The following is a 144,179-nucleotide window of genomic DNA, read 5'->3' as shown; positions in this document are numbered from 1 at the left end:
TTGTAAATCAGAATGTATTGAATAAGAAAACATGTCGGAGTTGGAGTGGATTTGACTAATTTAGATGGAACTGAAGTTCATTTTAATTTCTGGACTTCAAATTTATTTAGAATGTCATGTGTTGGGAAACATAAGTGAGACAAAAGAGCCATTAGAGCAGCTTAGGGTGAACTCAAATACCTAAAACCTGGAACCGAAACAACGTCTCTGACTCAGTAGCCCAACTGCATGGGTTAGCACCCACCAGCAAACACGAATGCTCCGGATCTGGATACAAAGTTAAATATTGGAATTCATTCTGTTGCGTTTTGTCCAAAGCAGGAAAATATTATTGTAATGCGATGTACACTGGAGGGAGTCCAGCAGCGCTGTTGACGGGGACTCTGTATTGGCCTCACTGCACGGGCTTCCTGTGGCCTTTCGGACGAGGTTTAAGATTTTGCTGCATGTTTTCCGGGCTCTACAGGGCAATGCTCTTTTGTGTTGAACTGCGTTATCAAATTGACATTCTCCCTCACGATCTCTGCGCTCAGGTGAGCAGGAGTTGGATGTTCCACACTCTAGGCACAGGACCAGGGCTGATCGTGCCTTCTCGGTCCAGGTGCCTGCTCTCTGGAATGAGCGGCCGCTCAGTATTCAACAGTCATCCTCACTGCAGGTTTTTAGGAGTCGCTTGAAGACACATTTTTATCGTATGGCTTTTATGTGATGGGTCTTAATTTCTTGTAATATGACCTTTTTATCCATTTGTTTTTAATGTTTTTATTAGTCTTATTGCTCTTTTGTGATTTTATGTTATGTTGTGTTCAGTGCCCTGGGCTTCTGCGAGGTGTGTGGAAGGCGCTATATAAAAACAATGTGATCGATTGAAAATATATATAGGGACAAAATACTGCATGGACCCATTTTCCTTCATTTATGGAGTCGGGCCATTTATGAAAACACCCAGATAAAATGCTGCATGTCTTGTCTAAAGAGTTCCTTCTCATTAGTAAGGAGGAGATATAAAGACAAGTTACGCAGAAAAAGTTTAATTAAATAAACTGTTTTGTCAATAAACTGACAAAATTAGAGATTAGACACTAGAAATGAGGCGGTTGTCCAAGTCATTAACTTATCATATCATCACATTTAACCACACCACAGCTATGCTAGTGTTACCATGACAACTGTAACCAGGGAGAAAAAGGCTTGATGTGGCATTAATTAAGTCAGCATCTCAAAGTTCCTCTGCTTAAAGTGGGCACTTATTTCTGATGTAGAAAGTACCCAAATGCAGCGTTTTAGTTCATCAACCCAACTCTGCAAACGTCCTCACAAATGCTCACCCTGCATCTGTGGCCAGGGGTTTTAACTAATGTACTAGTTATGGCCCTCATGCATAATAGAACACACACGAAGATCAGGTGAAACCATGGAGCAAGAAAAGAATCAGTAGGCCAAGTTAGGGTGTCTGGCCAACATGACAACCTCCCACTCTTCATCCACCTTCCTGCTTCATCCTCAACCTGACATATGCTGCAGCATGCAAAGCCAGATCAAAGTAGGTATGGGCCTTATAAATAAAAGAGTGCAACCCATCTGTGCAGCGGCGGAAAGCCAGCGCCTCCGTGTCAGAGAGAGGTTGAGTCTGACCACAGTGCTGCTCCAGTCCTCCACCCTCCTGGGAGAAAACCTGTCATTTCCTGTGGCAACCAGTGGCACAATCAATTGCTCGTGAATAAATAAGATGTTCAGATTTATTGAAGAGATAATGATGATGACATTAAATGGAAAAAAGAGAAACATCTTGAGTGATGGTGTTTTCCGGTTCACATAAAGGCAACATCACCGATGAACTCACCCTGCACTCATCTAGCAGACACCTCTGCAGATTCAGTAGAGTGACTTTCCAGGGCTAAATGGCTTTATTTTATACATGTATTAACTATTTAGCATATCTTCTATATTAGAATATATTTAGTAGAAGTCTCATAGATCTTTAACGTTTTAAAGCCATGGCCGCTGGAATCAGCCATGCAGAAAGATGAGCAGGCTCTACACAAAGATGGCAGACGTGTTCCAATCATGATTTAATCAGTGCAACGTGAACGACGAGAGAGGAGAAAAGTTTTTGACGTCGAGTTCAAAACCAGGTGAAAGGGTGAATTTTCTAAAAAGCATGACTATGCAGTTTGACCAGATTCTCTGTTTCAGTGTTGGCAGGGAATTCCTGCCGTTGGCCCGCACCCGACTCGGCAGCATCAAAGATGAATTGTTGATGGAAGAGAAACTGCTGAGGACACAGCGAGTTCTGGATCTGAGAAGGTTGTGGGAAGGGATAACAAGAAGGAATGATAAAAGTAATAACAGCATCTGTTAGACACAAAAGTAAAAGTGGTCAAATGTTATACACTTCTTGCAGGGTTCAAACCCCACGAGACAGTAAAAAAACCATCGAATAGATCCAAATCAATACTTAACACTTGTTTCTGTTCACCACCACGAACACATATTTTGCCATTTAAAATGTGTGCTTCATTCTGTTGAGTCTCATGAACATCATTGTTAGTCTGAAAAGTCAAACTGGTTACTATTCAGTACTTATCCTGGTTTTTACTGAAACTCAGGTGTAAAAACCTTGAGTAGAAAACAATTTGAAGGTTTTACAGTCAAGTTAATTAAAATTTAACACAATAATTTCTAAACTAAAATTCATCTTGTATTCATGACAGATTTTAAATCTATGTCATCAACTCTGGACATACCATCATAAGGTTGAAATTTTGATTTAATCAAAAGTATTGAGATTAAACTTAAAACTGGAAGCAGGAGAGCAAAAATATACAGTGTGTGTGTGTGTGTGGGGGGGGGGGGTAGCCTTTTTGGACTGTGTGGAAGAATGAAAATGTACACCATGTTAAGAATGTGATAGGTGATACTTCTCTGTTGAATAAACCATAATGTGGTTATTTTTTATTGCAACTAGAATAATCTTCAAAAAAATAAAAATAAACCTTACATCTTAGTTTTGTGATACTTTCAGGGGAATTCTTTTTTTGCCATCATCCACAGCATACTGAAAGATTGTGACACCGATTAGGGGAGAAGTACAATTTTTTAAGTCTTTTTGTTGAGAAGTTTGTCGAGTTGATCAGAGAAAGATAAATTATTGCTTACTATTGAATCTGATTTAGAAGATGCTAAAAATTATCCTCCATGGAAAATAAATTACTTGCTAGTGTTTTAAAGAGACAATGTGTAGTTTTTACAGTTAATCTCTGAAAAATGTCAAAAAGTTTTTGAAAATGAATTAAATGATGTCCAACTGTTGAAAACGATTTGCGGCTTCGTACTATGTGTAAAAATCAGGTCTAAAGAACATAGTGCACGGATCTATTGTCTAAAGCAGACGCCATATTAGACGCCATGTTTCCTTCTGGCCGGTTCGGGGTCCTGCCCCTGTTGATGATGTCCCACTATGATTGGCTGGGTGTACAACTTACGGCAGTTGTTACCACGTTCAGAAACATTGAGGCTGTAAGAAACATGAATTTAATAACAAAGATGCTAAACTCTTTCCAAAACCTGTGTGGAAGAACTGAATAAAAAGAGAGATGCAATATGTTTTGGCTGAGCGGTATTGCCGTATTATGACGATGTCATCAATGGGCACAGGACCCTGAGCAGATCCAGCAAGTACAGCGCCAGAAAACTAGCATCAGCATTTCATTGTGCCAGGAAACCACACACTGCCACTTTAAATCAAGTCAGCCAAAAGAATACGTTTTACTATCCAAATTAATTGTTGTTCAAATCACATCATATTTCATAATGTATAGCAATGACAAAATAATACTTTAGTGTAATGGTATTATAAGATTTTATTCTGGGGAGGCTGTCTAGGAAGCGGCAATCTGGACTCACAGAAAAGAAAAGGTCTCCAAGCTAAACACAATAAAAAAACATTAAAATAAGTGCCTCTTAACTAAGGCTAAAAGATAACTATAATAACCCAGAAGAGAGTAAACCAGGAGGCTCAGAAAAACTGACAGTTTACTCTTGTAATCCTTAATAATAAAGGAGGAACTCTAACTAATCAGGTTTGACAACATTAAAGATCTGACACCAAGTAAAAGTTTAAAGCTCTGAGAAGATAACACTTAATAAATTTACCACATTTATTCAAATTGATTAAGTCTGTAAACTAACACACCAAAAAAATGAGATAGTTTACCTGTATTAGATAATAAGAAAGAAAAAAAAATTATATAGCATCTCTCAAGATAAAAATCACAAGGTTCTTCACAAGAACAATTATTTAAAATAATAATAATAATAATAATAATAATAATTATTATTATTATTATTATTATTATTATGGTTCAAAATATAAAGATGGGAAAAGTAAAAATTGTGAATATAAAGTGCGAGGAAAGGGAAAAAGACAATAAATATGAAAGAGGTCATCAGTGAATCCTGGGAAAGGCAGAGTTAGTAAAAAGAGAAGAATAAGAAGAGGACAGTGATGAAGGTCACACCAAAGCTTGAATAGGTGAGTTTCCAGCTGCGCTTTAAAGGAGTCCACTGATCTCAGGCTCAGGGGGAGAGAGTTCCAGAGTCTGGGGGCCACAGCAGCAAATGAACTGTCCCCTTTGGTCTTTAGCCTGGTTAAGCGGAGCACGTTGACAGTCTTACCGTTAAAAATGGTCACTTATTATCCATTGTCAAGGAACTCCAGCGCAGCCGTGCTGATCTCAGCCAGTGTGGCGCTGTCCCAGGTGCTGAATCATAGTTCTGGGCTGCAAGAAGGAGAGTGTAGTGTCACCTGGAGCACAAAGGTGGCGGCCGTAACAGAGGGAATTTTTAAAAAGTTTAAAACTGTGACATTTTAAAACTGAGCTATTCCAGAAAACCATCTTCTTCATGAAACTACAGATACAAATAAAATATGTAAAAAGAATGTCTAAATACTTGATTTGCTGCAACGTATTTGTTGTGAAGTCAGTTTTACTTTCAAATATCCAACACAAGCTCAAACCCTTACATCATGTCTATTATATTTGTTCATTTGCTTTTTAAATCTTTTGTGAAGCCACACATGATTATTTTAAAGGTCTCATAGACTCATCTAGTATGAATTAACTCCTTAAATGTCCAGGTTTAATGAACGCAATGGGGTTTTGTCCCACGGGCGGGATGCTGAAATGCTAAGGGGTAAAAACTTTTTTGGTTAATTTTCTCTGGAAGAAAAGCTCATGTGTTCCTGTTTCAGTGAGTAGATGTTTGTCAGATGAGCAGATATCTTGTCTCTGACTGGCTAACAGCAGTGCAAGTCTTTTGCTGCCTTTCGCTGTTCTTTGAGGACGATCAAAAGAGCATAAGGAGGACTAAATATGTGTGTGTGTGTGTGTGTGTGTGGTGGGGGGGTGTTCCAAACTCGTCATTTTAAAAAGTGTGTGTGTGTGTGTGTGGGGGGGGGGGGGGTCACATCCCCTTCTGACGTCATGGTTCCAACGCTTTGCATACTTTCCTATATGACTTACTGCTTTAACAGATTGATACGTGACAAGCATTGTCTGAAATGACAGTTACCTGTAAATGTCATCACTATGTAGTAGTTAAAGCTGCACAAACAAAACCATTTGTTCTTGTTTCAAATGGCTACCGCAAGTTTATGTCCTTAGTGTTACCCTGAGGAAACAAGTCCAGGCAAAGAAACACTCTCTGATGTGATCTGCCCGGCACAGGTGCATTTACAGTGTGTTATTAATCACAGGAAGATCATTTTCTCGTACAAGCCACCCAAGAGCTTAATTTCATTTGTTCCCATTGATTTAACGGCCGTTTCAGAAATGGGGGTAGGTGTGGGGAGTGTTGGCTCGATACAAGCTATTGATCAGAAGGTAAATGACCTTGTCTACACAGTGGCTGTGGAAACCAACCAAGAGATGTGGGAGAAATTACATCATTTAAAAGGTCTCGGTGGGTTTCCGATAGCAGGACTGAAGTGAGGAGCATTGCATGTGGTCGCGAGGGCTGCTGTGTTGCACAGCTTGTGAGCACGGGTGAACAGGTGCAGCGTGTTCACAAATGAGCGACTTGATACATGCACACATGCCTATGCAAGAGCCAGACCTCTTCTCCTGAGCACAATTAATCTGTTCTGTTCATATTCACTCTCGGACCCACTTCACCCCTTGAGAAGCATTGTCATGGCAACCATTTCCTCAACTGTGTGCTATTTTTCATGCTTCCACTCCTCATTGGCACAGGGAGTATATTATGAACACCTTGTGACCTTTGGCTCTTTTGCACATGAACTCCCTGATACAGTGCCACATTGGAGCTAACTAGAGCCTTGAGTGGTGTGTGTGTTTGGGGGTGGGAGGGGTTACTTATCGTGTAATCCATGTAAACACTGTTTACACGAATTACACGATAAAGATGATGATTAAGTACCCAGCCGAACTTGGGCAGGAGGTCCACAACCCAGTTTGTTAGATTTAGTGCATTTGAGAGAGAGAGAGAGAGAGAGAGAGAGAGAGAGAGAGAGAGAGAGAGAGAGAGAGAGAGAGAGAGAGAGGCAATGTGTGTGTGTGTGTGTGTGTGTGTGTGTGTGTGTGTGTGTGTGTGTGTGTGTGTGTGTGTGTGTGTGTGTGTGTGTGTGTGTGTGTGTGTGTGTGTGTGTGCTTAATATAATAATGAGACTGCTTTTCTGCAAAAACACAAAGGACAAGTAGCACTATTGTTTGGGAATATTTGATCTATCACGTGGCACCAAAGGGTGTTTCTGGACCTAATCGTGTTATAATATTGATAATATTAACACACACACACACACACACACACACACACACACACACACACACACACACACACACACAAACACACCTCAGCACCCCCTCCTTCAAAATCCAGCCTACATTCACACACTTTCAAAGGTAAGGGTGTGTTCTTAAGCCTCTGCTAAGCATGTGAATGATGGATATATCTCATTGCCTGGCTTACCTTATCAGCCGAAGGGCCAGTATAGGTGGCATTGGGAGCTCGATGAGGCTGGAGATACAGGTAAGCTAAGCAGCTTTTGAAAGAGGGAACGAACACACGCACGCACACACACACACACACACACACACACACACACACACACAAGATTGGCTTGTCTTCACAGCAAAACAAGTGGTGGTGTTGAGGCTGCTATAGTCAAAGAGGAGACTACTTTAAGGTGAAGCTTTCCTGATAAGGGCTCAATGTGATTAAAAAGGGGGAAAAAGGGACGCAGAGCTTAATGCAGTTCTCACTGATGGAAAACTGTCAGGAACTTTAAGAAGTCTGTTGGTGAAAATGGACGCAGGAGTTAACACCTGTGTAGAAAGGGAACTGTACATTTCTTAGATGTTTTGCAAACTTTTGTTGAGTCTCAGTTTGTCAGATTTGAATATATTTTAGGCTCTTGCATAAAGATGCTCTGCATAATAGGTGCCTGCTAGAAGCCATCATAACCCAGGGTTTGCCACACCCCCCATAATGTAGACAGTGAAAAGGAAAAGTAACAGACATGCCCCATGGCGCATTTTACTAAAATATGCCCCTAAAGAATGTCTCTGAAGACAGTAAATGGTGGTTTTTCACAGAGATGGTCTGTAATGTTGAAAAGCTGGCAGGTGTCTGCTGCTGCTCTGCTTTTGGGCCAACCACTGACGCAACCCTAACGCATAACCCTAACCCATCATTACAAGGACTGACAAAAAATCCCTAGACGAGGAACAAATGAACTGAGTAGGACATTTTAGAAAATATTGAAACCAGGTTAAAGTGCAAATTTGTAAAAATAAAAAGAAACATGGGAAGACAATGGAATGTAAGGCCTGGGAAATTAACCAAAAAAAATCACAACAAAAACCTTCACTAATAAGGTCAGACCTAGTGTAACTGTTGTTGCTGTTTACTTCTCAGTTTATTTTTCATTTGTAAGACACTGGGTTGAAAAGGAAGGTTGTTTTGTGTTTTTGGACTTTTATTTTGAAAGGCTACATTTGAGCTGCTCTGCCAGCCACACCTTTAATGATGGATGCAAGGTTGATGAAAAGATTGCTGATTTAAATTGATGTTACCAGTCATTTGATGAGTACATATTGAACTGAAGTTTGCCTTTAATGTTGCATGTCATCCAAAGGTTTAAAAGAAAATGTAATTTCTGTCACATATTCAATACTTGAAACGTCAAGGTGTTTCAATAGAGTGTAACAATTGAGTTCCACATTAGATGTTTGAAATTCTAAGCAAGTTTATTTAATTTCTAAAATCAACATTTCCTGGTTAGATAATTGTTCAGCCATGTCAGAAAGAAATGAGCCTGCAGAAGAGGAGGAAGGTAGTGAAGAGCCACTGCGAGAGGAAGAGCAGCTGCTTAGACGTGGAGCACGCCAGCGTACTCTAACAGAGAAGGGCAAGGCACTACAAGAAGAGAAAATTAAAGCTCTTACACAAAGATTCAACTACATTTACAAAAAATGGAAAGCACATGTTAAACTCTCTAAGCGTTCGTTAACACAGTCCTCAGAGCCTTTATCACAGGGTCTACCTAATGATATCTTGGGGGATGTTAAAGGGCTTTCTGCAGATATCCGGCGTGTTTATGAAGATCTGCATAAACTCTCTACTCCAGATCAAGAAACACGGAGAAGAGTAGATTTGTGTGTGGAGATTTCAAACTTGATCCTTTCTAAAGCTTGGAAGGACCTGGAAGGACAAGCGCAGGAAGAGGATCAGGTTTGGCCAGAAGCTGGCTCTCTTTGGAGCACAAGTAAAAGTGAAACAGAATCCATCACCTACATCTTGAAGAGCGCCACCTCTGAGCATTCAAAAACTTCTTCAGTGAAGCAGCAAGAAGCGGCTGCGAATGCTGCAGCAAGCCAAGCTGTTCTAAAAGTGTTAAAAGAACAAGAAAGAGAACAATTGGAGTTACAGCGCCTGGAAGCAGAAGCCAAGAAAAGGATAGCAGCTCAAGAGGCAGCAGCTCTTGGAGCAAGAGGAAGAAGAGGTGAGGAGGAGAAAAAAGAAAGAGGAGGAAGAAGCCAAAATGAAAGCTAAACTTGAAGAACACACGGTTCTACAGATGGCTCTAGAACAGAAACGAAGAAGAATAACCCATCTAGAAACCATGAAAGAGCTCAGTGCTGCACAGGCAAGAATGCAGGTTTATGATCAAGGGTCTGACATTAAGAAAAAGGTTAAGCGACCTATAAGCCATAAGATGGCAGTACATGTTAAGTCATCAAGCCAAACAAGCTGTCAACCATCACCTATACCTCCTGTTTCACAACAACCTATGAGTTCTTCCTCAAATCAAGACACAGCAGAGTTAATAAAGCTATTGTAGATGCTTTCAATGCAAACAGAATTCCACTACCCGAACCTTCAATATTCAGCGGGGATCCATTGAATTACAGTGATTGGAAGCTGTCATTCCAAACTTTGATTGATCAGAATAAAGAAAAGATATACTACCTTCGTAAATATGTTGGTGGACAAGTTAAAAATGCACTAGATGGTTATTTCCTGCTTGGAACTGAGTCCGTCCATGTTTCAGCGTGGGAGATCTTGGAGAGATACGGAAACCCATTTACAATTGCAAAAGCGTATAGTGACAAACTTCAAGCGTGGGCCAAGATTGGACCTACAGACAGCGATGACTAAGAGAGTTTGCTGATTTTTCTACGGAGCTGCAAAGTCGCCATGGTTCATATCAAGGCACTGGAGATCCTAAATGACTGCAGTGAAAACAAAGATTCTGGCAAAGTTGCCTCATTGGTTACTGCAAGATGGAACCGAAAAGTGATGGAAATGGAAGAGGAGAATGGCCAGTTCCCTTCTTTTGGCCAGTTTGTAAAATTTCTGACCAGAGAATCAAAAATTGCCTGTAATCCAATAACATCATTGCAATCATTTAAGCTAAGTGACAAATCCGAACAACAAAACGTCAAAGTCAAGACATTAGTCACACGTTCTAATTAAGAAACTGTTAAATGTGTTTTTTTGTAAGAAGCATGGACATACTTTGCACACATGCAGAAAGTTTATGCAAGATGAAGCTGAAAAATTGTGTTTTGGATGCCTCAACTCAGGTCATCTCTCAAAGAGCTGCAATTGTTGGAGTGTTTGTAATAAATGCAATAAGCAACACCCTACCTGTTTGCATGAAGAGAGAGACAAAGGAGAACAAAACGCAACACAAGTTAAGCAAAGTCAAGGTCAAGAAAATTTTATTCAATGATTGAATAAAGTAAACTCACAAACAATGCTAACAAGAGACATTGTCACAGCTTCTACCTTTAAGGTCAATCAAACTGAAGCTACTTTCCAAACCGCTGCAATAGTTCCGGTTTGGCTTTATTCTGCTTCGCAGCCAGTTCCAGAAGTGCTTGTCTATGCACCACTGGATTCTCAAAGTGACACATTTGTGCTAAACGACGCAGCTGACTCTTTGGAGGCACCCCAGGAACAAGTGAAGTTGAAGCTTTCTACAATGACTACACAAACTACTACAGTCATTTCTTAACGAGTAAAGAATTTACGAGTTCGTGGTTTCAACTCAAATAAAATAATCGATTTACCACCAGCTTACACATGCGATTTTATTCCTGCCAACAGAACACACAAACCAACTGACAAAACTGCAGAGGCTTGGTCCCACCTAGAGCACTTGAAATATGACATAGCACCCCTACAGGACTATGAGGTAGGCCTGCTTATCAGTTACAATTGCTCACAAGCTCTTCTACCAAGAAAGTTGTGTCTGGTCAAGACAATGACCCTTTTACACAATGCACAGATCTTGGTTGGAGCATTGTTGGTCATGGCAATCCCTGTGTAGAGTATGGAGATGCAATTGGAATCAGTCATCGTATAGTTGTCCTTCAAGTGAAACCAAAAGTTGACTCTGCTCTCAGCCTTAAAGCTGAAGTTCACTATGTGAACAGATTAAAGGTTAAAGAAATTACACCTTTTAGACATCATAAAGGTTCTTGAGATAGATTTATCTGAAACAACTAATGACGAGGACTGTGTATCTCAAGATGACTTGAAATTCTTGTCCAACCTTAAAGAAAATATAACTCAAAAGGAGGATGGACATCTTGAAATGACATTGCCATTCAAAGAAGAAAGAACAAGGTTGCCAAACAATAAGATGTGTACTATGCATCGCTTCTAGTGTCTGGAAAGGAAGTTAAGAAAGGATGAAACCTATTATAAAGACTGTGAACTTCATGACTGACATGATTGTTCGGGGAGATGCCGAAAAGATTCCAGAGGAAGAAATCAATAACAGTCCAGCTTGGTATACTCCACATCATGGAGTTTACCACCCACAAAAACCAGGCAAGATACGGGTAGTATTTGACTGCTCAGCTAAGTTTCATGAAACATCTCTCAATGATCATCTTCTCACTGGACCTGACCTAACGAACAATCTTGTGGGTGTCCTGTGCAGATTCCGGAAAGACCTAATCGCTGCAATGTGTGATATCGAAAGAATGTTTCACCAATTTCTTGTGAAGGCCGAAGATCAAGATTATCTGCGTTTCTTATGGTGGGAAAATGGTGATTTGGAAACCAAGCCATCCACCTACAGGATGAAGGTCCACCTATTTGGAGCAGTTTCCTCCCCTGGCTGTGCCAACTTTGGCCTGAGACATCTGGCAACTCAAGGGAAAGGTCAGTACTCTGATAGTACCATACACGTCATAGAAAACAATTTCTATATAGAGGATGGTATTGTAAGTGTTCCTACAGAACTTGTTAGAGAATCATGGGAGCTTTGTAACACTGGCAAGTTAAGACTCCACAAGTTTGTTTCAAACAATGATAATGTAATGGCATCCATCCCAGAAGGGGAATGCACCACTGTCAAAAATCGAGACAGAATTTAATTATTCGCACATCGAAAAAGCACTTGGAGTGGAGAGGTGCATCACACATGACACTCAAGTTCAGAGTTGAAGTAAATCCCAGACCATTGACAAGGAGAGGTGTACTTTCTGCTGTAGCCTCTGTGTATGATCCACTTGGATTCATAGCATCTTTTGTTCTCACTGGAAAGCAGATTCTTCAGCAAATGTGCAAGGATAAGATCAGCTGGGATGATGAACTTCCAGAAAGTTTAAGACCACGGTGGGAATCATCGGTCAGAGAATTACCCACTCTAGCTGATATGGAAGTTAAAAGATACTACTTATCCTCAAACTTTGGAAATATCAAAATATATGAACTTCACCACTTCTGTGATGCAAGTACTGTAGGTTATGGTACATGTACTTACCTCAGAGCTATCAACAAATCCAATGAAATCTATTGCGCTTTAGTAATGGGGAAGTCTAGAGTTTCACCAAGTAAAGTTACAACAATGCCGAGACTGGAACTCTCAGTGGCAGTTGTTGCAGTTCGAGTCAGTGACATGCTTCGGAAGGAACTGGAAATTGAAGACCTGAAGGAATACTTCTGGACAGACTCCACAATTGTTTTGGGTTACATAAGAAACAATGCCAGAAGATTTCAAGTGTTTGGCGCCAATCGCATACAAAGAATCAAGTCAAGTACAAAGGCTGAGCAATGGACCTACATTCCATTTGAGGATAATCCAGCAGATCATGCCTCTCGAGGATTGATGGAAAAAGAACTTAAGAAATCCAGCTGGTTCTCAGGACCAACATTTCTCTGGCAAAAGGAACTACCTGTTTCCAAATACAAGATAGAAGAAGTACAAGAGGATGATCCTGAACTCCGCAAGGCTTCAGTGTTTAACACAAAGGCAAAGGAGAGCAGATCACTTTTAGAGCGCTTTGAGAAGTTCTCTGACTGGTCAGGAGTAGTGAAAGCTGTTGCCAGATTGACGCAACGAGTCATGGAACACAAAACGGTGAAACAAAGAACCAATGAGGGAACAAGCTTGGAGGAAAGAAAAGACGCAGAAATTGCTATTGTCAAACTGGTTCAAAGGGAAGCATTTCCAGATGAGATACAAAGCTTAAAAGCAAAGGAAGGTGTGGTTAAAACTAAGTACAGCAAGCTGGAAAGGTTAAGTCCCACTTTGGATTAAGATGGAGTCTTGAGAGTAGGAGGATGTTTAAGTCAGTCAGCGTTACATCCTCCCGTAAAACATCCAGTAATACTTCCTAAGAACAGCCATATATCCTCTCTGCTTGTCAAGCATGAAAAGGTTCATCATCAAGGACGTGGAATGACCTTAAATGAACTCAGAGCGAATGGATGGTGGATCCTAGGAAGCAGTGGAATTGTATCATCACACATCTTTAAATGTGTTAAGTGTCGAAAGTACAGAAGATGTACTGAAGAACAAAAGATGAGTGACTTACCTCAAGACAGAATGGAAACAACCCCTCCATTTACCTACACCGGCATGGATTGCTTTGGACCAATCTATGAAAAAGAGGGAAGAAAAGAGGTTAAAAGGTATGGACTTCTACTCACCTGTCTATGTTCAAGAGCCATACACATTTAAATGCTTGACGATATGAGCACTGACGCATTCATCAATGCTTTAAGAGCCTTTATTGCCATAAGAGGAAACGTCCGTCTACTTCGATGTGACCAAGGAACCATTTTCATTGGTGCAAAAAGGGAGCTTGCAGAACTCATAAAAGGAATGGAAGAAGAAAGGGTCAATGCTCTAAAATGTGAATTTCTAATGAATCCCCCAGCAGCAAGTCACATGGGTGGCATCTGGGAATGACAGATCAGGACTATTCAGTGTTCTCACAAGTATTTTTGACAATTCAGCTCAAAGACTGGACAGTTCATCTCTAAGAACTTTGTTTTATGAAATTGTGGCAATTGTTAAATGCCGACCACTTACAGTTGAGAATTTGAATGATCCAACTGCACCTGAACCTTTAACTCCAAATCACATTCTTACAATGAAGTCATCAATGATCCTTCCTTGACCTGGGCGGTTTCTCAAAGAAGACTCGTATCTTAAAAAAAGATGGTGCAGAGTCCAGTATTTGGCCAATAAATTTTGGATTCATTGGAAAAGGGAATACCTGCTGAGTTTACAACAAAGACAGAAATGGTATAAAACCAGAAGAAACTTCAAAGTGAATGGCACTGTACTTCTGCAGAACGAGCAGGCACCAGGAAATGAATAGAAACTGGCCAGAATAGCAGAGGTCTATCCAGGGTTAGATGATAAAGTAAGAAAAGTAAGATTGTTGGTTAGTGATACCACATTTAATGGAAAGGGTAAACCTACGACTAAAACAGTGTTCCTTGACAGACCTGTACATAAACTTGTTACATTGATTGAAATAAATGAAAGTACTTAGGGTTTACCAGTCCCTAAGTGGTAATATTTTTCCAGTGCTTAACATTTCTTTACTATTGTAAGTTTCCTTAAGAAATCCCGCTCTGATTTTCGTGGGATTTGGTGGGAGTGTAACTGTTGTTGCTGTTTATTTCTTAATTTATTTTTCATATGTAAGGCACTGGGTTGAAAAGGAAGGTTGTTTTGTGTTTCCTGTACATGGACTTTTATTTTGAAAGGCTACATTTGAGCTGCTCTGCCAGCCACACCATTAATGATGGATGCAAACCAGGTGTGTGAAGAACCAAGCCCCCACAATGTGGCTCAAAAATTGAAGCAATCCTGGAAGTACCAAAAATTGCAGTTCCACCCTCATCCGCTGGGGGCTGGTGTCAGAAGCGAGCAAATCCTCATTGACTCCCATGTTAAAAATACCAATTTCACTGCAGAAATAAACATGTTTACAGCCTGGTTCCAAAACATGTTTTTGGTTTAAATGATCTAGTTTACACTCATGACAACTCTGAGGAGGGTGAATTTTTTTCTCACTCTTCTGTTTAAGTGTATTAAAAGCCTAAAATTCTGTATAATTAAGGAGCATCCGACCCACGTGACCACAGAGCTAGCTCCGGGGAAAGGCCTCAGCCTGAGCCTTGGCCTCACCTGAAAACTGTTCCGTCATTTTCAGTCTCTCAACTTAGACCATTAGTTGTAGCATTTGTGCGTTCTTTTTTGGATATTTTTAGTGCAATTGTTGGATAAAATTACTTGCTGTGACATTAATTGCACTAATAGAGCGTCCAAGGAGTCTCCACTTTATTTTTTTCGGTAAGTAAAATTATATTTATGTATTTTAGGTCACTGCTGAGCTGAGCTTAGATTTTAACATGTACTGTTTAACCATGAAATTTAAATGTAATAGGGTAAAACCCAGTGCATTTAACATAATGCTGCACTTTAGAAAATAGGTTGATATATAACATGTTGGTGGAGCTGGGTTCCGACTATCGGCTTGTGGAGCTCTCGGGAGACCTCTGTTTTCCACCCGTTCTCCTTTCCCCGCAGCTCAGCGCATCTCTGTATGATCGCGGCTTCTGTCTGCTGCGCGGGCTGCCGGCTTGTGGAGCTCTGGGCTGGAAACCTTTCCACCCGGTTCTCCCCAGCGGCAGCTCTGCGCATCTCAGATCGCAGCGGCGCTTGTCTGCTGTGCGGCTGCCGGCTTATGGAGGTCTCGGAGACCTCTGTGTTCCACCCGGTTTTACCCAGCGGTCAGCCCAGCGTATCTCTGACTCAGAAGCTCTGGTGTTGTGCACAGTTAACTCCGGTTGTAGCTAGGTTGCTACCTCCGTTAGCTTAGCTCCTACTTCCACGTTAGCTTTGGGTTAGCTTCAGGTTAGCTTGTAGCTAGTTCGACCGGGTGTCATCAGTTGATCCCAGCCTTACAGCCCCACCCTCAGCTCCTCCTCTCTTCCCTTTTGTGGAATTGTCTGGGCTTGACGGAACCTGTGACACGGTCAGAATGGCGGTGGTGGCCACCTCCCATTTTTCTTCAAAAATGTGTTATTGGGTCTATGGAAACCCATTGTCCAATATTTATATGTCTATGTGAAGAACACACAACCTGGATGAAGTGCTGGCAAGCAGACAGCTGAGAATGGACTGAAAGCATTCAATCTATTGCTAAAGAACTAACTAATAAAAGGACTGAAAAAGTAAGATGGATTCCCTTTTTGTTTAAGCAAACAGCCAACGAGGTATTTATTTGTCTTTTTTTGTTTTTGTTTGCACATTATTGTATTTGTTCTAACTGTAAAATTCTGTATATTCAGTTTCACGGTTTAAAGGTGGTCTCACAAAAGGACAGAAGAGGTCAACAAAGGAAAGACATTCAATAAACCCGTAAAATAAATCACTTGCGTCTGTGTTGCTCGGAGGGAGTCATACCTAGTGACACTGAATAAATGAATGAATGAATGAATAAATGAATGAATGAATGAATGAATGAATGAATGAATGAATGAATGAATGAATGAATGAATGAATGAATGGTACACGTGAGCTGACAGAACATCTCTGCATCACAAGGATAGAGAGGCCTTAGTGAGAGGATTTGGGATGAATAGGAAATGCTGGATCCCAACCCCGTCGAGCTTATCGCTGTCATCCCTGTCTGGCAGCACAACCAATCCCAGTGACATGCAGAGCTCCCTCGAGTCCAAACAGGAACAGGAGAACCTCTCTTTTACACTGATGTCCACTCACCCTTCTATTTTCCTCTTGTTTCATTTTTGAAAGTTTGCCAGTGAATCGATAATAAACTCAGCGGTTCATTAGACAAAAAAAATCATCTGCTGTGAGAATAAAATCCCACAATTCTGTCTCCACAGATCTCAACTCTCACCAAATTGTTTAGTTTTGCTCGCCTTGTTCCAAACACATTTTTATTTCCCTTTGAGTTTTTGAAGTCTCATTAGTGCAGCCTGTGCAGCCTTAAAGAAAAATGTGAGATTTGAGAGAAAAAAAGACAAACAGCTAAAATACAAATTAGCCTTTTCAGCTTGTGAACACACCTACGTCTCAGTTTGTGTTGCCATCATCTCACAAGTAGGAAAACGCAAAAACATATGACAGGGATAAAGAGAAATGATGCACAGATGTGGATACAAATACTAAATAAGTGAGCTCAGATGCATCTCAATCAGGACGTCAGCTGGAGAACATAGCTTCAGACCCTAGACATGGCCATGTAGATGCCCCTTTGGGCACTGGAGAGCACAACAGCCTACCTAACCAATTGGGTGGGACTCTCAAAAGCCAACTGGAGTCAGCACAGAGTGAGCAACTATACCCTTTGGTTGTTCAGCCTACGGTTGCAACAATTAGCTCGCTATTGAAAACGGGTCACGGGGGGTTACTATTGGCTTTTCTAACCTACCTGTTGGGATTTCATATTTTAATTTATATAATTTCTGTTTATGTTAACTATCATGCCATGCCATATGTCTGATTTTGTGAAAAAGCTTAATAAAATGTTGTTTTTTAGTTGGGTAAACACCTTCCTCAGTAGAAATAAATGCAATGGGGTCAAATGGAGACTCAAGATGGAGGCATGCTGGTACGCCAGCTCTAATAGGAAGTGCCAGACCATGGGGTGTCTACATATATGATGTCTGTGTTTCAGACGGCAGGACTCTTATTTCCTGATATATGGACACCTCAGATTGGATAACAGCAACATCACGACCACTGACTCAAGTTTGCTCTGCAACGTTTATGTTTGATCTCCACAAATAACACAAGCCTGGAAGAGTTCTGTTGTGTGGTGGAGTTGCTAATGCTAACATGTAGCTTCCACTAGTCGAGAAATTCTCTGCCATTTCCTGGTAGCTAAACCAACAACAGCCTTCGCTGTTGCGAGTCAACATGGATGTCCATTAATGTTAAGTGACAGTGTGACATAGATCTGTCAGGTTTTTCTAATCCTAGAGTTTCACCGTCTGTTTTCTATCAGAAGCTAATGCAGGAGATAAGTGTAGGAAACTATTTTCATATTCAGCCTGTATGAAAATCTGACCAATTATTAACATGCAAGCTAAACATGAAAACAGTCTTCTACCCCCATTTCCTCCATTAGCCGCTTATAGAAATAAGACCGGGAAAACCTTGGATTAGCAAAGCCATCTGATCTACGTCACACTGTAAATTAGCATTCATGGACTCACCCATCTTGGCTCCAAGAGGGGTAGGCTATAGTTGGTTTAGCATTCAGGAGAAAGCAGAGCATGTGTCAGCTAGTAGAAGCTAACTTTTAGCATTAGCAACTCCACCACACAGCAGAACTCCTTTAGGCTTGAGCTATTTATGGAGATAAAACGTCTTTGCAGAGAAAACAGAGTCAGTGGTAAATTACAGAAAAAAAACGAGTGAACTGTGTAGAGGTGGTAAATGTAGTGCTTTAAGCTTAATATATCGCCTTTACTTATGACCAATAAGCTGTGATACTCTATATAAATATAGAATATCAACCTGCTTGGTCTTTGAGTGTTTAATCAGAAGATTCTAGGATTGTTTGCTTTTTTAGGGATCATCACACTTCGTGTTACTTCAAGGAGAGAGTCAAGTTTATAAAAAGTAAGGAATTTCTTTTCTAAACAATTAAAACATAAGTAGGAAACACTTAGGTAATGAATGAATCTGAGTGGATGGAATGTGAGGTGTGATGATGTATGAATGTGATGTTATCAGAACCTTCGCATCTAGTGAAGCAAGTTCTGAGTGGGAGTGGATTTGGTTTGCTCTAAACTAATTGATGGTTTTTAAAACCACATCAGACACAATCTTGTGAGCCCACGTACCCGATTGGATCAGAGATGTCAGGGAGTCTGGTGACCCCAGTGCCTCAAGGTTAGTAGGATAATTGCGAGGCGACCAAGTCAGTCCTGAGATGTCTCCGGGTCGCACAGTTGTTTGCGTCTTAGGAATAACTCTTAAGGAGTTGAAGTTGTCTCGCCTTGGCTCTGAAGGAATTGGTTGCCGTGTCAGCTGTAGATGCGATGGTGAGAGTTTCCCTCCGATGGCCAGTCGAAGTTATGCTCATAATGCTGAATCACTCAGCCAGTGATTCTGTTTTTAATATTCTCATATTATGATTTGTGTGGCCAATCAGAGCTTGACATGTTAAGAGGTGTTAACCACCAAACCTCAGACATCACACCTTCTCAGATATGGGATGCTCTGATTTGTGGGTAAGAAAATATCTATGTGTCTGCAATTACATTAACCTGGCGTCATGAGGAGATATGCAGGGTAGATAATGGTTCATTTGTTAAATCCAACATTCCTGATCATCATATATAAATATTTCAATATAATAATATTTTTCTTTCACAGATTAATCAAAACATTTCATTTAATATTCATGTAAGATTTGTTCATCAACCAAATTATTATTCAATGATCATTTAACTCGTGAGTTGTAAAAGTTCTTCTGTCTTGTGCTGTGAATAAAAGCCAGTCTTAGATAAGAGTGAGCCTGGAAGGACCTTGAAGCAACAGTCTCTTCTGTAGATTAAAGCTCCAGTTGATGAATTATGCCTCCAAATGACCGATACTGAAGAGGTGACCTGTAGATCGAAAAAACAGACCATTTCCAGAGACTACAACTGGAACCTAACATGAATGTTGATTGACAGAATCAGCAAACGTGAATGTTACCCCGGGTTTCCACCGGAGCCGTCAGCAGCACGTTACTGCAGCAGCACGTCTTGCTCGCGTAAACTGCTGCTTGGCCCTTCCCACGAGACGCGAAGCAGCAGGGGAGCAGCTGTCACCGACAGAGCACGAAGTCACACGAGTGACTTCGTCAGTAAACACAACAACAAGCAGGAGAAAACTACAACAAGGTTTGTGTTTTATGTTCTGCCCGTTTTATAATCGCCAATACGGACCTGAAAAACAAAGGAGACCGCTAGCTAGGTGATAACTTCTCACGGGGACGCACAGTTAGTAACGTTTTTTAAAAGTAAAGCAACCGGAAAACAGTACGTTCTTTATTCTGAAAATCTCGGTAGATTCTCTCCATTTCCGCGTCCGATTTCCTGTCTTTCCTTCCCCAAAAATGTCGAACTTGACCCGTTTCAGAGGCGTCGCGCGTAGAAAATAGAACCGGTGCGTAAAGGCCGCGACATGCTGCTCCTGAGACGCGGCCGACTCGCGCTGCTGACGGCTGCTGACAGCTCCAGTGGAAAAGGTTCTGTTGACCACAGCGGTTCCTATCAGCAGCTATGATGTGCTGCTGCAGTAACGTGCTGCTGACGGCTCCCGTGGAAAGCCGGGGTTAGTATCCGAGTCATTTTTATACCTAATATTGGAAGAACTTTTAATTAATTCCAATGTTTTTAACTTTTAACACCCCTATCCTACCCGACACACACCTGCACACACACTCCATCACCAAATGCCCTTCTTTCCTTTCTTTAGCTTGCACATTCTTAACTGCCATCCTTATCGTTTCCCTGCTGCAACCCTGAATGCCTGAATCGTCGGGTGCTGATGTGTTGAGCATTATCATGCCAGCTTGTCGCTCAGCAAACTGATGAGCTCCAGCATGCAGAGGCACTCCTAAGTATTTGTGCACCTCAGTTAGAGCAGCTGCGTTGTTCATTTGGGTTGACCAGTGGCTCCAGCCTTATTAAGCAGCACTAGATTGAAGAACCCAGACCTTGCCCCTGAGAAGCAGAAGATATGGAGAGAGCAGGAGGAGAGTGCAGGCAGAGAGACCAGAGCGAACAGTCCCATTAACACGTTTCCTGCCGCTATTTTCCAATTAGCTTGCTATCGATCAGCTAGCAAGCCTCTTGACACACTGTGCCTTTCAAAGACTGGGCTTGTGGCCACTTTCTCAAGTTGTGTTGAGATTTTACCACACAAAGGAGGTGGACAAGTAAAGTTGCCTTGGAAATCATCCAAGGTTTGGTAATTTGGCTCTGATATTCCATTCATTCATCGCTTGCTGTCCTTGAAAGCCAGCTGAACAAGTAATTGGTTTCATGTGTAGATAACAGAAGAATGTAACACATGGACATAAACTTTAGGTATTTGATTTAAGGAAAGATTGTATGCTTTCTAGAAATGTCATGACAGATGTGATCCCAGTGCTGGGATTGGGATTGGCTATGTGAGAAGGAACTTGGAAAACAGAGGAAAATGTCAAACAAAACATGGTACTATCATACGTTCTGTGTGCAAGGACTTTGTTCCTGGGATTAAAAGGAACTCCGTACATAGAGATGAGTGTCCCAGTAGTCAAACACAATCACTCTTCCAGCTCTTCGTATGTGGTGCGATTGCCAAAATGATGCCATGATTGGCGAGACAAGAGGGAGAAAAGGTTAAAGCCCAAGTGAATAAAAAGGAAAATGGGACAGTGTTAATGGTCCCATGTCACCACAAGGATGGCAATTAGGAGGACTATGGCTCTAAATGTCTTTCTGATTTAACATATTTCTTCATGTACACTGCTCAACAGGCCATTGAGTGCAGACTTTTCCATCGGTGGGAAATTTTAGCTTAAAGCCACATATAACTGAATGGCTGTTCCTGCAGGAGGCTGAAACAAGACCTCAAAATACTTTTTCTGTTGTGATACTCACAACATCAGGCTGGGCTACAGGATCCTGTGTTTCAAACTGGACTCCACAAGTGAGTGGCATGTGCCAGTCTGTAGGATTGGCAGGTACCAATTTGTTGTTGCCGTTGTTCAGGTGTCACCCAGTGGAACTCATTTCTCCGATGTTTGCCACTTAAAACCACTGAAATTAATTTATCAAATGTATTTATTTTAGAGGCCTCTGATTAAAATTGTCTTGCTTCTCTACTGACAATGCTGCCATTACTGCAGGGATTTTTTATTTATCTATTTTTTTCTAATTAAGAAAAAAATCCAAACATTTGTTTCTTATTTACTCAATTATATTTTACTTATTTATGACCTACTTTATTTATTCACTGGTTTGAATTAGAAATTTCTTTCCAACTTTAAAGTAAACAATTTGAAATTAATGTCAATGTTTTAAGGTGGGGGTTTTCTCTTTGTTTTTTTGTTTTTTTTCATTTTTAAAGGTGCATTATGTAGAAATGAAAGTAAAATGACACCCTGTGGTGCAATTTGGTTACTGCAACCACACTGGCTGTGTGTGTGTGTGTGTGTGTGTGTGTGTGTGTGTGTGTGTGTGTGTGTGTGTGTGTGTGTGTGTGTGTGTGTGCGTGCCTGCGCGTGTGTGTGTGTGTGTGTGTGTGTGTGTGTGTGAGAGAGAGAGAGAGAGAGAGAGAGAGACGCTTCATTGGCAGATCTCGGTCGTGGGGCGGGTTCTACAGTTGTCTTTCAAATGATCTCCACGGGACAATGAACATCACGTATATACTGCAACGGATGTCAGTAAACGAGGCAATCCACTGTTGAAGACAAAAATACATCCTTATTCTGAATAAAGGACTTAAATACATCTATCTGCTTCTGATAAAGCCCACGTCTAAATTATAAGCAGTTTCAAACAAGCTGTCGCAATCTAGTTCCACCCCGTTGTATCATACCACCCATCAGACAAATGGAGGGCCTTGATTGGTCCACATAGCCAACAGAGCACTGTGATTGGCCCACAAAGCAGATAGAGTGCTGTACTTTGTCCACAATGGCTGTCAGTTTGAAACTTCTATGGAGAGCTGTGATTGGCCAGCCAGAATGCTGAATGGCTGTGGAGGTTCCAATGAAGCATTCCTAGACCAAACTTTGCAAAGCAAGACTTTGTTCTAGTTCACTAGGCTTACATACTGCACCTTTAAATATCAACTATAATTTTTGAGAGGCTCAGATTAAGAAGACTGGTTTTAATATTAGAGGTTTAATATTAGATGTTTTGCTAATGAGGAATTTCTCCACCATTTGTTAAACTGGAGTCCCCAAACAGCATTGTGCATGGGGCCCCACAAAACTAGAAAGGGCCCTGCAAAAGACAACCATCTGAAACCAACATAAACCCCCTTTTAAGCAGCATGACTAGCAGACAAGGAAACAACAAGACAAAAAGCAAGACGGGGCCTCTGCTGACATTCAAAGTGAAGAGCTGTGGCAGAAGTGAAAATAACTGGTCACACGCTGGACTCTCAGGAGGAAATAAAACTACTGCTAAAGTAGGTTTAGCAAATTTCCTTTGATGTGCAGCAGTATCTCTCTGTGGCCAGCACAGGTGAAGTATATATATATGTAAATCATTGTGGATTTATTGGATTTTTCTTCTGTAAACAGCAGCTGGTAGAAACATGTCTGATGAGATTGGGCAGTGAGTAAAATAGAGGATGTAAACCAAAACAATGAGAGGCAAATTGGGTTCCAGCAGAGCTCAGAGTGATAAAACCTTCTCCTTTGGGACATTATTAGTGTCAAAATATTCATTAGGACAGCTTTGAAGTCCAATATTTTAACAAACAAATGTATGTTTTAACACTTATCTATAATGCTAATACCACATGAGTTGTATTTAAAGAGCGCGTTTTTGAAATAATCTCATAATGAATGGATGTGAATTGAAAGCAGTAAACTAAGACAACGGTTGTTGTACCTACATTGTTTTCCAATATTTCAAATCAACACTGTTTGCACTTTTACTGAAAAACCAATTTAAAACCAATCAATGGTCTCCCTCCATACTCTATTATGTGCGCTACTTAATTATGGAGGAGGACATTTTTCATGGTGCATTAGCATATTTTGTATAAATGTTTGAGTGAATGATTTCGCAGCTTCGGAACTAAAATTCATCAATCTGATGGTATCTTTTAGGTTCATGTACTTAACTTTTTGGTCTGGTTTTAAAGCTACAATGAAAGAAATTTGGCTTGAAATATTTTTTTCATACCTCTTAATATTCTAACAGTATAGCTATAAATATATTGTGGAGATTTAAAAGAAAAAATAATAAAGTGTTTCTCACACATTTGTCTAAAAACCTGCGCCAATAACACATTTCATACTGAAAGCAACCATTGGACCATTCGGTTGTCGGTCTCGCCAAACCTCAGCACTGCCCTGGGTCCTCCAGTCATTACACACTCACGTATTTAGCAACAGACCACCACTGGCGTGAGAAGTTATCCGCTCAACAACATCAGAGAGGGAGAAACAGCCAGCTGCTACCACTTCAACTTTAGGACAAACTACCAGAGTCCCAAAAAGACAAACACCATTTGAAGTCATGAACGACTAAAGACGTTTGGACCTAGAAAACAGTGTTTAGCACTTTGTTTCGTCTGGCATTGCAGGTTTCCAGTTCCAGCAGAAGCGTCTCAGGGAGGATATCCGAGGGGAGGGGTGAGTGTTCCGTGACCGTGTTTGCATTCAAAACCTAGCTTGTTCTGTAAATTTGCTAAAGCAGCTTCATTTCTTCTTGTAGCATTGTCATTTAAAGAACGAATCAGCTCATGAACATGGGAAACAAACGCTCCTTTCAGTATCGGGCTGTGCACCTTGCTCGAGCTGCGCCCTCTTATCTGAGCTCAGCAAAAGTTCCCCCATCGATTGGATCGCTGATTGTGCGTCTGTCAGCCTACCTGTCCAGCTCTCCCTCCCACACCTTCATTCCCCCACCTTCTGTCCATTCTCCCAAGGCCTCATTGATCAGCTGTGGCCGGGCTCCTGCCCACTGATCAGTCAGCTTGATGTCTTTTGTGCCGGGCTGAAGTGAATAAACCGTCAGTCTAATCAAACAAGAAGCATAAGGGCCAAGAGAGCTGACGCTTGGCCCTTGAGCGTGAGGCTGTGAAGGACAAAGTGATGCAACGGGATGGAGGTGATTCAATAGATGAGGGGAAAAAGGCTAAACAAGCAAAGGCAATTGGCAGAGAGTACCAATTGGTTCTGAACGGGATCAGAAACTATGCATAAAGGTAGAAAAAGTGGGCAAAGGATCAGAGTTCACAAAGCTCAGCAGGTCCCTTCCACTGGATAAGAACAAAGTGACGATAAGCTTCTCAGAAAACTTGCCAGCATTTTTGCAACTGTGGACATACACAATAATTGCATCCATGAGCGTGCATAAATTAGCTAGCAGTGGTGACAAATCCATAAGCAAGTGGATGAGGCCTAAGCGCAAGGATCAGTGCCTCTCAAATTCCTGAGCAGAGCCTCCGAGTCTCAAATGGGACAGATTGATGAGAGGCCAGGATAAACCATCATTTCCATTTTAGCACTGTCAATAAGCATTTAATAATGGGGGATAAATCGTGAGAGGAGGTGGGGGGGTGGGGGGTATTGTGATAAGTGAAGCTTTTAGGATGATATTTTGTTGCAAGGTGACAGAGGGAGGAAAAAAAGCACTGATGGATGCAGAAATTTATGACGCATTTGCAGAATAATGTGGACAATTGGTGGAGGGAAATATCAAATGAGATGGTAACCTGGAGGAGCAGAGCATAAATGCATTTATTAAGGGCAAGGCCATTTCAAGAAACAAATGCCATAGAAAAATTTGGTTAGGCGCAAATTGTTTATGGGTTTTTTGTTGCCCCATGAAGACTCATCAATATTCTATGTTCACATATAATTTGAGCAGAGAGTTTAAGTCCTGCTGACACTGACTTGTGGCAGTGGAAGCATCTCTAATCACTGGTATAAAAAAATTAAGTCAAACATTTAGCCGGTTTGGAAGCCCCCTGTTTGACTGCGGATTGGTAGACTTTATTTCTGTCCTCCATGTTTTTAGTCAATCGGTCCTTAGATAAAAAGAGCTTAGAAAGATTATCCCCCTGGCTTGCATGCCATTATCATTAATCAGTGTGTTATTGACTGCTCTGTCCTTTCCTGTTTCAAGTTCAGGCCTTCGTTAATCCACAGATTTTGCCCAGAAGACACACACTCGACTCTGGGAAGCTCAGTGCAGCTTGAACCACGTCCGCCCTCGCAGGCGTGAATCGATTCGCAGCGAGCCTTCTCCAATCAAAATGCCCAAACATTGTGACTGGTGATGTAAATTACAGTGTCTGGAGACTCATTCTGGAAATTTGCTGCAAAAGGCTAAAAGAATTTAGACTCATGATGTGTTCATTTTCAGCAAAAAAAGATTAGTCATCCAGAAAAAAGTTGCTATAGTGCCAGGTACAAAACTAAATTTAAAGGGACTGAGAATTAAACGCTCCAAGTTTATTCAGCCATGCAAATGGATGGATCTGACTCATAATCAGCATTTATGTGCATTAGGCGGAGTAAGAAAGAAAGAAAGAAAGAAAACAATCTTTTATATGGCGCCTCTCAAGACAAAAATCACGAGGCGCTTCACAAAAGAAAAAAATTAGGTATGAAAATATTTCAAAATTGATTAAAAATATGTTTAAAATGAGAAAAAAACTGAATACATTTTCACAGGTATTGATGGGGTTTTCGGTGAAAACTAGGTTGTTAGATCAAACTAAGGAAACGTAACTCAACATAACACCAGATGTCAACTGCAGGATAAAAAACTATGAATTACATTTAACATTATTCAATGACATCAATACTATATATTGTAATGAATATTTTACAGCCAATGGAATTTTAAAGGTTCAATTAGATTTCTGTTTTTTTATATAAATATATATTTTGTGGAAATTTGATTCAGTATTTATTTTCTTTTGAAATTTGTAGACCTTTGATTTGACAAACAGTAGAAATTAATGTTATTACCACCTAGAAGATGTCCGTGACGCAACAGTAGCTCAGGAGGTAGAGCGGGTTGTCCAGTAATCGGAAGGTTGCGTGTTTGATCCCAGCTCCGGCCAGCGAATGCTGCACATGTGTCCTTGGGCAAGACACTTAACTCCTCTGCCTGCTGGTGGTGGTCAGAGGGACTGATGGATTCTGTGCTCAGAAGCATCGCCTCTGTCAGTGTGCCCCAGGTCAGCTGTGGCTACGATGTAGCTTATCACCATCATTGTGTGTGTGTGTGTGTGTGTGTGTGTGTGTGTGTGTGTGTGTGTGTGTAAGAAGGATACACTTTAGTGTAAAGCACTTTGGAGTCCTCTGTCCCTGGAAAGCGCTGTACAAGTACAGGTCATTTATCATTTAAAATGACTTTTTCACCATTAACCGTTCGACTGGCACGTCAGCTACTTGTAACGTGCACTTCATCCTGATTACATTCAATTATAACCCCGATTTCCCCAAAACTCTGTACTTCTTTTGTTTAAAGAAGTACAGAGTTTGTCACTTTATCATCAATTTTAGAGGTATTGAACCTTGGAGTTCAACCTCAAAATTCCATCGATCAATTTCGATTAGTAATTTTAGTTACCATCACCAGTGTGTGAATCTGTGAGTGAATCATTGAAAGCGCTTTCAGTGCCTATAGAAATGCACTATATTTTTTTTCTAACTCCCAACAGAGTGGTCGGTAGGGGCTGGGTGGCCTTTCATTAATCCTGTAAAGGATCATTTTAGCACATACTGGCTCAGGAAAATGGTTTAAAAATCTGAAAACGTTGCAAAGTATCCCTTTATCTTTAATGACTGAACAGGCAGAGACACAAGGGATGGGTGGGTGAAACAAAAGAAACAAAATAATCTGAATTAATGACAAATTAAATAAGAGACTTGTGTGTAAAATATTAACCCTAAACAAGGGCAATTCTAGCATCAGAGGTTTAGAGGTGCTGAGCACCCTGAGAGCTGCACATCCAGGCAAGATTAGTTTTAGTTTTTCTACGTTTTGTAAACAAATTGTAAAATAAAAACAAAATACTCTTCCACAAATCAAAAAAGTTCTCACAAATCCCAAACAATGCTTTACGGATCCTGGTATTACGACAGGTTCAGGCTCCATGTCAGTGATCCCCAACTCCCTTCTCCATGGGATGTTTGACTGTTTTTCCTGCTTCAACACACCAGATTTTAATTAGCAGGTGGTTAACAGGCCTCTGCAGAACTTAATGAGCTGTTGAAAAGGTGAATCAAGTGTGTTAGATTGGAGAAACATCTAAAACATGCTGGATACCAGCCCCCAGGGAAGGGAGTTGGGCATACTGGTCTAGGTGTGGTAGTTTTTGAGCTGGACCAGTTCCTATGTGGACCAGATGCAAAACAAATAGGCCTAAATAAACAAATAAATGCTGAAATCAATGTTTTAAAGCTGCTTTTCGGAGTTTTCCCCTTTCAGAAAGGTATGATTTTTCAGAAAAACGTAAATGTGATTATCTCATCATGTACTGTGATAAAATCCAAGTGATACGTCTTTTTTATTTTTTGCTAAGCACACCTCCTGCCCCGCAGAGCTCCGCGCAATAGGAAACTGAGCACCGACCAGAACTAACCAATAGCGTTAAACTACCGCTTAGATGTTTCAAATTAAAGGAGTATCTCGGCTGATGCAGGGTTGAACTTTTCACAGACAAGTAAGTCTCTAAAATATAGATATATGAGAACACAACATGACATGAGAGTAATACTCATAAAACAACATGTTTTAGCTCTGTTTGTCAGCTACAGAAGCACATTTATAAACAGAAACGTGACATCGCCATCTTAAAAAAAACAGAGCAACATATTTTTTGTATATATGCTTGTCAGCCACTAGATGGCGCCATTGGATAGGAGAAATACTTCGTAAAGAAGCTTTAATTTTCACAAATCACAAACTATGTTTTAAGGACTCTGCCATTAGAGAGAAATTATACAAAACCCTCCCTTCATGTTGTAATACCTCACTGATTTGTCTTCTGCGTGGTACTACAAGTTACTAAACACAGTTCTGTTCTAGCCTCAGAGGTAAACATGCATACTGGCTGTGGGAATCAATATACAGTATTGGCTTGTTTATTAGGTCTACTGGTGTTCAAACAATCTGTTTAAACATGCCGACTTCTTGTGTGAGGAAATCTACTGAATGGAGTGATGACTGCCATCAACCACAGAAACCACTTGTATAATGAAGCAAAAATATGGGGTACATCCAGTAATATACCTGAAAATCTCCCAAAAGATATAAAGTTGCAGGTGTCTACAGCCAAACCTGATTCATTCCTTTTCCCTCCCACCTTTCTTTGTACTTTCCCATCAGGGAGAAGGGGTGTCCCAGTTATTTCTGTGTTGTAGGAAGATCACAAAGGAGTAGTGTAATCTGGCTCCTTCTAAATGTTGACTATTCAAGGGTATGCGCTGTATTTGTGATTTTACTCATAACTTGTCAAATTTTTGCAATTAGTGCAATGTACCTGATAGAACTGCTAAAGCACATTGCGCCATTTAAAGAATATTCAGAATAAGAAACACAATATTAGTAAAACATGCTTAAAGGAGCAATGTGTAAGAATTCCATGGTGAAATAATCAAAAATTGTTTAATTTCTCAAACATGCTGGAAAGGAAGGTTACATTGACACAGATTTTATTCTAGGCCGGCTGGGGGGATGTCAGTTTTTCTACTTTATAAAAAGAAAGAGGGATGTAGTCACTGTTTACAATCTGTGTTTGTGAGGTTATCGTGTCTCGGATGAGCCAACGCTGCGGTGCCGGCATTTGTAATTCGACAGCGGCAGGTAAAAAGCTCCGGAGTTGTTTAAAGAGCCAAAGCCAGTTTATTTCTTGAACCCCTAAGAAGTCACAGCATTCTTTAGTTTCACTCTAGTATTGGGTGTACAGGCCAGATGCTAACGTTGAGCTTTCAATGCTAACGGTAAATTAGAAGAAAATAGTCGGGTCAAAAATCAAGCTGCTTTTTCAATTACCAACAACTCAATTTTACAGTGAAATGCATGTGTGAAGTGAATAATGAGTCAATCATAGTGTTTTACTTCCTTTAATGAGTTGTTCAGAACTACATCAGGAAGCTAATTGCAAGACTAAACAACCCCACATCCTGTAATGCCAGAGAATTATTACCATATGTAGCGGAAATCCACATTTCATATCCTCAGATTAACTGTTGTTGGATTCACACGAAGAAGAACATAACCATTTTCACACAAAGCTTTTCTTTCTCTCACACTTAGCAGAAAAAAGGGGAAACTTGAAACTGGCCTGTGGCTTTTCAGCATTCGGGTTAACTCCTACGATTCTCTCCCAGGGTAGTAAATTGCACCTATTTGACTGGGTTTCCTTCTTAACCAATCGGAGAAGCAGGACGATATCAGAAACTGGTCTGTTTTACATCAACACGTCAAGACTGACCCTTACTCAAAATTGGGGTAGTTGTAAAACTTCTCTGAGGTCCTTCTGGAAGCGTCAGATTTGAGTCTTTATGAAACCTTGGATTTCTCTTTATCTACAATTAAAGAAGGTGTTTTAGGTTGATTACCATAAAAAAATTGAGGTGTTCAAAGTAAATGTTTAAACTCTTATCAGTTATAAACTTAAATGCTTGTTTGTGTTCCTCTTTCATGTTAAACATCTGCCATTTTTGTTTCTCCAGTTAAAATTCATGCTAACGGTAAAACTGTCCAGTTTAAGACATGAATTTAGTTATTTCCTGTTTAAAGGAATATTTTTGATGCCTCATTTGGATAAGTTTGGTAAATTGTGATATGAACTCTTCACTTTTGGAAAGACTGAGTTATTTGAAAGAGCCATAGTGCTTTCCAGTGGTTAATGAGTGAAATACATGTGGGCATGACCAAGGAAGGTTATAAAGGCCAGAGTTCAAACCTCGTGACCGGCAGAAAAAAGGAACAAAGGACGCCTTAAGTACAAATCCCTCCGGGGCTTTTCCATCTCACCTAGCAGCGCCGTGGCTCTCAAAGTTTTCAGGTCATTATAGCTCTCAAAAGTTACGGTACAACTTAGAAGCATACGAACGTCTACGTCAAACCTGAAGTCGGCTTGTTCCGTTAAAGTTTTCACTATAAGAGTTAAAACTAATTTGGAGGAGTTTTCGATCCGGCATCGTTTTTGAATCGGGACCTGTGCTCTGAATTCTACGTTTCGGTGCAGCTGAAGGAACCGAAAGTCAAGCCACGGTAGAGGAACGCATCACCCTCCACTCCACAGACGCCTGTTGACCAACCCAGGGGCCATGATCAAGGACCCCAAGGCTGCCTCAGCCCTTTGGATACCCCCTGGCGACAAGGAAAAAGGTCTGTGCTTCTTTTACGATATGTTTAATCCATTTGTCAAATGTATTAACTGATGTTTGTAATAAACTCACAAAAGTAAATAACGCCTGATCATTTCTAGCGATCTCAAGAATTGTCGGCGCATTCTGGGAAGAATTCATCCTTTAGATTAATTTGTAGTGTTAACATTGAGACTGATTACATTAAGAATATATAGATATTAAATACAATGGTCCAGTTCCATAAAACTGGTGGTGCCCCGATTAATTAATATAAGATTATAAACAACTAAACAAGCTAAATCTACACCACATTTGAAATATAGATATAAATCTATATTTATTTTGGGGCAGCAGTAGCTCAGGTGGTAGAGCGGGTTGCCTCATGATTAGCTTGCTTCTCACATCAAACCCTCTGTCATGAATCTTGGCATGACCTTTTACCCAGCTCTCACCCTGGATTCTCATGTCAGTTCTCTTGTTCGCTCTTCCTTCTTCCATCTCAGGAACATTGCTAAGCCGAGTCCCATTCTGTCTCGCTCTGAACTTGAGACAGTTATCCACACCTTCATCTCCTCACGCTTAGACTACTGTAACTCTCTTTTCACATGTCTGAGCAAAACCTCCCTGAACCGTCTACAGGTGGTTCAGAATGCCTGTGCTCGGCTTCTGACCAAGTCCTCCAAACACACCCACATCACCCCGCTTCTCCTCCAGCTTCATTGGCTGCCAGTCAACTTCAGGGTTCATTTCAAGATCCTGGTTCTGGTCTATAGGGCCTTACATGGACAAGCACCATCTTATATTGATCTTCTTAGTCCCTACACCCCCAGCAGGTCCCTGAGGTCCAGTGATCAAAGCCTACTGGTTGTGCAGCACCAGGCTAAAGACCAAAGGTGACAGATCATTTGCTGCTGTGGCCCCAGACTCTGGCACTCTCTCCCCCTGAGCCTGAGATCAGTGGACTCAGTGGTCTCCTCCAAAAAGCAGCTGAAGACTCACTGGTTCAAGCTGGCTTTTGTGTGACTTTCATCACCACTCTCTCTTTATTCTGCTCTCACCACCTATTCCACCTTCCTCAGGTTCCGTCTTTCCTATTCACTCTCTCTCTTTCTTTACATTTTTTAATCACAATTGTCAAATTTTTTTGCTCATTTTAAAAATATTTCTAATCATTTTCTAAATTCTTTACTTTTATATTTTTACATTTTTTTGTTTTTGTGAAGCGCCTCGTGATTTTTATCTTGAGAGGCGCTGTAGAAATGATCTTTTCTTCTTCTTTCTTCTTCTTATTATTAAAATAATAAATGATAAAGCAACTGGAAAATCCAGTAAGGGGACTGGTTCCACTTTTCCTTCAATATTTTGAGTTAATAAAAGTAATTATTAAAATAAATACCATAAAAAATGTAATCTAATTAAATATAAAAATATCTGTTTACCCAGTTTTTATGTTAGTATAATATTTCATTGCTTAAGTGCACATTAACACAAATTCCCTACATCTCCCCTGGGCCCTGGAGCACGCACACACCTGTTTGTTTACAGGTGAGGAATGTTAGCTTAACTGTGTTTGTGCATGCTGTTAGTTTACATCACTTAAACACACTTTGGTGGAGGTTGTTTACTGTCAAAGTTTTCCTCGCTGACTCTCACTGTTGACTACAGCTATTTGCAGGCTGAGATTTACTGACACATACACCCTGGTCAAATAGATGGAGATAATCTATGCAAATGCAACGCTGTTTTCTCAATCAAAAGCTATTTAGCATCCTGTGTATCTTCCTGTACGTGCTCATCCAGACAGTTCCCACGGGGCCTCGGGTGGAGTTGGTGTAGTGATATGAGACTGATTAAAAACAATGCAAAGTAGTTTGTTTAGCTTCAAGAACACCAGATAAATTGATGTTCTCTTAGTGTGCAGTAAATGCAAGATCACAAGTAAATGGCTTGTTGTTAAACACTGAACATGCACTTTGTGCTTAATGCTGATCTTTTTTTTTTTTGGTGTTTTAGGTGATTTTTAAGCTGTGGGAACATGTTATATTCAGAATCTCCCTTTCCCATCCATGCACAATGTTGTGTTACTCCCTTCTTTATTGCCAACCATGCAATATCACGGTTTCCCAGCAGCTTGTAGTTTAATCAGCTAAATTCAATAAAAAAGATAAGCTGATTCACGCTGAATCTCAAACTGCTCAGCATCACTGCTGGCCATTTTGACTCAATAAACCTTTAACCATGATGTGTTTTTAAAATGTGGTCTTAAGAAGCACATTAATCTAGAAATGTGTCCTACTAGGATGCCCTGCCACGTGTCCAACATCTCCTCATGCCTTTAGAAAAGCCTGAAACCTATCAACACCATTCCTGTCTGAAGGCTAAGAAATCATTTGTGCACATGGCTGAGCTCCAAGCTACACACACCTTCTCTCCTCTCTCTTCACTCATCTTCCTCTCAACCCCTCCTCAACCTCACATCCCCCTGCTAAACTTCTAAGTCTCCTAATTTCTGTCATGCTAATTGGGGCTGACAGACACAGCTAATTATGTGCAGATAATCTGCTGCATCTGACTAATTATAATTCCCATTAGCTGCCGATAATGCTCATTAGATTAACTTTCTCCAGAAGAAATTGGAAATAATAGGTCGGGCTCTTCGCTGCATCTTTTCTGTAATCATAGGTAGGCCGGCTGGGTGGTGGGATGTGGGAGGTGTGAGTGTGTGAAGGAGAGGGGGGTGGGGGGATGCTGGCTGCTTGCTCATGTTGGCCATGGTGGAAATAGATACAGCATCTGATCCAAATGAAATCTGATACATCTTGACTGCAGCAGTTTAGATAGAGAGACAGCCCAGAGGGGCTACTCTGACATGTGGGTCTGTGTTCAACCATTTATGAAGTTACTACACACATTTATATTATATTATACTAATTATATATATATATATATATATATATATATATATATATATATATATATATATATATATATAATGAAAACTTTAAGGGCATTCATAATGCTTATTACATGTTCTTTCTGGTGAATAAAATCAATTTCAGGGTACAAAAATCCATTTACTCCCTTATGTATTAGCCCATTCTGGATTGGGATTATTGAAAGCTTCCATTCAAACATTCACTTGAGCAATTTGTCTGTAGCGTTGCAAAGCTACCGCTGTGCAGTCTGATCTCACCTCTGCTGAATGACAGATCTGCTGCTTCTGGTTCACCTCCACCAGGTAGGTGGTGTTGAGTTGTGCTTTTATGTCCTGCAGGGGAGGTGATATCATTTAACTGCTGGGAAGTGCAAAGCTGCATGTGCAACACCAAGTAGATCAAGCTATCTTCACGAGCATAACGCTGCACTCGCCTACCTTTACTCTGTTTTTTTCCAAGCTCGTCTTCAAATAACTGGATGTGTGCAGTCGGCTCAGGTGATTGCATGTTTAAGCAAAACATTGCAACTAGGGCAGCAGTAGCTCAACAGGTTGAGCGGGTTGTCCAGTAATCGGAAGGTTGCAGGTTCGATCCCAGCTCTGGACAGAGAATTCTGCTGTTGTGTCCTTGGGCAAGACACTTAACCCACCTTGCCTGCTGGTGGTGGTCGGAGGGACCGGTGCCGCCTGTGCTCGGCAGCCTCGCCTCTGTCAGTGCAGTACATCATAGCTCATCAATTTCTCTCTGGGATTAATAAAGTATTTTTGAATTTGAATTGAATTTGAATCACCATCAGTGTGTGAATGTGTGTGTGAATGGATGAATGATACACTGTAGTGTAAAGCGCTTTGGAGTCCTTACTCTGAGAGGCGCTATACAAGTGCGGGTCATTTATCATTTATCATTTAACTTCCTGGGGTGACTGATTGAAGCTGGTATAGCTAATTTGGAAAACAAGCTAGCTTAACAACATTCTAACATCATATAGCAATAAACACAGTGTGGTGATTCACATTTGTCTAAAAACAAAAACCAAATGAAACTATTGGTCCATCCGGTTGTCGGTCTTGCCGAACCGCCACACTTCTGCATTTCCCGGATCCTCTGTTCATTACATACTTGTGTACTTAGCAACGCCACTAGCGAGAGAGGTTCACCCCTCCTTTACATCAGAGAAGGAGAAACAGCTGCCTGCTACCACTTCGACTTTAGCACAAATTACCAGAGACCTGAAAAGAAAAACACCATTTGAAGTCACAGTCAACAAAAGTTGTTTGGACTTAGAAAACGGCGACTACTAATTATATCATTTACTCAGGCAACACAGGTTTTCCCAGAGATAAAACCCGACGGTAGGGGTGAGCGTTCCATGGACATGTCTGTTTTTTAAAGCTGGCTTGTTCAATAAATTTGGTATTGCAGCTTTAACTACTACTAAATCATCTTCTATGGTGATCCAATAGATCGGCAAAAAAAAAATCCCAGCAAGCAAAAATAGCTTCCATCCTGGAGATTATTAGTAATTTTAAAGCATGAAATGAATTTGAAACTTGGAGTATTAAATCATTAAGTGTTTGCTAATGCTTTCCCTTGTTACCCCTTCTTGTTGTTTTTCTGTGTAATAGGCTGCACACAACACACACATAAAGACTGAAGGTAAGGATGCCCGCGGGCATGGAGAACGAAACGGCCATTTACAGAAACAGAAATCTCTAAAAAGCAGGACAATACTGGAAAAGGTACACAACGGTAAACACCTACAAAATGTGTGCATTGGAACATTACATCTCATATTTACAAATCCTTGCATGGAAATTTACAAGACGTTACGATAATTCTCAGAGAACAATTGGAAATTTCATCATTTGTGTTTCTCTGTATCTAGGGCAGAAGTCACCAACCTGTTGTTCTAAGGCTGCATGCAGCTCCCCATCCGCTCTGAAGTGGTTTAGGAAAAAAGAAATTGGCTGCCAAAATAGAAGGGTTGCTGGTCTGATTCCAGCTTCCAACCACATATACTTCTAAGGACTAAACAATTACTTTATCCCATTGGAATCTTCCTGGGTAAAGGCGTGGTTCACAAAAAACCCAACCTTTTTATTGAATATTTTTTATTCTAATTAGTCACTTCTGAGTTTTTCATGCAGGCTGAATTTGAAAACAGTCTCCTACACTATCTCCTGCATTAGCTTCTGATAGAAAATAGACAGTGAAACTCTGGGATTTGAAAACCCTGACAGATCTACATCACACTGTCACTTAACTTTCACGGACCCACCCATCTTGACTCACAACAGGGAAGGCTGTTGGTTTAGCTTCCAGGAAACGGCAGAAAACATCTTGGCTACTAGAAGCTAACCATTAGCATTAGCAACTCCAACACACAGCAGAGCTCCTTCAGGCTTGAGTTATTTGTGGAGATAAAACATCAGCGTTGCAGAGGAAACCGTGTCAGTTGTAGTCACGTTGCCATTATCCAATCAGAAGCGAGATGTCCAATCATCTGAAAACAAGTCACCATATCCTGCTGTGTCAATCTCCTCTCCTGAAACGAGTGCATCTGAGTTTACTTTCTCCCAGTGTATAATTTACAAGCCATTTCTTCCTACTAGTGGCTAAATGTATTGAATAAACATCCGTTAACCTTTAAAACACTGTTGTCATCTAAGAACAGGATTTAATAAAATTCACCACTTTTGTTTCTCAAATTCAAAGTGCAACACATGAACTGTGTGTTAGTTAGGCTAAATGATGCTGCATGAAAATCGAGAGCCTAAAGCCCACAAATAAGATATTGATCTTGAGGTGGGAGAAAAGAAAAGTTGTACTTAAACATGGAGTACCTCACTTTACCTCACTTGATGGAGTGGCCAACCTTCCCTTTCACCCTGCACATCTTCTCCTGGAGCCATAAATGCACTGAGCAGTGACATTCAACAGTGTGGGTTCCTATGACAACCCATCAAACGGTCTGACAGGAGGAAACCTGACAGCCCTTCAGTCTTTTCATTTGAACACACTGATATAAACTTTGAGATTCTACAGTGCACTCCATGCTGTATTGTACTCTAATGTGTGGCAGGGCAAAACGAAAGAGCTTGGTATCTTTTCTCCACTTGTGCACATTCACCTTTTTATTCAGCACTGTAAGGCTAGTCCCGTGTGTGTGTGTGTGTGTGTGCGTGCGTGCGTGTGTGCCAGACACGCCTGCTCGTCTTTGCAAATGCAATATCGTAAGTTTGATCCTCTTAACAGCAACCCTCATGAAAAATATGCAGCACACACTAAACAAAAACATAAATTTTGTTCAAACTGGAGCCAGCAACATGTAATATATGTTGGCTAATCAAGAGCAGAAGTGCTGTGCAGCTGGATTCACTGGCATGCATTTTAAAACACAAGTTATGGCTGAAACCATAGCAACGATCCTTCAGCAGAGAGGGCTACAAAAGCACAGTTATGGTCTTAATAAAACAGTTGAGTCCCACCTACACGGGGCTGCAAAATGCCCCAAGTGGTAATGTCCAAAAAATATGACGATAATAAGGTGAGACTACAGGACTGCTCAATCACCGCTACAAAAAGTATTAAAAAATATCAGAAACAAAAACAGGAAACTGATAGGATTCTGCTTTTTATATTTGGGAAGCTTCAGGCAGTTTGATTTTTGATGCTACAAAATAAAAACTGTGAGCTGTGAGTGGAACAGATGAGAAGTGCTCCCAGTCAGGTTTATCTTTAAAAGCAAACAAAGAAAATTAACCTCTATGATCAAAGATGATCCAGCTCAGAACTTTGTTTTTCATTTAGATTTGAGAACAATGAAAACAGATACTGTTGCTCCAATAATCCCAGGATTAGGCTACCCGTTTTTTAAAGATTAAAATCTAAAGTTAAAGCTGTTTATGTCTCACTACATTTAGATCTCGCTTCTTCAGCATTCCAACTTCCATAATCATTCAAATAAATCGCTCTCACAACTGAATCTCTGCTGTAAGATCTCTGCAGCAACATCTTGAAGAGGTTCAGGCAGGTAGCAGCGCTGGAGTCCGAGCTGGCCATTTATAAGCCTTGTGTGATTCACATCTGATGATTAACGTCGTTCCCGCCCAGTTTTTGTCCATCATCGCTGCTCAGTCAGTGCGGATTGCTGATGAGTGCTAAAATAACTACCTTGAGAGGTGCTTAAACAGCTCTGACGATGAAGCCGAGACAGCAGCACAAGAGGAAGATTGGGATTGAGCCGTGGGAGTAAAAGGCTTCAGCCATCAAAACTAAGTGCACCCCTGAACCCTTTGTGTGCTGCAGAAGTATATTTTCACTTTAAACACACACACACACACACACAGAGAGATAAGTCCACTTCATTGTTTCATTATGTCTCAGTCTGTTTTCACTAAGCATTCCTCTTCTTTCAAAAGTCTTCCTTTATTATTGAGTCAAATGTGACAATGGTGTACACACACACACACACACACACACACACACACACACACACACACACACACACACACACACACACACACACACACACACACACACACACACACACACACACACACACACACACACACACAAACACGTGTCCCTTCTCTCCCTTTCCTTCCCCCTCCTGCATTCCCCCTGCTTCTGAATTCCGGCCGAACGCTTCAGGATTTTTATAACGGGAAACAACACATGGAAATATTCAAAAGGGAGCTCAACTGTCTAAAACGAGCTTCCAGCAATTGAGAAAGAGGACTACAGTGTCCTATTTGCATGAGCAGACAGAAGGTTAATAACACAAGCCCTGCTGTGAAAAGGGAGAAAAGGAAAAGAGCTCGTAGGAGGGAGGAGGAAAATGCTGATCCTCCACTTCTGGCTCCTGAGAATCCATCCAAGACACGAGGGAGGAGCGTGCAAGTAATTAGAGCCCCGTATATGTGATGGGTTTTATGTACAACACCACCTCCTTATTTCGCTGCAGCAACTCATTTCCCAAAAATACACGTAGAGGCAAGGCAGGAACGACTGGAAAACTAAAAATGTAAGGTTTCCAACCAATTACAATTACCGTGGAAGGCTTATAGATCTCAGCCACCTTTAAAATCAGCTCCAGTCTAACTCACTGAGTTGCTTTTAGGTCACCTTTCAGTATGATCTGATTTAATTTCATGGCATTACAACACAGCACTTGTACATCGTGTGTTGGTGGTGGTCAGAGGGGCCGACAGCGCAAAATAGCAGCCTCGCCTTTGTCAGACCACCCCAGGGCGGCTGTGGCTACAAAGTAACTTACCATCACTAGCAGTGTGTGAATGTGAGAGTGCATGAAAGCGTCTTTGAGTGTCCTAAACAAGTGCTATATAAGTTTGATGATTATTATTATTGTATGGCAAACTAACACCAACTGAAGGCCTGCTTACTTTATCTGTTGCTCCACAAGAAAAGGGATGAAGTTCACTGGGAATCACCCAGCATACATTGTTTAAACCAAATATGAATTTGTCATTCCAATTTAAGCATCTGTCATAACTGACTATCATTACAACACAGCACTTGTACATCATACACCAAAGGTACATCAAAGTTATTAAAACCAATGCTTATCTGAAGATGATCACAGTGAAAGGAGAGTTTATTCAACACAGATCACTTAGTTTGTCTCAGTCCTACAAACAAATGTCTTAAAGGTGGAACAGGACATGTTTTTGCCATTCAAGCAAGCAAATATTTGAAAATTCACAATTCAAGCATCCAACCCACTGTCCCCATAAGTCACGCTTCCAGAACACAGGAGTGTGCAATGCGTGTTTCCTAGGGTTCCGTTTTAAGTTTTTGACCAGCTGTTGGTACCTTTTTAGTAAGAAATCCAACGTGTGCATGCTCATGCTGCATTTTTATGTTAAAAACAGGGAAGTTTTTAGCTTTCTTCTTTTATTCTCAACTTCAAAATGAAAGCAGTTCAGTGCCACCAACAATCTGGGAAAATTCCATGAAGAACAGGTCAAAACTTCTAGATTCTCCTCAAAGAGTTCTGCCAGCCAACAGAGGACAGGCTGCACTCATAGACAACAGGTCCATCACATACACAAGGCAGTTAACGATCCCTGTTCAACTGCTACAAGCCAAGAATGTACAATTCCTACAAAAAGAGGGGACTGTGCAGAGAGGAGGATGGTCAGAGGAATGTCTGGACTAATCAAGATCCAGTCACAAAGAACAAGAATTTCATAATGACAGGATGAGGTTTCTCCATGTATTAGGTGGTTCAGAAGCTGTGACATGTATCTTAATTTACTGGTTACCACATGTGATATTTTAAGCTGTATGGCCAAAAATGCTCAAGAAAAACATCACCCTCCCACCTTTAGTATCACCCATCTTAAACTGCAAATTGTAAGTCATTGCTTGAGGATGCACTTTACTGATGACATATTTTCACCCTGTATTGTTAGCAATGTTTTTGGTAGTGCACTCATTAAGAACATAAGCACTTAAAATTATTTTGCATTTCAATAACTTTAAATACATAAAATCACATACTAATCTGTTGATCCTTTAAGGCTATCTCGTCTTTCCACCATGTTAACTAAAGAGGCCCAAAAAGTACAACCCAATATGTGGCTCTGGTTTTGTGTATGGGCATACAGGTGATGGGTTTGTAGACAGCAGCATTTTGTACTTTGATCAACAAGATGGAAAACATTGTTTCATACAATGCCAGAAAAACCGATTAATGTTTAACACATCTGGAAAAATGGGAAGTGTGACAGGGTGACAATTGTGTGAGAAATCAAATCAAAAACTTACGACACCAACAAGGATACAAAATTAGTTACGGACAATAAAGCTTTTCCAAGGTATGGAGACACACAGTCGAGTACAAAAGGATTGCAAAAGTCTGTTCTTCTGTTTATTTTCACTGCCAGAATTTCATGGTGATGTAAAAAATTTAAAACAAAACAATATTATTTCTCCCTTGGGACAATGACTCATCCTTCAATGGATTACATCACTTTAACTTCCTCATCAAGAAAAAAGAAATTACCCTTTTGTAACCCTTTGGTTTAATGTGAACTAATAATAAAACAATATTTGTATTAATATTAAGGTAATGATAATACAATGCAAACAACTCCATATTCTTTAGATTTTTTCTGTTTTACTGTTTTTTTTTCTTGTTAACGGTTGACTTTGGAACACGGACAATCTGGCAAACTCTGGTGTTCAGAGGCGGTATTGCAACAACAGGGCTAATTTTCCAGTCGCTGGAATGAAATCCCACTCACGGAATTATCCTTAGGAACGTTTATTATCAAACTCAGAGTAACACGTTAGCTGTAGCCACATTTAACAACCCTTTCTCTTCACTCCCTCCGTCTACACCCATCCCCCCAGTGCCCTCGTCTGGCTAGGAATGGAACTACATGTATATATCATCTCATCACATCTCCCCCTTTTAGCTCTTCCTCCTTTCTTACCTTGAACATATTTCTCATGTGTAGCGTCATGAATGTCCTTGGAGTTAATACGAAGTGCCACTTAATCCCTGCAATAAAAAGTTCCAATCTTCTGGTTAAAATAGTCAAAGATCCATCAGATTGATATTTCATATTTCTATAGAATCTCACATTTTATGGTTCATAAGTAAGATGAAACCAAATAACATGTCAACGTGAGTTTAACCAGTTCAACAACCCAAATGCAAAGAGCGTAATCGAACATTCTACTTCCTACGTTATGTAAACATTAACCTTTAAATTCTAACAGTCTTTGAACCTGATAGGAGGTTTAACAACTCTACCAGCCAGAGTACACTGAGTTTCAGATTCTGGACAGCAAGGTGCTGCATCGGTAGCAACTGTCTGTGCACTGTCTGGTGTTTGGATGACCTCTGAGCCACACATATCAGAGGTCGACCTATCAACTCCTCCTGGCTGAGCCATTGATGTCTGTTCAGGCACATGCTGGATATGCCTCCTGTTTCTGTGAGCGATGAATCCATCTTCTGTCTCACTGTAGTAGGATCGCGGCTCAGGTGCACGAGCAACAACCTTTGCTGATGTTCTCCATCCTCTCACCCCATCCAGTTTAACTCTCTCACCATGAGAAGACTGCAGTGCCGGCAGGTGACGAGCTGAATGACATCTGTTGTAGAAGTAGGAATAGGAAGCCTTAGCTTTCCCATCTGCATCCCGAACAGCAGAGTAATCAATGTTATGTGGAGCAAGAGGTTTAGATACAGTTGGAACTGTCATTCTGACCTGCCTCCCCATCATAAGCTGTGCTGGGCACAAACCCGTAGCTGGATGCGGAGTAGCTCTGTAGCTCAAAAGCACGAAATGTGGATCAGACTGACACAGGATGTGTTTGGCAATAGCAGCGCTCCTTTCAGAAGAAGAAGAAGAAGAAAGTATCATTTCTATAGCGCCTCTCAAGATAAAAATCACGAGGCGCTTAACAAAAACAAAAAATGTAAAAATGTAAAAAGCATTTAGAAAATGTTTAAAATTATTTTTAAAATGAGCAAAAATAGACAATTGTAATTAAAAAAATGTTAAGAAAGAGAGAGAGTGAATAGGAAAGAGGGAAATCAGTGGATCCTGAGGAAGGTGGAATAGGTGGGGAGAGCAGAATAAAGAGAGAGTGGTGAAGAAGGTCATACAAAAGCCAGCTTGAACAAGTGAGTCTTCAGCTGTTTTTTAAAGGAGACCACTGAGTCCACTGATCTCAGGCTCAGGGGGAGAGAGGTCCCGAGTCTGGGGGCCACAGCAGCAAATGATCTGTCACCTTTGGTCTTTAGCCTGGTGCGCTGCACAACCAGTAGGCTTTGATCACTGGACCTCAGGGACCTGCTGGGTGTGTAGGGACTGAGAAGATCACCAATGTAAGCTGGTGCTTGTCCATGTAAGGCCCTATAGACCAGCTTTCAGCTGCCCCATTATCTTGTGGATAATGTGGACTAGAAGTTGTGTGTTTAAAGTTGTAAGCTGCACTAAACTAATTGAAATCAGCAGAAGAAAACTGTGTCCCCCTATCTGTTATCATCTCAAATGGTATCCCCCACCTAGCAAAGACAGACTTTAAGTGTGCAATAACCTGTAGGCTAGTCATGGAGTGTAAATGTGAGATGAAAAGTAATCAACAACGACTAAATAGTTTTTCCCATTGTGAACACAAATGTCCGATGCAACCTTCTGCTCTGGACCATCCGGCAGAGGAGTTGCCATCAAAGGCTCTTTCCTTTGAGAAGACTTGTGTTCTTGACAAAATCCACATGACTTGACCTTTTTGGTGATGTGTCATCCAATCCCAGACCACCACACAGACGTGTTGGCTCTGAGTCTGCATTTCGTGAGGCCCTGATGATCCTCATGTATCTGAGACAGCACTTGTTGTCTTAACAAATCAGGAACAACAATCCTGTCATCACAGAGTAAAAGTGCATCTGCTGCTGACAGGTGAGCTCTGGCTGCATAGAAGATCTGCAGAGTGTCTGGAAGCTTTGATGGTTCTTTGGGCATTCCTGGCACTCGCAGAGTACAGATGCTTCTCTTTTTGCTCCCTTATCTTTTTTCCCAAGGCTCTTTATCCTGTCTGCCCATAGAGCGCTTCTCTGCATTTCTTCTGAAAAACCCTCTTTTTAACTATGGGTTTGATAAATTGGTCATTCAACACGATTGATGAGATTTTTTTCAACAGTGACAACGGAGCAGGGGGCTCTCACATGCCCACAGGGGGCACACCCGGCGGGGTATATGCTGGATTCCTGGAAGGAATGGAAGATCATATGCCTCTCCCAGCTGTCCATTGAGGATGTCGAAGACGTGTGGATCTTTGGCCTGATGATCACTGGATTTCTTCTGGAAGAAAGAATTTGGGAAGACGGGAGCGATTGTAGGGCGACCCGCGCCCACGGAAAGCACCGTCTGTGTGGAGACCTCACAGACTGGGACGTTACTCAAGGTGAATTGTAAGCTGGACAATGTTCTAGCTGCGATACCGTATTAGTGTGCAAAATGGATCTCATCTCGGAGAGGGTCACCGAACAGTATGGACAAGTATAAAAACCCAAATTGGCTTTACTGAAGGACTGGAATGATCAGTTTAAAGACTGAAGGCAGAGAGGAAAATTATCTCAGCCTGACCCAAACAAAGTCTTGTTATCCGAATCTGACGCCAGAGCAGCCTCTAGATGCTAACAACAAACCCCCATGAAGGAATGCAGACAGATGCTGAGTGATGAACTGAGGCAATGTTGAAACATGATGCTGTTTAAAAAAATGCTTAAATTCATGATGTTTACCAAATACAAGGAAAAAGAAGGTCCAAAGGTGTGCTTAAACACAAAATGTTTGTATTTATGACATGATTGTGATAAACCATGTGCCTTTTATGTGAATATGTTGCAAAGTAATTTGCCAAAAACTACCAAACAACATTAAATAAGTATTAGTTATTTGAGGTTGAGAAAGCGGTGGGATAAAATAAGCTGATGCTTCTTCCTACTCCCTTTTCAACATGAGTAGAAAAAATAAATAAAAAAACAAGAAGGAGAAGTTACTTTTGTTGTGTGTATTACTATGTGTATGTCCACATGTTCAAAATAAAGACACAGACAATGTGATGAATGAACAAGATGTTTAAATCAAATGTTTGAATAATCTGTGCTTAAATTAATACATTTAAATTGAATATTGTTCTTACAGTGATCCATTAATATCACGAATCACTGTGTGTTTGATTTAACAAGTTAATCATTGTTTACACTCATACACATTACAATAAGATACATATTAAGGTTAAAAACATTTTTGTATCTGAAGGAAGGCATGGCTTTCTGAGGGATGTTTGTAAATACTCAGAAACTTGTCAAATTCTGATTTGCCAAACTTGGCCAGAAATCATAACAAAGTAGTTTAATAAAACAAGAATTACTTCGAGTAATTCAGTTTCCAGCTGACCCCTGATTTGGCCAAATCGGGAAAGAAGCTTCTTTTGAAACAAACTCCTTTGACCTTAAGTCAAAACCTTTCTGCGATGCTGCAAGTGATTACAGACACAACAGCTCTTTTCAGAGCTACTTCACACCTGAGACACCTAATCTGCAGACCCCGGGGTTGCATCTCATGGCCAGGGAAGCCAAACTCAGAGGAAGCTACTAATGTCTGAATATTGTGGTGTCGTCGTCCGGTGACCTCACCACTCTGACCGCAACCCTCCGGACCACCGGGAGCAACTCATACAAGGGTATCGTAAGCCTGCATACTGGTGTCTGATGAGGTTTAAAAATAAACAACTCTCTAGTTTATAACAAACAACAAATTCTTTTACACCCAGGTTTCACAATTTCTCTCAGATACAAAGAACAGTTGCTACACCATCTAGCTTCCATCACAGCACCTCACATTCACTACACCACATCTCATTATTCATATTTTGTCATGTATCATTAGTTTAGGAAAAATAATTAATTTCATTTTATTAACTATATACTGACTGTCTAAATTAATACAAAGTGTGTTTATGGTCCCTGAATAAGCAAAGAACCCTAGAATCTTCTAATTAAACGTTCAAAGATCAATCAGGTTGATGTTTCATATTTGTATGGAATATTGCATCTTATTGGTCATAAAATGTATTAATTGCTACGCGCACGCACACACACACACACACACACACACACACACACACACACACACACACCAGCTACAAAAACCACTAAAACAGCCTATAAATAGAGATCCATGGCAACCTGAGATTTGTTGTTTGCCGTCACATGCTGCTGAGAGTGAAACAAGAGCGGCGACTTAAATAACACTGGGAGATTGGTTTGTGTGAGAGGCAAAGTCAAAACAAATTACGTCTTTTCTTTCACTATGGGCCTGCCGGTAAAGGATCTGAAATAGCTTTGTGCCTGGGGACATTTTACCACTGAAAGAATATGGCGACAACATCCTCAGAGGACCTTAAAAAGGGGAAAAGCAAAGGGATGAGGGACGGAGGAGAGGATGGGGAATGAGAGGGTTTAGTTTTTCTGCAGATCACAGGTGGCGACTTGATCCCCTTAACTAACCCTTTTCACTTTATCCGCTGTCGTCTCTCCTCCCGTCGCCTGCCCCTTCCCATTTCACAGCAGAGCTGCACGATCACACTGACGGAGTGTGAAAAAATGAGAAATACCATCAGACCGATGCGCTCCCCTTTAACTGTTTCTGTTTTTTGTTAAAGAGAGGTCCAAAGGGGGTTCAAATTACGACATTGTCCAAACATAATGAAACTGGAATCCTCTCTCGGGCCCTGACAGTTTTATCCAATTTCTATCAACGCTAGCTTGTTGATTCAACTTGTTTTCCAGGTAAACAAAAGGGAAAGCGATTTTTTTTTTTGCTATTCTCTTTTGAAACTGACCTTCAGCCGATCTGTTTTTTTACTTTGTTTTCTAATACAAATACCCACTTGAAAACCACATGCTTTGTTCCACATTTTCTTTTCAACTTGAATGCTGTAACATCAGATATTTATCAGCGCTTTTAATTGATTTCTGTTTTTCAAGATAAAGTAATCTGATAAAAGTGTGCCACTTTAGCTTTGTATTTGCACTCGCTTCAGTAATTTGCTATAATATTGGGGATATATCAACCAATGACACAAAATCACACACACACACACACACACACACACACACACACACACACACACACACACACATTTGGTTTATATACTCTGGTATCTTGAGCAGAGTAGGAACCACTTTGGTGGCTCAGGCTGTAATACTCGTGCTAAAGAGTTGGTAGAGAGCCAGGCATTGTCCAACAGCAGATGGATGGTATTATTGGCAGCACACACACACACGCTATTTGACCCAGTGCAACCTTGGCTGGACTCTAATGGCCTGGCCTATTTTGGATTAGCAACAAGGATAAATGGAGCAAAAGGGAGTTCAGCAAAACTGATAAAAATCTAATCAGTATTTTTTTAAATGCTCTTTTATTTGAGTTACTGTTTTATTCACATGAATAAATATTTCAAGGTTAGGTTTTGTGGGAAAATTATTGACATAATAGCTCTCCTGTTCAGGCTAGCTCTTTGAGCAACCTCAGTTTAGAGAAAAAGATTTTATTTTGACAGGACTGATGAGCTAACAGCTAGTCAACTTGAGGCCTAAAACAACTCCAGTCTCGTGTATGGGTTTAAAGGAGACTTTGTGACTATTTTTAGAAAATATACAGTACTTCTATGGTCCATACAAAACATGTTTATGAAGTTCTTTGCACGATTATTTTCTGATGACAGGATTTGGACTCATTTTCTGATATTTGGACATCTCACCTCTGATTGGCTAACAGCAACACGACTCTACTACGGACTCGATTTGCTTTTAAATATTGATGTTTTATCCAAAAACCATGAAGGAGTTATGCAGTGTGGTGGAGTAACTAATGCTAATGGTCAGCTTCTACTGGCCGAGAGGGTCTCTGCTGTTTCTTGTACGCTAAACCAACAACAGCCTTCCCCATTGTGAGTCAAGATGGGTGAGACCATGAATGTTAAGTGACAGTGTGATGTAGATCTGTCTGGGGTTTCCGAAATGAGCTTTTTTTTCATCTATTTTCTATCATGAGCTAATGCAGGAAATAGGAGTAAATGGTCTGTATTTGTATAGCGCTTTCTTGGGGTTCTACAACCGCCCAAGACACTTTACAAAATGGTCAAGTCACCCACCTATTAACACACACATTCGCTCACTGGTGGGGATGAGTTACGACATAACCACAGCTGCCCTGGGGCGCATTGACAGAGGCCAGGCCTGCTGAACACAGGCGCCACTGGTCCCTCCGACCACCACCACCAGGGAAAATGGGTTAAGTGTCTTGCCCAAGGACACAACAGCAGCATTCTCTGGTCAAAGCTGGGATCAAACCTGCAACCTTCCAATTACTAGACAACTCGCTCTACCTCCTGAGCAACTGCTGCACCATAGCGGGTACGTTCAGCCTGAACGGTAAAGTCAAAGTGACCTTTGTCAAAAATAATAAGTAATTTCAGCCGTGGCGCAGCTTGAGCCTATGTTGGGGAAGCACTCTGTATAAAATGTTTTCTCAGTGAACCAGCTCTTTAAAGTATAGACAACTGAATACAGGTACTGTTGGTGCATGAATAAATCACGTAAAAAGCTGGCGTAGAAATCTAGACGGACCGTAGAAATAGCAAATAAGTTTGGCTCTGCAAGTCGGTCTAGCCAAGCTCCATTAAAGCCTCAGCAGGTTTACCATTGGCCTGAGCAGTTTTGTGTTTCGCCAATCACAGCTCTCTCTTTGGTGGGCAGGATTAGCACCAGCGCTGCAACAGAGTAAAACAACTAAGATGGTGACGGCTCATTTGAAACGGCTTAGGTATCAACTTTGGTTTATTTAGACTTTGGCTTTTCTTTGAGTCAAGAGCAGGTAGATGTATTTATGTTCTTTATTTAGAAGAAGGATGTATTTGCGACTTCTTTGACAGTGCATGGCGGCCTGCCCTGTTGACTGACTTCTGAAGCGGTGAGTATGTCTGACTGGTCCTAGAATGGTCCAATAGCATGCAGAAACAGGTTGAAAGACAACCACAGATTCCATCCCACAAGTGAGATCTGTGTGGGTTGTGGTCAGACTATATACTGGGTGTGTCCCAATCCACGGGAAGGATGCTTGTAGGAGTGCATTTTGAGGTCGATGATGTCACAGTGCAGCGACGAGTACTGTCCGAATTCCAAGAATACTCATTCTCGTATCCTCAAATGCGTCCTCGCTCCGCCCACATTTCGAGGACGGGTCTGTTGTCTCCTCACAGAACAAGGCTATCCATGCATGCTTTGCGCCGGCTGGGGATTTTCAACAGAAAGAGAAAATGGGGAGAGCTACGAAGTTTTAAACGTAAGTTAAAAACTAGCCGTAGAAACCTAAAAAGCTTAAAGCGGTTCTGTTTATAGACATTTTTCGTTTGTATTTTTGTTTTTTAAATTACATTTTAGGCAGAAATCAGCCAGAACGAGTTTGTTTCGCAGGTCCCAGTCATTCCCCCGTGTGTGTGTGTGTGTGTGTGTGTGTGTGTGTGTGTGTGTGTGTGTGTGTCGAATTAAACTTGTCATTTGTTTTAAGGACAACGGAGCAAAGAAGCGTTTTTATTAAGCTTAGAGGTGAAGAGTGAAGCTGTTTACACACAACCACAGAAGTTCTTCTGTGAAAAGTAGTTTTACATTCAGGGGTTTACACAGCTGACACGTTTTAATGAAGTAAAAAGTTTGTGTGAAGAATATAATTTTTGTCTTCTCATGTGGATGAATGCAAAAATGTGTTTATTGCCTTTTTGTCACCTGTGGTCTCTGATTTTCTCTGTAGGACTGCAGGTGTCCAGGGTCAGGAGAGTCTTTACCTGTTGGTCATCCTGGGAGAGAGGCCCTCTACTGTCATCATGTTAATGTTATTTAGCTGTTTGATATTTGAACACATTTATTAAAACAAATACTGATAACTCTTTCTGGTCATTGATTTTATCACTAGTTTTATTATTACAGATGTTTTTGAACATGTTACATGAACAGAAAATGAAAAGATGGTAAGGAGACAAGATTATTTATAATACGTTACACTTATTTACAGATCAAAACCAGTATGGACCAGTTATGAACGGTTAAAGCAGGATTAACCTGAGTGACTCTTCCTGGATCCTTTATTTAAACTGAGTGAGCAGGAGGTCTTTAACAGTGCAGCTGGATCTGCTGCAGGAGGATCCAGACATGGATGGAGGGCTGGAGCAGACCCGTGGCTGGACGTTTCTGGTCAGAGGAACATCATACAGGATGGTCTGCAGAGAGAGCTTTGGGACGCTTCCTCTCACTGTCCACTCCATCGTCCATCTACAGGGACTGGTGGGCTGGCTCAGATGACGGCTGTTACATCTCTGTGAATGACTTGCCTGTTAACAGTAGTGGTGGTCTGCTGGTACCTCCTGCAGGACAGAGCACCACCGACCTCCTCCACACACATCTTCCTCACGCTCATCCTCCAGACCCACAACTTCACCAGCACAGAGGCAGATGTGCAGCACAGTGCATGCTGACCTGTAATAGATTAAATAAGAGTTTTTTTTAATTGAAAAATGTAAAACAAAACATAACCTGCAGTACACTGGTTCTGTTCAGTTTAAAGAAAAGCAGCAGGGAAAACTACAGAGAATTTACATTTTTAAGACAGATCTAATCATTATTAGGCTTAAGTTGAATAAACAAATGCACATTGAAAACAGCTCATTTTATTAAAAAGCCTGTTTTTTGAAAATGTTTTACCCCCATTTGATGCAGAATAAGTTCTACGGTCCAATTTACATTAGAAAACATCCTACTGCATCCAACATTTATAATGCATTTGGTTTATATTAATTACCTACATGATAATACTCTGCAGTAATCTGTTGTGTACGTTTAACAAGTTCGTTCTGTAGCTTAAAACATACATGCAATGATCTAAAGTTAACAAGTAAGTCCTGAAAGCTTGTAGAATAAACAAAATTACTTTATCTGAAAACGGATGTGAACAAACGCTGCTGATGGATGTGAAGCTACTGTAGCTCCTTAATATTCCTGCTCCATTTTCGCTAGCTTTAGCATTTTTCCTTTGCGTGTAGCTGCCGCTGCGGCTGTGACGGGACCTACGGGCCACCGTAGAGGTGAAGGCTAGACTGTACGAATTCAGAGCCGCTGGGTTCCGGTCTTAGCGGTCTGGTAAGGACCCGGCCTTGCTAGACCGGCAAGGACCCGTACTCGTAAGCATCCTGCCTGTGGATTCGGACACACCCATTAACATTTAAAAGATGGCTTGTCATGCTGGTAAAGTGCTGGAATAACCTTGAAAACTTCCCTTGAATTTGATTTTAAGCTGTTTGTTCATAGGTCTGCTCAGAACTAACACGTGTTTCTCCAAAATGAGGATGTATCAAGAGCAACACACAGCAGGTGAGATAGTAATAGGTCATTGCATTTTTACTAAGAAACTATTCAAAATACCTGAACTTGAATGAAATGGAACAAAAACTCAGGAACCGGAAGAGCCTAAAATCTTTAACTTCATGAAGAGCACAAACCAAAAATCAATAATGTATAAACAGAGCAGCTGCTGTTAAGGTCTTCTGTTCTTCCCACAAAATAAACAGACCTGAAAGATCCATATGAAATGGTTTTTACTCACCCCACCCATGTACCAAGCAGAGGAGAGAAAAACAACATTTTCAGTCTCAGATAACAGACATACTTTGCTGAAATTGGACGATACAGCTCAATATTAGAGACGCAGCCTTTATTTTAAGAAGCCCTCATTGTTTTCTCTCATATATTTAATCACCAGTGACTTGCGTTGTGTTGCGTCGTGCTAACGACTGTGCTAAATCTCACGCTGTTGTTTGTGAGGAGCAGTGATAAGGGAGTGGGGGGGTGATTGCTGTAAAGGCCCTGCTAAATGGACTTTATTTTAAACCCGTGGCAGTTACAGAATTACTAACTGAACAATGAAAATGTCTAAGATGTGTTATTGGAGGGTTGTTTTTTTTGTTTCTCAATGTGACAAAAATTATCAAAAGCGCACGACACAGCACACGGGTGTGTTGGACTGTATGTCAGGGCTGAAAATCAAGTTTGGATTCCAGTTCTGGAGAATTCTGAGCTTCATTCTTTGCAGTCCTGTTTTGATTTTTACCCAAAACTTTTCAAATACATTTTGGATTTAAAACAATTTCCTTGTGAATTGTGATGGACATTTAGTAGACCAACATAGCAGCCGATAAATATAAACAATTGTTGATACATCAGCATTGGCACATAGACCTTCTTAGTAAAGGAGATTTAAAGTGGCAGTGTGGGGGGAAGTACATACATTTAGCGTAGTCTTACACCACGTCGCCGTGACTGTCGCTAGTTTAAAAAAATACATTACGGTAAACGTTGTTTCCTGTGGAGCAGAAAGCGTGGAACGTTGGCTTGACTACTGAGACTCTGATGGTCCTTCAGTTACTTCCATCGTGAGAACGCAATGCTGATGCTAGTTTTCCGGTGTTGTACTTTCCAGATCTGCTCGGGGTCCTGCACCTGCCAGTGACATCATACTACGGCAATGCCGCTTGGCCAAAATGTATTGCATCTCATTTTTGATTCTGTTTTTCACGTAAGTTTTGGAAATAGTTTAGCAGTTTTGTTATTAAATTCATGTTACTTACTACCTAAATGTTTCTGAACGTGGTAAATGTAACTTCCAAAAGTCGTATGACCAGCCAATCATCTAGTGTGATGTCATCGACAGGGGCAGGACCCTGAGCCGGCCAGAAGGAAACACGGTGTCTAAAACACCTAGACCTGCACCCTGTGTACTTAAGACCTGGTTTTATGGTTCTATGTTACAAAGCTGCCAATAATTTTCAACAACTCGACATCCTTTTATTCATTTTCAACAACAATTTGATGGCTATTTCCAGAGATTAACAGAAAAACACACATTGTCACTTTAAAGTCAGGCACATCCTTGGGCATCTCAGTGCTGCTGCAGAATTTATTTAAATTTATATTTACATTTTTGAATAACATCTGCATAATAAATGCTCAAATAATCACTTTCAACCAAAATTTATTTTTATTTACCAGTTTTAAATATTTAAGACTTGATCAGTTAATGATGGATGGATGATCAGTTAATTGATTTGTTTGAATCACTTCATTAATATGTTTGATTTTAACACTGAGCTGTAGACAAATTGATCAATTTAGAGTTCAGAAACCTTCTGCATCAACTGATGTTATTAGTGACATTTTAGCAAATAAGGTGGAAATCGTTTAGATATCAGCCATGAAAATCGTATATCGGTAGGCTGACTATGACCTCTACGCATCGCTATCGGCAATAGCAACAAACATATTGCTCGACAGGTAACATTTGGAACATTTACCAAATTGTTAAAAAAAAAACTTATAAATCAATTATCATAGATTTTTAAAACTCATCTGTCATTTAACCAGAGACTGGTTTCTGGTGCAAGCCCAAGTAAGGATTAATCCACCTCCATGCTGGAACACATTCAACATTCAGAGCCAAATGAAACTTTGGTTATTGTTTTCTAATTCAGACTTTTTCCTCTTCCTTTTTTATATATTTTTTTATTTTTATGTTTCAGAATAATTGTTTTAGATCCAAAAATATAAAAGTAAAAAAGAAAAGCTGATTCTAAATAACAAGCTCCGAGTTCTTTTTGTGACTCCACCATAAAAAATTGATTTTTCTTTTAGTCTCTTATAATTAGCTTCACCCTAAGGTTTTCTTAACTGAAAAGAATACTCTTGTCGGACTGCAATTACTTTTTTATTTTGAAGGTGTGAGGCATCATCTCAGTTGATTAGTAGAACTGGGGTTGAGAAGTCAAACTTTGTAGGAAGGTTTTGAAATTTGCATCACACGACCTTGCAATGTGAATCGGGTGGCAGACCAAGGCGGGAGCCTTGGCGGTCCAATCCCCGGACAAGGAAAAAATCACACGACCTTTAGCAACAATCAGCAAGCTCATGACTTAAGCTCATTAGGATTGAGAACTTGGTTAACTTTAACAGAGGTAAAATAATCTTTAGTTGTTCCAGTTCTAGACAGTGCACTTTCAATTTTCCCTTCATTATAAAGCTACACACACAGAACCAAACCATCCAGCTTTGTAAGTTGATAAAAAGATGGTTCAAATTTAAGACTTTACAGAGTTTTTACCTTTTCAAGCATCCTGGTAATTTCATGCACCCATTTTCTATTTTCAAAAAAAATGTGGTTGCATTTGACGAGATAAAACATACCAGCCTTTTTTAAATCTTTTAGGCAATATTAAAAAATGACCTACACTTTACCTGTGGTTACCACAAAGTCACTATGTGGAGTAACTTTGTGACTTTTTGTGCATCTTACACACAGTAGTGTAGAAAATTGTAATTCACGTGCTTTGGTTACATGATTTTTATGGTTCATGGTGCAAAAATTGGAAAAAATCATTTAAACATCCTCCTGTGCACCAAATATCTACGAAGACGAGATTGGTGTAATTAAATGGAAACTACAGAATGTGATTGTGACTTAAACGTGATGGTTTCCTGTTATTTCTAAATAACCGCACATTTAAAAAAAATAAATAAATCAAACCTTTATGTCCGTGTGTGTAAAAAAAAGAAAAAGCACAAAGTGAAATTCAACCCTAGAGCAGGAGTGGGTGTCGTTTCATTTTGTGCAAAGTGGTAGCAGTAGTTTAATCAATGGTAATTATTTTCATGCAAGTAATTCCACTTAATGAGCTGCAACATGAGAAGCTGCTACCGTTTTTCTCATTCTGAAGTAATCAATATTTCTACTAAAGAGTTCCTCCTAATTAAATTCAATAAAAGTTTTACACTAGATTTTTAAAAAGAATATATTTAAGGAAATTGCCTGCAAAGCTGCTTTTGTGGCCAGATGTAGAAACCTGTTTCTTACAGGCATTGGTGAGAAAAGCCTCATTTTGAGCTTCATTAAACCAAGCCTTCAGGCAAGCATGAACACACACACACACACACACACACACACACACACACATACACACAAAGACACTGGAGCGGTATGCAGATGAAATCATGGCTGACATTAATAAGTAAACACACTAAAGTAAACAAACTCCATTAAAAACCTGACATGTTTCATTTGGCTGAGCTTTTGTTTGCCTCATCGGTTCTGCTGGAAGCTCAGTTTAACAGAGGATGACAACAGTGGTGATTTTTTTTAATAGCGTAATTATACTACAGACTTAAAATGTGTGGGTCAATCCCAGTGCTTTAACTTTGTTCTGTGATCAATAGCATCAAACGAGCCACTGGTGGATACGATCACAATAGGGAAATTCACACAGTAAAGTCATACTTTGGCAACATTTTCATAATTTTAAATCATTTTCTGAATACTTAGGACCATGTGATATTTTCGTTTGTCTTTTTTTTTTATAAATCTGCAGACATTTCTAAAATTCTGTGTTTTTCTGTCAATATGAGGAAATGATTTTAGTAAATGGCTGCACTATAACAAGGGTGAACTTTTAAGGGGGATCTGAATACTTTCCGTACCCACTGTAGGATTCAGTTTCAATAACAAATCAAAATTTAAAAAAATAAAATAAAATCTACTTTTCTTTATTCGTTTCTTTGGGACAATTGCATATCACTCATCCAGACCATCACTAAAAAGAATAAATGCATGCTTGTGACTTTTTCTGGCAATTTTTAACATTTTAATTGACTTACCTGAAATTGCATTCCAAAGCACATACGAGCGGCCCAATCCTCACACAGCAGCATCCCACTGGACTGCAGTCAGGGCAGAGGATGTTCATCACCGTGCATTAAAGACCAAGTTCACTGAGAAACCGTGCAAATGTGTTGAATAATTAGTGAACTTGGCCTTTCTGACTGAAAAAGAAACAAATTGTGTTTAGCTGTGTTGTAAAAAAGAACTTCTTTACAAAAATAATAAAACCTTACTTTGAGTAATAGGCTGGTTAAAATTTTGGATGAAGGAAAAGGGTTGAAACTGTGACAGAACAAAGTTTATTAGTAGTTATAAACATATTTAGGCTGTTTTCTTGTTGTCTTTTCATCATTTATACAATGTTATAACCAGTGCTTGCAGCTTGCACCCCTCTGACCTCTGTTAATCAGACAGAGGGAGAAACTGTGGACAGCTATTTATCGAAAAGCAGACAGTGTTTTTTTAGTAATTTCAGAGATTTCGACTGATAAATGGTCAAACTATCGTTAAGCACCACATGCTAGAAAATCATCAGCTAACCCCTACTTCACATTGGAAGCATCAGTAGAGCGGAACGGTAGCTGAATGGTTTTCTTGCGATTTTCACAGCAAGACAGTACACACCGAGAAAATCTCAGCCACGGAGCGGCTTCCCTGCCGTATTCCTCGCTAGACTCGCAAGGTCACAAAATCCCTCAAAACTTTTGCCATCTTTCTTGTTTACCTTTTGAGATCACAGAATCTCTCGAGACTTCAAAGGCTACGGTTTGTTTTTGACATCAGCCATTAAACCAAAAAGAAGAAATCATGTTTGATATCACATTTAGATGGGTTAGGGTTAGGATATGATGTTGGTCCTCTACTGCTAGGGATTAAAGCCATGAAACACACTTTTGGACTTCTGAAACAATGCTGGAAGTAAATAAGCTGTTAGGTCACTTGTATTGTTGTAATTTACATGGATGTGAAGTTGCATTGCTGCAATTGTCTCATTTTGAAAATTACTAAGGCTTTTACACTGAAACTGTGTGTGATTTCCTGTCTAGCCTATATGTTAACTGCAGAAATGGTCATGTTTGACTATATTGGATTCAATAGGAAGCAGTGAAGTTCTGCTGCCGTTTTGCGCTCCCCCTTTCTGCAGGATCAGCGGATAGAGGGTAGTACACGTATTCTGACAGTAAAGGTAGAGCTCTCGAGGTCTCTAATTTCAACTTTATAATCCTTTCGAAAGAAAATTGCAACGGCAGAAATGTGACATCATGTAGGCAGATGTGCTGATAATGCATTAGTCTGAAAAAGCATGGTTGTAACGGTTAACAAACCACTTGATGTATTACCACCGCCAAGTGCTCACATGAGCAGAGTTTCAGTTCGAGGTCCTGGTGAACAACAAAAACAGCCACTTGCCAAAATAAAAGCTACATTAGTTATACATCTTTTATACATCTTTTAAATACTCTTCAAACGCTGGAGTATCAATAGGTTGCCTATCCCGGACAAGAATTAGGAACAAATGGAAAGACTAGATAACACAGTGCTATACAAGAGCTGATGAGGGCCAGACAGAGGGGGGAAAATTACTTTGATTCAGTCTGTACTGTATTCTGTCAACAGAAAAAGGACCAAAGTTCTTGTTTCAAACTTGAAAAATAACAAGGTAACAGAGCCGTGTTGGGTCTGGCTATTAAAAAGAAGCAATTTGCTATTCTTCCAACCTGCTAGACAGACCATCTGTCATCTTTAACCATCTCTGAGCAGAACACCACATTCTTCAATGGCTGCATCTAAATTAAACACCAGAAAAACTCAGATGGACTCTGTGCAATAAAAATAAATGCCATCCTAGTAGAGACTATGCCTGAGTGGATGGTCTAACTAGCACTCAACAATCCCACATTCCATTCTATCTAATCAGAACTATTTTCTCTAATAATAGCACTTTCTCACCAATCAGAAGTAAATTGATTATTTGTCATTATAATTGAAACTGATGTGAAGGAAGCCCTGAAACATTATAAAAACACCCCAGACGTGTGGAAAAGTCAGTAAACTCTGTTGTTTCTCACTTGACCCAAAATAATAAGAAATTAATTAAAAAATATCTATCTATATCTATCTATCTATGTATATGTATATGTATATATACATATACATATACATATATATATATATATATATATATATATATAGTAATGGAGTTTTTAATTTTAAAAAAAGGTAATGGCCTGTAGCGCCTTCTTAAGGTTGTATAACCCTCCACCCCCACCCCCCAAGGCGCTTCACAACACAATCAGTAATCCAACTGCGCGCGCACACACACACACACACACACACACACACAGGTGGGGCAGAACTACAATATAGACACAGCTTAGGTGTGTTCTTGCTGTGTCGTGGTTCTGATTCCATGCTGTCGTTCCATTTTTAAAACATAGAAACAGTTTTGTTGCCTGTTTTTTTCGCTATGTTTTGTCTGCGGCTGCAGACTTCCTCAGGCTGATGCTGATGGTGGCGTCACTTCCTTCTCCATTTATCCGCGGGCAGCAGAGGGCGACAACGTCCGTGCACATCAAGTTCATGTTGCCCCACATTGAGTAGTCTGTCCCACATTTGGCAAGTTGGGATCTGGTCACCCTAGCCCAGGGGTCGGCAACCTGTTCCCATCGAAGGGCCATTATTACCCGTTTCCCACAGTAAAGAAAACACTGGGAGCCACAGCAGCCGCGGCGTTGTGGGCGGGGCCTACCCTCAGACAGCAGAGAGCTGCTTTAACCAATCACAGCAGGTGACAGCAGCCAGTACCGGTCGCTCGTGTACGTCAAAGTTATCTTTCATAAGACGATAATCAATAAAATGATTTATATAAAGTGGATCCAGAAGTTGTAGCCCGTCTCTGCCTACAATATTTTGATATTTTTCACCCTGTTGGTGGTTTTACTGAGCAGGTGCCACTGTTGCCATACATTTATTTTTAAAACATGTTTAGACTGTTCAGAATACAAATCCAGGCTCTGTCACGTTTGATTGTTGTAATTAAACTTTGTAGTTGGGGAAGGTCAGAAAAGGATCCGATCATTTTGTTTTTCCCTCATTTACAGTGACGGAGATAACGGCGCAGTGCGCATGGCTCTGGTGTTAATCAAGTTAAATTTTATCTCTTTGTAACAATTTTCACAAGAAAACAGAACAGTTAAAAGCAGGGCTTGTGTTTACCAGACAGTTCCCGTATTTGACCGTTTATTTTGACGGAGAAAGAATAGAAAGAATTACCCCGACGCATGCAGACGAACTGACATTTTATTCTACGAACATCGCAGATGTAGCTAAATCACCCAAGAAAAGATTCCCATCTCAACATCTGAACTGGACACTGCTCAGCGCAGCTCACTGTCAGCGCGTACGTACGGTACACACTGAGCTGAAGATGTGGAGAGGGGCTTGGAGTGCATCGCAGAACCAGAGCGCAGATTCCTCCGAATGAAGCGAGACTTGTCCCTTAGAAAATGTTACCCGATTATGAAACTTTGGCTGAATTGTGCTTGTTCCTGTCTCCAATGTGTCGACGCATCCAGGAGCCTGTCTGAGGAGAGTTCCAGAATCTCACATCCTCTTCAGCTCAGAAAGCGCCGATATGATTACGCACAAGCGTGACGCGTCAACCCAGTCTCACAGTAAGACCGGGTTGGACCTTGTCATGAACTCCTCCTCTTAACCTCCTCTGCGGGCCTGGCTGGCACTGCACTCCAGTTCCCAGCATCCCTGTCACAGACGCTTCCCGGTGACGTCATCCCGCTGAGCCTATTTAAGGACCTGTCACAGCTGAGCCGGCACTCAGTCATCATCTCACGATAGACGCCAACCTATTCTAAAATGACTAAGCCTAATCTGCCAACTCTAAAGACCATCCGGGAAGAGAACTTCCCACGCTGTAATCAGCCACGACTTAATACCAGTCTCTCCGCGCCTGGGTCTCCAAGCCACACTCCAGCTCAGCCGATCGTACCTGACAGACCTGTTCAGGTTTACGCAGACAATCTTTACATTTAGAATTGGCATACAGATGTAAAATTAATGCAGTAAAATATAAAGCATTTTATTTAAATATCCGTTCATTATTTTACAAGCACAGAGCCGCATCAGATGGATGGAAGAGCCGCACGCGGCCCCAGAGCCGCACGCGGCCCCAGAGCCGCGGGTTGCCGACCCCCGCCCTAGCCTAAAGGAGGCTTTGTCTGGCGGACTGAGAGAGGAGCTGAGGCAGAGACTGAAGTTTTTATAAAGAGGCAAGCGGCTCTGAGTCATATGGTTTCATATTGGTTCGAGCAGAGGCAGCTGGAGGCGTGGCCGAGGCTCGGCTATATTTCAGTGTCACCCCGGTTTCACACTGAAAGCATCAGTGAGCGGCAGCAAAACATCACTGCTTAAGATAGAATCCATTAAACTCTATGGAGTGTTTCAAACCAGCAGTGATGCGGCAATTTACAGGCGCGTCCCAGAACCAGCACGCCGCGCCACATAGAATCGGGTTTGATTTTTGCCGTGAGTTGCTTCTCGGATGCGTCAATTTCCACAGTTAACATAGAGCTAGATGGGAAATCACACACTGTTTCAGTGTAAAATCCCCCGTAATTTTCAAAATAAAAAGTACTGCAGCGAAGCCATTTCATATATATGAAGCTTTCACGTGACCCAACGGCTTATTTGCTCACAACATTGTTCCAAAAGTGCAGCAGTATGTTTTTCTTGGCTTTGCTCCTGGCAGTGGAGAGAAAAAACATCATGTATGACATTTAACAGCGATATAAAACTGATTTCCTTATTTTTGGTTTAATGGCGGATTACATAAACTGTGACCTGAAGTCTCGAGGCCTTGTGATCTTGCAAACCAAGTGAAGAGCACAGCGAGGAAGCCGTGCCGCTACCAAGACTCTCTCGGTGTGAAAAGGGCCGCTTAGAAGTTTGCGAGTAAACCGTTCCGCTGCCGTTTCGTGCCGCCGATGCTTCCAGTGTGAAACCGATGTCACTGTGAACCATTTCAGCCAATAGCAATGGCTGAATCAAATTCAATGTAGTGCACAGCTTTAGCCTGAAGAGGGCATAATAATGGCAGTTTTAGGCTGAATTATTTATTTTAAATAAGATGCACTAAAATGCCAAAATGAAGACTACACATGTCTGTCGATTAGACACTCTTTTATACAGTTTGTCAGCAAAAAAATCTTGTGGTGACTAAATACAGTAGTTTAAACTTTTATGATGGGAAGTTTGTGTTACCTATGATGAGGAGGATGGGTCAAGACAGTTTTTGCCTTTTTTCTCCTGGGTTCCACTAAAATGCAGTCCTATATCGTTGAAGTCTAAAAAATAATAAGTACAATTATTTTTAAAAATGTATTTACCTTAATGCACTAATTTTTGCATAACTAACCTATTTTGTCTAACTTGTATGTGGTTGCCACTCAGTGCTCATCCTCTAATTTACACGTGAAGCTCCTGTAGGAAAAACCTAAAAGCCACGGCACAGAAAAGAACAAAACGAGCAGCGTTCAAAGCACTTCAGTCGTGCCTCAGTGAGAGAGAAAGCTATTGTTTTCACTCTGAGCTGAAATAGTAATCTGTCTTGGACTGTGTGTGCTTCCTCAGCCCCGCTAAAATGTAAAAATAACAGGAGGGAAGCTGGTGCAGTAATATCAGTCTTCAGCCAAATGGATGAACATGAATGGCAGGCTTTTTACTATAAGGATGTTAGTGTCACAGATCAGCCAGAGACAAGAGTTGGCCATCTAAAAGCTGGGAGAGGAAAGGCCTCGCACGTGTGCACACAGCTTCAAAAGCAAAAAAGGCAAACTGTTGCAAAAACTGCAGAAATGCAGTAAACTCAAGAAAAAATTGGTTTTATATTCTGAACTGATGTGGTTTCTTTTTGGAGAGATAAAAGCTAACGTTGTTGTGGCGTGTTTAAATGTCCCACGCTCAAGCCTAGATTTGCCTTTTCTTTTCCCCGGCATTAAGCAGCCATTACGGATGTGATTAGGCCTTTATGTGCATGGAATGGGAAAAGTTTTGCCCATTATGTAACCGGAAGGTGCCACGCCACCTCGCCTCACGCTGAGCGGGGTGTGGCGTTTCTGACAAGCCCATAGCTAATCATTGTTTTGTTTCATCTCGTCATTGCTTTGAAGTGCGAGGCACCAGCGGGGGTAGTGCGATTATTCGGCTAAATTCTGCAAAGAGAAAATATAACAGCTCTGTGGCGGCAGGTGCATCAAATCCCCACCCCCACCCCATCCCCCCATCCTCAGGCGTAAACAGGGACAAAGACGTGGGCACGGAAACACATTTGCCAAAATGCACACCTGTATTTAGGATTCGGAGCAAAAACAACAAAAATGATAACAAAAATAAAGCTCTCACACATTTGCTTCTCTAAAATCACGTATTTCACATGCTAAAACCCTCCCCTCCCACAATCCCTTTGGGGAAAAAATGAATACAAACAGCACAATCACTCAGTGACACAGATCCACACATGATCTCGCCTGAATGCAGCACATAGGAGCTGTTCCACAGGAGGTAATTCTGTTTCTGTTTGTTCGACAGAGAAAAAAGGGAGGGGAAGACAGAAGTAGAGAGGGGGAGAAAGTGTAAATCTAACATAGGGGCCCTGTGGCAGAGCCCCCAGGATCAAATTCAATTCTGGCAAGATACACATTAAGCCCCGTCAATCACCGGAGTGCCCTTGGAAAGTGGCGGAATGGCGATGAGAGTGACAGGAGAGTCTCTTTTTCCACGAGAGCTGGGGATGAACCCTCTTAAATCTGCTCTCGCACATTCAAAAAGCCCCATCATCCTGTGAGGTTCTTCAACTCAACTCCACATGCAAACACCATCTTCTATATGACCGTGAGATGCAGTACACCATCTACAAGTCAAGTATATTTATATTCAGAGGAGTTCCCTGTTCCCAACTGCGGGTTTTGTTTAAATCGATTTTAGGCGTCAATAAATCAGGAGGGAAAAAAACTCTGTGGCACATAAAATATTGTGGTTCACTTTGTTGAGCTTAATCTCCACTGATGTTTTGTGTGTGTGTGTGTGTGTGTGTGTGTGTGTGTGTGTGTGTGTGTGTGTGTGTGTGTGTGTGTGTGTGTGTGTGTGTGTGTGTGTGTGTGTGTGTGTGTGTGTGTGTGTGTGTGAGTGTGTAAGTAAAAGTTCCACAGTTGTTTTAATAATTTTGGAAAGCTTCATACCAGGATTAAGCCAAGGTTGATATGTAATTTTTTAAAAAGCACCTAATATTACCCACAATCTAACTCTGCGGGCAAATTTTCACTTAATAAAAAAGTGACATACATTCAATGTAGCTAGTCAGGCTAACAGCCTCACTCCCTCTGATTTTTGTTTAATTTCCCAGTGGTGCACATTTTCCATACAAATGACTTGAAACAAGGCCTAAAATGTGGTAAAGAACCCAAACGAATTTAAATTGCCTTGTAATATAATACCTTACTTTTTTTTCGTGTCCTGTCTGGCTGTGAAGCAAACAGAATTAATGTCTGAATGCTGGTGACAAGTACAGATTTTACTCTCAGGTGGAGCATCAAAGCTTCTGCTTTAATGTCACACCTGATACTTAAAACTTTATTGTTATTGTTTTTGAATGCTTGTAATTTCGACCGGACACAGAGACAGAGGTGAAAGAGAAAGTAAGAGACAAAAGGTGTGTGTGTGTGGGTGGGTGGATGGGTGGGTGGGTGGGAGTCCCACAAAAAAAAAAAAAACAATCAATGATGAACAAGAGTCTGCTTCTAGACCTGCAGAAAAGGGACCCACAACATTACAACAGGAGCAAGCTATCACTGCATCAACTTGATGAAGAAATGTAAAATCAACATTGTTTTATTTAACAATCACATGATAATAAATCACAATGCATTTAGTACCAACCACAGCCTTAAGACATGTGTTGAACGTGACCAAGTCCATACTTATGAGAGCACCATGTGAGCACCCGTGTGTGTACACGCACTTGTATATGTAAGGTTTCTCTATAGGAGCGTCCAATAGAGAGTGGGAGGGGCCACAGATCTGCCCCCAGGGTCGGAAATTAACACTCGCCACTCGCCAAATGCGAGTAAATTGCTCCATTTGGCGAGTAAATTTTTGAGCTCTACCTGCCACCTGGCGAGTAAATGTTTGCACCAAATTAGTTATGTTTATCAGTCATCTTCCACGGATTTCTGATACTCCTCCCGCCTGCATGCAACTTACACAAACGTATGCGAAACGTGAACGCTGCATCCAACGTAATTTCCACCTATCCCATTCAATCAGTTTATCAAGTTAGCCATTAGCTTTGTGTTAAAACTAGCGGTGAAATGTGGCGGTTTATAACTGGAGTCAGCCAGCCTTCCAAAAGAAAACTCGTCGAACTGGAAGAAAAAACACCAGGACCAGTGGCAACCAGAAGATTTTGTAAAAAGTGGCGAACTGGAGACGGCGGAGTCGTGAGACAATGGCTGTGTCTCAATTCAGGGTCTGCATCCTTCGAAGGACCCAGCCTACTCGGCCGACGTGGGCTGGGTCCTCCGTCGGCCGGGTAGACCGGATGTTAACGGCTGTGAATTTGGACAGGCCTAGCCTTCATGAATTACCGCCACTCCCTCGGCAAACGTTCCGTCGCCTAGCAACCGTGGAACCGCTGAGCAGAAGGGAGAAGGAACTTTAAACGATGGAGCGCGAAGTTTTATTTGGAGTTTTAATCATTTCCTTGACTGTTGGAGAGCTAATTCGGAGAAAATACTTTCGACTAGCTGAGCCTGAGCAAAGATGTGATAATAGATTTTAATACTTTCTAAGGGTCTTCATTTGACCAAAACCGATTTATCACCTTTTAAGACTTTTCAGACCCAGCGGATACCCTCTAGTAAACAATTCTCATTTGTAAACCAAAATAAAATTTAAGAGGTTAATGCAGAACTGATTTTATTTAGATATTTCGTTTATATGTACATGTTTAATCTTTTTCAACCATTTTTTTCTAGCAAAGTAAAAAGCTGTCAAAGTTCTCCCTTCTCTCCTGTGCCCTCTGCTGCTCTGCCTCCCTCTGCAGCCTCATGTCCTCCCTGATCAGCTCCAGAAGCTTGTCTTCGCTGTCACCTTCCCCTGGATGCCCATTTTCTCCAGAATAGTCTTAACAAACATGTAAGAAAAAAAACTGAGAAAAGAGGACAACGGGTTATTCCTTTCATGTTTTCGCAGAAAAAAATAAACTCAAACGAGTTTTTAAAATATGAGATGTTATTGTTCCTCCATGCCACAGCCGCCGAATACTTTGCTCCAGTGATCATGTGGTCCATCTCCGCCCTAAGCTTAATAAATTCCCTGGTTTTCTCTTGTACCTAAAATGCAAACTTCTATTAAAATCAGGGGGAAAACGTAGCGGGAGAAGTACGACACCGAGCGGCCGAACATACGGGCCGAGACCGCAATACAAGCACTTTTACTGTAACATTTCTAACTAAAATAACGTTCATGTATCACAAAAAGCCCTTAACCTAACAGTTTTCAAGTTTATACTGACATTTATATGCGCAATCCTCTCCGACAGCTCCCGCTTCACTGTCCGCCGTTTTTCTGCCGGCCGGCCCGCAAGGCATCTTGGGAACTGCTGCCCATTGAAGGATACACCGGACCCATCCTTCATTCAGGCAAAAAGAAGGCCGCATTCATCGACCGCATTTGAAGGAGTCTTCGAATTGGGACAGGCCTAGTCGCGGCGCTGTGACATAACCGGCCGACGAAGGATGCAGACCCTGAATTGAGACACCGCCAATGGCTACATTATGATGGCCACGTAGCATTGCTGCCTTTCACAGACAACTGTCCCTCGGCATTCTTCAAATATCCAAAAAATGCCCGTACTTCTGACTTTGTCTTCTTTGAGGGATAATAAATGTCCCAAGTGCTGCCGTCTCCTCCTGCCATTATTTCAGCTTTAGCTTAAAGAAAGTTTTGGTCGTAAACAACAAAGTGAGCATGTGCCGCCGGCAACTTCCAGCAGATGATACGGTGGCTGGTAAGGGTCACCGCGCCTACACCGCAGCCACGGTAATCCACCAAGATAATATATATATATATATATTTTTAAACAAGACTGTTATTATTTATTGTCAACTTTTTTACCGGGTTTACTGCTACACCGGTTACCGTGACAACCCTAGCCCTGACACACTTTCAGATATTCTCATGGTGCAGCTGTGTTCTCCAGAAATCAAGGACTAGGACCCAAATGAGGCTGAAATGCTTTGGCACAAAGACGGTGTCAGAAGCAGGAGGCCAGACTTCATGGACAGAGAAAACAAGGAGTCTGACTAGATTTCAATGAAAGAGTTCATAAAAACATCTCTAAAAATAAATAAATAAATAGTAAAAATGACAAGAGTTGTTTTCCTTATTAATTGATGTTTTAATGATTTTGTCACTCTGTTTGGAATCAACATAATATAGAATTACATGCTTTAGGTGGATCTAAATCATTTAGAATTTTGGCCGGTAAAAAATATGCTTGGCCGGTAGATTTTCATCATCTACCGGCCAACTTGGCCGGTGAGTAAAAGATTTAATTTCGGACCCTGTCTGCCCCCCAAAGATGCATAGGAGATGGAGGGAGCTCCAACTCCCAGAGATCCAGGAGCTGCCCCAGAGCACAGGGACCCCAAGGAGACTGCGACCAGAAAAGCCCCTGCCCCCCTCGAGAGGCGCAGAGGATCGCCTCGCCACAACCAGAAGCCGACAGATTCCCAGGAGATATCAGCGGCAAGCCCATAGGCCCACCCGCAGCCTCCCACCCCACACACCTTATTCACTCTGGTCCCAGTACTGCTGCACATGGGGTACAACCATTACCGGTTCCCAGAGTTCGACCCTTTCTGCTGGGGTGCTGATGAGCAGGCTCCCCCGCCCAACACTGAGCAAAGCAACCCACCACCCCAGACTCCAACCAGACAGCCAGATCTCCCAAATAGCCTTCAGCCCAGGGAAGCCAAGTGACAACAGAGGTGTGGTAAGACCCCTAGTCTCCCTCCGCCTGCTCCAATATAGTGTTAGTGCGTGTTGATGAGGTGTATTCCATGGCTGTGGTGAGTGGACAGTGCGGGAATTGTCTGGCCTACGCCAGCTGAAGCCACCACACTACTCCACTTGCACCCACAGCCCTCAGTGTCTAAGTGTAGTTTAAGATTGGAAGTGGGCACCGGCACTCGGGAGGAGGCTGAAAAATCCCCCTGCCAAATGCCATTGAATGTGCTCACTCCCAAGGCCCTAAGTGTGTGTTTGCGTGGAATGTCAATGGTGGAAGTGTTTAAGGTGCAAATAAAATTGGGGAGCAGGTTGCCACAGGAATGCAGAAATGGGGTCCATACCCGCACCCCCTGACTTGTCCACTCCTCAAGGTTCAAATGTGCATGATTGTGTGATGATGTGAGGGAGCGGGAGGAGAAAAATGTGTAGGGATGGAGAGGAATGGCTTGTTGTACTTAAGCCCTCCAGGAAGCCAGCTCCCCCACTGGCCCCAATAGGCACCTCTGTTGCCAAAATACCACCCAGGACATGGAGACCCCAACCCATCTTGCCAGGGCCCACAGCAGTAGCATCACAGAGCCCCATGGAGTCTGAGGCCACCAACCCAGCCCCAATCCAGCAGAATATCTACTCCCAACCCTGCATTTGCACAGCTTCCATAAGACATTCGACATCCAGGTAAGGCTGGGTCCTCCCCCTCCTGGACATCTCCCTCCCCCGTGATGGACAGCAGAGGAGCCAAGGTCTACCCAAGGCCCCTGAGCCCAGGCCAGGCACTGCCGTATGTTCCAGCCTTCTTCCTGGCAGCATACATGTCAGGACCCGACCCCCAAGGCCCCGCCCAGATCCCCACACGGGACCAGCCAACTCCACACCCCGAGACCCCAGGCCCCCCACCCAGACCTACTCAGGGGCATTGCAGCCGCCAGGCAGCAACCCATGGCCACCGCCAAGACCCCCAAGGGGCCCCACTCACAACCGCCAGTAATCCACCCCCCGAGGCAACCCAAGCACCTCCAGAGGGGGGCAGCAGCCCCCTGCCCCAGATGCCCCAGTGAACGCACCTTCAGGGAAAGTCTGGATACTCCAAACTCAGACCCTCCACCCCATCACCCCGCAGGAAAATATCAATGACCCCCATCATCGCTATGTAATGGAACCGATCAAAGGAGCCCAGAAAGATTGATTTGAAGTGGAAGCAGAGGCTGTATCAAGTGTAATATGATCTAACAAAAGATTTCTATACTGGTTAATGCAAAGAGTATCTCTATTTTTCAAATTCATGAGGATAGTTTTCTTAGCGATGCATATGGCAGTCAGAACCACGTGAGCCAAAGATGCTTCAATTGGGACATCGTCCGGGTTTCCTAGTAAACAAAGAGAGGGGGAAGTTGGGATATGACATTTCAGACACTTTGACAGGTCTCCTCATACTCTACCCCAAAATTCCTGGACAGGTGGACAGGACCACAGTGCGTGGATGTAATTGTCAGGAATGTTGTTTGTGCAGTGTGTACAGGTGTCAGATGACACAAACCCCATCTTGAACATCCGATGACCTGTATAGTGTACTCTGTGTAGAATTTTGTACTGAATTAATTGTAAGTAGGGGTGTCTGATCAGTTTAAATGTTTTTAAATAAGTTTGGGACCAGGAGTTCTGGTCAAAGCTGACTGATAGATCCACCTCCCATTTTTCAATAGGGATTGCTATTCTATCGTCTATTTTGGACAGTGTCTTATATAATTTAGACAGTAGTTTGGGGGGTTTGATATTATAGAAGTCAAATACCCTTGGTGGTGTTTGTAATTCTATTTTATTGTGCTTAAGTTTTTGTTTAACTACAGATTTAATTTGGTGGTATTCTAAAAAGCTATTCTTATCCCAAATTGGGAGACTATTCTATTAAATGGGATGAAGTCCAATCCTTCATATATGTGTTCCAGGTATAGGATTCCTTTACTTTTCCAGTTCGGACGGTTCATCATTTTGTTATTTTGCAAAATATCAGGATTATTCCAGATAGGTGTGCGTCCGCATGGTATTAGTGAAGACTCTGTCATTTTTTGATACTTCCACCATGCTGTCAGAGAGGTGCTGATACTAATACTTTTGAAGCCTTCATGTTTTCTTATGCTTGAGCTAATAAATGGTAAGTCCGAAAGCTCTATCGTATTGCAAAGTGTCTGTTCTATGTCTGACTAAGACTCATTTAGTGGGTTATCTTGCAACCATCTTGGTATATATTGCAGCCTGTTGGCTAAGAAATAATAATAAAAGTTGGGTAGATCCAGTCCTCCTCTGTCTTTGGTCTTCTGAAGCGTTTTTAAGCTAATTTGTTGAGGTTTATCCTGCCAAAGGAATTTAGTGATTGATGTAACATACAGCAATGGTCAGTTTTTAGGTACAGTTTAACCATTCAACATCTGGTCAAAAAAGAGACACAAGACTGCATGTGTCCCCTTTAAATTGGCCTGCCTTCATCCCATCCGCTGGAGCTCAGAGTCTCTACAGCTCTGAACAGATAACGAAATGTTAAAAATAACATTTTCTCCTCAAGGTCCAATCTTTGAAGTCTTCATGCCTCCATATAAGGAACACTCCGGCTCAGATCAGTTGCTAAGTCAAAGAATGATTTCCTAAATCAGATATAAACTTCTACAACTTATAAGATAGATAATCATTAAATAAACATTTGTTTATTGCTACTTATAATAATTATGATATAATGAAATGTTTCATTAATCTGTGCTCAATGACTGAAGTGTGAAATGAATGTTATGATTGTGATTACAGTGATTGAAATATGTTTCAGCATGTTAATATGACAAGGTCATAACCATTTGCACTCACACCAGGACAAAATAAGGTTAAGTTAAACTGACACAAATAGTCTTTTACCCTAGTCAGAGCTTTCGCATCAAAGAAGGCGTTTTTCTGAGGTTGTCTTGGTAACCATTCCTCAACTTGTCAACCTTTGGTTGGCTACACATATCATATCATGAGAACATCAAAACTGGATCACTCTCGGGTGATCTCTCAGTTCTAGAGAAAGCTTCAGACCGGCCACCTGAAGCAACACCTCTTTAACCCATCAAAGCTTTTGACACGTCGTCAAAAACTTTTTGCACCTGCAAAGCTGATACCGCAACAGTTTCCTGCAGAACAGGCTGATATTGTTTAGACTCCTTCAGAGTCCCAGACGCGCGGTTCCATCCATCTGTCATGACCCAAGACATCTCTGGACTGGAGAAGTCGGTGCTGTGGTCAATCTACATGATCTTCGGTGCCAGAGGTCATCCAACCTCTCCAAACTTCGGATCCACCAAGAGGGTCTCCGAAAACGGGTGAAGTAGAGACACAGATAGCATCTAATGTGTTTTGATAACAACCAACTTCATAGCTTAATGCAAACCAAATTCTTTTGCTCTCATAGATACGGAAGTTCTGACTAACACTGCATTCACACATAGGTTTAATACATCACATCTAGTTCCATCCATCACAGTAAATGCTTAGTTAACTTGTCATGTTTTCATAGTTTGTAAAATAAATCTTTACTTTTATCAACCTGACTCGTTTCTGAATCAAAACGAAGTGTGTACAATTCCTTAATAAAGAAAGAATCCTAGATCTTCTGATAAACACAGTAAAGACCAAGCAGAGTTGAGACTATATTTAGATAGAGTATCACAGCTTATTGGTCATACGTACAGGTAATATATTTATTGGGGTCTTAAAGCACTCAATTTTCTAAACCCTAAATTGAGGAGTCCAGAGATCTAAACCAGTCAGCTGGTGGCTTGTTTGGGAACATTGAAAATAAGTAATTTATTCTGGGTAAGACCATCATTTTAATTGTAGCAACCCTCCCCAAGAGTGATATCAGTAAGTATTTCCATCTTGCAAGATCATCTTCCACTTTCTTTAAAAGTGGGATGTAGTTTAGTTAGATCTGCCAACTTGGAAGAGATATTAATTCCCAGGTATGTGATATTCCCTGACTCCAATTGTGTATTAAGCAAATTGACAAAGAGACATTAATTGGTAGAATTGTGGATTTTAACCAGTTTATAGCGTAATCTGAAACTCTTGAAGAAGAGTTTTATCAGTTCTATTGAATGGGGGAGAGAGAACTGAGAATTTTGGAGAAAGAGTAAAACATCATCTGCATAAAGACTGATCTTATGTTCAATTTTCTCACATTTAATGCCTTTAATACCTGTTGTTTGCCTAATTGCTGCTGCTTGTGGTTCGATAAAGATAGCAAACAGCGAGGGGGAGAGTGGGCATCCCTGCCTGGTCCCCCTCTGAAGACAGAAGCTAGCTGATATTTGGTCGTTTGTCCTGACACGTGTTGTTGGTGAACTGTATAATGTTTGTAGCCAGTTTATGAAGAAGTTCCCAAAACCAAATTTATGTAAAGTTGCAAATAAGAACTTCCAGTTAACTCTATCAAAGGCCTTTTCTGCATCTAGAGATAATATACTAGTTTCTATGTTTCTACTGTAAGAGAAATCTATCAAATTAATTAATCTATGAGAGTTTGTGGATGACTGTCTACCCTTAATGAAACCAGTTTGGTCAGGGTGTATTATGAAAGGGGTTACCTTCTCTAATCTTTTTGCCAGGGCTTTAGAAATTATTTTGAGATCAACATAAAGATAAATTGGGTAATAGCTGGTAGGAAATGCAGGGTCTTTGTCTGGTTTTAACAAGAGACTAATATTGGCTGAATTCATGTTTGGCTGTAATCTGCTGCTCTCTTTGATTTCCCTCACCATTCTGAAGAATGTTGGAGCCAGAATGATCCAGAATTCTTTGTAGAACTCTGCTGGAAACGTCTGGACCTGGAGCCTTCCTATTAGGCATGGATTTAAGGGCTTCCTGGAGCTCAGCTGATGTTAGTGACGAGTCCAGGATTGTAGCTTGGCTGTCTGATAATTTAGGAAAATACCTTACATTTTAAATGAGGGAAATCACTGGTAACTACACAACCATGGGCTAAAACCAAATTAGATTTGAGATTAGAAGTTGTTTTGACCATAAAATTAGGTTGACATACTTTCAGTTTGCTGACTGAAAGTAATTATTTACAGAATTTCATGGCATGACTACGGATTTTCTGACCTCAAACACAAAGGTCTTGGTGCTGAGAGAACAATAGGTGGAATGGTGCTGCATCTGCAGTAATGCGGGCATTGTACTGATGATTTCAGACACAAGCGGCTGAAATGAGTTTTCTCCGCAGGGTGGCTGGGCTCTCCCTTAGAGATAGGGTGAAAAGCTTGGTCATCCAGGAGGGGCTTGGAGTAGACCCCCTGCTTTTCCAAATTAACTCATTCACTGCCAGCCGTTTCCTGGTTGCTAAAGGCCTTCGCTGCCATCGTTTCTCACCATTTTTACTGTTTTTTTAAGAGTGACAGAACGTTGCGCGCTAGGATGCTGTCGACGCCAAAACAACCAAAACAAAGAAAAGACTCACCTCTTACATCAGGAATAATCCACGTGTTTTGAGTATTATCAATTCTTTCATTATACGTTGTCGAATTGTGATCGGCAGACGCTTTCCGGTTCGCACCTCACTTATTTTTCTTTTTTTTACAGGAACGGCCCAAAACGATCTACTAACGCATGGATTTTCTGCTTCCTGATCCTGTGACGTGTGACGTATGCGGATGAAGATCTGCTTCAGAGCTGAGATGTTTGGGCATCGGAACGAGCCCCCTCACCGAGAGAACAAACAGTAAAAAAACGCAAATGACGACTTTAGTCGTCATTGGCAGTGAACGGTTGGGTTTAAAATGACGACTTTAGTCATCAATGGCAGTGAATGAGTTAAGAGGAGCTGGTGGAGGTGATTGATTGATTAATTTTATTGATCCCACGGGAAAAATCCTCTGAGGTGGCTCAGGCATCTAGTTAGGATTCCCCCTGGACACTTCCCAGGTGAGGTTTTCTGGACAACCAGGAGGAGACCTAAAGGAAGACCCAGGACACAATGAAGGGACTATGTCTCTCGTCTGGCTAGGCAGAGTAGCATCAAAGCATCAAGTGGCCTATTAAACATCGGCTGGTGATGATGTAAAAGTTCTTTCATATGTTGAGAAACGATGGAGATAAAGCAGTTTTAGTGAAATCTAGATGATATAGCTATGCACCAACTCCCACACTCAGTTGAAGCATGTGTTGATCCTTGGCCACAACCACACTTAAGTTTGCCTCAGTTTCTTTCAAACCAATAGAAGTGTTGCCATTTTTGTGTAAATGTAAATTTCATTTAGCTGTGATGGCAATAATTAATCATGTTAACCATCAAGTTATTTAATTGTAGACACGCATCCAAAAAGGACTTTTTTTTTCATTTTCATTGAAATCTGTGAAGTCGTTAACAAGCTATTTTATTGACACCACAGACAAATGAAGCACATCCACACAGACACAAGAAATGATGTTAACACCCACCCATCAGCCAGAACACGATTAGAGAAAATGTTATGTGGACATATGAACCTGGGGAGAAGAAACCACTTCATCCCAATATCAGGAACAGGTCCCATTGATGAAGCACAGTGGTGGTAGTTTCATGGTTTGGAACCAAATAGCTTTGTCTTACCAAAGTTTACAGGCTAAGTATGCAAAATAAATTTTTTTCAAGAACCAACTCATCAATTGTAATCAGAACTGGGGCGTGCAGAGAGGACTGTAGTACATCGAAGAGCCAGGACTTTGAGCTGACCGTCTAGAAGATGTCCTGACCTTAAACTCAGTTAAGCATGAATGAACAGGTCATTTGCTTCTTGACATTCACTAAGAACCTAAAGATGATGCTGACTTGTAGGAAGCAATAGGCCAAAATTGACATAAATGAAAGTACACACGAGTTACCATAAAAACTGCTCATATTTGCAGTTGTTAAAGGTAACGCATGCTACTCAGGAGAATTATAATCATTACACCTCAAATAATGAATCTGAACTGAATTTATTCAAATCATAGTGTGCAAAAATTAGATATTTGTAGAAAAACATGTAACAAGTATTAAATCTCTGCGTATAGGCTCCAAACATACATGCTAAACCTTATTTCACTTTCAGCAGACAGGAAAATTACATGCTGTTCTACTCGCAGCTTGAGTTCATTCAGGCTGCAGTAGAAGCGACAGTTAGCCTATTTACTTTTATTCTGGACTTGTGCTAATTATCTTAACTACACAAGTAATTATCTTTCACATCAAAGGGCTGCGCTCTGAGCCCTGCTGATCCCACCACACACACACACACACACACACACACACACGCACACCCTCCAACCAAACAACCAACCAGCTAGACCCTGACACACACCATCGCCATCATCACATTTCTGGAGCCAGCTGAATCATGACATTAGCGGATAATTAGACAATCGCCTGACTGGGTTTGATGGGGAGCAACATGTGACGAGCAGCCGTCTGCTGGTCGAGGTGCTGAATGAGAACCCGGAGAGAGAAGGCAGACCTGGGCTGAACCACATCTCACGTGGTAATCTGTAGCCTCAGAGAAAGGCTTGCATGGAATTTTACAGATTAGCAGTAAATAAATGACGTCCCACGAGACTGCTGATGGTTTTTTTCTCCTCCCTTTGGGTTTTATCCACGCTGAGCAGTTCTTTTCATCTCCTCCATTAGGACTGCCGTTTCTGATCAGAGTCCATCTGATCATTGAATAATGTAACTGCCAGTTTGACTGCTGCCCTAAAATTTCATGACTAGGAATATCCAGTTCATATTCCTGCCCATATGCCTTTTTATCTGTTTCAGCCTCCAGTGCCTCTGGGCTCCTGTTTTGCAGACAATAATCAGGTCATCTGGCATCAGGCGCTAATCCTTCATTAACAGTATAACGATAATCTCTGCAGCAAACGTGACTGTAACAGAAAATTTACATGAACTGCATTTAAATTCCTTTGAAGTTGTTTGTTTTGCTCACCTTGGAAACACTATTTCTACTTCTCTGTGGTGAAAAGTAAACGCAACCCATAAATATTTATCTACCTTGAGCTCGTACTATTCTGGTCCGGAGTTTTCAGCACACAGTCACTGGAGGTTGGGCCTACCAGGACCCCATAGAGACGGAGACAGAGAGAGCAAAAGAGAGGAGTTAATAAAAATTAACATTAAAAACATTTTAAAAAGGAGAGAAAGAAGCTGTGCAGCATAATATTGTGTGTTCCAAAATGGAAGGAGGATGGTTTGTGAGATGTTTGATGCAGCAGAATCAGGGCATGGTTCTCAGTCTGTTTCTTTTACGTGGCACCTCAAACCTTCAAACCTTCACAAGTCTTTGGTGCATTTTTAAGAGCTTCTGAGTGAAATAATGGTGAGTCAGAGCAGATGAATTTAGAGAACTTTAAAGCATAAACTTGTATGGCTCAAAAGATGATAAAAATACTCAATAAGAGTCATTAAAGTCCCAGAACAAATTCAACACAGATATTAAGTTACTTACATGTTTTTAAAGGGATACTTTGCAACATTTTCAAATTTTAAATCATTTTCTTGAGCCAGTATGTGCTAAAGTGATCCTTTACAAGGATAATGAAAGGCCACCCAGACCCTATCGCCCTCTTTGGCCAGAATATTCCACTTGCAACTGCAGAGTGCTGGTCCGGTCTGTTGGGACTTAAAAGTAATTGAGCTGATATGCCAGGCGCTGCAGTCTGCTTCCAGCACGTTTCCTGCATGTTTTAGATCTGATTTGTTTAATTTAGAAGTTAATCACTCCTGTAGACACTAATGAAGGCTGGGGAGACCTTTCGGCAGTTAGATTAAGGTATTAAAAAGACGAACGCACAGTGAGCAGATGGGTTTTGTTTTTAGTTCTACAAACGGACACTGGGGGGGGGGGGGGGCAAAGCAAGCCAAAACTGCCTAGTTCCCCTTTACCATGTAGAAACTTTTATTTTCCTAAAACTAACATAATAGAAGTGATTTGGATTGGCCTGACCAGAGTTTACGGAGACCATTAACTAGGCACATGTGGATAAAATAAAGCACTTCCTGTAACAAGAGCTCTTTCTATGGTGGTGCTTCTTCTTCCTAACACTGACAGACCCAAAAAGACAGTGACCGTAACATTTTTTTCTAATGCCGCCTTTACAAGGGAAATGACAAAACAGACATTTAACTGGCTGGAGAATAAATTAAAATTTTTTATTTGAAATATCTATGAAATTGCACTCATTGTGACACTTTAGCAGCAGTAGCGCCCCCAAGTGACAAAAAGAGGGACCACCCCAGGAAAACTGTTGATCACCCCACTGGCCACCCAAGGGAGGACACCCTCCCGCTTTACTACATCCTACACATGTTCACACAAACCATAAATTCATCAACTTCAAATCAAAACATAAAATGTAAAAGCCAATAAATTAATTTAGAATTAATGGGTAAATAAACCTGAATTGAATTTTCGCTATGGCTCACCATTTTCAAAATTAAGTCTCAATAGAGTTTGTGGATGTTTTTGCTAGGTCAGCAGCAGGCACATTAAACTTTTCTAAGATAATACATTTGAACCAATAATTGAGGAATGCATATGAAATCCCACTCCGGTACTGGGAATTTAACAAGCAGTCTGTAAAATCATGATCTGATTGGTTCGTATTGACAGGGATCCTGTTCCTCTATCAGACAAAAATCCATTTTTGGGTTCTAGGCATTATTTAAAATGTAGATTAGATAAGAAATAAATCACTTCTTCACAGCTGTGGAGTTTAAATTCCATGCCATCACTCTGTGAAACTGGGTGTTAGAAATAAATCACTTCTTCACAACTGTGGAGTTTAAATTCCATGCCATCTACTCTGTGAAACTGGGTGTTAGTGTTTACAGTCCAAGGGACAAGGGATCTTAACTCAAGACTTGCTGGATGGGGAGGAGCAAGCCGTTGCGACGCATCAACAGTCTGCTGGTTACACCGGCAGAAGATGTGTGAAGCCAGAACCCACTTTAGGGGTGTTTTTCATGAGGAAATAACAATAAAACATACTCAAAAAACTCAAAGTGGATTTAGCATGATGTAGGACTTTTAATATGTTGGACGCATATTGCTTTTTAATAGAAAAGAATGAAGGGGCAATGCAATGCACAACCAGAGATGAAACAGTCCCTGAGTCACCTCAAGGACCAATTTCATCTGCCACCCAAAGATTTTCACTGACCTCATCAGGCTATCCCTTCCAAATTTTTCTAGGTGCACCACTGTTTAGCACAAATATGAATGAATGGGTCAACAAGCTAAATTCCTCAAAATGTCTGTTTAACTTTTTTTCTTTTTTTCTTTTTAAAACCTTGTAAAGTGTCAGTCCACTGTGGTGAGCTGGTGTTCATAAAACTAACATGACATCATCCAGCAAATACCGTTGGCTCAGCTGCAAGCAGAAATCTTGTTCTCCAAAACAAAAATCCCAGGACTTGCACTTGTACATTTCCAGTGTAATAAACTTAGGATTGGCTGTGATTTTACAGAAACGTTTCCAAGAGAACAACAAAACGTAATGATTGTTCGAGGACAAGCCAAGCTGGCCTGATACAGTTTTGTGTTGTCTCTATTTTAAGCTCCAAACATCCTGATGCCAAGCTGACCTGGGCTGGACTCTGTTTCCCTCTGATTATACTAAAGTGTTGATTTAAGCATTTCTAATGTTTCTGCACCCTGAGACCCTCCTGCTTCACGTCAGATGAAAGCTCCTTCAACTGGATGTTACCTGTTCAAGGCCATTGCTTCAAATGCAGAAATCTCAAAGGAAATAAACTCCAGATCTCTGATTTAAGACAACATATGGGCAGGAAAACACAATTTTCACAACCAAAAACCTTCTAAGTGAAAGAAAAACTTATTTTTGTTTTAGTTACAGAAATGCTCATTCTCCAGAAAATGTGCTACCATTTCTAATTCAAAACTGAAATAGCAGAAAAGTTCTCATTGAGACAAGATATATTTTCATATTCTAGGTGAGACATGAGATTTAACTTTTTTTTTATTAATCATATTTACTTCTGCTCCTCTGTTTTCCCTTTAGACAAATGCCGTTATCTCACACTGTTTTAGGACACAAATCCTCATTGCAGCAGATCGCCACTTTCAGCCAAAAAGCTTCAAGAGCTCACAGAGGCATGCTTTCCTTTAGACAGCCACCTAATAAACACTCAGCCATCGACATTAAAGAGCGGGTCAAGTGTGCCTCAGAGTCTTTGTCCACCCACGTATCAATTTTAAAAACTGCAACATTAGTAGGCGTTGCCTGGCGGACCGAGAGGGCGGAGCCGCGGCAGTGACGAAGACTATAGGTAACAAGACGATGCTAGCTCCCTTCACTCTGAGCAGTTATTAGAAGTGGAGGGTGTTTCTCCCCCTCCCTACCCAAACACTTGAGAAGAAAGGGACCAAGTCTATTTGGAGGAGACAAGCGGACCTGAGCCTTATTGTTTTGAGCTTGTGAGTTGCCTGAAACTACCGGAACCGACCCAACAGAACCAGCTCTGAATGGTAAGTAGCCGTTAGCCATAGCATTAGATTAGCTGCAGGGTTTGGCTCCACGGCCCTAGAGAGCTAGTATTCAGCATGTTTTAGAGGTTTATCTGCTTCAACACACCTGGTTTTAATCAGCAACAAATAGCTGAGCTGCTTAACAGTTAATCTAACCTGTTAAAGCTGGAAAACCACTGAAACGTGCTGGATAGCAGCTCTCCAGGAGCCCTGGGCTCAAGCTACAGTCTGCTGCATAGAAAGTTATGAAAATACCCCATGAGAAAATTATTCTGTAATGTCTTCAGCCCACTAAAACTGCCCTGATTTCATTATTTATTTACTGATACCAGCTGCTCTCTTGGTCGTAGGTGATCCTCTGGTGTCTGCAGCTGGTCTCTGCTGGTGTCGTCAGGATCAGGAGCTTCCAGAAGAATGTGCCTTTCAATGACTCTTTCCCCCTTATTTGTTACATTAATTAAACAAATCTCAATTTATATATTTCCTGTTTTTGTTTAGGTCCATAAATTCTTAAACATGCTTGAAATTAAAACGAGCTTCTAACAGTGAGTTGCTAGTTTAATTCATCACAATAGAGCTAGTTAAACATGCAACAATGTGATAATTCAATTAATGTGATTTATAAATATTCATTAAAATATAAAAACTGGAATCAACTGTTCCATCTGTACTGTCCTCAGCATCTCAGAGGAACGTAGCAGAGGGCAATATTTTCAGTTCTAGCCCCTCACAAATTGATGCCTTAGTTCATCATGTTAATTCCTCTTTACGTGTGGCATTAGATGATGTTGCCCCTTTAAAAAAGAAGGTAATTAGGTACAGGAAGTTGGCTCCCTGGTTTAACTCTCATTTACGAGCCTTAAAACAAAACTCTAGGAAATTGGAGAGAACATGGCGCTCTATGTACCATGAGGAGGCCTACCTATCCTGGAAAAATAGTCTTGTGCTTTATAAAAATAAGCTTCAACAAACTAGAACTGCTTATTTTTCAGCATTAATTGAGGAGAATAAGCATAATCCTAAATTTCTTTTCAGTACAGTTGCTAAACTTACACAGAATCATAGCTCTGAGCCATCTATTCCCTTAGCCCTCAGCAGCAATGACTTCATGGGATTTTTTTTACAAGTAAACTTAATTCTATTAGAAACAAAATCTTTAGCATTCTCCCTAATGCGATTTCTTCTTCCTCAGTGAGGCAGCTTCAGAGGTGACTGTAGAACCTCATCTGTGCTTGAACCGTTTTGATCCAGTTGAGCTTTCAGAGTTATCAAAAATATTAGCTTCATCTAAACCTTCAACTTGCATTTTGGATCCAATCCCAACCAAATTATTTAAAGATACATTTCCTTTGGTTACTGCCCCCATTCTAGATACAATCAATCTATCCTTAGTAAATGGGTATGTACCACAAGATTTCAAGGTTGCTGTAATCAAACCTTCACTTAAGAAGCCTTCTCTGGATCCAGATGACCCAATGAATTATAGACCAATATCTAACCTTCCAATTTTATCCAAAGTCCTGGAGAAAATAGTGGCCATCCAAGTATGTCAGCATTTAAACACTAATGCTCTGTTTGAGGAATTTCAGTCTGGTTTTAGACACACACACACACACACTGAAACTGCATTAGTGAGAGTTACAAATGATATTCTCATGGCCTCAGATAAGAATCTTGTGTCTGTTCTAGTCTTGTTAGATCTCAGTGCTGCCTTTGACACAGTTGATCACAATGTTCTTTTAGAAAGACTTGAACATGTTGTAGGGATCAAAGGAACAGTGTTAGGCTGGTTTAAATCCTACCTGTCTGACAGATTTCATTTTTAAGCGTACATGACAAATCGTCTTCATACTCCAGGGTTACTTGCGGAGTACCACAGGGTTCAGTGCTTGGACCAATTCTTTTTACTATATATATGCTCCCAATTGGTAAAATCATTAGACAGCATGGGATAAACTTCCACTGTTATGCTGACGATACTCAGCTATATTTATCCATTAACCCTGATGAACCTAATCGGTTGGGTAGATTACAGGCTTGTCTTGAGGACAAAAAAATTTGGATAACTCTAAACTTTTTGCTTTTAAATCAAGACAAGACGGAAGTTCTCATCTTTGGACCAGAAATCCAGAAAAGGAATTTGCTTAGCCAATCGCCTGACCTTAATGGCATTACATTAATCTCCGCGAACAAAGCAAGGAACCTTGGTGTTATCTTTGACCAGGACATGTCATTCAAATCCCAGGTTTCACAAGTTTGTCGGATTTCCTTTTTCCACCTTCGGAATATTGCTAAGATTAGAAGCATACTTTCCAGGAGTGATGCTGAAAAACTAGTTCATGCATTTATTACATCAAGACTGGATTACTGTAATTCATTACTCTCAGGAAGTCCACAGAATGTAGTTAAAAGTCTTCAGCTTGTCCAAAATGCTGCAGCTAGAGTTCTGATGAGAATTAAAAAGAGAGATCATATCTCTCTTGTCTTAGCTTCCCTACATTGGCTACCTGTTAAATTCAGAATAGATTTTAAGATCCTTCTTCTCACATATAAAGCTCTTAATAATCAAGGTCCATCATACATCAGGAATCTGATTGTTCCATATGTTCCTAACCGAGCACTTCGCTCTCAGACTGCAGGTCTACTGGTGGTTCCAAGAATATCTAAAAATAGGATGGGAGGCAGATCTTTTAGTTATCAGGCTCCTCTCCTGTGGAACCAGCTCCCAGCCTTAGTCCGTGAGGCAGAAACTTTGTCTACTTTTAAGAGGCTTAAAACATTTTTATTTGATAGGGCCTATGGTTAAAATTTGATGTTAGCCTAAATCTGGACAAGTGGGGGAGTACAGGGAGGTGGAGGGTTCAGTCGGTAAAGACGGCTCTCCCTTGCCCTGCCTCCAACATGCCTACATCTAAATAGGATAGATTATCCAGAGTTATCTCTGTAGTTATGCTGCTATAGGCTTAGACTGCTGGAGGACTACACTGACCAATTTTCACACTCTACTGATTTCTTCTACAGTCTGCTCTTTAACTGTACTATTTTGTGCAATTTCAGCTGTTAATTTTATTTTCTCTGTAAGTGTTTTTCTCCCCAGAAGAAGCTACAATGACGTTCTGCTGAGCTGTGGTGGCCTCATGGAGGGGGCCATCGACTAGCACACTGCTGCTAACCACTTAAACATTTTCTCTCCTGATAATAACTTTTTGGTTTCCTTGACTTTTGATGTGCTACTGCTAGTTTATCCGTTTAATTACAGATCCACTAGGATAAATACAATAAAGTTTATCTTTCACCAAATAGAATATTTACTAAGACATCACAATATAACTATAGACACATTACTTGTCTGTGTGTGTGTGTGTGTGTGTGTGTGTGTGTGTGTGTGTGTGTGTGTGTGTGTGTGTGTGTGTGTGTGTGTGTGTGTGTGTGTGTGTGTGTGTGTGTGTGTGTGTGTGTGTGTGTGTGTGTGTGTGTGTGTGTGTGCTCTGTCTTCTCGATCCCCAGTGAGTCGTGGAGGATGGCTGCTTATACTGAGCCAGGATTCTCTGGAGGTTTCTTCCTGTTGAAAGGGAGTTTTCCTCTCCACTGTCGCTTTATGCTTGCTTGGTATGAGGATTGCTGTATAGTCACTGACACCAGTCAGTGACTTGATGCAATTTGCTGGGTTCCTTATATAGGAAACATTATTTCTGATTGGCTTAATGAACTGACCTGAATTGGAATGTTTATTATGTGAAGTGCCTTGAGACGACTCTTGTCGTGATTTGGCGCTATATAAATAAACTTGAATTGAAAACTTGAATTGAATCAAAATGAGACATTTGGCAGCACAAAAAACTTGTCAAACACAACATTTATTATAATAATTGTAGGCAGACAGGAGACAGAGCTGATGGAGGTTCTCAGTCATCGAAGGATGGCTGAAGGCTTTCCAGGAACAGGAGATGTGGTGTTGTCTCCTCTCTCTTCTGCCAGATGAGCTAATAGGTTACAGGTGTGTGAGGACATCCTCATGCTGTCACAACCAGATGACAGGAGTTATCAGGTGATCAGCCAGGCTAATGATGAGATGCAGAAAGAAAACAAATCCAGGACAGTGTACAATAATATGTGGTGTTGCTCACCTTATGTGCTCTTATAGAATATTAACGTGTGCCTGCCTCATGGTGTAGAGTCCATATTTTGCTCAGTATCTTGCAATAATGCAGGTTATTAGTTAATTTACTTTTAATAGCAAAGAACAAAATATTTAATGTAAAAGTTATTTACCAAGTGAATCCGCTCACACGTCATCATCAAGTGTCACAGGGCCAGAATCAGTAGCCTCCTTCATGATGTCATGATGTAATCACATACTTATTTGTTAATATCTTAAAAATTCTGAAATGTTTTATTTTTTTTTTAACCTTGAACAGTTCACTGAGCTTGCACTGTCACTGAGGTGGAAACTGGAATCAACAGCAGACACCCCACATCTTGGTCTTTTCAGGGGTGTGGACGCTGCTCTGAGACTTTCTGGAAGATGAATTTCCGTCATGGTCTCTGTGGGTCACAAGACACACTGAGGCTGGGAGCTCTAAACTGGGTGGCCATGTAAAAAAACAAAGAAGCAGCACATTTATAAATGTTTAAAAGAGCATAAAATCACGTGTAACAATAATTGGTAAAACAAATTAAAACTAGAAGGTGATAATAAAATGTTTACATAGACGATTATTAAAAATAATTCACCTTTGCTACGGGTAAGGCTTCACGTCAGCCTGGACAAGTGCATTCTTGCAGCTAAATCAGTCTGACAGCCAGTGTCTTGGGTAGATTTAGCCTGAAAAAAAATTGAAGCACATTGTTGTTGGGAGTTTATAAAGTCAGATAAAATACAAAAGAAACTGTCCTATATAGGCGCTTTATAACATTCCTAGTGCGAGATCGTTATTACAACGTAAAAGTCAGTCACATATGATGTGGAGAGCCTGAAATGCGACCTCCTGAACAGAATTCCTCACAGAATCGGGTCACACTGTGGTGTAAAGCTGGATTTCACGCTGTAATGCTGTCTGTCAACTGGTGCTGCGTTAGTTAGAGCCACTGTTGCAGAGTTACCGACTGACAAAAAAACAGCCCGAATTTTCTCCGAGCCTGACAGTCATGTGGACCGTTTCGTCGGCCAGGGCTTCGAGATATGTTCCGATTCGCCGCTGATTCTAACCTTACATCCCATTCCACATTTTGTGAACTTGATAAATTAGCCCGAAGGCAGTGCAGAAGTGAACCACGTCTCTCAAACTTTGCATTTAGGTAGGGAATTGTCTTTAGAAGATGTTAAAACTTTTATTTAGCTTACTCACCTCAGACTGGAGCCCGCCATGGTGGGGGAGCAGAGTCGGTGGGCTGCATCTAAATCGTGGAAGAGCCACGGTGGGCAAGGCCTCCCTCTTCAAATGGAGACGTACAGAATAACCCAGTTCAAACTCCATCATGTTGGCGAAGGAATTGCGGGTAAAATGCTGGTTGCAAACTACAGCACCAGGCGGGAGCCGACTGTTTTCTAGACACCGATTGTGCGCAATCACTGGCGCCTAATTTCTAAGTCCAGCGGAAAGGAGTGCAACCCCACAGGGCCACCGCAACCATACTACACTACACCTTCTCACCATACTAACACGATATGGAGCACTAAACCCAAACTACTTTCCTAACAACACTAACAGCCAAACACTAACTAAACTACAATATCCAACAGCCAAACTAACACTAAATAAGTATGTATAACACTAAAAGCTATGCTAAAGACTAGGATATGCTAATGCTATATGCTAATGCTGAACTACCGCTAACCGTCCTACACTCGCTTGCAAATCCAACTCCCAACTCGCCACAAGGCGTGGCCGAGACTCTCGATGCTTTATAACTTTGACACAGAGCTGCTAGTACTCTACTGGTTTACGTAGTATCTTTCTCTTTAGCCATTGGTCAGTGTAGGAGCCATATGTGTCATTTCTTTTTGTGCACTTGAGAGGAGGCTTGGCCTAATATTATTGGTTAATTGCTTGTGGAAGCACCAGCCTACTTAAGCCAACACAGATTGGACTCAGGTGTGGCTGGATGGGACAAACAGTTTTTTACTGTGTGGCGAGGACTGTGGCTGTATGTAAAGGACTCTGCGGACTGTCATTGGGGCAAGTAACGCATTCACTGCAAACCAATTTTACTGCTGTAAATGGATCCTGGACATTTTGGAACAAGACAACATAATAAACAACATCGGAAATAAACTCAAGCTGCATTTCTTTAAGCACACGTAAAGACCACCCGCAACAGCTACCAGGTAGTGCCAGTGTATAGGGCACTGGCGCTACACTTCAAGGTAAAAAACTGTCCCGTCGGCGAAGGAAGTTTGGCGTCCTCTGCAATCAAGGCAGCAGAGACGTAATTGGATCAGCTGTTTCCTGATCACTGGAGGAACCGCGCATTTCAGCGGCGCATCTGGAAGAAGCACGGAGCGTCGAGCTGTCATTGGGACAGAAGGAGTTTCTGCGTGGGATCTGGCTGTCCTTCCCTCATGGTAGAACGAGCAGCACATCAGCAGACAGCGGCGGGCGTTCTGTCATTGGGGCAGAGGTGTCTTCGTTGGATCAGCTGTGCGGCCTCGTCACTGAAGGGTCAGCGCGCGTCAGAGAGCGGTGCGCATCTGAAGGATCGTCGCTGGAGCGGCGGGCGGCAGACCAGCGCACATCAAGGAAGCAGCTCAGCGCAAAAGGTGTGGCACGCGGCGGAAGAAAGGCGGGCGTTCTGCCACTGGGGCAGACGTTTCAGCGTTGGATCCACTGAGCGACCTCATCGCTGGAGCGGCGGCACGCAGCGGAAGGAGCAGAGAGCGTTCTGCCACTGGGGCAGACGTTTCAGCATTGGATCCGCTGAGTGACCTCATCGCTGGAGCGGCATCGCGCAGCGGAAGGAGCAGCGAACTTCCTGCCACTGGGGCAGGCGTCTGGCAACCTCATCGCTGGAGCAGCGGTGCGCGACAGAAAGAGCGACTCGCAGCGGAGCACCGCTCATCAGAGGGGCGGCGGGCATCCTGTCATTGGGGCAGGAGACTTCAGCGTTGGATCCACTGAGCGACCTCAACGCTGGAGCGACGGCGCGCAGCGGAAGGAGCAGCAAGCGTCCTGCCACTGGGGCAGGCGTCTGGCAACTTCATCGCTGGAGCAGCAGCGCGCAGTGGAAGGAGTAGCTCATTGCTGAAGAGGAGGTGCGCATCGAAGGAGCGTCATCGCATTGGAGGAGCAACAGTGCGGTAAAAGTACATTGAAGCACAAGAGGTAACCTCGAACACTGGGCTTAGCCATTAAAGAATAAAGACAGTGACTTGTGAAGGTGAAATTTCTTAAGGGTTTTGTTTGGACAAAGGTTTAAGACGTTCCACTTGTCATGGCAGAAGAGGAAAATGTTGGTGTTGAGCTCCAAGGGGAACAGAACTTTGCTTTGGGGTATAGATCAGCTGAGAAAAGGGAAGTTAAATTAACAGCCAAAGCTTTGGTCATGAAGATTGGTAACTTAGAAGAAGAAAGGAAGAAAAAGCTAAATAAGCTTAGCAAACTAAGATAAAACATCAACTTACTGAAAAATGAACAGTGTTTAAATGAAGTTGATTCTGAGTATAAAAAGTTATTGAGTTTGCATGACGAGACATTAGAGACTCATAACAAGTTGATAACTTTATTACCTGCAGAAGAAGCACAAAAGCATGAAACATGGTACCAAGCTAAAATGTTGGATGTTAAAGAATTCATGTGTGCTACTGAGATCTGGTTGGCTTCACAAAGAGCAGAGGAAGATGAGCCACATATTGAACCACAGGACAGCATTTCTAATGTTGATTCAAGAGGCTCACGGAGTAAAAAGAGTTCTTTATTTACTGCAATTAGTAAGTCTTCCACATCGTCCGCAAGACTAAAGGCTGAAGCAGAAAGGGCTGCATTAGTAGCATGTGCTGCAGCTTTAAAGGAGAAGCATGCTATTGAAGAACAAGAACATTTGCTTAAAAGGAAAAAGGAACAATTAGAGTTGATCACCAAAATTGCTGCTGCGAATGCTAGACTGTCTGTGCTAGAGGGTAGTACTAAAAGTAGTGCATCGGTCTCCCGGTGTTCAGATGGCATGGAGTCATACATAAGAACGGGTACAAAACCCAAAGTAAAAGATCTTCAACTGCAAGAATCAGAGGCGTCATTTAAGCAAATTGCAAAGGTGTCAGATTTGGAGAAATCCATACCAGCATCCTTACCTGTCTCAGTTGATTTAGACCACACGGAGGCTGGAGTCTTTCTTCCACCAAGCCAGTCCCTAACTTTGCAATGAGTAAAACCTGCAGCTAAGGAACCAAATGTTACACTTGCAGCACAAGGCAGCAAGAACTTATCTCACGGAGAACTGGAAGTTGGAAACGTGTACAGTCTATTAAAACAACAAAATGAGATCACACCCGTTTTGGTTCAAATGCAAACAGCTCAATTACTGCCAAGTAGAGAAATCCCAGTCTACGATGGTAATCCACTGCAGTTCAATTCCTTTATCAAGGCTTTTGAACATTGTGTAGAATCCAAAACTAGCAATAAAGGGGACTGTTTGTATTATTTGGAACAATACACTAGGGGGCAACCTAGGGACTTGGTTCGTAGTTGTCTTCATTTAACAGCAGACAGAGGGTACGTGTTAGCCAGAAAGCTACTTAAAGAGCATTTTGGGAACGAGCACAAGGTAACTGCAGCTTACATGGACAAGGTGTCTGACTGGCCAAGCATCAAGGCAGAAGACGCTGCAGCTCTAAAGCGATATGGTCTGTTCTTAAGAGAATGTTGCAATGCAATGGAGGAGTTGCTGTATTTAGAAGAGTTGAACATGCCAAATAATTTAAGAATGTTGATTCAAAAGCTTCCTTACAAGCTTAGAGAAAAATGGAGGGTTAAAGCAAATGAAATTCTTGAAAGAACTAGTCAAAGAGCACGTTTTCTGGACGTTGTCACTTTCATAGAACGCCAAATAAGAATAACTACTGATCCCATATTTGGGGACATACAGGACGTAACACCTGCCAAGAACATTTCTAAGGTGCAAAGATCTTTAATAAAACCACAATTCAAAAGAAGCAGCTTTGTAACTAACGTTTCTGTCAAAGGAGAATGTCCACAAAACGTTTATCAACCAAAAGCTCTGAGTCAAAGTGAAGCAGTCTGTGTGTTTTGTACACAAAGCGGGCATAATTTGGAAAAATGTCGGAAGTTTGAGAAAAGGTCTCATAAAGAGAAACTAGATTTCTTGAAAAATAAGGGTCAATGTTTTGGGTGCTTTAATGTTGGCCATCTGAGTAAGAGTTGTGAAAAACACAACACCTGCAAATACTGTAACCACGCTCATCATAGCATGTTGCATATTGGTCAAAAGGAAAGAAATTCAAAAGTCAGTTCAGCAAAGGCTCCAAATCAGGGAAATGAGCAGCAGTTTGAGAGTTACTCTACTTGTGGTCATACTGGGGCTGGCTATCAGCATGGTATACTGCCAATAGTACCTGTTAAGGTGAAAAGTTTAAAGGGAGCTACTATAGTGGAATCATATGCGTTCCTAGACCCAGGAAGTACAGACACGTTTTGTACTGAGAACCTTCTTCATCTGCTTAACATGCAAGGTCAAAAAACTCAAATTCATCTCCGTACTATGGGTCAAAGCAAGATCATAAAATCCTCTGTTGTGAAGGGACTTGAGATTTCTGATTTCTCTGGCGAACATTTTTACACACTCCCTACAGCTTTTACTCAAAAAACTATGCCTGTGTCAATCGACAACCTAATAAGCGAAGAAGAGTTGGCAAAGTGGTCGTACTTGAAGGGATTAAAGTTTCCTAAAGTACATGCTGGGGTGGATTTGTTGATCGGAACAAACGCTTCCAAACTAATAGAACCTTGGGAGGTCATAAACAGTCAGGGTGAAGGGCCTTATGCCATTCGAAGTTTGTTGGGCTGGGTTGTAAATGGTTCAGCCAAAGATGTCTACCGTGGAACAAGTCAGTACCCATTGGTTCAAGTAAACCGAACCTCAGTGGATAAGCTTGAACAGTTGCTAATTAGTCAATACAACCATGACTTTGTGGAAGAATCTTGCATTGAGCAAGAGGAAATGTCAAGGGAGAAAAAAAGGTTCCTAGACATAATGAAGTGTTCAGCACAGGTAGAAAGAAGCCAGTACAAACTTCCACTGCCTTTTAAAAAGGAAAACATTCACATGCCAAACAACATTAATGTAGCTCTCCAGCGACTACTGGGTCTAAAAAGAAAGCAAAAGCAAACAAGAGTTTTCATGCGGATTACACCAGTTTTATGGCAGAGACCATAGTCAATGGGCATGCAGAAAAGGTACCGCAAAACCAGTTGCAGCCAATAGCCCGTAGGGTCTGGTACATACCCCATCATGCTGTGTACCATCCACAAAAACAGAAGTTGCGCATAGTATTTGATTGTGGAGCAGAGTACAAAGGCATCTCCCTAAACAACCAGCTTCTGCAAGGTCCTAATTTGACTAGCTCACTGGTCGGAGTTTTAGTTAGATTTCGACAAGAGCCTGTGGCACTAATGGCAGATATAAAGGCAATGTTCCACCAAGTTAAGGCGGCTGAAGAGCACACAGACTTTTTACGTTACCTTTGGTGGCCTGATTGTGACTTAGAACAGATTCCAGAAGAGTACAGAATGACTGTTCACTTGTTTGGAGCTGTTTCGTCCCCAAGCTGTGCCTGTTATGCCCTTCGGAGGACAGCTGAGGACAATGAAACTAACTATGCCCCAGATGTTGTGGAAAGCGTCCACCGAAACTTTTACATGGATGATCTTCTTAAAAGTGTGCCAACAGAACAAGATGCAGTCACCATGGCAAAGGACCTCACGTCCATCTGCAGCAAGGGAGGTTTTACCTTAACTCAGTGGACTAGCAACAAGAGAAATGTGCTTCAAAACATTGCAGAAAGCTGCAGAGCACAAACACTCTGTGACTTGGACTTGGATAAAGATAATCTACCCGTGAGTAGAGCATTAGGCTTGTTATGGTGTGTTGAAACTGATAACTTCATATTCAAACCAAAGGTGAAGGAAAAGCCTGCTACCAAAAGAGGAATGCTGTCAGTTATCAGCTCAGTATATGATCCGTTGGGATTCCTAGCTCCTGTCATTCTACCTGCCAAGTTACTCTTGCAGAAACTATGTAGACTAAAGTGTAGATGGGATGATCATGTGCCTGATACCTTCCAAAAGGAATGGGAGAAATGGTTGAGAGATTTGGAAAGTTTAACAGATTTCCAAATCGGCAGGTGCCTTAAGCCAGAAGGGTTCAGAAAGGTAATCAGCGCACAAATGCATCACTTCTCTGATGCAAGCGAAAGTGGGTACGGTACAGCTAATTACCTCAGACTCAGTAACGACAAGGAAGAGATACACGTGTCATTTCTATTTGGCAAGGCTTGAGTAGCCCCATTGAAATCTGTTACCATCCCTCGCTTGGAGCTTTCGGCTGCAGTTTTAGCAGTTAAACTAGATAAGATGTTGCGTGCAGAACTTCAGTTACCTTTGAAGAAAACCTGTTTTTGGACAGACAGTACAGCTGTCCTAAGATACATTCAAAATGAAAACAAGCGCTTCAAAACCTTTGTAGCGAATCGCATACACACCATCAGAGAAAATTCTGAAGTGGATCAATGGAGGTATATACCTTCTGGGCTAAACCCCGCTGATCATGCCTCACGTGGGTTATCAGGTGGAAATGTGAAGCAAAAGTGGATAGAAACCCCAAAGTTTCTTTCAGAGCCTGAAAATAGTTGGCCACAAAACCCTACAACCCTGCAGTTACCCAATGATGACCCAGAAATAAAACATATGGTAGTGGCATGTGCAACAACCAACAGTGTCAACCCTACATCAAAGCTAATAGCTTACCATTCGGACTGGCAAAAGCTAAAGGTAGCTGTTGCATGGTTTTTAAAAATAAAAGAAGTCCTGCTAAGGCTGAGCAAAGAGAGGAAACAAATTTCCATTTCAGATGTCCCAGCTGTAAACCTGACTAGAAAGTTACAAGAATTCAAAAAATCATTAGGAAATCAAGGTTTATCTTTGGACAACCTTAAGGAAGCAGAAAATGCAATCATTGCCTTTTGTCAGCAAGAAAGATTTTCTGAAGAGATAACCGCTTTAACAGCAGGTAAAGCCGAGGTATCTAAAAAAAGCAGCAAATACAAATTAGATCCAGTGTTTCAGGACGGTTTTCTGCGAGTGTGAGGCCGGTTGAGCAAGTCAGCCATTCCTGAAACCACAAAACATCCTTGTATTCTGTCAAAGGACCAACATATTTCTGAACTTATCATTCGTCATGTACATCTTCAGCTTAGACATGGTGGTAGAAACCATGTTCTTTCGGTTATAAGAAGGAAATATTGGATAACACATGGGGTTTCTGCTGTTAGGAAAGTCTTGGCTGAGTGTCTGTTTTGCAAGAAATATAGAGGAAAACTCCAGCTTCAGCAAATGGCAGACTTGCCAACAGAGAGGGTGGTTCCAGATTTACCCCCATTTACAAATGTTGGGGTAGATTATTTTGGACCTATATAGGTGCAAAGAGGACGCAGTGTAGTTAAACGCTACAGTGTGATTTTTACATGCATGACTAGCAGAGCAGTGCTTTTGGAGGTGGCTTACTCCTTAAACACTGATTCATGCATTAATGATTTACGAAGGTTTATTGCACGAAGAGGTCAAGTCACACATATGAGGGCAGACAATGGTACTAACTTCATAGGAGCAGAAAGAGAGCTACGAGAGGCCATAGGTGCCCTAAATACAAAAAAAAATCGAAAAGGCAATGACACAAAGCGGGATAAAGTGGTCTTTCAATCCACCAACAGGGTCACATTTTGGTGGAGTTTGGGAACGTCTCATTCGCATCATCAGAAAGGTTCTACACTCAGTGTTGCGTCAACAAGTATTAGATGATGAAGGTCTGCATACCATCCTATGCGAAGCTGAGGCTATCCTGAATGACCGACCCCTAACAAAACTATCAGAGGATCCCAATGATCTTGAAGCTTTAACGCCCAATCATTTACTTCTCATGAAAGGGAAACCTGTCCTTCCACCAGGTATCTTTGAGAAAGAGGACCTTTATGTAAAGAGAAGGTGGAAACAGGTACAGTACATTGCTGATTTATTTTAGAAGCGGTGGATCAGGGAGTACTTGCCACTATTACAGGAAAAACAAAAATGGATCAAAAGGAAAAAAGGGTTAGAAGTGGGAGACGTAGCTATGGTTATGGACTACACCACTCCTAGAGGATCATGGGTGTTAGGGAAAGTCCTTAAAACGTTTCCTGACAAGAAGGGCTTGGTTCGAGTGGTTCGCCTTCAAACCAAGACTAACATTATCGAGAGACCAGTAACTAAACTATGTTTAGTGTGTGAAGGAGAAGATTAGGTTGCAAAAGGTATTATGGGTCTTTTGGTTTATGTTTCTTTTTATTATGTATTGGTGTTTTTTGTGTTTTATAATGGCTCCTGTAATTTAAGTTATTGTAATTGCTTTGTCTTCTGCCATGCGCAATTAGGGGCTGGCGTGTAGGAGCCATATGTGTCATTTCTTTTTGTGCACTTGAGAGGAGGCTTGGCCTAATATTATTGGTTAATTGCTTGTGGAAGCACCAGCCTACTTAAGCCAACACAGATTGGACTCAGGTGTGGCTGGATGGGACAAACAGTTTTTTACTGTGTGGCGAGGACTGTGGCTGTATGTAAAGGACTCTGCGGACTGTCATTGGGGCAAGTAACGCATTCACTGCAAACCAATTTTACTGCTGTAAATGGATCCTGGACATTTTGGAACAAGACAACATAATAAACAACATCGGAAATAAACTCAAGCTGCATTTCTTTAAGCACACGTAAAGACCACCCGCAACAGCTACCAGGTAGTGCCAGTGTATAGGGCACTGGCGCTACAGTCAGAAAGTGTATTCAAAATGACTCAAACTCTATGTTTTAAGCTGAAGGTGGCGCTATACTGTGGTATTTAGGCAGAATTTTTTATTTTTAAAGAAAATGCACCAAAATGCTAAAGTAATGAATACACACATTTAAAACACTATTAGACACTCGTTTATACAGTTCATCAGCAAAAAAAAAGTTAATTTAGACGTTACTTGCTCTTTAATAAAGTTTTAGTGTTAGCATTGCTAATGCTAATTATAATGCGTTACCTGAAAACCGGTGTTCTGCAGAGATAAAGTACTATTGTGATAATCGCCAAGTGACACAATGTATGGCACACCAATTTGCCATAAAATAATTTGAATGGACCTTCAAAGCAAGCATTTATAATTTAATTCTTTAATGAGAAAGTGAGAATTTTAACTTTCAAGATTAGGTTATATTTTAGTTTACAAAATAATAAGCAGCATTCCAGACTTATCCAGTTTTATTTAGTAAATCCTCCAATCCAGTTTTATTTAGTAAATCCACCAATAAATATTTTGGAATTTTCAGTTTTCATTTAATGACTAGTTAAAAATCTGTGTTAACTGGCAACAATTTAATTACAGAAACATTCAAAAATATTATGGGTAACTCAGAAAATGTAGATGGGATAAGATTTTAATCCATTTTCCATCCATCTTCTTCCAAAGATGGGGTTGGGGTCGGGTTTTGGGGGCTGCGGGCTGCATCTACAGTACTGCTGGAATTGTACCAATATGTTGTGGTGAAGAGAAAGCTGTGCCAGAAAAGCAAAGCTTGATTTACCGATCGATTTACGTTCCTACCCTCACCTACGGTCACGAGCTTTGGGTAGTGACCGAAAGAACGCGATCGCGGATACAAGCGGCCAAAATGAGTTTTCTCTGCAGGGTGGCAAGGCTCTCCTTTAGAGATGTGTGAGAAGCTTGGTTATCCGGGAGGGGCTCTGAGTAGATCTGCTGCTCCTCCACATCAAAAGGAGCCAGTTGAGGTGGCTCAGGCATCTAGTTAGGATGCCTCCTGGACGCCTCCCTGGTGAAGATTTTTAGGCATGTCTAACGAGAAGAAGACCTATAGGCAGACCCAGGACATGCTGGAGGGACTGTGTCTCTGAGCTGGCCAGGGAACACCTTAGGATTCCCCCAAACGAGCTGGTCCAAGTGGCTGGGGAGAGGGAAGTCTGGGCCTCCCTGCTTAGGCTGCTGCCCCCGTGACCCGACCCGGGATAAGCGGCTGAAAATGGATGGATGGATGGATGGATGGATGGATGGATGGATGGACGGATGGATGGATGGATAAAGCAAATAAATAATGATGATGATGGTGATTTTTATTATTGTTGTTAATGTAGTTTTTAACCACTTCATTAAAGGTGTGGATTACTCCTTTAATACATTTGCAGTGATCTCTAGAAGGAAAGAATGCCTTGCAGGCCAAAATCAGGGCACAAAATAGCCCACAAACTCCTGTCTCAGCAGGCCAAGTCTGCGACATCACAGCTGAACTTAACATGGCAGGATTTGGAGTCTTACTTCCTAACATTGGGACATCTCGCATCAGATTGGATAACAGCAACACGGCTCTGTGAGGATTTACAAATCCTAGAGTTTCACCATCTATTTTCTATCAGAAGCTAATGCAGGAGATAGGTGTAGGAGACTATCTTCATGTTCAGCGTGCATGAAAAGCTCATAGGGACTGATTATAATCAGAAAAAAAACTTTTAAAAAGGTTTTCACCTATATACAGTATAGGCCAAATGTTTGGACACACCTTCTCATTCAATGTGTTTTCTTTATTTTCATGACATAACTCCAAATGTGTTCATTCAAAGTTTTGATGCCTTCAGTGAGAATCTACCAATGGTCATGAAAATAAAGAAAACACATTGAATGAGAGGACGTGTCCAAACTTTTGGTTTGTACTGTAAATCAGAAGAAAGATGATTATTCTAGTGAAATCCAACAGCTCTTGACCAAGTTTGACCTAACTTAATTCTAAAAAATGTCACAGGTAAAAGTCAAACAAAAAGGTAAAGTGAAGGGGGTCATGTTTTGGCTTTGCTTTAGGCTCCAGAATCCCTCACTCCGCCCCTGTTCCCAGATTCAAGAATATGGGAAATGCACTCAAAAAACTAGGGCTGTAGCGACGCATCGATGACGTCGACGGCTCGATTCTAAAAATTTGTCGACGTCAGATCCGGAAGTCGACGCACCGCGCCCACTTGTTGCATCCCCAGGAGTTTGTAAATAGAGGAGGAATCTGCCTGTTTTTCCTCTAGTTCGCCCTCTTCTCCGCCTTCACTAACATCTCCGCCAAATACCGAAGACCCGGAACAATGTCCGTCCACTACTAGATTATTTTCCTGTTTTGCCCGCCTTCGTCTCCCGGCAACGGACAACAACTTCCGGGGTCAGATGCGCTGCTTCGTGTCTACCGCGGATGTAGAAAATCACCGGGAGCGTTTCTCCCTTCATTAAGGAGCTTCTTTCGGACATTAGGAGAGCTGTTTTGGTGGTAGCAGTCTCTCCTCCGTGCTGGTCTGTTTGCTGCTGGGTGTTTTTGGTTTATTTAAACTTGGTAACTTGAACTTAACGTTGGTAAAGCTACTGTTAGCATCTTCGCTAACAGCTTCTTGCGTTTGGATAAGCTGTTACGTTTTGGTTTAGAGTTCATCTTTTTTGTGGTGCAGATCTCCCTTTTATTACATTTAGAGTGTTGTGGGTTTTCGGTTTAGTTTAAAATATCACCTTGAGTTTGGTTTAACCACCCAGTTTAGAGTTTGGATCCCTACTTATTTGTACTTTGTTTTAATTCCCCACAGGCAGAATTAGTTTTATTATTCCCAACCTGTGGATGGAAAGATTTATGATTTTTGTTGTTGTAAATAAACCTGATCATCATTTTAACTTTTAAAACCCGTTATTGTCCCTTCCTTTTTGCACACGAGCCAAACTCCCCAGGAAGGGTCGTAACACCACTCCCCTCACACACATAAGTGACCAAAACAAAGCAGCATGGAGACACTCCATCTTCTACCACCTCTCAGGCAGCAGCCTGCACTCCCAAGTTCTACACGTCACCAGAACATAACCAACCGCAACACAATAAAAGCAGTGTTATACAAAATGTAAGGCCTGTAATGTTTATTCTCTTACAGTAACAATTTATCAATTTTTTTGAGGAATTTATTTGAGATTTTCTGGTTTTTGTTAATTGTGCAATAGAAAAATAATCATTAGATTAATTTTCTAAATAGTCATTAGAATAGTCGACTATTCGATAAAATAATCGTCAGAATAATCGTTTTAAAAATAATCGTTTACCCCCAGCCCTACAAAAAACTAAGTTCTGTGGCTTCTTGTGGCTCCTACAGAGAATATAACTGCGTGGGAATGTGACATTTCCTTTCCTTTCTGAACCGTGCAACACCACCTCTGCAGGCTTTCCTAACGCTCCACCTGGATGTTCCCTGCACCCTGCTCCAGTACCCTAATGAGCCCACTTCAACTTCGTCAAAGTCATCTGATGACACTCGCGTCGGGGAGATTGATATTCACGCTTGACTTGTCGTCCTCTCCACCCGACTGCGGTGTTTACCTCCCCACACAATTAGTATCAGTTGAAGACAAACGATGGGGGTGGGGGTGGGGGGGTGGAGTCAGACTGGGCTGTGCGTTTGTGCGACTAAACATTAGTGCCAATTGTTTATGAAGATGGGAGATGTCTTTTAACGTGGCTTTGAAGGTGGCTTTCTCCATCACCGGTACCATTACCAGCTCATTTCATCTCCATAAACACTAGTTTACCTCCCTGCATGTTGGGAGAAATAACACAAGCCGTATTGGCTGAAGTAGAATGCATATTTCAACAGATACTCTGCTAACATTTGCATTGGAGATGCACCTCGCTTTGGCCTGTTAGGCTGCACAAAAGAGGCCAATGAGTTTACTCCATAATAAGTATGGCTTTGCAGGGACCCTCACAGGGTGGGTTTAACTTTCACCTGAGCATTTGCACTGTGCCACAGTCATAACTGTTTGACTGGTCTGATCATTGTCTCCTTCTCTCTCCGACTACAGGAAATGGGTTATTGATAAACATATTGATAAAATCCATGATAAAGCTGGAGGTAGATACCGGTAATTAGTCATTTGCTGACTTTTGACTTAAGCTAAGGCTGGGCTCTGAAGTCTCATGCATTCAGAGTAAACCGCATTTGGATGAGGAATTATAAAGCTCAACACACAGCTAGAAACTAAGAAGTGGCATTTACGAGCTGTCTTGAATGCAGTATCATCCCCATCCATTATTTAGGACGTTGGATTTTATTTGTGGCTGTCAAGTTGGAGCTTTCTCGGTTTCAATACACCTGATTTTAATCAGTAGCCAGTTAATAGGCTTCTGCAGAGCTTGATGGCCTGCTGAATGGGGGATTCAACCAGGTGTGTGGGAGCAGGGAAACAACAAGAACATGCTGGGTAGTGGCTCACGAGAACCATTTTGTTCCAGGATCTGATCTTTCCAAAGCAGACGTTTGAACCATGAGCTGATCTCCCAGGAAATATCTGACCACATTGCGGTTGGATATGTAATCAAGTTGGTTATCAAAGTGTAACCAAGTAAATCTTTATGATAAAATAACAAAAATAGGCTCAGTGATTATATTTAAAAATGTATGAGTGTTTGTCTTTAAGGTCAAGGCCCCACAACTTCATTTGTTCTTCTGTGTGTCATTATTGCTCTGTATCACACTAAATTTTTATGTCCTATTTGGAAAGGATGACACTGGTGTCAGCCCATTTTAAGCACCTGCAAAACTGCTTCTTGAGTCATATTTTCAAGTTTGACAACCCCAAGTGAAATCCTATCCATACATAACAAGTATTTTACTTCTTTATTTTAATGGCTGTTTTTTCTAAATTTTGATGCATTTCTTCCAATCTGTTTTAAAAGGGCTAGAGCTCTTAGGGGTTACACGTCTTTTACAAGAAATTGCGTCTTGCATGATGTAGACAGGGCCAAAATTATGATGCAAGTAGCATTAATCTAATCTTGTATATTAACACTTATCTTTTAAAAACATGTATTTGAAACATAAAGCTTTAACTACTGAGTATAAATAACGCGCCTTTGTGACCATGATTTATGTTATGATTCACCACCTCCAGTGTTGACTTGGCCTGTGGTGGTTATGGCCCAAAAGTTAATTTGTCTATTGTGCGTTGAAATCTATAATCAACCATTATATTATGTTTAATTGGAATAACCCATAACATTGTTGGTGTGTTCTGGTCGAGGCATAAACATGAACAAGTTTTAGAAAGCGCATAGAAATCATACCTCATTTTGGTCCCATTGTAAAGCCAGTCCAAAGTTTTGATCAAACTTGAGAGCCCTGGCGCAGGAAAGTCTTCCAACCGATTTGGCATCAATTTAGACTGTTTCTAATCATCGTCCTCCATCTCAACTCACTGATTAAAATGTTCTATTCGCTAAATTCTGATGGTTACCACCAGAAAGGAGAGATGGTTTGGTTTGACGACAGCAGGTGGACACATGGTTGTTCATTAGTGGAGCCACAGCGCCTCCCTGTGGACAGAAATAGACGTGCTGCCTCGTTTTTCAAACAATAAGCAGATTTGCATTCGTTAGCTCGTGTGTAAAGCAGTTAAACTCTGCCTTATCCACAAATATATAATTTATTTAGAAACAATATTAAATAAACATTAAAATGTACTCAATTACATTTACTTTATATATATTTGTTTATAATTTGAAGCATTATTTTTACTTCAGTTTACAAGTGGTTTCCGGTGACTGGTGTAGCGAGATGTCTCCTTTTCTGCACTTCGATCAAATGTCAAACGCTTACAGCCCAATTATTACTGCATGAACGAAAGATTTGCATTATTTCATGACTAAATCAGCACATTTTAGCATAGAACACTCCATTCCTCGTCAGTGGGATGTGGTACATTTTCGACAGAGGAACATATCGATGTAACACCACGATGGATTAATTTTTTATTTTTCAAAATAAAAGCTTCGTCTGGCGTTAAGGTGTGAAATCAATGATGTTAAAAAATAAACGGCAGACAAGAGTTCTTCGCAGTTTTCTGTGAGGAAAAACAAACACAAGTAAAAATAAACTGGTGTTCACATTTTTATTTCTGCTTTACTACAAAACAGTCCCAGCAATATTTTTATGCCCCTCTTTTAAAAAATAACACTAAGGTACAAAAGTATACCAAAACTACATTTTGCTACCCAAGGAAAACTCAAGCAATTGTATAAAAAAAATGAAATGTGTGGAAGTATACAACTACAAAGGAAGTTAGAAAAACAGCGTACTTAAAAAGAAGGCAAGTATCCACTATGAAATGTGTCACTTTAACACAATCTGCACATCTTTCTTCAAATATAGAGTAACAAATATTTTACAATAACTTAACGCAGGCACATATTCTCATGAAATGACATAAAATACACCTTTTACCATTTTTTGGCAACAATTTCTCACAGATCACAGAAAATCCAACATTTTTGGTTTATTGAGAACATTTTCCTTTTTGTCCACATAAACTCAGACCTTCAGAAACATAACATGTAATGAAATAATATAAATACTGTATATGAACAAAAATATATCAGAACTTTTTTAATAAAAAGGGATAATAACAAAAGGAATATGAACCTCAATAACATATACAATAAAGGAAATGCGTGGACTATTTTTATGTGCCCTAAAACAAAGGATTTCGCTTTTTTTCTCTCTTCTTTTTATTCATACAGAACAGTCAAACCAACACACTCTTTAGTGGAAAAAAATGATAAATATTTTTTTAAAAATAATACCTGTACAGTACTCAAGTTCATCCAATTTGCAACATAAGTTAGTGTCAGGCAACTGTACATTTTATTTACAGTTTAAATACAAAGAAATAGTTCTGGAAATAGAGCTGACCTAAATATGAAAATGAAATGATCAGTTTCTTTAATTAAAAACTCAGCTTAAATTAACTGTCCTGACACCCGTGGCAATGCTACCAAAACAAATAAAAGCATCTTGTTCTGAAATGATCACTAAAACTTGAGACGTTTAGGTTGAATGCGGCGGTAACAAATAAAAACAAAGCCTAGTTTTGCACAGTTCCATGCCTGGAGGCGCAGACACATTCATAGCTGTGAGCACCTGTTACAGCAGGTGCCTGGTAAACATTTCAGTCTCCTGCAGAGACAGACTTGGTGAGGGATGACTGGGAGCCATTTTTGGTTCAAATCTGTGAGCTTGGCGTCAGTCGATGTCGCTGAGGTCACTGACTGGCTCGTCCTGAACGATGCTCAGGTGGTTCATGGCGCGGCTGTAGGCGATCTGGACTGCCTTGCGGATGCTGGATGTGCGCCCTTCCATCAGTTTGATCTTGTCTATGGTCTTGTCTATCCCAAGAGGAACCATTTTGGATCTAGGAAGCCACTGCCTGAAGAAGGAACACAACATCCAGATCAGGATGGGGTTTTACTCGCCAGGAAAGTTCCACTCTCTTCACAGGGAGACTATGCGGGTCTGACTTGCTTTTAGCAAACTTATCTCCTTGCTTTGCACTCATCTTAATCCAACAGCTGAAATGTCTCCTCAGAATTCTTTAGTGTCTACAGGAGTGGTTCATCAATAAATTAAACACATCAGCTGTGTTTGAGATCTAAAACATGCAGGAAACGTGCTGGAAGCAGACTGCAGTGCCAGGTATGTCAGCTAAACTTTTTCGAAGCCAACAGACCAGACTAGCACTCAGAAATTAAAAGTGCGATATTCTGGCCAGAGGACGGTGGGAGTCTGAGTGACCCACTAATCCTGTAAAGGGTCGTTTTAGCACATACTGGTTCAGGAAAATGACATTAAAATAAAAAGTTACAAAATATCCCTTTAAAAAACAACTAAAACAGATACTCAATCCATGTAATCCTTTTAACTTTTTCTATTTAAATTCAAACTAAGATTGAAATTTTAAAAATGCTGTAATTCTAAGCCCTGAACGGGCCTTGGATGTGGGAATTCACCTAAGATCTCTTTAGAAATAGTTTAGTTGTCATTCTTAATATAAGTCTCTTCAATTAGTCATCAATTATCCTCTTGTAGTCACATCTAGGAAGGTTGTCTACAGTCCTGTTGACTTTAACCCAACTGTGGCCTTTATCGTGCTGGTCAATGTCTCTCCTGAGCTCCCTGTGATCCATGTTCATGTTGGGCTGCATGGTGGCGCAGTGGTTAGCACTGTTGACTCGCAGCACGAAGGTTCGAAACTCGGCTGCAGCCTTTCTGTGTGGAGTTGCGTGTTCTCCCCATGCATGCGTGGGTTTCCTCCGGGTACTCCGGTTTCCCCCACAGATCACAACATGCCCTATAGATTATCACAACTGTAAATCGCTTTGGATTAAAGCGTCTGCTAAACACATAAACATAAACATGTTCAGTGTGGTACACACCCCTGACACCAAACAGCACTGTGACTACCTTTTAAGTAGAAGTGTCTGATTTCCAGTAAATATTATAATTTCTGTCAGTTTCAAGACATTTCAGTGACTATTTTCTATATGTGCGTACACTTTACCCATCCCAATTATTTATTGGTTTACATGTCTGACATCCTTTTACGATAATCTAACACGAGCTCAAGCAAAGGTATCAAGAGTCTCTTGAGGGAAGAGCCATTTGTTTTCTCCCCTGACAACTGATGCACCGCAGCCCTGAGAGAATAATGATCAGCTGACGAAGAGGTTGACAGGTTTACCCTTGTGGAAGCCGGTGTCAGCTTAAATCACTCCTCTAGACAGCAGCACTCACCAGCTGCGCTTGTTGTCGAAGAAGAGGACGAGGTAGAGCTTCTCTCCAGTCTTGTACTGCATCTGCTCTCCGATGCGGAGCACGTCCATGGGGGGAATGGGGATAGACACCCTGTTGTGCTGGCAGCCGACACGCGGCATGTGGGGGTCTACGATCTAATCGCAGCAGGAGGAGGGGTTATATACACATGCTTGTACTGCAATCAAGTTCAAATCCGCACTCTTTACACACAAATGCATACTAAAATGTGGTCACAAGACTCCTTTCCTTCAAATTGTTTAAAGTGAAAGGGTGCCATCTAGCGGGCACATTGGACACTGCTACTCGTGTTCAATCTACTGCCCCAAACTCGAGCAAGACAGCTATAATTAGGTTTGAGTAAATCCTGATTATAAAAGAAACATTAGAAACAGAGAAAATAAAACACAAACTGTCATGCCATTTCTGGTGCACACACTCACCAAGGCAGGGTATGAGGGGTAGCCACTACATTTGGCCCAAACTAGCTTTAGGGGTTCCAGTGCAACTGTAGCAGCACTAGCCGGCATCCAAATATTGCTGTTGCCAACCTCTACGGAAGCAGGAAAAACACCAAACAAGTTATGTGTGTGTTTGAGCACACGGACAGCGAAAGACAAACATTTAAATTATCCAGCCACTTTCAGCGCTTAACCAGCCAAATGTGAGTTTTGAAGCAGGAAGAACGTCTCCAGATGCAGACTGGTCTGATGCCATGATGGCAGGCGGAGCACAAAGTCACACCAGCTGCTGCCAAAATTCAAACGTTGCTGGCTTGTAGCGGTTTGGTTCCAACATGGATTTTTAATGCAAATATAAAAGCCAGATGTCTGTAAATCACACCAAGCCCTCAAAATTGAGTTAAACAGGCTGAAATATTACGTTTTTCATAAGTTATGAGACAGGCTGTATGGTGGCCCAGTTGTCCAGTGTGTCCCCCAGCTCCCCTTACAGAAGATGAATGAATAAAAGGTTTGACATAACTTGAGATTGTAACAAATTTACAGGATTTTCAGACATTTGGAATCAACCACAAATCAAGTCAGTGCAGTACTGATGGACCAAAACAAGCCACTTTCATCAAAAAGATATCACTTGTAACAGCTACCGTATTATAACAAACACATTTAAAGGCCTTTTTGAACGATACCCACGAATGTTTTTAGAACACTGGTTTAAGTTTTAGTTTGTTTAACAATCCAAACAAGCACGTGCGTCTTTCATGTTACCTGCAGCGATCCGTGCAGCTTTCGCAAAGTTCCCAGATTCAATGCAGGCAATGAGCTCGCTTTTATCATCCACAGTGTTTCTCCGGACTAAAGCAGGCTTCCCCTTCCCACATTTTGGAAGACTGAGAATTGTGCTGCAAGTGAAAAAAGGAGCACAACTTTAGCTTTAGCTAGAAAGTTCCTAAAGTAACACCGAGATGCTGCCATGCATCATTGCTTAGCATCGCTTTCAGTCTTCCTTAAACACAAAAAAACTGCAGATTTCACCAAGGCAGCCATCTTGAATTCTAGAATATGCATTTAGCTAAGTCTAAGCACTCTGTTAGCTACACGACTCCATATTGTCTAAAGATGGCTGGGCTCCAGGATTGATTAGGCTGCCACGGTAACCAGGTCTGTGTGAACACACAACAACATAACCTGGCACCACACTTTAAGCCTTGGAGGTTGCTTAATGCTGCCTTAGCCAATCAGAGGGCTCAATTTAACCGCCTTTCTAAGGAAGCAGAGATGGCAAGAGACAGTTAACTAAACTGTGTGAATGTGTGTGTCTGAAGACTATGGGGTGTTGAAAAGAGAAATTTCCATGTCAATATCGTTTAATGAGTGTGTTGCGTTATAAAGTGTCTAGGGGGTTCATTTACCATGTTTTAATGTAATATGTAGATTTGTAGATGGAGGCTGTAAAGTCCACTCTCTACCTTCTGAGGAGACTTAAGGAAAATTTAAGTCCCGTCAAAAATCAGACACACCAACTTAAAACTGCCAACATGATGTTGTGTAGAGATGTCCTCTGACCCTTTAAAAGCAGGCACTAATAAATCTGCTGCCAGGATGAACAAACAGCTCAGATCACCTGGTGCTTCCAGGTAGACTGCTACATGAAGATATGGAAGACTCGGAGGCACAGCGTCGTCGTGGCTCGACGGGTCGACTGGGTCTGCTGGCTCGCTCTAGCTCCTTCTCTTCCAGCTCCAGAAAACCTCTCGACAGGCCTGAAAAAAGCCAATTTATGTGTACAACTCTAATCTGAAAGAATCAGTCACTGCTGTCAAAACATGTCAACTTTAGCCGTAACATTTTCACTTTTCTCTGGAAATATTTGACATTTCTCCACATTTGGATTTGTTGCCCAGTTTCACTTTTTTCTTAACTTAAATCTGAAAATTGGCGACAAAAAGTAAACTTTTCTTCAGAGTCGCCCTAGTAACACGTTAAAGAGATGTGATAAATCCTTACTAAAGACTGACCCGAGTCACTCAGCAAACAGATCTAAATTGAGACGCAGCTCACTTCTTACCTGTGTGGAGTCTTTTCATGGGAGACTCACCCTCCTCTTCTTGCTCTGCCTCCCCTCCCTCCTCCTCCACCTCTTCATCTCTGCTCTCCCCGTGCTTCCTCTTCTTGCTGTGAAGCAGCGTCTCCAGCCGGGGGATGACCACTGACAGAATGGCTTTGGAACCCAGCTGTCCACCGTCTTCATCCTCCTCTTGCTCCTCGCCCCCTTTTTTGTCTGATGGGTCTGATTCTTCCTCTGTGCTCCAGAAGGGCCTGTGTGGGCTGGAGGGCTTCAGTTTGTGAAACAGAACAGCTGCGCGGTGGGTGCTGGTGCCCGAGGACTCGCTGAGGGCGGATGTGGCCACCACGCTCATGCCTCCATCCAACAAGGCGCTCTGAAGGGAGTGGCCGTTGAGACGGGGAGCAGAGGAGAGCAACTCTGGTATTTCTCCATCCAGCTTCAATTTCTTATTGTGAGCTTTTTCTTCACAGTCCAGAGGAGGGTCGACTGGTTTGAGGGTCGGGGGCTCGGAGTCTGCATCTGAGCGGACGAGGAGGGGCAGAGCGTCTGATGGCTCGAGTTTAGGAGGAAGAGACTTGTCTCCTGTTCAGGCAGAAGCAATCAAAACTGATCAGTTAGGTTTTCTAATGCTAATGTGTTCTGACGTGTCTGAGGAAAAGGAAAGACTGAACGTTAACGATTCACAAGAGACACCTTTTGTGTGCTGCAGCTTCAGTGTGTAAACATTCAGATCTTCAAGGCTGTTCACTGGTTTGGAATAGAGACTTCACCAAAGTTTTGTTTTTTTGGATCAGTGAGCTCTTTCAACATTTTAGGTTTAAAGTTAAGTCAAGCTTTAAAGCATTTCGATCAAACCAAGACACTTCATCACAATTTCATTACTTTCCCCCAAAAATCCATCTGCAAAGTCTTTTTCTGGATAGAAACTAAAGAAGAAGCATTTGTAACACTTTTCTCCCTCGGCTCTCGTTTCTCCTTTCCAATTTGACAGCCGGGTGAATTTAACAAAACTGACACTTGTATTGTTCTCTCTCTGGTACCAAGAACTCTGCAGCATTTTTATTCACAAGCAGATTTATGTCTTTTACGCTGATGGACCTGTCCCCCGTGTCTCTCCTGGTGACTGCTGGAGAGACAGAGGCGGACTTACCGTTAGGCAAAAGTAGGCGATTGCCTAGTTGAGCCCCAAACACATCAAGGGCCCCATGACACGTGAATTAACAAGGATGTCTGAGATATTTTTGTCAACTAAAACTAATTAACCTTATCATCCTAAAATAATGTTTACAATGAAGAGGCATCAGATTGCCTTGTGTGAGTGTTTCCATGACCCCGTCACCCAGCTTCAATGAACTATGAGACCTTAACAATGGAAGCGAATGACTACTGAGCAATGGGCAGATGTAAATAAAAACAAAAAATGAGCGTAATTATACAAAAATAATGTGAAGCTATACAAAAGCTTCTGACAAATCAAAGAAACGAGAAGAGAGTGTAGCAGCACAGCCAAATGTTCCAATACTGAAGTTTAGCTTACTGCACCAGGATGCTCTAATATACTAGCTTATAGTTTGAAGCATGATCTGTTACGTGCCACCTAAAATAAAGACAAGATGATATCTTATCAAACAACAGGGGCCTCATGTTCGTCTTTGCTTGCTGATGTATGTCGTTGGGTTGGTAACAAACTCGTCCAATGAAGAGGAGCGCATTTTTAAAAGCTGTAACGTAGCGAGATACAATGAATCATTAGCATTTGTGACATTAGAGCAAATATGTTACATGCATGTGCTAAAGGTAACTCACTACTGTTGTTGCTACAGCTATAAACACAAGTAACTCCCTGCTGATGGTAGCAGCTAACTAGGCGACTGTCCCTCTTTGTCCTCTGCCACGACGTGCTTCCTTTTAAGGTGTCCGTGCATCACTGTCACGCTCCCGTGAAAGCAGAGTTCTACTTTGCAGTTTTTGCACTGTACGTGCTTCTCTTATCTTTGTAAAATGCTTCCAAACTCGAAATATGCTGCCGGCTCACCGTGATGTCTTGTTTATCTGGTGATGCAACGGCTGACCTAGGTGGTCACCACTGTGCATGTGCCTCGAGCAGAAAGGCAGAACGCAGCAGAAGGTACTCGCAAGGGAAAAAAATGCTTCATAGAATAATTATTACATTTAATGTCGACTATTTTGCTTGTCAACACCATTGTGACAAATCGACTAATTGTGGCAGAACTACTGAGGAGTAACAATTACTGAATGCCACATTAATGCTAATGCAGCAAATGAAAAGCATGTAGTCGCAGCTTGCTCTAGCGAGTTTTTCTAAATAAGGATTGAATAAATGTATTCAAGCAGCAGCTTCAGAGAGCCCCTTGCCTCCGTCTGCCTTGGGGAGCCAAACTGCTACATCCGCCACTGGAGAGACAGACACCAGCCCACATGACCCTACTGAGGGAAAGCAGTGATATAATTCTCAAAATGTTTATTTGTAGGAAGCAAACCAGAAGTAAACTTTGTTTAACTGATGAAGGGTATAAATCTTCTGTTTTGTGGGACAGGAATATGTCTGTCTTGTGTCTGGCTTGTGATTCGGGACATTTAGGGCGTGTAATCGTTTTGACAAAGAGACACTACATGTACTACAGGAAAGGACATCTTTTCTAAACCTGAAGCACGTTTTCTCACCAGCTTTATCGTGGTTTACGGCTTTTACTCTGACATGAGCTCTTTCATCCCTCCTTCTCTAAAGGTAACAAAATGGCGGACAAATGCATCGCACCTTAAGCCCGTTCCCTACTTCTGTATTTATGCCCAAAAGAAAGGCCTCTCGTTCGTGAACGCACACCTCTAATTGTCCAACAAAGCTTAAACACATTGTTTTACAATTATTATCCTCACGTTATACTCTGCATCTGTCTAGGTTTGTCCTCAATGCTCACGCACACTCCGTGATTGGCAGCTGCACGTAAGAGGACCGCTAATGCTAATGGCTAATGCTGAGAGGCACTCATTTCAATTTGAGTGCGGCTCTATGATACAAGCTTAGCAAAGAATAAATACATAAATTGAGGTAAAAACCCGAGCATGGGAGGCGTTTGGTGAGACCTTGGTGCAAGACTTCCGTACGGATTTGAGGAGATTCTGGTCCACCATCCGGTGCCTAAGGAGGGGAAAGCAGTGCGCTACCAACACCGTTTATAGTGAAGACGGTGTGCTGCTGGCTTCTATTCGGGATGTTGTGGATCGGTGGGCAGAATACTTCGAAGACATCCTCAATCCCACCAGCACGCCTTCCAGTGAGGAAGCAGAGTCCGGAAATTTTGGGTTGGGCTCTTCAATCTCTGGTGCTGAGGTCACTGAGGTGGTCAGAAGCTCCTTGGTGACAAGGCTCCGGGTGTGGATGAGAATTGCCCAGAGTTCTTTAAAGCTCTGGATGTTGTAGGGCTGTGTTGGCTGACGCAGATCTGTAATGGACATTGGGGGCAGTTCCACCAGATTGGCAGACTAGGGCGGTGGTCCCCCTATTTAAAAAGGGGGACTGCGGGATGTGTTCCAACTACAGGTGAATTGCACTTCTGAGCCTCCCTGGTAAGGTCTATTCAGGGGTTCTGGAGAGGAGGGTTAGATGGATTGTTGAACCTTGGATTCAGGAGGAGCAATGGTGTTTTCGCCCTGGCCGTGGAACACTGGACCAGCTCTATACAGTTAGGGGGATCCTGAAAGGTGTGTGTGAGGTTGCCCAAGCAATCTACGTGTGTTTTGTGGATTTGGGGAAGGCGTTTGACCGCGTCACTTGGAAGGCCCTTTGAGGGGTAATTCGGGAGGATGGGGTACCAGGACCTCTGATACGGGCTGTTAGGTCCCTGTATCGCCAAATCACAACAAGTGTCATCTGAAGGCACTTCACTAAGTAAACATTCCAATACAGGTCAGTTCATTAATAGCCTGGCCTGCCAGACTCCTCCTCTGTTTAATTCTGCACAAAGAAAGGGTCTGGGAACTCTCCTATTCAAATAACCCCACCCCCTGAGAATTCTAACCGAGCCAATCAGCGCTGAGCAATGTACGTCACATAATGCCAAGTTTTGTTTGTCATAAACATGGCGACTGAAGCGGAGTTCGCTGCGGCTTTTTCCTCTGTTCTAAATGACTTGGACATGTCTTTAAAACACATATGTCAGAGTCAAGGCCCGCGGGCCGCATTTTTATGTGGCCCGCGAGATAAATATCAAAAATATATTAAAACTGGCCCGCTGGCCGATTTTACCGCAAAGACTTCAACTCCCATGATGCTTTGCGGCGTCAGAGCGGAGGCGACGTGCCCCCTCCTTTGTGTTTTTTCCAGCCCGAGGCAGTCAGGGGTAGTTGGGTGTCAGCAGCTCCGCTGTCTCGGACAAACTACACTCCTCTCACTCAGCGCCGAGTTCACTCAGCTGTTTTCGGACGTTGAAGCCCAGAAACGGAGATTCTAGCCGCTCAGTAATGTGTTCACGACTGAAAGTTTTCCAACTAACGTCCAGACAGAGCTGATATAACTCCAGCGAGCAGCGACACGCTCAAACCAGCACGACTCGTGGTTGTGTTTCCTCCCCGACACACAACAACGTGGTCAAGCTGCTCAGACATGTTCATCAGCACAAACCTATGTGAGCACCTGTTGTCATCTAATGTTGTCATTATTATGATGAAGATGAACAAAAAAGCAGGAGTCTCCTCCTCAGCTCAGATCAACCCCATGATGCAGGTATCTGGCTGGAACAGGTGAGCTTCACAGTAAATCAGTGGAGAAACTGAGCTTTAAATATGTTGGTTTTATGCTCTTTTTCTGCTCCAAAACATGAAAGTTAACAGGTGAGATGTTGCATTTTCATTTAAGATAAAATGATATTTTATTTTGTTGTTGGCCCGTGAGCAAAGATTTAACCTACAGTAAACAGGAAGTGGAAAGGCTGCAGATAGATGAATAGAATAGAAAATCCCTTTATTGTTCCTCAGTGGGGAAAGCTAGACGTCACAGCAGCGATGACACTTATTACAGGAGAAAAAAAGAATAAAAGTAAGAAAAATGAATAAACAAGAAAACATAAATCCTGAATAGATTTTAAAAATGCTGATTATACCACAAGTAATGAATACCACTGATGCCTTTTATTTCAAACAGACTTGCTCGTGTGTAATTTGGTTATTCCACATTCAGTGTTAATGCAGAAATATGTTTGTTTCCAAATTTAAAGGTTCAAAATTGCATATATGTTGATAAAGAAAATGTGCAAATTTGCCGTCACTTTTTCAAAAAATATTAAGTTTGGCCCTCGACTCCGTCCCAGAGTCTCATTTCGGCCCCGTGTGAGTTTGAGTTTGACACCCCTGCTTTAAAACAACAAGTAGAAGAGCTGAAAGGCTTTCTTCTAAAAAAAAGATGTTTACGCCGTTGCCAAAAAAACTACAGCATCACGCGGTACAGTCGGCATTTCCAACTTTTTTCTGAATGATTATTTTTGAGCTGCATAGTCCCGCCCCTCAAGTGCCTCTCTGCCTGTGAGTTACCAGACTCTTTCTCTGTGCAGAATTAAACAGAGGACGAGTCTGGCAGGCCAGGCTACCAAATCACGACAAGAGTCGTCTCGAGGCACTTCACAAAGTAAACATTCCAATACAGGTCAGTTCCTTAAGCCAATCAGTAAAAAGTTTCCCATTCAAGGAATCCAGAAAATTGCCTCGAGTTGCTGACTAGTGTCAGAGTCTATACAGCAATCCTCATACAACCATGTAGCAACAGTGGAGAGGAAAACTCCTTTTTAACAAGAAGAAACCTCCAGAGGATCCTGAAGCAGCTGGGATGAAAATCAACTCCTCTAAATTTGAGACCATCTTTTTGATCATGGTCAGAAAAGAGTAGAATGCCTTCTCCGGGTCAGGGATGAGGTCCTGCCCTAAGTGGAGGAGTTTAAGTATCTCAGGGTCTTGTTCACAAGTGAGGGAAAGCTGGAGTGCAAGATCTATACACGGATTGAAGCTGCATCCGCAGTGATGCGGGCGATGTACCGTTCTGCTGTAGTGAAGAGAGAGCTGAGCCAGAAGGCAAAGCTCTTAATTTCCTGCTCAATCTACGTTCCTACCCTCACATTTTGGGGACAAGCTTTGGGTAGTGACTGAAAGAACGAGATCGCGGATACAATCGGCCGAAATGAGTTTTCTCCGCAGGTGGCTGGGCTCGCCCTTAGAGATAGGGTGAGAAGCTCCGTCATCCAGGAGGGGCTCCGAGTAGACCCGCTGCTCCTTCACACTGAGAGGAGCCAGTTGAGGTGGCTCGGGCATCTAGTTAGGATGCCTCCAGGGAACACCTTAGGATATTCCCAGAGGAGCTGACCCAAGTGGCTGGCTACTGCCCCTGCGACCCAACCCCGAATAAACTGCCGAAAATGGATGGATAGATGGGTGTTGCCTACAATTACATCACAGTACTGGGTAAGACCATCACTTTTACTGATTTCTAAAAAACACCCATACATAACACCTGGATTGGATTGTAGCTGTACTGAGACACCATTGCTTCTGAATGTTTTTAAAAGTAGAATCATCTCTGAGGGCGGTTTGACCAGTTTCAGAGTGGTAGCCCATGCTGGTTGGTGGTGAATAAATCCCTAAGCTGTTCTGTCCCATTAGATACAGCTGGCTGAAAATTACAGGTTAAATTAATGCTTGATATCTGAAGGGGGTTCATGATTAATGAACAGAGAGGTTGCATAACATTACCCGCCCACTGTAGAAGTTAAAACCAGCATTAGTCAGTAACTGATCAAAAGCCTTGAGGTTTACGTTGAAAAATGGCTGCAGTTTAATAAGAACGTGGATAAAATCACACCACACTTTGGGTTAGGTTTAAGGGTCTATGGTAATCCTGATTTGTAGCTTAATGTGTTCGTTGAATTTGGCAAAAATAAAATTGAGCACAGATGTTTTCTCCCAACAGTTTTTTAAACTTTCTCAAACAAAACTTGTCCTTGAGAGAACCTTCTGTCACTTTATAGACGAAATTTATCTTTAAACTGATTACCAAAGTGGTATTTCCTTAGTGTCACTCCTCAAATAAAGCCAGAGCAGATCCAGACGTACCTTCATCATCCGGAAAATGCCCATTGGCCGTCAGCCTCTCGTCTCTGGGTTTATCCAGCTCCGGCATGGAGGACGCAGATGAAGAAGAAGTCGGTGTGGATGAGGAGGTAGAACAGTGATAAATAGAGGGAAGGCGTTTCTTAAGGCTTATTTCATTTCGGACGTCATTGATTGTTTTTTTGAGCAGCTTAATGCGTTTGCTGCGGGAGGGACTGGACTTCATGCTGCACGTCAGGTCAAACTTGTCCAGGAGCTGCAGAAGCTGCTTGTCCAAAGGCAGGTGCTCCCGGTTGGCCGGTACTAGTAAACGGTCCACTGAGGAGCGAAACAAAAGCAGGAAATAGGTTAAAAAATAAATCAAACATAAGAAAAAAATAATAAAAAAAACATTAAAAACACACAAAGACTTTTTAAAACTCTGTCTCTTACCATCCTCCCATGAAAACGACGACGCTGCTTTGATTTCAGGAGCTTCTGGCAAATGCATGCCACTCTCTGCGTCAAAGCCAATTTTCTCCACATCCCGTCGGGCCTTTCGGAGTAAGACTCCCCCCTGGTCTCTGAGGCGGGCGGCAGCACGGTAAAAATAGGTGTCCTTTGAGTTGTACTTCATGCAGTTCTCAATAATGAGGTTAAAATCAGCTTCAAACTGGTCAAAGTTGTTGTAGGTCTGATCGTCAATGTGCTGCCGCATGGTGGAGAAGTCCATCGGGTGCTTGATGTGATCGAGGTAATCAGGCACCTGTAGAAAACATCAGATACAGGAAATCCTGTAAATATTTTTAATTTTACAAGTTAACTTAAGTTTTAAATAAAAAAAAAAAACGTATGAGTGGAGCAAAAGGCTGCGCCCAACGTGGGGCTCGAACCCACGACCCTGAGATTAAGAGTCTCATGCTCTACCGACTGAGCTAGCCGGGCCTGATGAGAGGGAGGGGCGCCCTTTGCTCTTCTAGCTCCAACTGACACAAAAGCTCGTTCTCAAGTGACACACTCCTCTTCACAGGAAGCCACATTGCGCAACTCTTTCCACACGAGGTGGTTGGCTGCGATTTCCAACCCAGGCCGCAGTGATAAGAGTGTGTGACTGAAGGAAGCAGCTGTCTGCCGGCTGCATGCTCTGCTTCAGAGAAACTGTTTGCAATCACATGAGGGTCTGAAAAATCTCAGTTAATGCCACTTTACTACTTCTCTTAGTCAAAAAGACAAATAATTCATTTTTCTTTATATGTTCAATAGAAAAACCATTTGAATGATGAAGTTCAGTCTGGAAATGAAACGACCAGCATGTCAGCACATGGATGGTCATGTGAAAACCCTCTGAATTTAACAATGTCTGCATAGTTTTCATGCAACTTTTGCTACAAGGCACTTTTAGGACTTCTGTTTATTTCACTCAGTCGCGTTTCACTGGGAAATGCATAAAGACCACCACAGCTCCCATCTTTACACGCATTTAAAAAGGTTTCTTTTCTCGAGCACAGCAACCGCAAAAAGAACCACCGCCGACACAAATATAGTCCGAGTGTTTGCTGCAGATCACCTCGTTAACATCGACAGGCTGGGTAAAGATCCTGGCCTGGTCTTTCGTCTGCAGCTGATCCAGGAGAACTCGCAGTAAAATACTAAATGGTGTCAGCCGCATCTCCAGAAGGGTCTCCTGCAGTTTAATCTGAAACACAGCAGAGAAAATGGAAACGATTCATCAGAATTTCTCTCACTACTTCTGAAACGCTCTGCCTGGAGCTTCCCGCCACTCCTGCTACCTCCTCTCTCTTAATCTTCTCTCTCTTCCGAATCAGTTCCAGCAGGAGCCTCGCTCTCTCCAGGTCGTGGCGGAGGCGGTGCCATTCCTTCAGCTGCTCCTTTAAAGCTCTGCTTTCCTCCTCATTCTGCTTCTGAGGAGGGAATATCAAACCAAATAATTTTCCGGTTTAAACAAGCAAACCTAAATTCAACCAGTAAATCAGTGTGTGTGTGTGTGTTTGTGGAATTTCAGATAAACATACAGGTTGTGTGTTCTTCTGGGATTGTAAGCTTGTCTGAAGGCGTCTAATGAGGGGCCCGCCGTTCCTAGACTGCCTTTTTAAAATCCAATAATTAAGGACCAGGTCCACAAAAGCTTTCTTCTTCTGTAAAGACACCTGGTTCAAAATGGTTTGTAACCTAGAGAAGACCGGAGGAGAGGAAACTCATGACACATTCATTTAACCAGGTGTTGACCTGATTGTAATGTACCTGTACCTGTGGGACGGAAAAGTCGCAACAGTAGCAGGTGCTGCAGCTTCACTTTCACCTTCAGGTTCAGGACTCTTGCTCTTAATTTTCTTTTTTGACTTTCCTTTAAACTGTCTTCTGTCGTCTCCACTCATTTTAACCACTCTCTTACAAAGTCCGTTTTTTGGTTTGAGGTCGTCGTAAATAGAAAGAGGTCTCCTCACACACCCGTTGGGCGTGTGGGCTCCACAGTAAGATGTCTTTTTAATGGAGAGCGTGGGCCCTCCTGTTTCTGTCACCTCCCTGACGGGCTCCATCTTCATAAAGAGGCCGGCCTTTTGGCCACAGCTGACGTGGAAGGCGGTGTAACAGTTGGCTTTGTGGCACTGGATGCACGCCCCGACTCCTTTCTCCTTGCAGATGTAGCAGGTGAGCTTCCAGCGAGCTGGAGGAATCTGACTGACACCATCGATGGGTTCGATGAAGGTGGTGTTGGAGAAGCCAACCTCTGGGACCCAGAGGGCGCACACCACGTGGCCCCACCGGTCGTCGTCCGTCTTTTTCACAGCGCCGCCCTTGTTAGGACAAAGGATGCAGCCTGCCGGCTGGGTCGGTGACTGGAGGCAGTGCCTGCAAAGCCACTGGCCTTCAGGGATGTAGGGCACACCGTAGCATTCTTGGTGCACGGCCACACGGCACGTGTCACAAAACAGAATTGTGTTGTTCTTGTGATACTCTCCATCCATACAGATGCTGCAAACTGCATCCTCGTCGATGGGAGCCTGCTTCTCGCTCGCTTGGTCCAGACTCTCTAAAAACAGCTCTTTCTCAAAGCGGTCGATAAGGAACTCAAACACGTTGTAAGACACCTTACTAATTCCTTCACTTTTACGTTTTTCGTTGACTAAATCCAACCAAGCGTAATCCTCCTCGTCCATGTCGTACTCCGTTTCCTCATCAAGCTCTTCATCAGTCTTCTCTATGAATTTAAAAAAGGCAGCTGGGCGCTTAGGAACTGCAGGCAGGTTGTATTCAACATTTCTAAATTTTGGTTCTGGAAGCTTTGGGGCAGCATGGCAAACTGCATGATGCCCACCTCCTGGTCCATGGCTGGTGATGCCAAGTGCAGCATTTCTCCTCTCTTGATTGTTCTTTAATCTTGCCGACCTCTGCCGGACCTGCAGCAGTGGCTTCTCAGCATTCTCCTTTTTGCTGTTGCCCTCCATCATCTCCTGAACCAAAGGATCGTCGTCCGAGACCACATCCAGCTTGTCGTATATGCTAATCCGATGAATGTGGCCATCCAAGTCAAACTCCACCATGCGCTGTGCCTGGGCGTAGGTCAGGATCTGCTTGTTGGGGGAAGGCTTGATTGGAGAAGGTGACCTCCGTGGCACCGTGGCCCGGGGCTGCCGAGCTTTCTTCTTCATCTTCACACTCCGTTTTGCTGTGAAGATGAACAAGATTCACAAGGGTATGTTAAACTAGGCGTGGAAGAAAATAAAGTAGTTTTGGCTACAAGAAGACAGACCTCTAATAAGAAGACACAAGCAGCAATGGTAAATAACTCAAAGTATTGCCAGAACAAGCAACAGGTGTTTAGATAACAGGAAGACCAGCGGTTTTATGGAAATTCCTGATGAACACCTGCGAAAACCTTTATTGCCACTATTGATGGTGTTTAGACTGACAGGTTTGTTAATATCTCTATTTAAAATGTGTATTCAGTTTGGTCAAGTGAAAGTAATGAGAAGATGCCTACTTCACTAATTATTCATTTCTTAGACAGTTATGCTAGACTTTATTAATGTTTTCCAGAAAACAGTAACTAAAACATTTTAATGTTAGCATTTTGATTTGGTAATTGCATAGTTTATAATCGATCAACATATGAGTACCCACAATGCATCATGACCATCAGAGGTGCACAAAATATTGCATTCATCTGTTAATGATTCTACAAAGTAGAGGAAAAATGGATAAATTTTACATTAATTCTAATTTTTGTTGGTAAATTTAGAGTTGGGGTGAGGCTTTTCCCTTCAGGGGTCGCACAGCGAATCATCTGTCTCCATTTAGTCCAACATTGTACGAATAAATGCATTTTATTTCCCTGTTAAGAGTTCAGAACATTTCAATTATTATTCCTTGTTCAACTAAAGTTACGTTCTAAATGCAATTTCTAAATAATAAAATTCAATCAACTTTAACTTTAAAGGCAACAAATATATTAAAAGCAACAAATTGTTCATTTCCTTCTATCCTCGTCCAAAGTGTGAGCCGGCGGAGCAGATTTATAGCCCTCATGACATTTCTGATGTACACACGTGCTGACCAGATTGGTGTGTTTGTAGTCTCAAACTGACGTTGATAACATTTTGAATACGTACGGAGCACCTCCAAGCTAAATACATGGATGATAATGTTGCTCAGTAGAATATTATATGTGAATATATGTGTTTTTTACTTTTGTTCTTTTGAAGAGTATCATTATTTTTATCTTGAGAGGCACAAAAAGATAGTTTCTTCTTCTATAAAAGACAGAAAATACAAATAATCTAAACTTTTTATATACTGCTGTTTTGTTCATAAACAGACAGACAGACAGACAGACAGATAGATAGATAGATAGATAGTTCAATTACATAATAGCAAATTTTGATAGGTTAATTATAATTTTTGTACTAATGCTAATATTTCATATTATATATCATATAATATTTATTGCCATTTATAGATAGAGGTGTGTGGTTTTCGAAAAATATTTCCAAACCACAAAATAAATAGCAAATTTCGGTGGGTCAATTGTTATTTTTGTGCTAATGCCAATATTTCAATGACAAAACAGTTGCTATATATAAACATAAAACATATCTAGGGAGATAGATAATACAAAAGGGTTCACTTTTAATTCAATTACCAAGATGAAAAAAGGTCACCATTCTGTATTGCCAGCTAATAACATAACTTGTGTTTCACATAAAATAAAAAGTTATTCTAACTTTTCGATATTTTCTCTGAAGTAAAACGTATTTAACTTCCTACACGAATTAAAGGGCACAGATAGTAGTGAACTCAACACTGAAACTAGCTTTCTGAAAGCAGTAGCGTGAGTTTTGTCAGCGACCTGATACACTATCTGGGCGGCGGCTGCAAAGGATTTTTAGAAAATGAAAGCAGGAGTCTGCAACACTTCCCAGTTTGGAAGAGAGGCTTTTCGCTCACATTCCAAGTGGCTAACAATAACGTTAGCTAACTAGCAAGAGAAGCTAAACAGAGCTAATGGCGTCAAACACAACAAAAGCACTACGAAGCGACGTCAGTTTACACCAAATTCGTTGTCAGTTTATCCTGCATTGTATGGCTTCTCGCAAAAACGAAAACAAAATGCAAATAAAGCCACATACCTCGGTGAACCTAATAGTTTTTTTCCTTACAAAGCAACGGCCTGCAGAAACGATTCTGTTTCCGTGCACAACAATACGCTCCAAAGGGCGACACTTGGGTGTTTTGTGTTTCTGATGAAACAAAAGGAGGCCTGCTTTGTGCCTTAGAAATTTCGGTGCAAATTTCTTCAGAGAAGACACAGTTATTCGCTTTGTGGGCCATTCAAAGACTACAGTCAACCAGAGGCAAGTAGCAGCAGCAGGCAGACTGGAGGAGTATAGACGGATCATCCCCCAACACAACAATGCGTTTAACCAGCAGACAACTCCCACCCTTACGTAGTGTGGAAAGCCAACGGTGCCAAAAATACGTGACTTTTCGTATGACGTTGAGGCTCCTTGATAAAAAAAGATTTGTGTAATTCGCAGACAAGAATATTTATTATCTAGGAAAGATCAAATTAATAATTCAACTGGATTAAAATAAATATTTTTCATAATAACGGGACTAAGACATATTCAAATTTGAATTAATGTTATTTCTAGGTTGCAATCTTTGTCGAATTCTGGATCAGCTCTATTTCAGTTTTAGTACAACATTTTTAAAAAGTTTGCAACCGTGAGACAAAGTCAAACGTTATTTGTTCTGTTGGCTTTCCATAACCCTTTGCGTTAGACGCTGGAGGTCATGTTGGGTAGTTGTAGGCTAGATTTTCCACAAAAGGGCCCATCTGTCACAAAATCGTTTTGTGTTGCCATTTGTTGGTCTTTAAATGCCAAACAAAGCACTGGGTTCTCAGGTCTGACTAACAGGCATCATTAGAATAATGAATCTGTACAATACATAAAATAAATTCTGGCAAAGTTTCCTCATTTGATTGGCCTTTATGACTTAAATAAAATAAAATATAATTGGGGGAGAATGAAGGCATTTTAAATATTCTTGCAATTTGCATTTTTCAAACCTAAATTTAAAAATGCAAGAAAAAAGAAGAGGAGACTAAACAACATGGTCATGTCTACATTTACAAGACAGGAGACTAATGGACCAGATCTTTATTTACTCTGTAATTGCATTTTAGGGCTGAAGGTATTTTGTGCGTTCCCCTCCCTGGGCTGCCACTTTACCATGGTGGAGGGGTTTTAATGTCCCAATGATCTTGTCTGAGGTTATATGCCTCTGGTAGGGTCACCTATAGCCAACAGGTCCTGGATGAGAAATCAGACAAAGTGCAACCCACAGATCCCTTTTGATGAACAATACAAATAGAAACAGTATTCCCTTGCCAAAATGTGGGTCACCGGTGGCCTGGTGGCCGGGCATTCACCCATGGAGCCCGTTGTACCGATCTGTTGTGGTAATGAGAGAGCTGAGACAGAAGGCAAAGCTCTCGATTTACCAGTCGATTTAAATTCCTACCTCACCTATGGTCGCGAGTTTGGGTAGTGACCGATAGAACGACATCACGGATACAAGCGGCCGAAATGAGTTTTCTCCACAGGGTGACTGGGCTCTCCCTTAGAGATAGGTTGAGAAGCTTGGTCATCCAGGAGGGGCTCGGAGTAGACCCGCTGCTCCTTCACATCGAGAGGAGCCAGTTGAGGTGGCTCGGGCATCTAGTTATGAAGCCTCCTGGACGCCTCCCTGGTAAGGTTTTCCGGGCACGTCCAACCAGGGAAAGACCTAAAGGATAACCCAGGACACACTGGAGGGACTGTCGCTCGGCTGGTCAGGGAACACCTTGGGATTCCCCCAGAGGACCTGGCCCAAGTGGCTGGGGAGAGGGAATTCTGGGCCTCTCGGCTTAGGCTGCTGCCCCCGCAACCCGACCCTGGTTAAGCGGCCGAAAATGGATGGATGGTGTTTTGTGTTGTGCTCCAAACACATCTTTTAGATCATGTTCACATTTATGAAAGCAAAATATGCATTTTTGAAGAGATGTAGAAATTGGAAACTATTTTTCTCGCATTTTGGGATTTAGCCACCTAACCTACGTTCCAAACGCTTACTTGCGTTTGCACTTTCAGACTTAAAAATATTGAACATCCATCGATTTTCTTGCACTTATCTGGAGTCGGGTCACGGGGGCAGCAGCATAAGCAGACAGGCCCAGACTTCCATATCCCCTGCCACTTAAGCCAGCTACTCTGGGGGATTCCTAATGTGTTCCCAGAGCAGCAGAGAAACAGTACTTCCAGCATGTCCTGGTCTTTATATCTTCTCCTAATTGGGCGTGCCATGAACACCTCACCAGGAGGCATCCAATATTTAACATACAACATAAAAGTAAATGTAATTTCCTGGCAAATGCAACAGGTGCGCTCGTTTTTTTTTCTTCTAATAAAGTTCAGTTGCAGTTGCAGCTTGCACTCACAACTTTTAACACGTATTCATAAACTGTTTCTAATGACTCCGATTTTAAATGACCAGTTTGGTTAAATTGGACCTGGAATTTAAAGTTTAGATCCTGGATTTGATTCATAACGTCCATTTCCTGTGAGTTGGTTTCATTGGAGACTAGCATGTCACTGGATTTGACTTGGGACTTTCGTGTCTTGGGAATCCATTCAGGATTGGAATGTTTTAAGATCTGACTTGACTCAAGACTTGAAAGCTTGCACATCTCGGGACTTGCCTGAAGACTTGAGTAGAACAACACAAGAATTAATCACCTGCAAAACAGTGATTTGTTCTCACCTTTGGAATTGGAAATTTAGATGTTTGATTCTTCTGAGTAAATGAGTCAAAAATATTTGACAACTTAAAGTTTATTTTTATATTTTGATTATTTGAGAACTTGCTCATTTATTTTTTGGCTGTATGAAGAGACCTCGGGGTAACAGAATAATAACGATAGGCCTATTTTGCTTCAGCGAGGAGCGTGAGCTCAGTGACATCACCAAACGTGTTCCTTCCATCCGTCGCTGAGTGGAGCTGCTTCTTCTTCGGCCGAACTGCCAGCAGACCAGGAGACAAAAGCAACAAAGTGAATCCCCCCTCCAGATCAGTCAAATGTGTCATATTTAACCGTTTGTTGACCGAAACTCTGTCAACACATCGCCAGACTTCACCGTAAAGTCGCTGGGCTCGTAGAGATCTCTGGAAAGAGTCCGGACACAGGTGAGACGTCGTGGTGAGTGCTGCTCTGGTTCGGATTCTGTGCGGTTCGTGCGTTTCCTTAGCTTGGTTCTGCCTCGCCAGGTTAGCTTGCGTCCTGTGTGTGGCCTAGCTGACAGCTAACTAGCTATCAGTCATATTGTAGTCCGATCTTCAGTTAACTCACTGGTCAGTGGGTCTTAACAGTAACGATGTGGTTGTAAATGTGTGATAGGTGTGGATATTTGGGCTAAAAAACAGGTGGCAGAAGTGTTTAACCTGCGAGGTGTTTATGTGTTTTTATTAGCATGGTGGCTAACCCAGTTAGCCACTAGAGTAGCCATCGTCATGTTTATTGATGGTGTAGCCATACTCTCAGTAATATATCGGTATTTTCCTGTGTTCGCGGTTATGGGATGTGGGTCGGACGTGTTTTATAATCATGGCAGATTTATTTCATTCTTATTTAGTGGATAACACGAGTGTTGCCATTTAAACACAGTGGTTTTTTTTTTTTAAAAAGTACAGGCTAATCAGTGTTTGCTATTATTGTGCTGTCCTCTCGCTTCTTCCTGTCTAAAGCAAACCCGGAGACGGTACGATAAACTGTTTAAAGCTACACTAAAAAGTGTACAACAACAATACTGTTGAGGATAGAGTGGTAGCTTTCCACACACACACACACACACACACACACACACACACACACACACACACACACACACACACACACACACACACACACACACACACATATATATATATATATATATATATATATATATATATATATATATATATACTAAAAATTGTACAACAACAATACTGTTGAGAAAAGAGCGGTAGCTTTCTATAGGAGTTTATATATATATATATATATATATATATATATATATATATATATATGTATATGTGTGTGTGTGTGTGTGTGTGTGTGTGTGTGTGTGTGTGGCTAGAGTAAGATGATGACTTTGATAATCATTGTTTCCATGTTTCTCCAAAGTGAACAAAGTGAAGCACACAGGCTTCAGTGGCTTCTATTTAAAGGACTCTTTTTTTTAAGCAGCTTGCTCAGATCTTTTGTTTCGCATTTTAATAAAATGTTGGGAAAACTGTGAAATAAAAACCTAATTTTAAGGAGCAACAATGCAAGTGTTAAACTAGCTGATCACACACTAAACAATGCATTCAGAATTGACTGTAGGCAACATTTAACCAGATCTTTTGGCTTGGTTTGGATTTACTGTAAGATTTCAAACTTTGTTTAGAAAGTAAGGTTTTTTATGGGTTTAGGATTAAACTTAATGAATTCAGGACAGTTTGTGCCATTTTCCTAATGCTAGATGATGTGGCTTTCTCTGGGTGGACAATATAACAGCTTTGATTGCAGCACAGTTGTAAGAGTGACTTTGTTGTATTTCCTTTTTCCTTTCCATGATCTTTATTTATTTGAAAAAAAAAGTGTAAATTTGGTAAAATGAATGAATTGATACTCTTAGTTTAAATTGGATTTTTTTCTCTTTTGAAACATTAAATATGTAAAGGGGTAGGGCCTTAAAAGTGCATACTTCAACCTACCTCCATTTCAAACAATGTTGATTGTTACAAATTATGTTATTTACGTTTTAAATAAAAATAAACAAACAAATATATATGTGTGTGTGTGCGCGCGCGTGTGTGTGTGTGTGTTTTTCTTCACAGAGCATGAGTATTTTTGGAAACCAAAGTGTTTTGCATACCGTTGCTATTAATGGAAAATTCCTAGAAGTCTTTTTTTTTAATTTTCAACAGTTCTAAATGTTTTGAACAGTCAGATATATTTTTCAGGTGCTTACCAGCATTTAAGAGCTATGACACAATTTGAGGGGCCAATTCCTACTAAAGCTGATGTTCCATGGTACCCGTTCACCTGGTTAAACCTGTCTGTAGGCAGTTTTCATTTCCCTAGAGATGCACGTTTGCTTTAGTTTGTTTACAGTTTTTAAAAATCACAGTTTTTAGGTGTAATTGTTTCATATTGTTTCTTCATTTCATTATTTTAATAACAAGTGAGTGTTTTAGACGATAGAAATGAATGTAAAATGGAAAGCATGATTTGTCACTGTGGAACTCTTGTATTACCTGTATTTTCAATACACAGATCTTATCTGATGTTGGTTTTGTTCTCTTTCTCTGCAGGTTGTGTTACAACAAAGTGGAACTGTTTCAAGTTATAAATGGAGAAGAACATGCAGGTGCTCTGGATCACACACAGAAACACACATATCACTTCACTGACTGGAAAGCCGCTGTATCAATGACTACACCAGGAAAAAGTGACTGTGTCTAACAAACCTAACTGTTTTTCAGAAACCATAAGGCTGTTGCCATGGACGTGGACGATGATGTTCCCCACATGAGTGAGGATCTCTTTACTGATTCCGATGGCTCCATGGATAGTAAAAGGAGAGAGGCAAAAGGGACCTGCTTAAAAATTGAGGGGCAGGACGGTTACGTGTTCAAGTCCTACAGCATGAACCCCCATGATACCGTGGATGCCATGTTACCTGCTTGCTCCTCAACACTGGATAAAGACTCCTTCCCTTGTTTTCATTTATCATCTCAGGTTGACAAAGAATTGGAGTTGGACAAAATGTGTAACGCTGATCCAGCTTCCCCCAACACTGACACTGAAGAACATATAGAGAGTGACAAATTTGAAAATGGAAGCGGATCAAGTGAGAATGTGAGAGATGATATTGAGGACACGAATGGAATCGAAGAGGAACTGCAAGACGATGAAAGGTTGGCATTTGGTAGCTCAATCGGCCCTTTTTTACCTAGAGATGTAGATGATTATAGTAGTTTGTTCAGTGGATACACAAGCACCCTTTACGATGTTGCAATGGACGCTGTCACTCAGAGTCTTTTGTCCTCCATGAGGAGTCAGTCCAATCCGAGGAAAAAGTCCCCTGCATGGAATCATTTCTGCATATCTCCACGTGACAGTACCAAAGCAATCTGTTTATATTGTATGAAGGAGTTCAGCCGGGGTAAGAATGAAAAAGACCTCAGTACAAGTTGTTTAATGAGGCATGTACGAAGGGCTCACCCCACCGCGCTTTTACAAGATGGAGGAGACGCGTCCTTTTTTAGCTTGCCAAGCTCATCTTTCATACCTCCCTCCCCAGGCTCACCAAAAAATGGAGACTTGACTAATAGCATTCTTCCTTTTTCCTCAAAGAACACTTCACCGTCCACATCCTCAGCTGAAAGTTCAGACCCCTCACCCAAAGAAGTGTTAAACAAAACGGAACCAAATCTAGACTCGTATGCCAATGCCGACACTGTTTGTAGTGCCCTTTCATCTTTACATTCCAATGAAAGCAACATTGAAGACATGTCATTTGGTGGGCTAGAGCGCCCTCCAGGAACCCCTAAAGGTTCTAGTTCCCGTCGTAGATCAGCCGTGTGGAAACATTTCTATCTGTCACCTACTGACAATTCCAAAGCAGTGTGTATCCACTGTATGAATGAATTTAGCAGGGGTAAAAATGGAAAGGATCTCGGAACAAGTTGTCTTATTCGTCACATGTGGAGGGCCCACAAAGAGGTTGTGATTGAGGAAAATGGATTGGGTGGACACATCCCCCCACCCCATACAAACTCACCCTCAGCGTTGTCCCGCACTCCATTACACGATTCACTCGATATTAAAAAAGAGCCATCCCTTCTCCTGTGCGCGTCAGAAACCATATCAGATGTATTGCCCCAAGGCATGGAGGAAAGTATTAACATTAAAGAGGAATGTGAAGAGGAGATGCATTTCTCAATGCAGGAGCCCTCACTCAATTTCTTCAAAACTCAGGGGGATGATGCACCACTGACTTCTTCATGTGACCTTTCTGATGGCCCCAGCCCTAATCAAGATCATTTAGTTTTCCAGCAAAACAAGAAGATCATGAAACGGGTGAAATCCGAGGTGTGGCACCATTTCATAGTGTCACCAGTAGACCAGTTAAAAGCACTGTGCCGTTACTGTCCATGTGTAATTAGTCGGGGGAAACGGGGCGACTTCGGCACAAGCTGCCTGATGAGACATCTTGTGAGACGTCACCCAGATGTACTGAAAAACCAAAAAAGCACAGATGACAAGGACTTGCCCCCTTTCCCCTACACCAATCTCACCACTACAGATGCGGCTTCAGCCAAAGACACTGACACCCCTGCCATTGACAAAAAGCCACAGATCGTTCCCGTTTTTAGTAAAAAGACATCAAAGCTGTGGAACCATTTCTCCATTTCACCTGTTGACCCTACAAAGGTGGTTTGTTTGCACTGTAGCCGTACAATTAGCAGAGGCAAAAAGACTACAAACCTCGGCACAAGCTGCCTCTATAGACACATGCAGAGGTTTCATAGACATTTTCTTGAAAGTAACAATACTCTCTCAGGTAATGTGCCGTCTGCTGAAATTCGTATTAAACAAGAAGTCATGGACACTCCGGTTTGTCAAACAGAGCAAAACTGCGGGAGGTTCAATGAGAATCATCCGGTTGCCAAAAAAATCACCAAACTTCTTGCAGAAATGCTTGCACTTGATCTTCAGCCATCAGCTCTGGTAGAAAATGCCGGGCTTAGCAGACTGCTAGAGTTTCTACAGCCTCAGTATTCTCTACCACATTCTTCTCACTTTACCAGCACTGTCATACCAGAGATGTATGAAAAGGTGAAAGGCGCTGTGCAGACCCACTTAAAAGAGGCTGAGGGGGGCATTGTCCACTTCACAACAGGTGTTTGGGTTAGTAGCCAGACACGAGAATACTTGACCCTTTCTGCCCACTGGGCAACATACGAGTCGAACATCAGACCTCAAGGTCAAGACTTTCACTGTTCTGCTCTCTTAAGTGTCTCACAAATTGACTGTGATCATGATATGCATGACATCCCAAAGCAGCTTGAAAATCTGTGGGATTCCTGGATCACCTCATCAGGACTGAAAAAGGGGTTCACGATAACGGACAACGACACCATCAGACATACTTTGGATGAGCATGGGCATGCCACCATGCAGTGTTTTGCACATGCTATAGATGTCATGGTAAGCGAAGCCATAAAAAGCCAGAGAATGGTTCAGAACCTCTTAAGTTCTGCACGAAAGATCTGTGAACGTGTGCACCGCTCAGAAAAAGCTAAGGAGATGTTGACTGAGCTCCAGAAGGCTCACCAGCTTCCAGAGAACCAGTTGGTCCAGGACGTTCCATCCAAGTGGAAGACCTCTTTATTCATGCTGGAGCGGCTGGTGGAACAGAAGAATGCCATCGATGAAATGTCGATTGAGTGTAATTTCAGGGAAATAATCAGCTACGACCAGTGGGAGGTTATGCTGTCGCTCTGCAATGCACTGAAACCTTTTGAAGTGGCCTGTAGGGAACTGAGCAATCGCACAGCCACTCTGGGACAAGTGATACCACTCATTCATATTCTCAACAGAAAAATAGACCTTCTGTTTGACGAGACTGTGGGCATAGACACTATGCTTAGGTCTCTAAAGGAAGCAATGGTGGCCAGGTTGTCTGCGACGCTGGATGACCCACGATACAGCTGGGCAACCATGCTGGACCCCAGATACAAGACGTCTTTATTTACAGAGGAAGAAGCTGAGCGCTGTAAACAAGATCTGATCCAGGAGCTGGACATGTCCAATTCTACCTCACTTTCAGCAGAGCCTCTCTTGCCCAACGGCTACAATGAGGTCACTGACTCATCTAGCGCTTCCCACCCAAACAAGGACCTCTGGTCAATGGTGACAGACATGAGACAAGTGATAAAGACGGAGGAGAGTCAAAAGTCCTCAGAGATGACAGTGTTGGAGTATTTGGAGGAAGACATTTTGGATCAAAGCTGTGACCCCCTAGACTATTGGAACCTGAAAAAATTCCTGTGGCCTGATCTTGCCAAAGTCGCCGCCCGTTATGTGGGCTGCCCCCCCAGCATCGTCCCAGCAGAAACACTCTTCAGCACTGCCAGTTTCAACTGTGCTTCAAATCAGCCCAGGCCTATGCTGGAGAACATGGAGGGTCTGCTGTTCCTTAAAGTCAACCTCCCTTTGATTTATTTTCAGTACTGAGCATTAGCTTGAAAACGTTTGTCAAGAACCAAGTTGCATAGCTGTGAAATGGGAGGTGTTACGTTGAGAAAATTGTAAATTATCGATTTATACACTGATTCTTAATGCAAAGGCCAGATTGGGTTTTTGTTGTATGGTGTACTACTGTTCAACACTTTGGAGCTGTTGTGATGTCTCAGTGAGAAGTGTATCAGGGAGGGAGGGCTTTTCTAGCTGTCGGGGTCGTTGGTAATATGCTTGTTTTCATTTCTGTCCACTCTCTCCTTGTGCCTTATCCCAAACTACTTCAGGTCAAAAAACTGTATATATAATTAGATTTGTGTGGATTGCATCAAGATCCTTAGTTTTATTTTTAGTCTTATTCTGGGGAGGGGCGGGGGGTGTAGAAGCTTTTTTTTTTCTCCCCAAGATGAAAACCTGGCCCAAAACTAAATGCTATGACTGAAACCTGTTTTAACATTATTTAATTATTTTTTTGTGCATTTGAGGCTCATGGTACAGTCACTTAGAAAAAGATGTTTTCAAGAAGACATGTATAATATTGCTGTATATTCTGAATGCAAGGGTTCTGTGGGGTAAAAAAAATTCACTTTAAGCACAATTTTAGTTTGTTGGGGGTTTAAATTATGGGTTTGTTATTGATTGATACAGTGTACTGTACATTTTTATATAAAAATGATTTCTGAACTTGATTTGATAAATGTTTAGCATTGGAACTGGATAATGAAAACTTTGTGGTCATTTGTAAATAAAGGTTTTCCTTTTGCGATCTTCTTTTTCATTGTGAAAAACAGAGTTGCTTGCACGTAACAGGATGAGATCTTTTGAAGTAAACAGTTAACTGTTTTGAACAACCTCAGCATGGAGAAATAGATTATTTCTGAAAGGAAAGCTGTGCTAAGTCCTATTCCAAGTGGTGCTGGTTCCAAAGTGTGTTAAAACGCTAATCTCAAAATGTTTATAGCAGTTTGTCAAATGTTTTATAAACTTTCATACCCTAAATTTCACATTACGTGGTAATTTAGATATTAGCTGCATATCTAGGTATTAATTTTATGTGGAATTTCATAATGGCGGAATACAAAATGTGAAATTTATTTACTTAATATGATAGTATAAATATTTAAACATTTTAAATGTTTTGGTAACACTTTACAATAAGGGTACCTTTATTAATGTTACTTAGGTAATTATTACGCAATAAACTATTATAAACTTAACTACTTAAAGTCTCTTCGGAGTATTTCTCTTGTCCGATGGCACCATCTAGTGGCTGACAAGCATATCACACTAAAAGTCCGTCACTGTTTTAAGATGGCGTCTTCACGTTTCTTGGGTTTAAATGTGCTTCTGTAGCTGACAGAGCTACAACACGTTTTACGAGTATTACTCACATGTCATGTTGTGTTTTCATATAATTATATTTTAAAGACGCTCGTCCGTGAAAAGCTCATCAACCCTGCATCAGCCGAGGTATTCCTTAAATTTGAAGCAAGTAAGCGGTAGTCCAGCTCTATTGGCTGGTTCTGGTCGGCGCTCAGTTTCCTATTGCATGGAGCTCTGTGGGGCAGGGGGCATGCTTAGCAGAAAACATAAAGACGTATTGCTTACATTTTATCTCAGTGCATGATGAGATAATCACTTTTACGGATTTCTGAAAAACCATACATCATTTCTGAAAGAAAACTCCGGAAAGCTACTTTAATGTCAAGTAATACATTACTACGCAGACACCGCCTCTGGCATTTTGTCATAACTTTAAGGACACTTAATAGTTAATACAGAGAAAGTTGATAAAGGGACCCCGTGTTTATTAATGCTTAATAATGCACTTAGTAATGTTAATACATTACCTCTTATTGTAAAGTGATAGCAATGCTTTCCATTAGGATAATTTTTTCAATTGAGATTTAACTGAAATGAAAAGTTTGAATGCAAATGGTTTTAAGACAATTAGCTCATTGATTCCATCAGAACAAATCTTTATTTCTCCTAAATGAGGCCATTCAAAGAGCTATCTACAACATGTAAAAGTTTATAATCTTTCCACAGAACTTCACTTCAAAAGATTAAAATTATAAGCCATAAAAGGGCATGTGTACAGATGCCTGTTGGTTTAAGGTGTTCCCGTCACTTTACTTTCAATCAGCTTTATTGGTATTCACATTTCTGTCTGCAAAGTGTACACATAATTCTTAATGTAATCAATCCACAAATCTGCTGGAGACGTAGATCTTGCTGATCTGTATGAAAATGGGACATCTGGAGAAACTTATGCACTAATTGTTTTCACAAGTCAAAGTTCCAGAAAAATCAGCCCATTGTTAACTCTTCTCTTTGGGCCAGTCAGTTTTCCTCTCCATCAGGACCGTTTTCCTCTCTAATCGCACGCTGACTGGAGGGAAGTTTGTCATGTCGAAGGCGAGGTTTTTGTAGCCCTCGATGAAAGCCAGAGGCTGATGAGTGACCAGAAGCTGCTGTATCTTGGTGAAGTTGGCCTCCATCAGAAGGTGTGTGTACATTCTGATTTCAGGACTTGTGGGGTTTAAACCTTCTCTTTTGTCATATCTGTCAATTTACAAGATACGAAAGTGATCAAATTATGTTTTTAAATGACCCAAATGAATAAATAACACCTACCTCCAATTTTTGTTTTGCTCCAAGAAGCGGGACACTCCCGTCTCAGCTGCATAGGTGTCGATGTGCACAAAGACATCTGAGGAACAAAAGCATGATGATCATAGATCATAATTTTGAACTGCGGTTTAAGCGTCTATGAGGATTTGAATTTCAAACAGAAATATCTGAAAGCAACTCTAACCTGCTGTCGCAGGAAGCAGCTTGTGAAGTTCCTGCATTCCTCTGCCACCAGGGTAATTGTGGTGCGAAGCATACAAACAAATGCTAGAGTACATTGTGTTGATCAACAGCTGTCCAACCACAACAGCTGATCCTAGTTTGTACATCCAGGATTTCTGATAGTTGCACAAACTAAAGCAAAACGAGGAAGGAAAAATTATAGAAAGGATTGTCCTCTGGAGCTTATTTTCTGTTATTTTCATGTTTATTTGTGAAATGCTAGCGCATGACAAGAGAATTTCCTAATAGAAACGCAAAAATGTTATATTTGAACTTACATGAACAGGCAGCCACGTGCAGCAGCCAAATTGAGCACTGGGAATGTGTAAATGATGAAACGCAGCTCTTTGTGAGGCAGGAGTGAGTAGATGAGAATGAAACCTACAGTGGGAAGCAGCAGCGACCTTACTCGCCTGTCAAAGAGGCCAAGAGGTACAAAGAGAAGCGTGCAGCCCAGAGCACGAGGAACCGCAGAGTAAAAGTACCACAAAAAGGGAGCGGTCTAATAGAGAAGAGTTGAGGAGAATTTGGAGTGTCCAAGTGAAAAAGATTCACTAGATAACATTCGGAAAGGATATTCCCCAGTTGGAGCTCTTGTTTAGGATGGTATTGTACCACAAGACCTGGCCCTCAGGCCACAGAAGTCTCCCCCAAAAGAAGGAGTCAACTGTCACTGTCAGAGCTGCAGAACACAAAGAACACCAGTTAACTGATCATTCATGTATTATTTAAGGTAGGTTATGTGAACTGTCAGCGCACCCAGGGACAAGATCCCAGCAGGAACAGCGTAGGAAAGCAGCTGCAGCAGTCCAAGCCTCCTGCTCAGCAGAGACATCAGCAACATGAGGCCCAGGAGGATGCACAGCTCAGACCGGAAGACGATGACCACCAACGCAGAGAGGCAGATGAATCGAGCATGTTTCTGAGCCATCCATGATGTGAACGCTATAAGAACTGGGGACACAATTTTACAGTCCTAATACAGTTATTCAGGTGACTCCAGAGTCTCTTGTTGGAGTTATCTTACCCAGAGGGAGTGCAAAGACATTGGGGAGTGTCCTTGTGCTGTAGAACATCAGGTGAAACTGGGATGCACAGGTAAGGCAGAAAAGACCTGCAACTGTGGAGCCAAACTGCCTCCTTACCTCTCGCTGCATGTGCCACAGAGCAGCAATGACACACAATCCCAGTGAAGCTCGAACTGCACAAAACCACCCATGCATCAAACATCTTTGTAGCTCTTCACAGAGAAAGGAAACACTTGAATAGGTTTGTCTACCTGTTAGCTGAGTGTAGAATTTGGGTGCATCCAGCAGAGACAGAAGAAGGACAAATGGAGAGCAGAATGCAGAGAGAAACAAGGGTCCGAGAAACGATCGTGGCACAACTCCAGGGAATTCATGATGATCGTACTGAAAAACAGGAAAACTATTTTTATCCTTAAAAGGCACAAAAAAGGTTAGAGTTTGGAATTTTTCAAATGTAATTACCTGAACAAATTAACATGGACAGAATTCTCTATTTTACAGCATTCATGTTACAACTTTCCATTTTTCAATCAATTAAACAATGTTCAGTGCTATTACAAAAGACTCTAAACAAATACATGAAAACTACAATTTTTTTTTCAGATAAAATTATAATTCTCAAAAAGTTAAATGAAAGGCATTTATGTGCTTTGAACAAAAGTCAAGGTTCATTTGCAACTTTGTTTTTTTTAATTCTATAAATAAAGCTACGATCTTGATCTCTCATTAATAAAAATAAATGTTAGTACAGTAAATTTAAGACAGACAGGCAGGCAGACAGACAGACAGACAGACAGACAGACAGACAGACAGACAGACAGACAGACAGACAGACAGACAGACAGACAGACAGACAGACAGACAGACAGACAGACAGACAGACAGACAGACAGACAGACAGATAGATAGATGGGTGTTTTATTTAAGCAGTCCGGTTACAAAATAAATAGCAAATTTTGGTAGGTTAATTTTATTTTTTTGCACTATTGCTAATATTCCATAATATATATCATATAATATTTATTGCCATTTATAATAATAAAATATAACTAAACCAAAATTATTTTACTCGAGGCTTTGTATTGAAAAACTTTGAATATTACTTGCACTTAGGAATTCTGTGGATTTTAAACTCAGAGAGACACAAGTATTGAAACTAAAGAGTGTATTTAGGATTAGTTACAGATTGTTGTGTTTTGTAGCTATTTAGCTTGTAAGCACATCATGTAAAGACAGCTTACCTTGTCAAAGTCAAGTCTGTGATACAGAATGTCATGTGCCGCTTGTAAATTGAAACTCTCTTCAACTTTAGTGAAAGGGCAAGAAAATAAATGTAAAGCAGCGACAGACATAAAGAGAAGCAGCAGAGGTAGCCCCACAACTCTTCTTTTTTCAGCCATGACAGCTGAAAGGATCACTTCCGGTCAACACCGGAAGCGAATACATATTTTTACGTTTCATGAGACCTGTGTGAAAGAATGAAGAAACGTTAAAGTAATACATGGATGAAGTTCATATTTATTTGAAAATAATAACATTAACAATTTGAGGCAAAATTATTTATGTTCTTTAATTTTCCACGTGGGAATTCTTTTTGTGTCCCGCGCGTGGCGGCTTGTGATTTGTCGTTTAGAAGATTGGCATGCTAAGTAGCCAATCATGACAAGCCACAATCTGATTCGGAGTCTGACGCGGAAACTACATCTTTTTTTTTTCAGTAACCGGCATGTAAATACAACTTTGCCGTGCTTTGCATAGACTAACGCTATCTTTGATTTAATGCTTAAAACGGATCCTTTAGATGTGTTCGACCATTTTAACTCGCTATTATAAGCTGAAACCTTGTTTTCCGAGGTGGTTGGAGCACTGACATGAAAGCGTGACTGAATTTGGCTGCTGAGACGATGCTGTCCTCCGGTTCAGAGCTGCGGCTCTTGCGCCTTTTGTTTTGTGCCACTCTTATTTTGCTTTTTCAGGCCGACGAGGCTAAGAAGGACTCGAAAAGCGCCTGTAACACCTGCGAGCAAATCGTTGATAACTTCAACAAGGTCAGAGAACATTTAGCAGCATTTAATCGTTCATTTTCTTCACATTAATCAAAACAAACGATCATATTATGGTCTGTTAATATTTTTATTAGAAACTGTATCAGTGTCTTACATGTCAGCAACATAAAGCAGTCATTCACACACACACACACACACACACACACACACGAGTTTTTTCTCATTTTAAGAGTATTTCTCATTTTAGGCCTTTGACAGAACAGCAAAGCAGAATTTTGGAGGAGGGAACACAGCCTGGGAGGAGAGGAAACTGTCCAAGTATGAGACAAGGTGAGACTACTGCTGCCCCTGACCAGGTCCAAACTACAGGTCAACCTGCCACAGGGCGCTTCAACTTGCCCTACTTGTGGAAAGATAATCGGTATCCCAGATAACTAATAAACTCTAAAGATTTGCACACAATTGTATCATCAGACCACCCAGTGCGGCTGCTGATTTTATGTCGTTATTATCAGAAAGTTTGTCCCTCTTGTCTTTCTGTAGCGAGATTCGTCTGATGGAGATCGTGGAGGATCTGTGTGAGAGCAGCAGCTTTGAATGCAACCGTATGGTGGAAGAACATGAGGAGCACTTTGAAACCTGGTGGTTTAAAAAGTGAGTGGCATGTCACATTTTCAGTGACATTTGGAAATGGTTGTATGGACTGTTCCAAAAGATGTGATTAGCCTTTTTCAACAATCAAAAGAGGATTATTTTAACTAGACTGTTTATCCAGATTCAGATCGGTGTCCTTTCAATGATCAAAACTATCTAAAGTATGAGAAGAAATTCTGTCTCCTTAGAGACACATAAAAACAACTTGTTTTAATTAAATAGTCCGTCTGACCTTTTGCCTCACATGCAGTAAACATCACCTCTCCCTATTTGATTCCCTGTTAAAATGCAGGAAAACGAAACATCCTGATCTGCATAAGTGGTTCTGCATAGACACCATTAAAGTGTGCTGTCCAAAGGGGACATTTGGACCTGACTGTAACGGTGAGGTTATGTTCCCGTCAGACTGTATTTATTGTATTTTACATATTTAAAAGGTCCATGTATCTGCAAGTGAGACTGTGTTTCTGTCTTCCAGCTTGTGTCGGGGGTTCGGAGACGCCGTGTCATGGAAACGGACAGTGTGACGGTGACGGGACGCGTGGAGGGAATGGGAAGTGCAGATGTGACCAAGCTTATAAAGGCGACTTCTGCCTGGACTGCATTGACGGTTACTTCAATGAAGTGAGGAACGACACATACTCTCTGTGCACAGGTAACGCTTTGAGCTGACCTGCTCTACTTAAGAGAAAACACCATAGGCTCATAAATCTGAGCTTGGACTTCACATCCTCCCATAGAGTGTCATTTGTCGTGTAAAACCTGCACGGGAGCGACCAATCAGGAATGTGATGAGTGCAAAGAGGGCTGGGAGGAAGATGAGCAAGAAGCTTGTGTTGGTATGAAGAACAAATCTGTGTTAATCATTATGAGAACTACCTTGATTTAAATTCAGTCTTTAGCCCCATTATTTTGGATTTACTCATCAGAATTGAGTAAAATAAGATAGAAGATGACAAAAAAATTAAAAAATACTATCTTGGTATTATGGCTTGGTGTTCTGATTACATTATCATAAAGGGTTCTAAGTATGCAGTGGATGAGATGTGTTTAGTTTATATCTGGTTAAACAATCACATCTGTAATGAATTGCAGATGTGAACGAATGCACCAACGATCCTTCGCTGTGCAGAGAGGGTCAGTACTGCCTCAACACTGAAGGCTCCTACTCCTGCAAGGGTAAAAACCACCACAGTACCCCCCCCCCCCCCCCCCCACGAATAGATCCTTTCCTCTTTTTTTTTTTTTTTTTTCATTAAAAAATGTTTGTGTTCCTCACAGCCTGTGACATTGAGTGTGCCGGCTGTTCTGGACCCGGTTCTGATCAGTGCCAGGCTTGTGCCAGTGGATACCAAGATGTCAAGGGAACCTGCACAGGTCTGATGTACATGTTTATGACATCTTGCTTGAGTGTGATGTTTGTTTGAACTAGGACAACACAACACAACACACAGCATTCCTCTTAAATGAACTGGTACCTCATTTTCAAACTTTAAAGTTTAGAATCATTACAGTTCTGCTTTTTTAATTAAATACATTGTTTTAGTTGTTTAAAATGATCATCATCTTGGGAGGAATAACTACAGGTTGTTTCACTGTGTGACACAGAGAGCAAACTATCAAAGATCTTTGAGTAAGTCAGCCCTGAGGTTATGGGAAAAGTTTTTTTCTTTTTTTTTTGTTCCAGAAAGTAAATAAATGGTGAATTGCTTGGGTCATAAAAAGCCACACAGCTCTATATCACACACAAAAAAATTTGGATTAAGGAACTCACCCATTTTGACTCTCAACAGGGAAAACGGTTGTTGATTTAGCATCCAGGAGAGAGCAGAGCACGTCTGCCAGTAGAAGCTAACCGTTAGCATTAGCAACTCTACAGCATGGTGGAACTCATTCAGTTCTGTTATTTGTAGAGATAAAACATCAACATTGCATTTCTTACTTTGTTAACCAATCAGAGGAGAGATGTTTATACATCAATAATAATAATAATAATAATAATAATAATAATAATAATAATAATAATAATGAGTAAGACTCCAGATTCTGTTGTTTAGATTCATTCATACTAGAGACCACAGCAAATGTATTGAAATAACAGTTTATGGCTCCTTTAAAAGTCTGTATTTGAATGTTCCTATAACCATTATTGTCCTGTACAAATAAGTGACTTCAGTATGAATAAATTATTACCCTTCTAAGTGAAAATGTTGAAATTGTGTAAAGTGATGATACAAAAGCTCGCTGTGATCCTAGTGAAGAAAAAAAGTGAAATCAGTTCTGGAAGCAGAAATGTTTCCCTGTTCAGCCTACTTCAGCTGAGTTTACTAATCAAACTCAAGAGTTAGAGTTTGTTGAACCTCCTTTCAGGAATTCTCTCCAGATCAAAATAATCATTTGATCCTGTTATTCCACAGAAATGTATTTATTGTTTGAGCAAAAATAAAATCTCTGAGAGTACGAACAGCAACAGACTAACTCCTCTACAACACAGGCTGATGGGTTCATCTGGTTTGTTTTGCAGACATTGATGAGTGTTCTGGGTCTGAGCCAGTGTGCACAAAGGAGCACCAGGAGTGCATCAACAACAAAGGCAGCTACCTGTGTGTCTGCTCCAGTGGCTACGAGGAGCGAGACAGAGAGTGTGTCCAAACTCAACAGCAGGGTGAGGACGGCCACTCAGGTTACAGCACTACTCACGTTATTTACTTCATGATGCACGTGGAACAAACTCATGTTGTCTTTTAAGGCACATCCTAACGTTGACCCTTTTTTATGCATGTCATTTGATTTTAGACGCCTCGGAGGAGTCGGAAGCATCTCAGACCATCTCCGGTCCACACGGCGAGCTCTGATGCCAAAACGAGGACCACGAATCATGTGCTGGAGCTTAATTTTTTACATTTTTACCACATGCACTGAAGATATCAGCTGTTGTCTAACTTCATCAAACCAATGGTTTTTCATTGGTTGATTAAAAGGCAGAAAATGGGACATTTAATGCTCATTATGGACCACTTTGTCAAACTGTTTGAAAATCAAATTTGTTTCAGTGTTTCAATAAAGGTGAAGTAGGGTAACTTCTTAATGAGTCTGTCATCAAAATGTCTTATGTGGAACTGGATTGTCACACATGGTTCCATCACACCTGTCTTAGCCAATCTGCTTCCAGTACCTTTCAGAGTTCAGTTCAAGATACTTGTCTTTGTTTTCAAGGCTCTGCAGGGCTGGGCTCCAAGTTTTTTGACTAAGTTACTCATCTGATATAAACCATCCCGTGCACTTAGGTCATCGCAGCAATACCTACTAGTTGTGCCAAGAGCAAACTGCCCAACTAGAGGAGGTGGGGCTTTTCCAGTTCTGGCTCCCAAGCTATGGAATGGTCTTCCACTCGAAGTCCGACAAGCATCCTCACCGCCGGTTTTTAAGAGTCTGATGAAGACTCACTTTTATACAGTGGCATTCCTCGGCACATGAGATAGCCATATTTTTAGATCATTTAGCACATTTTAATCCAGGTTTTCTTGTTTTTTATTATGATTTGTTGCTCTTATTTCCTGCTTTTAGCTGTTCTTATTTGTTTTTATGTCTATTTTTTTTTACCATTGTATGGGTCAGCAATGATTTAATGTGTGTAGAGCACTTAAGTTTGCTTTCTGGCAATTGGTGCTTTACAAATAAAGTTGATGATTATGATGGCCACATGGTGGCGCTGTAAGCTCATAAAATGTGGGTTTTTAGCTTTCTGTTGGTAAATAGGAACTCCATCCAGTAAAGACTGGATGATTGTTGCTATTGTTTTATCATCTGCTCAGCCCTCCCGCCTCAGTTATTTCACCTCTGCACTTTCAGAACCCTCAGCATGGTTATCCAAATTTGTAAAGTCAAATTTAGACCAAAAAAAAAAAAAAATTTAAGGGACACGTCACAAGCACCTGGGGGATTTTGCCAGCTTGTCTGTGGTCACCACTCTCCCTCATGTGGGAACCAGAGTTCTTCCTGCACCCCCTCACCCCTCTGGGATTATGTCAGTTGTTTTGACTCAGCCAGTGGAGACCTGTCTGAGCTGGTCCTGAGCCAGCTAATATCCCGTATCACCCAGGTTGCTCACATCGTGGATATTAAAGAGCCTAGGTTTCTTCCCAGGCTGCACAGTGGTGCAGTGGTTAGAGCTGTTGCCCTGCAGCAAGAAGGTCCTGGGTTCGCTTCCCGGCCTGGGATCTTACTGCATGGAGTTTGCATGTTCTCCCTGTGCATGCGTGGGTTCTCTCCGGGTACTCCGGCTTCCTCCCACAGTCCAAAAACATGACTGTTAGGTTAATTGGTCTGTCTAAATTGTCCTTAGGTGTGAGTGTGTGTGTGTGTGTGTGCTTGGTTGTTTGTCCTTTGTGTCTGTGTTGCCCTGTGTTGTCCAGGGTGTACCCCGCCTGATTGCCCATTGACCGCTGGAGATAGGCACCAGCCCCCCCGCGACCCTACATGGACAAGCGGGTTCAGACAATGGATGGATGGATGGTTTCTCTCCACATTTACATCATTTTTGAAAATGCATGACCGCTGATAAAGAAGCCATCACTAACCCACACTTAAACAGATTAGCTGAAACTTTTAAAAAGAAAAAGCTTTCCTGTTAGAGATGAGTAAGAGCTTTTCAAAAAAGGCCTCAAGACCTTTTTGTTTAAAAAGGCTTTCTAATGCACAATGACTTATTGAGTGTTTTACTTTATTGTGTTGTTTTTACTTATTGTTTGTATCCACTGTAATGACTTTTTAGATGGGTTTTATCTATTTCTGGGGACTGTTTTTATTTTCCATGCTTGATAGTATCCTGAAATTTTAACTGTTTTTAACTAGCTGTGTACCTTATACCTGTCCCCTATACGCTGTAGCACTTTGAGATTACTTCTGTAATGTAAAGCGCATTATAAATAAAATGTATTATTATTATTATTATTAAGATAACTTCTATAGCCACAGAGCACCAGCATGACTCAGCATTCTGACTAATACATGAGTCAGTGCTCTTTAGATCCATGCTACATCCACCTGAGCACGGCCTTCACTGGATACATATTTGATATGATGCTTTCTCCCATGGAAACAAGCCGTTCTCTGCCTCACTACCTCAGTCATGGTTCAGGTGGGAAAGCTCATGCAGCAGCAATGTGACAGAGTTACAGCGATCTGTGAGTAATCGCTGCAGACTCTGGTGTTTTTCTCTCACTCTAAGCTCTTCTTTCCTACACAAAGCAAACAGAGAATCACACTTCATGTAATTAAGTCTGGAGCACATGACAGCATAAAGGAGCCACGAAGAAAAACATTAGGAAGGAGCATCAAGATTGAAGTTTAAACGTGGAAGGAATAAACACATTTTACTGTATATAAAAATATTTATTAAAAGTCGACTTTAGGTCGTACTCTGAGAAAAGGAAGCTCAGGTGCACCTAGTTCAGCATGGATAATTCAACCACAGGAGAAAGTAGCTTGAGGCGACATCTCGCCTCTGATTGGATAACGGCAAAGTCACTCTAACACTGACTGTTTGCTTTGCAATGTTGATGTTTTATCTATACAAATAACAAGCCTAAAGGAGTTCTGCCATGTGGCGGAGTTGTTAAAGCTAACAGTTAGCTTCTATTAGCAACAACGCTCTCTGCCACTTCCTGGACAACAGCCTGACCTTCCCCATTATGAGACAAGATGGGTGAGTCCATGAATGGTAAGCACCGGTGTGCCTAGCTTTTCTGAACCAAGCATTTTTTCGTCTATTTTCTCGAAACTAATGCAGGAAATGGGGTAGAAGACTATTTTCACATTCAGCCTGCATGTTAAACTCAGAGTTTAATCAGCTGTATGAAACAGAAAAGAAAAAGACGTACATTGTGAGAAGCACAGGAGGGGCTCGGAGTAGATCTGCTGCTGCTCCTTCACATCGAGATGGAGCGACTTGAGAAAGCACGGGCATCTTGTTAAAGGGATACTTTGCAACTTTTTCATATTTGTAAATCATTTTCTTGAGCCAGTATGTGCTAAAATGACCCTTTACAGCAGTGGTCCTCAATAGGCGGCACGCGGGCCCCCTCTTTGTGGCCCCCCCGAACCCCGCGAGCAACCTCCCCCCCCCCCCCCCCCCGGTCCGACATTCCAACAACAGCACCTCCCTGGTCCAGACCTCCTGCTTTGGGCCTTTATATAAGTAGCCTTGGGAACATTATAATTGAGGGCCCCTGCTTCACAGGGTTAATGAAAGTCCACCCAGCTCCTATCGCCCCCTGTGGCCAGAATATTGCTCTTGCAACATCCCAGTTGCCAGTCTGGTCTGTTGGGACTTACAAAAAAATGAGCTGACCTACCCTGCACTGCTGTCTGGCATCAGCACGTTTCCTGCATGTTTTAGATCACAGCTGATTGGTTTAATTTAGTGATGAATCACTCTTGTTGACACTTAGGAACGCTGGGAGACGTTTCCGCTGTTAGATTAAGACGTTAAAAAGACGAACGCACAGCGAGGAGATTTTGTTTTGCTTCTATGAATGGACACTAGGGGGTGCTAAAAGCGAGCAAAGCTTCCTAGTATCCCTTTTAGATGCCTCCTTGATGCCTCCATAATGAGGTGTTTCAGACACATCCAACTGGGAGGAGATCTGAGAGGAGAACTAACACACGCTGGAGGGACTATGTTTCTCATCTGGTCACCCTGGGAACGCCTTAGGATTTCCCCGGAGGTGTTGGCTCGAGACGGAAATCTGGGCCTGGCATGAACATTTTTTTCAAAATCAATATCTGATATTATCGTAATATTGCTGTAATGGCCCAAACCTAATATTTATGATTGCATTGCACTTTTGACATTGACTTTTTGTGTGAAATCAACAACAACAACAACTATGTTGCTACTCTTTCAGTTAAAGTGGTCCTTAACTGAGAAACAATGTTTTAATTATAATTTTTTTTTAAATAATCAGTCACTTTTCCTGCAGGCTGAATATGAAAACAGCCTCCTACACTTATCTCCTGCATTACATTGTCACTTAAGATTCATGGACTCCCTCATTTTGGGTCATGACAAGGAAGGTTGTTGTTGTTTTAGCCTCCAGAAAACAGCAGAGAACTTCTCAGCTAGTAGAAGCTAACAGTAAGCATGAGCAACTCCACAACATGGCAGAACTCCTTCAAACTTGAGTTATTTCTATCCATCCATCCATTTTCATCCGCTTATCCGGAGTCGGGTCACGGGGGCAGTAGCCTAAGGCAAGAGGCCCAGACATGAGTGAAGAACCTCTTTAAACACCCCGACAATCCTGCACTGCATCACTACCACTGTCACAAGATGACCAAACAAATGCAAGTTCAATCCCCCTCCTCTCCTCCTCAAACAAATATGCAAACGGCAACAAGATGGAAATAAATATTGGTTGTTATATTGTCCAGTTTTACTTGTTGGCCCGATGCCAATATGTTTAAAATTTACCTGCATTGGTAGAGTTATACAGTTATGCCAACATATCGACCATCCTTACTTATTTGAATTATTTAAACTCTGAGCAGCTTTGCTAACAATTTGGATTCACTCAGGAGACTGAAAGCCCTCCATAACCTACGATGTTCACTGAAGGCCAGTGATTTGAACTTAGCCGACCATTCTAGGGCACATCCCTTAACATCGTAGCTTTCCTCTAGCTAAAGTTCAAATTTGTTCCGAATCTTGGCTTGTCTCTCCATGTGAAATTTGCACATCCATGTCTACGCACGCTCTGTGGCTGCGGGGGCACGCCACTCTTTTCTTTGAACCATGGTGGTTCACTTTAGCCAGTAAACCTCAGCTGTAGAGCACATGGTCCAGCTGTTACAGGGTGAGCATGAGGACACTGACAGGATTACCAAGAAAAGGCTAGCAACATGTGGAATGAGAAAATGCTCCTACACAGAGCTGATAACAGTACCTTCGGTTCTGCTGTTAATTCTCATTTGTCAGCGGTCGAACCTCAGATCTGCACTTTTTCCAAAGCTAGCCATAGCCAACAATTTTCATTGTTCCATTACAAGGGAGTGGGACAGAGATAATCATAGTCTCGACTTGCGCTAAGAGAAACTGCATGATAAACTAGAAGCCAGATGTGGCACCATGTGCTTTTGTTGCCTGTCAGCGGTTTGCACCGCCTCTGATGTCAGGTACTCCTTAAACTTATTGCCCTTTCTGATGCGGTTGGCTCTGCCTTACTTTCACCCAGCTGGACACTCAACCAGCAGCGGGTAAGCAGGCAAATTGGAAAAATCTGGAGGAAGAACCAAGTTGGAACCCAGATATATGGCCTTTAGAGAGTTTTTAAGGTTAGATGGTTTCATTGCAAAAACCGAACGGAACATTTTATGGGTGGGTTTATTTACAGAAAAGCAGATTTTGGTAGAAATTGAAAGCAAGAGAGTGGAACAGCTGGGGCCTTATCTGCAGCCACTAGCCTGAGGTTAAGGAGGGGAAATTGGAAATCTGTTTTGTGTGTGGAATAAAAGTAAACACTCTTGCAGTCAGTGTGACCCCTGAAACACCAACGACCCCAGGGGCTGGACTGCATCAGCGATTTATTTCAATATCAGACACAAAAAAACATACTTGCACTTACTTATAAACATTTTGCATCTTAGCAATGTTTCTTTTTTCTGAATTAATTTAATAGGCATTTCCTTTTAACACCAGTGATGATTTTGACTCTGATGATCATACATCTGGATGAAGTGGGGAGGATTGACTACATATTTGTTAATTGATAAATAAGATGTGATATTCCATATAAATATGAATCTGATTGATCTTCGAATGTTTGATTAAGATTACTCTAGGTTCTTTGACTATTCAGGGAACACACACTTCATATTAATTCAGAATGAGTCAAGTATATAGTTATAAAAATTGATTTAATTCTATTTTTCCTAAACTAAATGATTGTACATGAAGTATGAATGAAATGATGATTGTACAGATAACAGATAATGAATGAAATGATGTAATGTAAGCTAGATGTTTCAGCAAAACCTTGTAAATATCTAAGAGCGCTTGTGATGTCTGGGTTGTAAAATAAGTTTGGCTGAATGGTTTGATTAAACTAGAGATTATTCATAAAACCATCCGACACAATAGTGCAGAGTCTACGATACCGTTTGTGTGACTGTTGCTCTTGGCGGTCTGGACGAAAGGCAGCCAGAGGTGATTTGCCGGACGTCGTGGCAACAGGAATCCCAAAGAGTTACAGTTTCTTTTGATTTCAGATTTCTAGTCCGGTCATGAGATGCAATCAGGGTCTGCATGTTAGACGTTCCACATCCGAGTCTCGACCTCTCTCTCCATAGCAGCTTCAGACCCATCTCTAAACTTCCGTTCATCTCCAAGATCTTGGAAAAGGTTGTGGCTAAACAACTCACAGCTGCTCTTGATGAACATAACATCTATGATTGCTTACAGTCAGGTTTTCGTAGAGTTCATTCTACTGTAACAGCTCTTCTTAGGGTCTCTAATGACCTTCTGACTCACAGTGATGCAGGGGACTGTTCTGTTCTGGTCCTGCTGGACCTGACTGCAGCCTTTGACACTGTTGCCCATCACCTGCTACTGGAGAGGCTGAGAGACTGGGTAGGCCTATCACGGGGTGGGCAATTATTTTTTCCATGGGGCCACATGAGAAACGGAAAATATTGTGGAGGGCCAGGCCAAAAGGCTGAAGTCAATTATGCATAATATTAATGGTATTTCTTTATAAAAAGCAGTAAATACTGTTGTTTTTTCAAGCTGGTAAGAGTAGACTATATGTTATAAATGAGCAAAAAGGAAAAAGTGAGGTTGGCTTACAAAAATGTGATTTATTCAAATTTCCCAAGGCAATGGTGAACAAAGTGTGCCCATTTGGTTTTTGTTAAACATTTGTGACTTATATTAGTTAACAGTTTCAGTCACATTCACTCCAAAACACATTTTGAGTTTCAAATATTGTTGGAAAGAGGTTCTTAGCATTCTACAGACACACAGTATTGTCTGTAAAATAAAATCACTGAACTGTGATCTTGAGAAAGAGGTTTAAAAAAAGTGTCCCAGTTCACTGCTAGTTGCCTACATTTGTGGTCCAAACACCTTATTTTGTGTTTTTAAGCAATTTTTTTTTCTTATTCAGTGAGAGAAATCTAGTCTCTGCTGGGCTTTAACGAGTGCATCAAAGTCAGGTTGAATGTCTGAGGTGGAGATGCGAAGCACAGCTGACAAATGATCATCAGTGAGAGAGGATCTATACCTGGATTTTGTAAACTTCATCATTGAAAGTGTTTGTTAACAAATGTAGGTAGAGTCGAAGAGAACCAACATCTTCTGAGCATGTCTCCTCAGGTTTGGAAAGTTCTCCTCCTTAAGAGAAGAGTAGAAATCCAGCAGAGATCCTGACTTAAAGTGCTCTGCCAGTACTGCATCAGACTGCAGGTCAATGAGTTCCAGCTGCACATCACTGGGTGCATTATCCACACTGCAGGTAAAGGGAGAGGAAATTATGTGCATTTCATCCTCGATTGTTCTGAGATATTCAAAACGCCTTGAAAACTCACCATGTAATGCTCCTAACATGGATGAGTACCTGCTGAGGTGATCAGCTGATGGTGTGACTTCGTTCAGGGTTTGCATGTGAGTGTGAGTGTTGCTCTCCAGTTGACGAAAGAAACTGCAGCTTTCTCATGAAGGCCTTCACGAGGCTGTGCATTTCATGAACAAAAAGGCCCTTGCCTTGCAGTTTGGTGTTCAGTTCATTCATCAGTGCAGTCACATCAACAGCAAATGCAAAATCTGCCATCCAATCCTCATCTGAGAACTCTGGAATGTCTTTGTCTTTCCTCTCGCAAAACTCTCGAATCTCTGCTTTCAAGTCCCAAACCCTCTTCAGCACTTTCCCCAGGCTGAGCCATCTGACAGCTGTGTGGAGTCCTCCAAAAGAACGAGAAACTGTCCGTGATTCATTGCCCGCGCCCTGATGAAGTTTATTATTTTAGTAACATCAGTAACATGGTTGATTTTTAGCACTGACTTGCACAACACATGTTGGTGTATAATACAATGCAAAAACACCAATTTTTGATCTGCATTGATTTCTGTCACTTTCTCTTGCACGCGTTTCAAAAGTCCGACATTTTTCCCTGTAAGATTTGGACAACCGTCTGTTGTGACACCTGACAGTCTCTCCCATTTCAATCCCAGAGTGTCCATGCACGCATTTACCTCTGTAAAATGATCACTCCCTGTCGTTGTCCCTTTCATCGACCGCATTGCTGCCAGCTCCTCTGTGAGCTTGAAGTCCGTTATCCCCCGGACATCACAGCTCTCGTCTAAGGCCAATGAGAAAAAGTCACAACTTGCCGCTTCACATTGCAGCTGAAGCTCCAGGTTCCCCGCAATGTCCTCGATCCTCCTGGTCACGGTTCGCCTGGACAGCGGGATTTGCTCAAATGCGCCTTTTTTCAGGGCATATTAGTGCGGCAGAGTCCACCATGCACTCTTTGACAAACTCTCCCTCCGAAAATGGCTTGCTGTTTTTAGCTATTTTGTGGGATATCACAAAGCTGGTCCTGGGTGCTGCATCCCTGGATGTGTGAAGCTTAGTAAAAAAGCCTTGATGCTTTTGCAACTTTGCTACCAAAGCTTCGGATGTCCGTGCCCTCTCAGCATCAGACAAGTTCTTGTTTTTTTCCGAGTGTTTCTTGTCGTAATGCCGACTCAAATTGTGGTCCTTAAACACGGCAATCTCCTCCCCACAAACCAAACACACGGCTTTACCTCCAACTTCAGTAAAAAAAATACTTAGCAGTCCAATTTTTGTTGAAAATCCTGCATTCGGCATCTTTCTTATTTATTTATTTTTATTTTTATTTTTTTGCATGAGCGGACATTTCTGGGGGCTACAATCACCATGTCAACCGCGGGCACTTGTTGCTATACATATTGCGTCATTGTGCACGTAAAAACAACTTCAAAATATAAGCAATGCAGCCTTAGTCCATGCATGAGGTAAAATGAGAAAATACATTTATTTTGTAATTTCCAATTAACTTTACGCGGGCCGGTCAAAGTCAACCAAAGGGCCGTATGTGGCCCGCGGGCCGTAAAATGCCCAGGTTTGGCCTATCAGGAACTGCTCTGGAGTGGTTCTCCTCTTATCTTTCTGAGCGCTCCTTTTCTGTGGTCGTATCCAAGTTTAAGTCCTCCACCACCTCTCTTACCCATGGTATCCCACAAGGTTCTGTGCTGGGGCCTCTGCTCTTCCTCCTCTATCTGCTTCCTCTTCAGCACATCCTGAGCTCTTTCAAAGGAATCTCCTACCATCTTTATGCAGATGGCATCCAACTGTACATCTCCTCTAAGCCCCATGAGATGGCTAAGCTGCAGCTGTTACACACCTGCTTAGACTCCATTAAAACCTGGATGGCTGGGAGCTTTCTACAGCTGAATGAAGATAAGACTGAGATCCTCATATGTGGCCCAGAAAAGCTGGTTCCCAAAGTCAGAGACTCTCTT

At 41.5% G+C, this 144,179-nt stretch overlaps 4 protein-coding genes, 1 long non-coding RNA gene and 1 other non-coding gene across 10 annotated transcripts; 2 read left to right on the top strand and 4 right to left on the bottom strand.

Annotated features, from left to right (window-relative positions):
• Positions 1-49,670: 49,670 nt before the first annotated feature.
• Positions 49,671-97,279, bottom strand: LOC139071584 (uncharacterized). Its single transcript, XR_011521431.1, has 3 exons — positions 97,118-97,279; positions 55,116-55,280; positions 49,671-49,898 (listed from the first exon to the last, which is right to left on the bottom strand). It is a non-coding gene; the product is annotated as an uncharacterized lncRNA (long non-coding RNA).
• Positions 97,280-98,877: 1,598 nt separating this feature from the next.
• brd1a (bromodomain containing 1a) lies at positions 98,878-116,120 on the bottom strand. Of its 2 annotated transcripts, XM_015956775.3 has the most exons (13): positions 115,907-116,120; positions 112,527-113,946; positions 112,292-112,448; positions 112,049-112,180; positions 111,826-111,954; positions 110,712-111,024; positions 110,283-110,597; positions 103,167-103,748; positions 102,723-102,861; positions 101,867-102,000; positions 101,081-101,190; positions 100,620-100,774; positions 98,878-99,255 (listed from the first exon to the last, which is right to left on the bottom strand). In XM_015956775.3, the coding sequence occupies exons 2-13, from the start codon at positions 113,927-113,929 to the stop codon at positions 99,072-99,074; spliced, it is 3,753 nt and encodes a 1,250-aa protein (XP_015812261.3). In that variant the 5' UTR covers positions 113,930-113,946; positions 115,907-116,120; the 3' UTR covers positions 98,878-99,071. The 2 variants fall into 2 exon arrangements, with proteins under 2 accessions (XP_015812261.3, XP_070410416.1); XM_070554315.1 differs by lacking the exon at positions 101,081-101,190 and having other exon boundaries at positions 99,027-99,255.
• trnak-cuu (transfer RNA lysine (anticodon CUU)) lies at positions 111,131-111,203 on the bottom strand. Its single transcript has one exon. It is a non-coding gene; the product is annotated as a tRNA-Lys (tRNA).
• Positions 116,121-118,837: 2,717 nt separating the features above from the next.
• On the top strand, positions 118,838-125,858 carry zbed4 (zinc finger, BED-type containing 4). 2 transcript variants are annotated; one of them, XM_015956798.3, is made up of 3 exons: positions 118,838-119,006; positions 121,161-121,216; positions 121,332-125,858. In XM_015956798.3, exon 3 carries the CDS (start codon positions 121,351-121,353, stop codon positions 125,089-125,091), a length of 3,741 nt encoding a protein of 1,246 aa, XP_015812284.1. In that variant the 5' UTR covers positions 118,838-119,006; positions 121,161-121,216; positions 121,332-121,350; the 3' UTR covers positions 125,092-125,858. The 2 variants fall into 2 exon arrangements, with proteins under 2 accessions (XP_015812284.1, XP_015812291.1); XM_015956805.3 differs by having other exon boundaries at positions 118,884-119,019.
• Positions 125,859-127,229: 1,371 nt separating this feature from the next.
• On the bottom strand, positions 127,230-130,404 carry alg12 (ALG12 alpha-1,6-mannosyltransferase). Its single transcript, XM_070554306.1, has 9 exons — positions 130,220-130,404; positions 129,230-129,362; positions 128,978-129,151; positions 128,710-128,904; positions 128,514-128,632; positions 128,229-128,452; positions 127,913-128,082; positions 127,732-127,807; positions 127,230-127,659 (listed from the first exon to the last, which is right to left on the bottom strand). The coding sequence occupies exons 1-9, from the start codon at positions 130,376-130,378 to the stop codon at positions 127,416-127,418; spliced, it is 1,494 nt and encodes a 497-aa protein (XP_070410407.1). The 5' UTR covers positions 130,379-130,404; the 3' UTR covers positions 127,230-127,415.
• Positions 130,405-130,749: 345 nt separating this feature from the next.
• creld2 (cysteine-rich with EGF-like domains 2) lies at positions 130,750-134,722 on the top strand. Of its 3 annotated transcripts, none has more exons than XM_015956833.3 (10): positions 130,750-131,026; positions 131,232-131,314; positions 131,528-131,638; positions 131,931-132,022; positions 132,117-132,293; positions 132,379-132,477; positions 132,734-132,817; positions 132,920-133,015; positions 134,163-134,303; positions 134,435-134,722. In XM_015956833.3, the coding sequence occupies exons 1-10, from the start codon at positions 130,883-130,885 to the stop codon at positions 134,491-134,493; spliced, it is 1,086 nt and encodes a 361-aa protein (XP_015812319.1). In that variant the 5' UTR covers positions 130,750-130,882; the 3' UTR covers positions 134,494-134,722. The 3 variants fall into 3 exon arrangements, with proteins under 3 accessions (XP_015812319.1, XP_015812313.1, XP_015812328.1); XM_015956827.3 differs by having other exon boundaries at positions 134,163-134,321; XM_015956842.3 differs by lacking the exon at positions 132,379-132,477 and having other exon boundaries at positions 134,163-134,321.
• Positions 134,723-144,179: the final 9,457 nt, after the last annotated feature.

The sequence above is a fragment of the Nothobranchius furzeri genome, chromosome 1, assembly GCF_043380555.1.
Source record: "Nothobranchius furzeri strain GRZ-AD chromosome 1, NfurGRZ-RIMD1, whole genome shotgun sequence".
NCBI classification, from domain to species: Eukaryota; Metazoa; Chordata; class Actinopteri; order Cyprinodontiformes; family Nothobranchiidae; genus Nothobranchius; species Nothobranchius furzeri.
Note: the sequence above shows the minus strand (reverse complement) of the source record. Positions and strands in the feature narration are given on the sequence as shown.

Bases quoted from the DNA above. Each gene is read 5' to 3' on its own strand.
- brd1a (XM_015956775.3), bottom strand. From the start codon at position 113,929: ATGAAGAAGAAAGCTCGGCAGCCCCGGGCCACGGTGCCACGGAGGTCA. The intron at 110,598-110,711 runs GTAAGAGACAGA...TTCGCTCCTCAG, and splicing joins GTCGTTTTCATGGGAGGATG to TGGACCGTTTACTAGTACCG. The intron at 101,191-101,866 runs GTAACATGAAAG...CTGCTTCCGTAG, and splicing joins AGCTGCACGGATCGCTGCAG to AGGTTGGCAACAGCAATATT.
- zbed4 (XM_015956798.3), top strand. From the start codon at position 121,351: ATGGACGTGGACGATGATGTTCCCCACATGAGTGAGGATCTCTTTACT.
- creld2 (XM_015956827.3), top strand. From the start codon at position 130,883: ATGCTGTCCTCCGGTTCAGAGCTGCGGCTCTTGCGCCTTTTGTTTTGT. The intron at 131,027-131,231 runs GTCAGAGAACAT...TTCTCATTTTAG, and splicing joins TCGTTGATAACTTCAACAAG to GCCTTTGACAGAACAGCAAA. The intron at 133,016-134,162 runs GTCTGATGTACA...TTTGTTTTGCAG, and splicing joins TGTCAAGGGAACCTGCACAG to ACATTGATGAGTGTTCTGGG.
- alg12 (XM_070554306.1), bottom strand. From the start codon at position 130,378: ATGGCTGAAAAAAGAAGAGTTGTGGGGCTACCTCTGCTGCTTCTCTTT. The intron at 128,083-128,228 runs GTAAGTTCAAAT...GTTTTGCTTTAG, and splicing joins GCACGTGGCTGCCTGTTCAT to TTTGTGCAACTATCAGAAAT. The intron at 127,660-127,731 runs GTAGGTGTTATT...GTAAATTGACAG, and splicing joins GAGCAAAACAAAAATTGGAG to ATATGACAAAAGAGAAGGTT.